Raw genomic sequence first — 143451 nt, forward strand, 5'->3', positions numbered from 1 at the left:
AGGGACTTGGGACAAGAGATGGAGGGACAGGACACAGGGAATGGCTTCCCACTGCCAAAGGGCAGGGACAGATGGATATTGGGAAGGAATTCTTCCCTGTGAGGTTGGTGAGGCCCTGGCACAGGTTGTCCAGAGAAGCTGCAGCTGCCCCATCCCTGGAACTGTCCAAGGCCAGGTTGGACAGGGCTTGGAGTACCCTGGGACAGTGGAAGGCTTGGCAGGGCATGGAATGAGAGAATTTTGAGGGTTCCTCTCAACCAAAACCATTCCATGATTTTGAGTCTTGGAGAAGAGCAGGTTGAGGGTGGGAGGGTTGGAAGTGCCAGCCTGGGCTCCTGTGATTGGAACACAAAGAGCCCTGGAAGCATCACTGTGAGCAGTTAATAACCAGCCAGAGACTCCTCACCATCATTTTCCCAGTTCGAAAAGCATCCCAGAGGTCCAGCACCAGGAAAAGTGTGTGATTAACAGGTCAACAAAGCAGCATCTTTAATCATGCCAAACAGGCAGCTGAAAGGTTCAGGGACTGACAGGAAACCTGAGGTTCTCAGACAAAAATCCTTGTCTAGAACTGAGTCATCCTGGCGGCATTAATGATAGGGAATAAAGTCAGGGAAATAATGAGAAAATGCTTTTACTGTGTCAATTCAGGAAAAGGGCACAATGCAAATTAAGCCACTATTGCAGATAATTAGAGGTGAAAGAGTGGATGTCTGATTAAAACTGGGAGCTAAGGCAGACTGGAGCTGAAGAACAATGTCTTGTTTTCCCTTGAAAAATTCCAAACCAAGGAAAAGATAAACACAGATATCAGGGAGTTCAAAATTCTCCCTTCCAAGGGCAGCTTTGGGCTCACTTATTAGAGGCATTTTAAAATGCTCAGCATGTCACTCCAGATAAGTGGAAAAAATCTACAGAACAGACTATTAACCATGATAGCTTTTTCAGATTTCTGGAGCTTCTGGTTTTTCAGAAGATTCTGGAGCTGGCCCAAAGGCCAGGCACAGCAGGAGAGCAGGAAAAGACAACCCAAAGAACACCAGGGCTGGGACCCTCTTGGAAATATCTGAGAGAAATGGGTTCTCCAAGATCTGAAAACCCCTTGAAGGACAATTCCAGGCCTGAATTTCTAAATTCTCTGCAGTCATGTTGCTCCATCTCATCCAGCTGCCCCAGCCATTCCTGTCCTACATCTCCTGAAGTCCTGAGCCAGCCCCACACCTCTGGCACATGTGGAATTCCCTCTTCTTCAGAAGGATGAAGGGACAGGGCCTGGATTTAAAGCCCATTTCACACAGTGTGGATCTTCCTCTTGATGCGTGCAATGTTCTGGATAAATTTGTGGAAAGCTTTCCTACCAATGCCGAGTTGGATGGGCCTCTGAGCATCCTGGTCTAGTGGAAAGTGTCCCTTTGCAGGGGAAGTGAATGATCTTTCAGGTCTCTTCCATCCCAAACTGTTTGATAATTTTATGCTTCCACCTTCTTAGCCCCCCAAGTAGCTCACAGCAGAGAATTCTTGCTGGGGTGAGTAGAAAAGCCAAACTCCACCCAACTGCAGAGAATCTCATCTCCTGACCTATATATTTGCTTCATGCAGAGAAAAAAAAAAAAAAAAAAAAAAAAAAAAAAAAAAAAGTGGTTCCGATCTCTTTTCACCATTCTCACTCTGCATTTGGCTCAGAGGCTCTATCACAGGAGAACAGCACCGGTGTGGAAACCCCTCCCCAGTCCCACGCACGTGTGAAGAGCACTGGATTTGTTTGGTTGCTGAAGCCTCTGAGGGTGTTTTCCCTCTTAAAATCGCGGCTCTGTGTTTCTGTCTCCTCATCACTCGGTACCTGGGAGCCTCATTTCTCTCGGAGTTAATGGTAGGGGAGTGCTCGTTATGCAGATGCCAAGGAAGCGTCTCCGTAGCAACAGCAGCCATGGAAGCGCTGGGATCTCATTTAGCTCCCCAAGCCATTCATGTCCTTTGCACTCTCAGCAGTGTCCTGCCTGAGGGACAGCTTGGCTCCTGCATTTTTTCACACATCCCGGGGTACAGATAATTCCCTGAGCGCAGATCTGAGCTCACCCCCTCCAGAAATCTCCGTGCTTTGCCCTTAAAAAAATGTATCACTTAAAAAAATTCAGCTTTGGTGCTCAGAAAAGAGTCCCAGCAAAGGCATGGACAGAGGAATACTCTCAGGAAACAGACGCAGGTGGAAGCTGGGGTATTTTCTTCAAGGGTGGTCCTTGCAGTGATGGAATTGTCTCAGTGAAATTCAGATTTCAAAAGGAAAAAGCTCAATCTCTAAGGTCCCAAAAGGGTGTAATTCATGCCAACAGAGAGATTTAATGGTAGGGTATAGACAAATACCCTCCAAAATCATGGATGTTGATGTCAGATGTTCCATCAGCAAAATGCAAGCCTGTGGCAGCTGCTCTGTCTGGGCAAGCGCCTACTCAGGAGACACAGGACAGGTCCAAGTGGAGTTGAGACATTTATAAAATTCAAAACAGGGAGTTACTGGGTGAGAAATAAGACTGATGAGTGGGAGGACAGATTAGGAAAAACAAAGGGGTGTGCAAGGAGGAACTCCTGGTGCAGAAAGTATTTTTGATGTATTAATTACATCAACATGAAGAAAACGTGTTGGATCAGAGCAGCAGCTTTGTTTAGAACATGGTCCCCTGGACAATCTAATCAGTGAACAGGGAAGGAGACAAAATGAATCTCCTGTATCAGTCACAGCAGGAATGTGGAGAAACTTTACACCAATTTTTACGACCTAATTTCTTATATTCTGAAACTTCCAGCACAGAAAAGGTTTCTGCAAGCAGGAAGGGGCTGTCTTGCTCTCTCCAGCCAGTGGTAAAAATGAGCTAAACTGAGAAAATATTAGGTCCCCATCACTTAGAGAGTTTTAAAAATAGTTTAGGACATGATCTGTGAGTTGCAGTGTGCCATAAATAATGTTCCTATGAAGCAGGAACAAAATCATTCCCCCAAGGGAAATGGAGTTTCTTGGAATTTCCTCTGCAATGCCATTGAATATGCTAGAACAAAATCTGTTGGAGCAAGTCCAGAGGAGGCCATGGAGATGTTCAGAGAGCTGCAGCCCCTCTGCTCTGCTGCCAGGCTGGGAGAGCTGGGAATGTCCAGCCTGGAGAAGAGAAGGCTCCAGGAAGACCTCAGAGCCCCTTCCAGTGCCTGAAGGGGCTCCAGGAGAGCTGGAGAGGGACCTGGGACAAGGGATGGAGTGACAGGACACAGGGAATGGCTTCCCACTGCCAAAGGGCAGGGTTAGATGGGATATTGGGAAGGAATTCTTCCCTGTGAGGGTGGTGAGGCCCTGGCCCAGGTTTCCCAGAGAAGCTGCGGCTGCCCCATCCTTGGAAGCGTCCAAGGCCAGGCTGGATGTGGCTTTGAGCAGTGGAAGATGCCCCATGGCAGAAAAGTTGGAGCAAGATGGTCTCCAAGGTCTCTTCCATCTCTGTGATTCCATGAAATCCTCAGGCACTTTCAGGCAGTATCGCTGCAAATGGGTGGGTGGCCCCTTCCCTTCCCATGGCATGGGAGGAGCTACAGGGAAATCTCCACAGCAGAGGACGGGTTGTGAATGGTATTTAAGGATCAAGGAGCAGCAGGATTCAGAGCTGACACCATTCCCAGTGTCTCCTGCAGGGACATTTATTAAACCCCTACCCCAGGTGTGGCAGCAGCTCCCGTTGGTTTGCAGTTGGTTTTTGGAAGGGATTTAATGACTCTGAGAGGAGCAGGGCCAAGGTCCTCGTGGTCTGTCACCTCCACTGTCACTGTGTGGTCATCACAGCCACGTCACGGTGCTTTTTAAATCCACCCAGCTGGTGAAGTCTGTCCCTTGCCCCTTCAATCTGTCCCCTCTTGGCACCCCCCTGTTCTGCCCTCCACATATTCGCTGCGTGGGAGCTTTTTAATTTGAAGATCTGTCTCTAATCTTTCAACCTGTGCCCAGCCAAGCTCCATTTCAAACCCCAGGCTCTTCCAGGGCAGGCACAAAACAACTCCTGAACTTTTCTCCAGTGTTGAATTCACTCCTTCAGCTCCTCAGATGTTGAATAACTCAACAATTTCTCTTTTTTTTGTCTCGCTCAAGAGCTGGAAACTGAGCAACAAAAGAGAAAGGGAAACCACCCACCCACAGAGCAGCTCCAAGGGCTTTGTTTCTTGGCTTGGCTTCTGGCAGGAAAAGGAGCTGTGAGCAGGATGCTCTTCTGGGATGCTCAGGATGAGATGCTGGACGGTTCTGAGATCAGCTGCCTAACAGGAAAATGTGGGGCTGTGTTTCCAAGAAGTCCGGGCTGAATGAAGTCAGGATCTGATACTTTTTGAATTGAAAAACTCCTTTTTCATGTTCTCCCACAGATAGTTGTGCTGCAGTGGTGCCCCTGTCTACTCCCAAAAAAAAAAAATCCCCTCTGCTTGCACCTCCCTGTTCAAATCCATCCTTTGAGGCAGCAAATCCTCATTAGATCCTGACATCCTCTGTGGAAGGGATTCATTGGGTTGGATTCATTTTTCACCTAATCAGTAATTTAATCTTTTCTAATGTGGCACTAAATAAGTTAAACCAAAGGATTCATTGACTGAGGCTGGCAGAGGGAGGAGGAGAGGGAACAATGTCAGAATCTGCAGTCCAAGGAAGACAAAACATTTTTATCTTTTCCGGAACTACGGTGGCAATAAAATTTCCAGCAAATGTAAACTGTGAGGATGGGAATCTATGCAGGAAACCTTTCCATAGGCACCGTCACCTCCTTCTGGTTTCCATAGAGATTTGGGTTCCTGCTTCCAGCAGAGAAAATCCTGATTGACACCTTGTACTTTCTGAGAGGTAAAGCCTCAGCAGCACAGGAACAAGCTCTGAATGTTTATTAAAGTCCTTCATGGCAGGGCCTGAGCATTTCAGAGCTTCCTTATTTTATTTATTTTGAAAATTATTTGTTACTGTTTTTTATTTTTTCCCCCCAAGCTTTTCTCATGCCATGGCAAAGGCGCTGGATTGGCAGCTTTGGACTCTGTGATCACACCCAGATTTCAGCAAACAAAAAGTAAATGGCTGAGCAGGGCGGGAAAACAAAATTCCTTTATTTCTTCTGATAGTCAGAATTGCAAGGAAATCCACATTAAGCAATGATTTCATGAGCTGTGGGGAGAATATTTTAAAAAAGCAGGAAAAAGTGGATGCCTAAAGCCACATCAGTGTCGAAAGGGGAAGAAAATTTGATTTTTCTTCTGTGCCCTGAACACATTGGAAAGTTTGGGAGGACTTGGGTCCAATGAGTGGCAAACAGAGCTGATGTCCAGGTTTGTGACATCCATGGGATGCTGATTTTGGAAAAGAGGCACTAAAAATGTCCAGTTCCTGGAGAGGCAGCTCTGCCTGAGATCAGTGGGTCAAAGGAATTCAAAATAACCTCACCAGGCAGACATCCCCCTGTTTGTTCCCCTTTCTCCCTTCTATTTCATTCCGCAGATTTGGCCAGCACTGCTCCACTCTTTCACTAGAGAGGATGCCAGGCAGTGATTTCTGGTGACACAGGTGACAAACATCCCAGATTTCCTGAGGTGGTTCCATGAGAAATCAGCTGTATTGATATTCCCCTGGTTTTCATCCTCCTGGTGCCTCAATCTAGGAGGCAACATCAGGGATGTTGAAAGGGCTCAGCCTTATCTAACCTGATTTAAGGTAAAAGAAATAAAAATTCCAGTGGAGATTGTGAAGAAAAATGTAGATTTTGCATGATCTTGCTTGATTCTATGTGACATATTAAAAAAAACCAAACAAACAAAGACATTTAGCAGTTGTTCCAAACTCATGCAGGAAATGTGTAGAGGAAGCAACATTCCCTGGATTTTTATGGCATTTCTCTGCCATTCCAGTTGCTGAGGTTGTACAGTCATTGTCCAAAGCTGCATCAGTCTGTGCTGAAGTGAGGTTTAACTTGAATTTCATTTGGAATGACTGTGATGGAAGCAATATTCTGGTGCTCAGCAAAATCTGGGAATATTTGAGAGGTCTTGTCCTGGACAGGCACTCAAGGTTCAGTGGGAAAGAGAAAGACAAGATGCCTGCTCTCTCAGTATCACAGAATCATGGAATCAGAATCAGAATTTGGTTTGGGAGGGACTTTCAAAATGATCCCATTCCAAACCCTGCCATGGGCAGGGACATCTCCACTATCCCAGGTCTCTCCAAGCCCCATCCAACCATTCTGTGGTTCCCGGGAAAGTGTCCATGGTTCCATGGAGCAGAATTTGCCAGTGACAGGTTTTAGCAAAAAATATTATCTCATCCTGGATGTTCTTCCAGCAGTTTCTGTGCAGATTTCCAACCTTTCCTCATCCCTCAGCACTGACTTTTACGGTGGAAGAACTTAGGCTGGCCTAAACGCCTGGGTGTCCAAACTTAATGAGGATCAAAGGTGGCTGGATTAATTCAGCCAAGCTTGATTCATTCCCAGACACACCTTTCTGATCAAGCCAAAGGGAAGTGAACCAGGCTGCATTCAGGTCACCTTAATTCTGAAATAAATTGAAGACACAGGTCTGAAATTCTTCCAAGTAATTTCCGACTCGGCCGTGCCTTGGTTCAGTTTGGATTTGTTTTTCTGGAACTCTCTGTGTAGAGGAGTCCTCAGGGACAAAGACCTTTGGGAAATAATTAATTGGAGTCTCCTTTACTTGATTGCAAGGAGATTTAGGAACCTTTGCTGAACATGAAGGAAAAAAAATGGTGATTTCTGAGGAAACTGAGTAAGGGAAGCACAGAGCAGTGATGGAGCTGCTTTCTGGGAAAGGCCACCCTGTCCTCTGCTTCCAGCAGTTGCAGTTCAGCCATGTCCCTCATTTTCCACCCCAGGAAATGGGGATGCTCTGCATGAGGTGGATGTGAGGTCTGAAAACAAGATATTGGTGGGGGCCCTACACAGACCAGAGGGGTCTGCAGTCACTTTTCCTTCCTGCCTTCACCCTTGGATATTTAGTAAATCCCTCTCTCCAACCTCTGCCTCCTCTGGAAAACCAGGGAACACCACCTGGAATGTCCCCAGTGACTCAAGGACTGCAGGGAATGAAGGTTGCACCAAAGAGTTGATGCTCTTTCTATGATTGGAGAATCATGGAATTGTTGAGGTAGGAAAAGACCTCCAAGATGATTGAATCCAACCTTTAACCCAGAATGGCTGAGGCCACCACCTAGGACACCTTACTGTGGCCTTCCAGGGCCTGAAGGGGCTCCAAGAGAGCTGGAGAAGGACTTTGGACAAGGGATGGAGGGACAGGACAAGGGGAATAAATTGCCAGAGGGAAGATTTAGAAGGGATGTTGGAAAGGAATTCTTCCCTGGGAGGGTGGTGAGGCCCTGGCAGAGGCTGCCCAGAGAAGCTGTGGCTGCCCCATCCCTGGAAGTGTTCCAGGACTGGTGGGATGGGTTTTGGAACACCCTGGGAATGTGGAAGGAGTCCCTGCCCATGGCACGGGGGTGGAATGAGGTGATCTTGGAAGTTCCTTCCAACTCAAACCATTCTGGGATTCTGTGATCAGCACAGAGTTCCTCAAGTACTGCCCTGACATCACTGCCCAAACCTAGGAGAGATTTTAAGGCTGTTATTTAAGGTAAAAACCTGAAATTTGGCTTTTTTCCTGCTGTCAAAATTGTCAGTGAATTTGGGCCCTCCACTGGATTTGTAATTTTCAAAGTGTGTAACACAGGCTTTGGAATCCTGGTCACAAAGAGGGATTATCCCTTTCACCCTGTTGGGCAAATACTTTCTGGGCGAGGAAGGGTTTCACACCATTCCAGCGACACTCAGAATATTCCAAGTCCCTGAAATTCCTAAAGCAGAAGAGCACAGAGAGTGGAAATCCTGCAGCAAGGGAAATATCTGACTTTATTTAGTTGAATAATCAAATCAGGTAAGGGCAAAATAGGGCAAAGTCAGGTCAGATGAGAAACTCCCCTGATATTTCAGTCAATTAAAATGAAGCTGGAAAAAGACATTTCTTCTTGCACCAACTCAGCACAAGCCTCAGAGTCCCAAAACAGTAAATTCAAGTTATTTTTTCTGCTTTCTAACCTTTTTCTTACCTTTTTTGTTTTGTTTTCTTTTCTTTTCTTTTTGAAGTTGAAGTCAGTTTTTAAGTGGCGTTTTTTTAGAAAGAAGAAGTCAAAAAGCTCATTTTGAAGATGTCAAGATTCGACTCCTTCAGAAAAATACAAAACACTTTATGCCACTAAGTGGTTCTGTCAGATTCATAAAATCTGATTTTCTGCATTATTTCAATTTTTTGAATGCAGTATTGTCTGAGCACATGTAGGAGGGACGGAAAAACTCATCAACTCCATATCAGAAGCGTGAAGGCTTTCAGTGAGATTGGGAATCCCTGGTTTTGCAGGATATAAATTCATAGGATCAGAAAATGGTTTGGCTTGGAAGTGACCTGAAAGATCATCTCATTCCAGCCTCTGCCACGGGCAGGGACACCTTCCACTGGACCAGGTTGCTCCAAGCCCTGTCCAAATGTTCTTGGACACTTCCAGAGATGGGGCAGCCACAGCTTCTCTGGGAATTCCATTCCAGCATCTCCCCACCTTCACATGGAAGAATTTCTTTCCAATGCCCCATTTAAACCTAAAATCCTTCATCTTAAGGCCATTCCCCTTGTCCTATCACACCATGCCCTTGTAAAATTCCCACTCCATCTCCCTTCCAGGCATATGAATTAACGAACTGAAAGCTGACAAACATCTGAGATGAAATGACTGAAAACCACACAGACACTGCAGGCTCACTTTAATTTAACAGCATCCTAAAAATCCCTAAATATATCCTGAAAAGTAATGAAAATGGCCGTGTCCTCCATAGAAATCACCACAAACTGTGTCGAGAATCGAGCCAGATGTACACAGCAACCCTCCTCTCAGTTCCTAATGATTAAAAATCAGCTGTAAAAAACACAAAAACTGCCTTCAACTCATTCTTGGTACAAATGAGTGTTGCAGGATAAGGAAAGGGACAACTTCCTGCTCCATGATGGGAGTGAGCGAGCACCCAGCACTCGCTGGAGCAGTTTGGATGTGATAATGGGAGCCATTAGAGTCGTTTCGTCAATAATGGAAATTTCACAGCCTTCCTTAATTACATGAAAAAGGAGATCCAGGGGAGCAGTTGGGCTGTGCACACACACAGGGCCTGCCTGGAAAGTCAATAAATATGATTTACATCCCTGAGCGGCGCAATCTCTTTGATTAAAAAAAGGAGATAAAAGACCAAAAGAGGCTAAAAACATGGGAAAAACAAAGAAACAAAGCAACCTGGTCTAGTGGAAGGTGGCCCTGCCCATTGCAGGGGGGTGGAACTGGATAATCTTTAAGTTCCCTTCCCACCCAAATCATTCTATGATTCTATAAAATTATTTGTATGTGTAATAATTCCATCTTGGGTCCTCCTTTAAGCTGTCCTGAATAAGCAAACTAAGGAGCCCTTCAGTCCAGTCTCAATAAAGAAAGAAGAAAATAAAAATTATCAAAAAATTATCAAGAAAGTAAAAATTATCAAGAATTTATGATGTTTTTTCTCAGTTCTGTAAGTGCTTGGCCTCACGAGCATTCTCCACCATTTAAGGAATCATGGAATCATTACAGCTGGAAAAGACCTCTGAGATCACCCAGTCCAACCATCAGCATGGCCAGATCCACCACTAATCCCTGTCCCCAGGTGCCACATCCAGGAGGCTTTTGAGCACTTCTAGGGATGATGAATCCAGAGTGTTCCAATGCCTGACCATCCTTCCAGTGAACAACTTTTTCCTAATATCTAAGGCACTCCTGGTGCAACCTGAGGCTGTTTCCTCTGTGAATACCTCTGCATTTTGGGTCTTGCCCCAGAAAACACAGAGATGGTTCCCACTCTGATTTTGAAGGGGATTTCAGTAGTTTGAGGCAGTTAATCCATGACTGGGGTGCATCTATTCCAGGCGACTCCCTGCTCTGAGAGCCAGCAGCAGTAATAAGGCATTTTTCCATTAATTAATGAGTGTAGGTCCAATGACTCTCTAGGGACTTTCGTCTGGAACTGTCAGAAAGTAAGGAAATAATAATGATTACAGTCAAACCTGGAAGACTCTGGGACAAAACTGGAAATCTTAGGAGTTTACCTGGCACAGGCAGGCATCTTCCAGCCTCACTTTCCTTTCCCATCTCTCATCCCCATCCTGTCCATGTTCCTCCAGTGCAGTTTTGGCCATCAGCACTCATCCCTTCTCTACATGACCTCTCTTTTCCCATTCTCTCGGACCTCCCTCACTGAAGCAACTCCTGGTCTTGCATCCTGTGGGAATGGGCTGTGAGAGCATGGATGATGACAAAGACAGATTTTTCCTTCTTTGATGCTTTTCCTGGTTTTAATTCCCACATTATACAGCGGAGTTCTGCCCCCCTCTGCTGGAAAAGCTCAGCACCTCCAGCTGAGCTCAGTACCATCAAAATTCCTGAACTGGTAGGGATCCACAAGGATCAGTGAATCCAGCTCCTGGCCCTGCAGAGAATTCCCCAAAAATCCCATCAGGTGCCTGAGAGCATTGTCCAAATGCTTCTTGAACTCTGGCAGGGTTGGTGCAGCTCTTGCTGTTTTGTTCTGCAGGGATCAGGTTGTTCATGGCACTTTTGGCCATGTCCATAGACCATGAGAAGTCTAAACCTGCTCACCTGTAGCTTCTCTACACTGTCACAGGTTGGGGTGGCACTGGAAGGATTTTTGTCACTGGTTTGTCCCCTCAATGCTTTTTTCCCCACTATTTCACTGATTCTGGCAAGTAAGGGCACAAAGGCAGAACTCAGTTGTGGAACCAAATGGCACCTTCAAAATTTCCTTCTCACTCTTGCTAAGAGTTTGTGTTTAAATGAGTTCCAAAGAGCTGGAGACTCAGCAGCTCTCCTTGAGGCATCTTCAGCCTTCAGATCATCTGTGCCCCTCCAACCTGAGCTCAAAAGGGATCTCTGGAAGGTCCACTGGGCATTTATTCCCTGCTGTAAATGGAATGACTCCTTTTGTTTCTCCAGCTGACCCACCCAAGTGCACACTGCCAGCTGCATCCCACTCTGGACTGTTTTCCTTCACTGGAGAAAGACCAGGGATGGAGCAGGGAATGGGGCTAAATCCATCTGAGTGCAAAGATTTTCTGGAAAAGGATTTGCAGAGGCAGAGTCCTTTAGCTGAACATCTTTGGGGCCAATCAATCTATTGCTAAAAATAAACATTTCCGTTTAAAACACTCTGAACTCCTTCCCCTGCTGTGTTCCCTGACACCAGCCTGGATAATCCCAAGATGTTTTAGAGGTAATGAACCCAAGGAATTGAGAATGCATCAGATAACAAAGCCCCAGCTCCTGGATCTCTGCTGGGTGCAGGTGTTTATCACCCACAAAGGCTCTTTGGTTGTCAAATGGAGCTGACTGAGGTTTAATTTCTTTACCTTGTCCTATCTTGCCTCAGTTCTTCTGTGAATTTCTCAAACATGGGTGGGAATGGGATTGTCCTCATTTCAAAGATTCTTCTCTCAGCTATACCCAAAAAGACCCCTGCAGGATCCACAATCCCACAAAGGTCCACTTCTCCCAACCTCATGGGCTACATCTGACTCAGTTTTAGGGTCTGAACAACTCAGTGCATTTCATTTTTTATGTCAACCACATGCTTTTGCTGAGAAGATTTCCATAAATCAGGTAACCCCAATAACCCCAAATTTTCGTTAGATACTTGAGTCACCCATGAACCAAGGTGATACTTGAGTCACCCATGAACCAAGGAAGAAAGACCAGAAAATGAGGCAGGAAGCAATTGAAGCAGATACTTCAAAGTTTTATTGTATAAATCTACAAAAGGCTTTGCTACAATAGCAAATCGAGTGTTGCACTATTCTACTGACAGGCTCTAGTGGCTTGGTGTGATCTTGTAACTCCAACATGACACATGAGGAATAAACTGCCTGATCCAGTCAGATCCAGGGCAGGTGATGTCGGCTTACAAAGACCTTTTGGCTTCAACCCCTACAACCTGCAGCGATTCAACGTGTTTGCCTTTTGCACAAGGTTGCTTGAATTAATAATATCTCTAGTAAAAATAAAAACTCTAAAGATAGTTTCATCAGTAAATGCAAAATCGCCTAGGGAGGAAAAAAAAATGCAGTGGTTGATATCTGCTAAAGTTCCAGAGGTACAACACATCCACACTTCTCATTCACATGACTCTGCCTAGGAAAATAAACTACCAGTCCTTCCTGGAGAGGCTGGTAATAAAAACCAGGGTGCTACAAGTAAAGCTCCAATTTGCTGGGAGCAACAATTGAAATCAAATCAGTCCAGGAAATTCAGTTCTGCACACTCCAAAAAGCCAGCTGAAAATGTGAAAAAACTCAGGACTAAATGACCAAGTAGCACAGACAGGCTAATTCCCTAAAAAAAGCAGGAAAAATAAAATGCCTATTGAGGCAGTCTAGTCCCTTGGAAGAGACTGTGGAAATTAAGCACCTCAAAAATCAAACATCATTTAGACCTTAAGATGATGCCTGGGAATCTGTCTTTACATGGTTTTACGGAATTTTCCAGTCCTGGACATTTTTGCTGAGCCTTGTTGGAATGTGCCTTAGGTCCCTCTGGCTTAATTCAAATGCAACAAAACACCACAGAATTTAAGTAATGTGGATTTTTTTTGCTCAACACACACACACACTCCCCCACACTGACACCCACACCCACACCCACACACAGGACAGTTGGCTCTGGAAGAGAGAGGAACCAACTGGACCTCTTCGGCTGAGAGATGAACCAAAACTGTCTTGTCCAGCTCACTCGAGCTCTTTTTGGGCTCCCTGGGTCTGGATGGAAACAGTCACTCCAAAGCCAGCACAAGAACCCCAGTTCTTGCAGTAACTCTGGCCCATGCAGACCCAGAGAGCACCTGCTGTCTCACGAGGCTCCTTGCTGGCAAGACAGCTGGCCCAGATGTGCAGGCTCCAACAGTTCAGACAAGCATCTGGACCGTGGGATGCTTCTCCAAACTCCGGGAGCCCTTTGAGGTTTGGAACTGATACCCGCATGAGACGACTCAGGAGAGGTGAGTTACAGCATGGCCAGCGGGGAGGGTTCGTAGCCAAGGCAGGATCAGCCCCTTGGCAAAGTTAATCAGGAAAGTTTTTTTTCAGTGAGGATCATTTTCTAGTGAAGATTTCTTGAGGTGAGTCCCAGCGGCCCCAGACTGCAGAGGTGCAGAATCCTCTCCACAGACAGTCAGCACAAGCCCAGCATCCCCACTGTCTCCAAAGCCTGGACTTGGTTCTTCTGTTCTGGCCTCTCTCTCCATTCTCAGCACTTCCTTCTGTGCTTGGAGTAGCTGGACCAGCTCAGGCTTTTCTTTGTACTGCTGGAAGCAGCTTCCCAGTTTCATTCTGGCTCTCAGCACCTTGAATGTTTGCATTGCACTGCATGGGAGGCTCTTTGGTGCATGATTTGCCCTCTGTCTTCCTGCAGCACTTTCTTCTCCCCTGGGAAAGCTCTTGGACACAGAGAAGGAATCTCAGCAACAGCAGCAGGAATTGCTGGAAAAGAAAAAAAAAATGCACCAACTCTGATGAGATTTTTGAAGTGGGGAGTAAGGGGGAATTCTCAGGATTTGGGATTAAATTTTGCTGTGCCTGCAGCCTGGAGGACCCACCATGTGTTGGGGTTTTAAGGATTTGCCCATGGTCCAGCCAAGGGAAAGCCACAGTGTGCAGTCCCTGGAGCATCAATTACTGGGGCTGGCGCTTGGATTCTGACACCAAGGAGCTGAAATCCCACCTCTCTGGTGGTGCCAGGCTGCTGCAGCGCCTGGGACTGAGGTTTCAAGACCAGCACAGCTTTTTGCACTTGGGCTGTTCAATATCTCAGGTCAGGGCACTGGGGAGATTAAGGCAGACCCACAAAGTAATATGGGATGTAATTACCTGTGCCAATCTTTCCTTCAGGCGGTGGATCTGGCTGTTGGTGGCTGAGGGTCCTGAGAGCAGGTCTGAAGTTGAGGCCTTTGTTTTGCAGCTTTTTCTGTGGCTTTCCTCCCAAATGCTGCATGCTGCGAAGTGATTCCTTCTCAGAGGAGGATCTGAGTGAGTCACTGGAAGCAAGAGGAGACAAAGCTTGTAATACACGGCCAGCTCATCCTCAGCAGTGACTCCCACTCCCCCATCACTCAGCCCGGGTCATTAGTGAGAAATGATCCTTTTTCTGCATGCAGAGCTGTTGACAAACTGGGAACAAGTGAGAGGAGAGCTCCCACCATTCCTGAGACCAGCTCCCAGCAAGGATGCAGAGCAGAGCTGCAGCTCCTCTGGGCTGTGCATGGACCTGGGATGTGCTGCCTCAGCTGAGGACTCAAGCCCAGAGGTTCCCCATGAAGCACAAGGCAGGTTCTGGGGCTGGGCTAATTAAGAAGCTTCTCATTCTTTTCCCATTTAATCAGCAAGTGCAGGATACTGCCCTCTTTAGAAACTTTTCCCATTCCTGTATTTCCCTTTGGCTGTCTCTCCCTTCCCCTTTCTCCCAGCCCCAATGCTTTGTATCCCATTTCAGCTGAGTTTTTATCAGCTGAGTTTTTATCCCAGGGCAAGTTTTCTGTTGGACATTCCATGACCAGTTTAGCTCTGAGGAGGGAATGCCAGAGAGCTTCCTTACCTTCAGCCTCTTGGAAGGAGTCTCAGCAAAGGCCTTGCGAGCCACCAGTGCCACGTGTCACCACTGTGGCAGTGCCAGGAGCATCCCAGGGTCACTCCTGCTGCTGCATCCCTGCTGTTTATTTGGTCTGCTGGTGGATGCAGATGATGCCCAAGATGTGTCCAGCCTCGGGAAGCTTTGGAGAGCCAAACTTCAGGAATGTCTTTCTCCTCTCAGTCCTGTCACCAAGCACTGGCCAAAGGTGAGTGCTGAGCGTTTCCTGTCTCAACATGGAAAAAGTCACAAAGTCCAAGTCCATCTCCATCTGTGGCGAGATGTTGCAGGAATTCCTCTGTGAGCGGACAACACTCTGTCCTCTGCTGCTCCAGGACAGAGGTGCCAGGCTTTCCAGGAGCATTTGGAGTCTGTCTGTGTGAGCAGAAACTCCTTGCAGCAATGCACAGGCTAAAACTGTGCTGGGGCACACAGATCCTCTCTTCACTTCTTTTGGCTTTTACATGGCAAAAGCTCCTGTTGTCTCCACACATCAGCATGGACTCAATTTGCTGCTCTGGGGATATTTTGCTCTGAATTTAGGGTGTGTTTGTTTGTTTCATTCAAATCCTTAAAATAAATCCTTATTTATTTCCTTTCCCTCCCCCCCCCAGTCTCTCTCAAAAGAGCTCTGGTGTCTCCTCTCTCTACCTTGAACACCCTCTCTTCTCTGAAAGGAAGGAGACTGCTCTTTCAATAAATGAGCTCAAAATTTAATTAGAAGATCTGTTTCCTGCTGAATGCACAGGATAATGTGCAGAGAAAGGATGAAATCTGCCTCTGCACTGCAGTGGCCTTGAAACTAGAGTGAGCAGAAACTCAAGACAAGGAGTAAACCAGTAAGAGCCTCTTAAGAGGAAACACATTAAAGCAGGTATTAGGTGCAGTGAAATGAAAACCACAGAAAATAATCCAGATTCTTAAAGCTTTCAGTTCCTGAAATAATAGGATTTTTTTCCCTCTTAAACCAAAAAATAATTTAAAAAATTACTTTAATCCTTTGGAGCAAGTAAGAGCAGGAGATCACCAAGTGAACAGAAACCCAGAGGTTAATCAAAAACAGGCAAGGGTCAAAAAGAAAGCTGTCTCCTCAGGACAGGGCCACCCTCTTGGAGGAGGGAGGAGAGAAGGAAAAGGAGAGATCCAGTTGGGTAGGAACCCTCCACCAACTGCTGCACTCGTATGAAGTCCTTGAGAGCTGCCAGTGCCGAGCAGCCGCTTCACAAGTTGGGAATTGTCTCTAGTTTCTTGTCAGGGAATTCTCATAAAATTGGCTGTTCCCCGCAGTGGTGCCAGCAGGGTCCCCAGCACCACAGCATGGCACGGCCTGGGTGAGGGGGGCAGCCCCATCCTGGGGTGCCTCTCCCCCACCACCTCCCTCCCCCCAGGAGCAAAGCCAATCCCTCTGCTCTGGGCTGTTGGACTGAGCACTCCTCAGGTCTCGTCTCAGCCAGAACTTCCCTCCAAGGAGAAGCTTCCTAAATAAGCCCCCTTCTCCCTTCCACGGAACCCAGACCCCCTTGAGGGGAGCTCATATGACAGTGGCTGGGGGGCTGGGGGGCTCTGGTTGAGTCCCATTGCTCGGCACGGGACTGGCGGTGGTTGAGGGGGGCACAGTCTCCACGGAGTCTCCCGGCTGAACCTCAGGGGTCCTCTGTGGACTGGGCTCCTCAGAGTGCTCCATGTTACCTTGGGCTTCCTTCCCCCTCTGGATCAGCTGCTCTAAGGTCTTGGGCAGGGGGTAGCTCAGGAAACGTTTCAGTTTGGGCTGGAGGGTGCCTACCACGTACTGGATGATCTCCTCCTCATCTGCATCCACATAGAGGGTCTGGTACAGGTCTCTCTTGCGCCAGAGGAACTGATCCAGGGGCTCCCCCTCTTTCTGGGGCAAATCCAGCTCCCTTTTGATCGCATCCCTAGTCAGAGTTCCCTCGCTGTACTGCAGGAACTCCTTCTTGAACTCGACCCAGTTTTTGACGGAGTCCTGCTTGTACTCCCACCACTTTTTAGCTGGGCCGTTCATGTGGTTTTGGATCTGAGACAGCCAATACTCCTCTGTTCCACCCACCTGCTTTAAGTATTCCTCCAAGTGGCTCAAGAACTCCCGGGGATCCTCAAACACCTGGGTCTCCACCGGGGAGGCTGGAGCGTCCTCCGACACGGAGACCCACTGGTAGGAATCATGGCCCTGGGGGATGCTAGGCACCTCCCCGGGAGGAGGGGTCAGGGCATACATCTGGCTCATGTCCAGGGCATAATCATAAATCTCCCCCTCACTCGGCCTTATCTCTGGGCCTCCCACCCCCACGGACACCGTCTGCTTGCCCTGCTCTCCAGGGCAGTATTTGCCTCCCATGGACTCCAGGCGGTCAGCCCACTTTTCCAGGCGGAAAAAGACCTCCTTCCAAACATTCATCTCCCTCTTGACCCACCTCTCCAGGTGGGCAATGGTCTCCTGGCACCTGGCCAGGCAGGCCTTGATGGACTTCTTCCATCTCTGGTTTTCAGTTGGGACATGGTCCTCTAAGTTGTTCTCCAACTTCCCCACGGATTTCTGCAATCCCTTCAGCTCCCGCTCCACTTGCTTGGAGACCTCTGTCAGGAGGTGCCTGTGGGTCCTCCGGACATGCTCCAGCATTTCTGCCCTGCACTTCCCTATCTGCAGGATCACATTGGGCTTGTTGGCAACTCCACGGTGCCCCTGGAAGGAGTGGACGCCCGCGCTGGTGACATTGTCCAGCTGCATGGCTCCGACCGTGCGAGTGGCAAAACGCGGGAAGAACTGGGTTATAAGCCCCTGGCACTAAAGCTGGATCCCAAAAACCCCCACCACAACACTTCCTGAGAGACACACAGAGACTTCTAAACCCCCCTCCAAGGACTTTTGGACACAAACACAACCCAATCAGATATCACCGCAGAGCGAGCTGGTTGGTCCACGTGGATCCCAGAGAGAGTTGTAGGCAAATTTCTCCCGGTGCCAAGCTGGAAACGCCGGTCTCACGTGTTCAGGGGTGTCCCAGAGAGAACCAGGATCCTCCAGGAACAGAGAGAGGAGTTGGATAGGATGTCCAATCCCGCTGGGAATCTGGAACGCCGCAAAGTCCCCGCCGGAGAAAAATCACAGAGATGCACAAAGAAGCTGGAAGCTGCAGCAAAAATCCGGGTGATTTCTCCTCGGGCAAACTAGGTGAGTCAAAAACCGCTTTCACTGGAGATGCAAAGAGCTGCTTCTCCTCCCTGTCTGAACTGCCACTAGTCCAGGCTCCTCCATCTACTTATACTCCGCGCAGCTCAACATGTGGGTGGTGCCCAGCCTCCTCTCGCACTCTCAGCGCAGCGTTCATTGGAGGAAAAGCGAGGCCGGTGTCTGTGGCAACCCAGATTTTGGCAGCCTCCCCTCGCTTGCCACCCCCTCGCTCACGCCCCCAGACTCGACGCGAGAAGCACTTGAAAGGTGCTGGAGACAGTTGGAGAGATGGATGAGTAATCGCACCTTCCGCCTCTCGGAGCGCAGGAAAAACACTTATTCCTTCCACAACTCTTTACTCAGCACGGTCATCATTAACATGCGTCCCCTGGCAGGGCTCAGGGAGGGCGGGATGAGGAGGAATCCGGTGTGTCAGACGCCCACGGGCCCCCCGCACACCCCCTGCGTTCACACACACACACACGGGGTGAGCTCACTCCTCATGCAAATGCCTGGGAATGGTGGTAAATCAGCAGCGGGGAGGGAAAAAAAAGAAAAGGGAGAGAAGAGAAAGGAAAAGCAAAGAGGAGGGGGGAAGCAGAGGGGGAAACACTCAAAGGAGCCACTTCAGCGCAAATTGGAGCGCTCTGGACTTTCTCAGGCTTTGGTAGGTGGGAGTCATCCCCGCGGCTTAATTGCACCAGACCAACCACTATCTTGGGAATATTGGGTGAGGGAGGGGGACGACATCCTGGTTTTTTACACCGAATTAAATCCGCCCATCAAAAGCCTGTTCTGTACTTAGCTTTGAATCAGATGGTTAATCAGTGAGCCAGCCCACCAGCGCAGATGAAGCTACATTTGTTCTTCGCTTTTGACAAGGCAGGAAAAGCCAACCATAAAAGGAGTCTCCGGGTCTTACATAAGCCAGAGATAAAGGATTCCCTAATCCAAGAGAGTTTCCCCGCCGGAACACCCTCGGAGAGGTGCTGAGGACAACTGGGCCTTCTCATCCCTTCCCAGTGTCAGTGGCCGGAGGCAGTGGGATGCTGATCCATCAGGATAATCTAAAAAGGGATTTTGAGCCTGTTGGCAACAGGGTGGTGGTGGGGGGGGTGCCCTGCCTGTGCTCAGGATGGTGGGCAGGGTGCCAGCAAGGCTTAGGGTGGGTCCTCACTCCCAAAGCTCCTGGCTTGGTGGTTCCTGGTGGGAATTCAGCCATCCCAGAGGAGCAAAAAGAGGAGGAGGCAGAGGGTGTTTCAGTGAAGTCCTGCTGGCAGGAGGTCCCGTGAGCCCAGGTTAAAGCAGAATCACAAACTGGTGGTGGTTAAATTGAAAGGTGTGAGGGGCAGGGGTCAGGACTCCCTTTTTTTGCCTCAAATCTATATGTGGTGCAGGAGAGCCTGTTGCCAGGCTCTGTGTCTATTCCCAGGCAGGTGATGGTTCTCAGGGAACAAGAGAGTTACTTAGGGCAGCAGCAGCTGACCTAGAAGGGCTGCACGGTTTGGTCGAAGGGAGGGAAGGAGAAGACAAGCACAGTGAGTGGGGAAGAGGACAAAACCCTGAGGGCGTAACACAGAATTCCTAATCCTGCAGCCCCTCCCAGTACCACTTCTTCTGACTGCCCTCTGCTTTGCTTACTTCTCCAATTTCACCCAGTTTTCCTAAGCACAAGATTTTGGGGCAGCTGTGTTGGTGTTCAGGAAAAGTCAAATGTCAGTCACCTGAGGGGTTGGGACAGATCTGGAGCCTTTTATGCTGTGGTCTCAGCACCCCAAAGTCTTCCTCAAACCTGCTCTCCCAGGAAGAGATAACATGGACTGGACTGGGAGAGACTCTGCAACCTTTGTACCTCTGGATTGATGGAAAGATATTCCCCAGAGAGCTTTTCACCTAGGAACCCCAGAAATGTCCCATAGGATGGGGACAAAATAAAGTGGCATTAACTCTGCAAAATGACCTGGATTCAGCCTCTCCTTGTCCCATCAAATGCCAGAGCCTGGGCTCCTAAACCTGCTCCAAGAAATGAGTCCCTTTCCAAGCCCTGCTGCCTCTCTGCTCCTGGATCTGAACAGCCTCGTTTGACACTCAGTGCAGGATCTCAGGATTATTAAGGATGAAGGGGACTCAGGAGGTTTCTAGCTCAACCTCCTACTCCAAGCTGAGTCAGCTGCTGGGTCAGCTGAGCTGGTTTCAGGCACTGAAAACCCCAGGGATGGCGGTTGCTTGGAGGGAAAACCTTTTTCCTTGTACCCAAACTGAGTGTCCTGCTGGAATTTGGACCTGCTGCCCCTTGTCCTCTCACCAGCCACCAGAAGACCCTGGTTCTGTCTCCTTCACAACCCCCCACAGGGACAGGACACTGCTGTTGGGTCACCCAAATCCATCATTTCTCCAGTGTCTAATCCCACACCAGGCACCAGCTCTGACCATCCCAATGGCCTGAACTCATTCCCTGTGATCAGTGTCGTGTATTAAGAGATCCAAACCCAACTGCAGCAGCTAAATATGATCTAAAATGCTCTGACTGGAGGGGGATAATCACTTCCATGATCTGGCTGTATTTATGCTCCCACAATCCAGGCTAATTATTTTGCTACCAGGACACACTGCTGTATCATCCTCATCCTGCTGAGCACTCCCAGGTCCAGTTCTTCCAGTCTGTTGCTCCCAGGGACTCTTTTCCCCCCAGAAATTCCAGAATTAGCCCTTGCTGAACATCCCCACGTTTCTCTTGGCTCTTCCCTCCAGCTTTTCCAGGTCTCTGGGTTAATCTCATTCAGCCTCCTTTCACGGAGCTCTCCCCCTAATCACTCTCCTCCTAATTCTGTGGAGGTGGTGGGGGAGGTGGGAGAAGCGAGGACGAATGGGGGTTTTCCTTCTGGACCTGCTGGGGAACGAGTTGCTGATTAAGACGTGTGTGATAAGCATTTTCTTTGTATTTCTAATTAAAGTGAGGTGCGTGGGAAGAGGAGGAGGAGAGAGGGGAGCCGGAAGCCAAGGGAGGAGAGAGATGTGGAGCGAGGTGATGGAGAGAGGCAATTTGAGGCAGACAGGCAGATTCCGGGCACAGAGGAGCAGACAGGCATGGAAGGACAGGATCCACGGATTGGGACAGGATGGGGAGGAGGCAGAAGTCTTCAGGGTGGCCACAGGGCATCCAAGATAAGAGAGGGGCAAGAAGAGCAGGAAGGAAAGTGGGCAGTGAGGATGAGGGCGAGCAGTTTGCTCCAAAAGAGCTCAGCTGAAGCAAGGGAAGGAGAGAAAAATAGCAAAAAGCCACATCTCATAACTCAGCAGGGATGGTGTCAACGTGGGTTGCCTCCCTAGAGCTTCCTGGAGAGTTTTAAAGCACTGTAGGTTAGGATCAGATCCAAAAAAAAAAATGAGGAGAGAGAATGGGGAAAGCCAACAGACCAATTAAAGGCAGCAAAAGGAGCATGTGGCAGTGAGCAGCAACTGAGTCTTCCCCTGAGGAGAGCGAGACCAGAATAAAGGGACACTGAGTCACTGGCACCTTCCCTGGTGCTGTCACAGTCCGCTGAGGACACGATGCACCCAGAGCCTGGTGGCATTCACCCCTTGGCATCAGTTCAGGCTGTGGGCTCTCTCTGCCTTAGAGCAAATGTGTTTGGTTTGGGGTTTTTTTGGGGGGGTTGACAGGCCTTTGCCACCTCATCTGGATGAGTGTTCTGCTCAGAGGCTCCTTATGGCAGGAGATGTCACTCCTTGGAGACCCTGAGCTGTGAGCCAGATGAACCTGGTGGGTGAGTGAGTGAGAAGGGAGAGATCCCGAGGGAAACTTGGGGAAGTTTCTGGTGCAGCTGATTTTGTGCTGCACACGCTCTGAGGAGCTCTGGTGGATGCTGAAGTGCCCTCCTGTGCTGCCGGGGTCCCTCCCCAGTTGTGCACTGAGATGTTCATTGTGTTCCTCCTCAGAATCACTGTCTGGAGGACCCTTTCCTTCACCCAGGACTCTTTGAAGCACCTGAAATTAGAAGCCTGAAGCCATGTGGGCAATTCATCCCATATTCTTGCAGGAACTAATATCTTCTAGTGGTGAGCAAGGGATTTGCTGCATTATCCTATATTCCCTGTGCTAGAATTTTCCCTTTCCCTTCCATAATTGCTTCCTCTTTCTAGAAGAAAAAAGAAGAAAACAAGAAACCACATTTTCCCCCCATCTGCCTCCACATCCTTTCAACCCCTATTAATTCTCCTACAGCTCACCAGACAAAGCTGCCCAGTTATTTGTTTGGTAGCAAAACCCTCGGAAGGAAATAAAATTAAGAAGAAGCCAAGGTGTTGGGCTTTTAAACTCGCAAGGAATGAAAGAGGGAAAAGAATAGCACATCTAATTTGCACCATACGTTTCTATTCATCCATCTCCAGCCCTGGAACACTTTATTGCACTGGAGCTGGCACTCACAACGCAGAGTTTTGCTTTTTCAACATGGCTCACACGTCAGTAGGTCCTTTGTTCCCAGACACCCATTGTCCCCCAGGCCCACGGCACTTACAGGGAGGGTGTGGAAGCATTTGGGAACCTGAGGGCATCCTGCTATCAATATTATCCCATAATGAAGATTGTTATTAGTGCCCCTCCTTCTGGTGCAGAATTCTCTCTGTATTCCTTTTCATCTGGAAAGCCCTACTTTGAGAGGAAGATAAAGTGCTTTGTTTTCCAACTAAAAATATCTCCTGTGTTTTGTAATTCTCCCCTCTTCTTATTTAATGAGATGTTTGTTATTTTGGTTTCTTTGCTGGGCAGAGGAAATGTTAATGAGTCTCTTCTTGTGCTGCTTTTTGCCTCCTCAAGCCTGCCTGAGGCTAAAGCAAGGAAGTCAAAGGAGGTATCAGCATTTTTCACATTCTGGCATTGGCTGTTATGACCCTCCCGAGGTCAACACAAATAGAAAGACATCTCCAAATGAACTTCATTTTCCTCCCCTGCACAGCCCTGGCGAGCTGGAAAAACACATTTGTCGCCGTGTCAAAGGGCCTGGTTCACAACTGGTTTGTGACATTTCTTCTGCCACGTTTTACAGCTGAGTTTGGCCCACTTTGGGCCTCACACTTGACTCCTCGCCCACCTGCCCTGCTTCAGGCTGTCCCTCTAAATGCTCCAGTAAAAGTTTCTGATTTTAATGTGTTTTTTTTTTTTTTTTTTTTTTTTTTTTACTCCTCCTCAGCAGCAAACACTGCAAATCACAGGTCTGCTAAAAAAAGCGAGAGCAGTGGAGTGGTTGTGAGGGGCAGACCTGGCTCCTCTGCTGGTGTGGCTCAGCTGACAGAGTCCCACCAGGCCAGGAGAGCTCTGCTCCTCATCCTCTGCATCATCCCACGGAGATCTACTGATCATTTGTGGCCCATGGAGCCAGTCCCTTCCTCCCACGCAGCCCATTTCAGTCTGGTCTTCACACTGACACCCCCAAGGCTGTGTGAGAGGAGTGGTGGTGGTGCTGTGTGGGGTTTCGTGCCCTGGATTGGGGTGACCCCGAAAGATGGAAAAGTCTCTCCTCCAACCCGTGCCTTCGAAGAAAGACTCAGTAGTCCTCTGTTGTCCGGTCTCAAGGTTGTTTATTGTTGGTTATCTAAAAGATTCTCTTCCTGAACTGCTGTGGCCCGTTCAGCAGGTCAGACAAAGGCACACTGCCCTCCCAGGGGGCTGGTGCCATCTTTTATATCATATATTACGTATTACATGTTTATACTTTTTCCCCAATGCCTACTATCTGTATTGAATGGTGACTTTCTACTCTAAACCAATCTGTGAGTGCCAACATCACCAAAGACATGGAGGTTAGGAAGGAGAAAGAAGGAGGACAGGGCACACCCAAATCCTTCCATCTTAGAACTCCTGACCCCCATGTACAAAACTTGGACCCCTGCATACAAGGCTTAAAACCCCCCTGTACAGCACTCAAAAATCCTTCCTTTCACTTTGTGATTATCTCTACTATACTACTTAACTTGTGTGTGTGGCTTGTAATTCTTCATACAGAGTTAGTAATTTGCTCCATGGGCTAAGATCAAAACCCCACGTGTGTCTTTGGCTGCATGCCAGGGTCTCAGAGCCCCCTGCCAGTGGCTCTGGCCATCCAGGGCACCCAGAGGGATGTCCTGGGTTCCCACAGTGGTGGAGGAGCACTGGGATGTCACAGCCATGTGGGGATAATGGGGCATGGTCCTTGCTGGTGGCATCAAATCCTACCCTTGATGATGATTCCCCTGGTCACCAAGGGAAGCTGTGCAGCCACAGGTTTTTGGCTGTACCAGCTGCTCAGGTGATGAGGAGTGAGGGGCTCAGGCTGCTCCAGACCTTTCCTGCTCCTGCTCATCCTGCTGTTCCCGTGGGTGAATCTGTGTTAAGCATCTCTTTCACTTTGCTCAGCACCTACATGGATTTTTCCCTCCTGGACTAGAGCACGTGGGAAGGACTTTAGGGGTGGTGGGAGCCTTGTTTTTCATCAGTGAAGTCAGACTGGCTCATGGGAAGATTTCCATCTTCAGACTCCCTGCTATGGGCTGCGGGGAGGATGGAGGAATGGGATTGTCCTGTGGCCATAAGAGAAAATCCTGCCTTGAGGTGGTGAACAGCCAGAGCTGATTCCATGGAGAATCCACCACAGCCCCTCTTCCGCATCAAATTACAGAGTCCTACCTCTCCTGTGAGTGGCAGCACCTCTGCTTCCATGAGGGAATACACCTGAGGAAGCTTAGGAATGCTCAGGGAAAGCTTTGCACCTGGCATTGCAGGCATCCTCCAAGGTATCATCCAAACATTTTCCTCCCTGCCTGAACCACTGCCTGGCTGAATGGATGGATGGTTTTTCTCTCTCCAGGAACACCTAAGCCCTCACCCCCTAAATGTTTTATTTTCCCTCATTCAGGCTGAAATCCCAAAGCATTTCCAAACCTGTCCCGGATTTGGCCACAGAGGTGTCTTAGGACAACACCTCAGACAGCTTTAAAGCCATGTTCTGCCTAATTTGGCACCAGGGTTTCAACCCAAGCATCCTCAGTGATGGGACATTCCTAAAAGTAAAGAGAAAACCTCAGTGCTTCATTATAACTCATTTTGTGGGCACGGTTCATACCTATCTCTGAACAGGGATGTGTGTCTGTCTGTCTGCATTGGGGCATTCCAAGGGACACCAAGGGGACATGGAGCCTTTCCATGATCACAGCAGGACACGAGGCTGCTGTTCCCAGCCCAACCTGTGTTCCCAGAGCTCCATCAGCTCCCTGCTCTCACAGCCATCACCACCCTGAAGACACAAACTAGGCCGCTGCTCTCCTCTTTTTAGCAGTTTTATCACCAAGTTGTGACTCAATTTACCTTTTTTTCCACCTTTCCGTATTGCCTCTCCTTTTTCCAAGCTGTTTCCCCTATTTTTGTCCCCACCAAGCATCGCTGTTAACAAAAGATTCCCTCTAAGCATCCTCGCTAATCTCGCCTATCCACAGGGAGCCACAGCTGGAGTCAGTGCAGAAATTGTCCCCTTGTCCCAAGAAAACAACAGAGCACCTGCCTCGTGTGGCAAAGAGGCTCCTGCATCGCTGAGAACAGCAGGGGTGATGCCAGGTCACTTCTGGAATAAAGGGAGCCTCATTCAGCACATCCTCATCCCAGCCCAATTTCCTACCAGCATTCCCATTTCCTTTATTTAAGTACCTGTAAATGAGAGATGGGTAATTAGGGCCAGCAGGGAAGCTTGAGGGAAACAGAATAACGTGAGGAGCAAGCAGCAGACTGTGCTAATTTCTTCCTTCCAAATCTAGGAGGCCCCAGACGTCACTAAAAGCTTTATTAAAACAGGGGTGGGAGGAGCTGGGGAGTGAGTTGCTCTGGAAAGATTTTCAGGAGTGCCTTGCTCCAAAAACCCCTCATGACTCCTGAGCACATCACTTCCCCAGCACTGAACACAACTCCTTGGTGGTCTCAGGCCGGAGATCACAGAATCCTAGAAAAGTTCGGGTTGGAAAGGACCTTTGAAGGACATCAAGCTCCCACCCCTTTTCCATGGGCACATTCCATTAGTCCTGGCTGCTCCAAGCCCCATCCAACCTGGCCTTGAACTTTTCCAGGGACGGGATATCCACAGGATAAGAAGCATAAACTTGGGACAGGAGTGATCCTGACACTAATCTGTTCCTTGTCCCCACAAGATCACAGGAATTTATTCCATCTCCCTTCTCCTCAGGTTGTCTTTCAAGAGGGCTGACCATATCTAGAAAAAAAAAAAGCTGCTGATGGAAATTTTTGTCCTCATAGATCTGATGAATCTTAGCAAGACCAAAAGGGGAAGGAATAAAGAAAAGGATGGGGGGAAGGGAGAAAAAAAAAAAAAAAAGGAAAAAATAGGAAAAAATAAATAAAAGAAAAATCTAACAGTACAGTGACAGCCAGAGTTACTTGAGCCTGATTTTAATGACAGATCCCTAAGGATTGCAGAATTTTTTGTTCGTGCCCCTCAGACATGACGTGGGCCGGGATGATCCCGCTGTAGGGCAGTCGGGATGGGATGGGCAGCACTCCCCTGTTGCTGTGCTCCTGCTCCCAGCCTGGCGGATGCTGGGGAGGCGGTGGCAGCTCGCTCCCAGCACAATGGGATCGAGCTCTCCATGGATCCCCCCGCAGGAATGCTGCGACAGAGAAAGGGAAGGATTTTGGGGGAGGGGGATGCAGGGTCATTCGTCCAGCCCTGCCAACCCTTGCCTGCCCATCGCTGCCCTCTGTCCCCTCTCACACAGAGCGCTGACCTTCCCGGAGGAGCCTCAGCCCCCGCTCCAGGGGGAGGATGCGCTATCCTGGATTTCTCACCCCGCTCCCCCGTTTTTGGTTTTTTTGGTTTTTTTTTTTTTTTGTTTTCCAGCAGCCAGGTTTGGCTGCGGGGAGGGAGGGGAGGGCGAGGCGAAGCGGCAGCTCCGCGCTAATGGGTTCCTTGAGGAGAAGCCGAGGGTAGAGCATCCATCCCTGCAGGTACCTGGAGAGCCATGAGCCATCCTGGGATGAGACACCGGGGGTGGGCGGGAGTGCGGGGGAGGAAGGGGGAGTGGGAGAGGGGCAGACAAAAGGGATGAGTAGTGTGTGTGTGTGTTTGTGTGCCGGGGGATCTGCCGCACGCTCCTGCCTTTCTTCCACCTGCCTGCCAACAGGGAAGGGAGGCAGATGCCGGGTGAGCTTTCCAGGGGGTGAAAATGAGCCACGGCAGCACCCCCAAGGCATTGCTAAAATAGAGATGCTGTGGGCATGGCTCCCCAAATGTGGTGCCTACTCTGGGGGGGTTAGAGACAGGTTTTCTCCTCTTTTGGGGATGCATCACGGAGGGGGAGAGAGCCCCTGCAGTGCTGCTTTGCTCAGAGCCAGGAAGGCTCTCTGAAGGGATCATGAAATCCTAGAGTCTTAGGATTTGGGTTGGAATGGACATAAAAATAATCCCATTCCAACCCCCCTGCCATGGGCAGGGACAAATTGCTCTAGACCAGGCTGCTCAGAACAATGTTTGGGGAGTTTGTTACAGAGGGGGAAACCCTAAGATTTGGAGTTTTATGGCCTCCACAATGCACACAGGCAGATCCTTCCTTTCCATCCACTGCTGGACCTCCAAAATCCTTCAACTCCCTCCCCAAGTTTTGTGAGGGTGACACAATCTCAGCAGGGTACCCCCAGGTTTGTGTCAGTGGTCACGCAGGAAGTGTACTGAACATGAAATCTCTACCCTAAGCTTGAGTTTAAGTGGGGATGAGGAGGTGGAGGTTGTATTAAGATTGTGTTTGTCACTTACATAGAATCATTGTTACTGTTGGAAAATACTTCTAAGGTCACTGGCACAGGGTGTCCAGAGAAGCTGTGGCTGCCCCACCCCTGGAAGTGTCCAAGGCCAGGCTGGATGGGTCCTGGAGCACCCTGGGATAGTGGAAGGTGTCCCTGCCCATGGCAGGGGGTGGAATTGGATGAGCTTTGAGGTCCCTTCCAACCCAAACCATTCCATGATCATCAATGATCAAATTCAATGATCAAATTCAATGATCACCAAGTCCAGCTATGAACCCAGCACCACCACTGTGTTCACCACTAAACCATGTCCTCAAACCATTAAAAACGAGTCTGGTTTTGTCCAAAATAGACATAGGGTAGGGTTCACTTCCTAGGAATTTTGGGAAACCATGTTCAGAGCACGTCTGTTTTAACTGGGACACGAATTGTGATTTCTTCACAGCTGAAGAGTTCTGACCCCCACATCAGCAACTACCCAACCTCTGCAAGAGCTTTGCACTTTGGATGGTAATAAAACATCCATCAGGCCAGAACAAGGTATCAACCTGATTGTCTTAAATCTCAGAATACACACCCCAGGCTATGCATCCCAGATGTCACAGGAAAGCCAACACCAGAGAATTGTTTTGGTGGGAGGACACCTCTAAGATCATGAAGCCCAACCATTAAACCAGCCCTGCCAATGTCCTCAAGTGCCACATCTACACATCTGTTAAATCTCTCCAGGGGTGGGGACTCCATGACTGCCACAGGCAGCCTCCAACATCCATCCCTGACTGTGCACATCTGGTCACAAAGAACACACAGAGATCCCACAGGAGTGACCAGGCCTTGCTCTGACCCAGAAATGTTCATCTAAGTCACATAGGTCCGGACCAAGAAGAGACCTGAACTCACCACACCCAGGCTGAGCACCCCTAAGGGCACCTTATTTCCTTTCTCAGCCCCAAAACCAGAGGGTTTCCCCTCAGGCTGTTGGGTGTGGATGAATTTGGGGTTTGCATTGAAGTCTTGTGGGTGTGAATGAATTTGTGGTTTGCATTGAAGTCTTGTGGCTTTAGGGGAGACCCCTGTGGGTCAAAAAGCAATTATCCAAGAGTTTCCAGGTAGGGTCCCGCCTGATCTCTGAAAGGACACCTCCCCCTCCTCCTTAATTTGGGCACTGAATGACCAGCACAGAACTTTCTTCCTCCTCTCCTCTCCCCAAGTACTTGTACAAGATTGCCTGTGACATTCAGAGCAGCTAAAATTATCTCAATTAAATATCTCCACTGGTTTCCCTTTGTTCTCGTTTCCTTTCTAGCTCTTTCCTTCCAGACAGCTGGAACATGTCTTCTTTAAAGACAAAAGGAAAAAAAAAAACCCTCCCTACCCCAAACACCCAACAACTAAATCTCATGTAGTTTCAGCCCAGCTTTATTTAGAAACACCGTTGAAATAAATGTTGTGAAGAATATTTTATGTTGCTCCAGGATTCATCCATAGGAGACAGGAGAGTGCCCAATAAAGGAATTCCTTTGTGGATTGCCGTCCTGGTGGAGGTGTAGGAGAAAGACATAAAGGGTTATGCAGTGATTTTTGGGGGATACTATTTACCGTGAGATAAAACACAGCGTTGTTGGCCTCTGTGATGTCCCCCTTATCTTGCCCACATGGTCATGATGACAACACCTGGCCCTGTCGACTGACCTTTCATCTTTACAAACTCCCTGCCAATCTGTTCTGGGAGTGAAAATTCCTTCCCAGCATGAAATTTGGCAGCTGCCTCATCCCTGTGCCTGAAGCATGAATCACCAGAGTTAAGTAACAAACCCGTTTATACAGCAAGACACAATCACTGTCCAAGCAATCATTCTGTGCTTTTCAATGTGAAGCCCATTATTTCTACATTCTGTTTATATTCATCTTCCCCCCCCCCCCCTTTGGTCCAATTTTTTTCCCTCTGTACCTTCTGGATGTTTTGCAAAACAATGAAAAACTTCAGGAGGAGGCTGGGATGTTAAGCAGAGGCAGACAATATCTCCCATCCCCCAAGAATGGTTGTTTACTATTAATTTTAGGAGTTTCTGGGAAATCTCTCAGGGAACCTCACCAGAGAATGTTTGGCAAGAACAATTGGTTCCCTAATAAGGTTCAGGGACACCTGGTTTGTGTATTAATATCTTATAAATATATTTACACACCCCTACACACTTTAAAACATCTGTTATTTTTACAAATATTTCCTTGGTGCTGCTCTTCCATCTTTTTAGCACCTATTTCACTCCTCTGGTCTACTGACAGTTATTAAATGAGTGATTCCCAAATGTGTTTGGTTTCTTTTGCTGAAAATGAAGTTTTGCTGGGTTGACATAGCAGTGGGTGATCCATATTGGAAGGAAGATGTGGGGAAGGCAGAGGCACTGAGAGTTTGTGGGGGCAGAGCAGGATCTGCCAATGTTATTAAGGCTGGGGAAAGCAGCAGGACTTGAGCTGAGCTGCAGCATTGCAATATTCAGGAACTGGCACAAAACAAATTTAGGACAAGGCTTGTGTCTCCCAGTGCTTGCTCCAAGACTCTCAGATGAGGTTTCTTCTGCTTCCTGGTCAGCTGTGTCCATGCAGGACACAACCACAGGCATGGACATTGCCCTCTCTTTTCCACACAGAGCTGAGGTGCCCTCACCCAGTCCAGAAATTTCTGCCTTAAATACGTTCCTTCATCCGAAACTACAATTTGGTGAACACAGACCTCTGCTTTTCCAAATTTTCTCTTCCACTCTGAGTGAAATGCATCCAAGATGCTGCCCAGAGAAGCTGTGGCTGCCTGTCCCTGGAAGTGTTCAAGGCCAGGTTGGACAGAGCTTTGAGCAAGCTGGGACAGTGGAAGATCTGTGGCAGGGAGATGGGAATGAGATGATTTGTAAGGTCCTTTCCAACCCAAACCAGCTGAGGGTTCTAAGATCTCTCAGGTCTCTCACTTTGAGAACTACAAAACACGAAAACATTGGTTTTCTCAGGAAAAAAAAAAAGAAAAAAGGGGAGTTTTAAACTTGTGGAGGACTTAAATTCCAGCTCTGGGTTTTGTTCTCACTGAGCCTCCCTAGCAGTGAGTTTGTGGGTACTTCCCCACAGGGCAGATTACAAATATTCACCCAGGCCCAGATTATTTCTGCATTCCTCCATCCAAGGTCTGTGTTTCTAGCACAGGAATACTGCACCTCAGGACAACAGAGCTGTTATTCATAGCCTGAATTCCTAACTTAAAAAAAAAATAAAATTAAAGAACCCCTAGTGCCATCCCCCCCTGAATGATGGACTGACAATCTCAGCATCTTTTAGACATCAGACTTCAGGAGGGAGAGGGAACGGCTGTGTGACGGGCAGAGTTTGGCAGCTGGGCTTCATTAACTCTGTTTTTCAAAGCTGCATTTGTGTCTCCAGCATAACAATGATGTTATCCCTGGCCTCATCATCCATCCCCTCACAGCCATTGTGGTGGGAAGCACCCCCAGCGCCCTTTGGGCCATTATCTCTTTCTTTCCCTAACATATTAAACTGCTATCAAAGAGGAGTTTTGCAAATACGGTTTGTTGCTTATTGGGGCCTTATATTTCAGAGGTGCTGCTGCTGTTGCATGTTTTGTGCAATTTTATTTTCAAGCAGTCCATTTTCCCCTAATGGGCTCACTTGGGGGTCTGTTCAACCAGAGAGGAAAATGGAGCCGAGCAAACTTCCTGCTGGGAGACCTTTACAAACCTCAAGAAACCTTTCTCAGAAACAGGAGTTCCATGTTCCTAATGAGATCATTTTCATAAAAGTCTGGGGAGAGAGCAGAAAGAGAAAATAGTGACAACAAAATAGAGATAATCGCTAAAAATTATTTTCAAGGAAACCAAGAGCCTTCTTGGTGTAATGAGACAGAAAAATTTCAAGAAGCCTAAAGGAAGAACATGTGTTTTTTATGACGCATCAGAGCCAAGTCAGGGAGTGAAAATCAATCACATACCCAACCCTGCAGCTGGATGTCACTCCTCTGGTACAGAGTTGAGGAAAGAGTGAGGAAATGGGACAAAATCCCATCAGGGGCAGGGTTTGGTGCCAGGATGTCTGCAGGAAAAACTAACGTGGGTGACAAATTTGATGTGCTGGGTTGGGTGAAAAAGGTCACCTCTCTGTGCCTCCTTCTGGGTGATGCCCTTGCCCAAACTAAAAAATAGTGAATTCCACAAGAGGTGGCAAATTCAGACTGGAACACAAAGGCCAGCACAACTCTGGACAGGGACAGGAAGGTGGGGATAATTTGGTGGTAACTCTCAGCAAATCACAGAATCACAGAATGGCTCGGAAATGAGTTGGAAAGGACCTTAAGGATCATCCAGTTCCAACCCCTCCCATGGGCAGGGACACTTTCCACTATCCAAGGTTGCTCCAAACCCTGTCCAACCTGGCCTTGGACACTTTCAGGGTTCCAGGAGCAGCCACAGCTTCTCTGGGAAACCTGTGCCAGGGCCTCAGCACCCTTACAGGAAGGATTTCTTCCTAATCGCTAATCTAAATTTACTCTTCTTCATCTTAGAGCCATTCTCCCTTTTCCTGTCACTCCGGGCCCTTGTAAATTGTCTCTCTCCATTTCTTTGTCGGCTCCTGTCAGGTACTGAAGGGCCACAATTAGGTCACCCCATTCTCCTCTTCTCCAAGGCTGAGCATTCCCAGTTCTCTCATTTTCTCCTCACAGCAGAGCTAGTCCATCCCTCTCATCACCTTGGTGCCTCTTCTGGACTTCTCCAACATCTCCGTGTCCATCCTGTGCTGGGACCCCAGTGCTGGATGCAACATTCCGGGTGGGATCCCTCCAGCCTGGAGCAGAGGGACAAAATCCCCTTCCTCACTTGCTGCCTTCTTTGGATGCAGCCCAGGACAATCGGCTTTCCGATTGGAAATGTAATTATGGATGTAATTCCACAACCTTTGAAAGCTTCTTCTGCCTGATGGCAGATGGTTATTTGAGAAAGCACAGGCAGATCAGGCTGGAGTGGAAGGAAAACTGGGAAAAATGGGAGGAGGGGAAGTGGGGACAGAGGGATGGCCTGTCATCTGTTTGTCATGGCCAGAGCCTGAGCCACCCGCGTGGGAGCGGTGATTAAACAGTTGGCTGATGGCATGAAATAACACCTCCAGCAGGGCTCTGCACAACGTGCCAGCAGGGTTTCACAGGCTGACACCATCCTGGTGCCTCCAGAAGCCAGAGCATGAGGACAAGGAGGCGCCAGAGGAGATGTACAGAAGAACATCCAGCTCAAAACCCAGCCTGAAACATTTTCCGTTAGTTAGTGCCTAAAAAAGGAAAAACAGCAGGGCGTTATATCACCAGGTGCTCTCCTGATCTCCAGAGATTTGTGGCTCAGGGCCTGCATGAACCAAAGCAGGAAGTTCCATATTTTTATGCTCTTTGCAGAGTTTTTTTTTTCCCTCCATAAATCTTCCTGGTAATACTTTTAACATTTTTACAGTTTGGGGATCTATAATAGCATGGATTTGCACAGATAACCAGACACTGTGTGAGGAAATGTCTTCTTTTTCTTTGTTCCAAGTTTGGAACTTGCTCCTTTCCAATGATAAACTTTAATTCCTGCATCAGAAGAATCAATGAGCCACCAATTCCTAATGATTCCTCTCTAGTTCCTAAAATACCCTTTCTTTCCATAGAAATCCTTCCCTTTACTCTTTCTTTTCATTGATTGGATAAACAAGGTTTACACAGCAATTCCCCATGGAGAAGGCACTTTATTAATCCCTTCCACTGGTTAGTTTGGGCTTTTTTTCACATCCTTCATGGGATGAAAGCACCAAAAAAACATCCCAAAGAGTAATCAAGATGTGAATGACACAACAGCTTTTTGGTATTTTTTAGGGAGAATGGCACAGGGGAGAGAGGACAACAGGAGATATCCCAATATTTCACTCCTTCCACTTCATTCTCTCCCTACAGAGCTCCAGCCCTGAGGTCTGAACTGAGCTGGAACAACAGCTTTAATTTCTTCCTCTTCAATAAGGAAAAGTCTGATCTTCTAACATCTTCCATGTGACTCGTCAAAGTGGCACCACAAGTCTGACTTCTGATGACTTTGCCCACAGACTTTCAGCTCTGGCGTTTCACCAGCTGAAAAAGCCAAGTCCCCAGTGAGTCAGCTCCTCAAACTTCTAATTTAACTGCAATGTAGCACTTCCATCAAGGCTTGTTCTTTATCAGATCCTTCACTTCTTCCTTTCCACCAACACCGCTGAGCATTTGCAAAGTGGAAGCGTAGCTCAGCTTTCCACAGGAATTCTGTGCCCAGCTGAAGCTTCAGTATTTCCAGCAAGGAAGAGTGGGCTGTCAAATACCACAGTTTCCATGTTGGGATCATTTCTTCCTGTCTGAGGAAAGCTGGTGGGAAGCCACTTTTCCTTGACAAGGAAAAAGCTGCTGAAGCAAAAATGGGACAGCTGGAAAGGCAAAAACCATGTCCAAGTGAGACAGGCATCCACATCTTCCCTTTCCTAAGGAAAACCTGCAGATGGATCCTTGTCACCCACTGAGAGCCATCAGGACAGGGATGATGGCAGCTCTGTGGAGTGACAGATTAGTTCAGCCTCTGAGAAGACTCTGGAGCCTCCAACTTCAAAAGGATGTGGAGTGAATCCAAAGGAGGCCATTGAGTTTCAAGGGCTGGAGCCCCTCTGCTCTGAAGCCAGACTGGGAGAGCTGGGCATATTCAGCCTGGAGATGGGAAGGCTCCAGGGAGACCTCAGAGCCCTTTCCAGTGCCTGAAGGGGCTCCAGGAGAGCTGGAGAGGGACTTGGGACAAGGGATGGAGGGACAGGAAAAGGGGGAATGGCTTTAAATTGACAAAGGGTAGGTTTGGACTAAATATTAGGAAGAAATTCTTCCCTGTGAGAGTGGTGAGGCCCTGGCACAGGTTTTCTGGAGAAGCTGTGGCTGCTCCATCCCTGGAAGTGTCCAAGTCCAGGCTGGATAAGGCCTGGAGCAACCTGGTCTAGCAGAATATGTCCAGGCCCAGGACAGGAGGTAGAACTGGTCCTTTCAACTCCTTTCTCTCCCAAACCATTCCATGTTTCCATGAAGACCAGTTTGTCTGGGTGCTGCCACTGCAAATGTGGCTGTAAGAATAATTCCCATCTTGGGTGTCTTTCCACCACAGCCATTCTCATTCGAGGACCTTTGATAGTTGTTGACCTTTCTGGGGTCTGATAGTTGATGTTTGGGCCAGGTGTTTATATATCAAAAAGAGTCAAGTGTCCACTGACCAGTTTGAGTGGCAGAAGTTTGAAATCTCATCGTGTTCCAACAGGTTTTGGGGAAAAATGAGCCACAGCAGGGCTGAAGTAGCTCAGCTGGGAGAGTGTTAGACTGAAGATCTAAAGGTCCCTGGTTCAATCCCGGGCTTCAGCAGGCTTTTCCTGCACTTTTGTGTGCCCAGCCCTGGGCTCTGCAGCACAGGAGAGACCTGGACATCCGGGACAGAGTCCAGCCCAGGGCCAGCAGGGCTGGGAGGCACTGGAGGGGACAGGAGCATCTCTGCTGTGGGGAAAGGAGGAGAAACTGGGCCCAGTGGCCTTGACAGAGTGTGGAGTTCCCCTTCTCTGACATATTCCCAAGTGACCTGGAAGTGATCCTGGGCAAGGTCCTGCTTGATCAGGGCTTTGGAGCAGGGGCCTCCATGGGGTCCCTTGGACCTCAACCAGTCTGAGCCTGTGAAAGAGGGACAGGGTTTTACAATTCCAGTATTTTACCAAAAATCGTGATATAAAGGGATTTTTGTTCCTTCCACTGCCTGTTCCCAGTCCTGTGGCGTGGACTGCCCTGAGAAGAAGCAGAAAGGTTGATCCACCTTTGGTGTACGGCCAAGCAGGAAATCAAAACTGGGTTTGGGGAATAGGAAAAACCCCTTATCCATGAAAGTGATTTTTTGGCATCAATCACAACTGACCTTGAAGCAACCCCTCTCCCTAAAACTTGTATTTTCCAGGCTGGAGGGTTCCAGTGTGTTTACCTGTTGTTTATAGGGAAACAAGCCTTGATATCAGGGCTGAAGTAGCTCAGCTGGGAGAGCGTTAGACTGAAGATCTAAAGGTCCCTGGTTCAATCCCGGGCTTCAGCAGAGTTTTATCAGTTGGAATCAATGGTGCATCCCTGGATGTGTCCAGGAAATGGTTGGACAAGGCACTCAGTGCTCTTGCTTGGTTGATAAGGATGTGATGGGTCAAAACTTGGACTCTGTCTTGGAAATATTCTGCACTCTTAATGGTTCTATGATTTTATCCTTGTGGCTCCTTCCAGCTCTGGGTAATCTATGATTCTCCGATGAAGTTTTCTACTGTTTCCTGACCATTTCCTGTTTTTACCCTGACCCTTGTCAAATGATGGTGTTCAATGTGCAGACACCCCACCAAACTGAGTAACTCTGCTTTGTGCTTGCTCCTTTGTCCCTTTCTTATTCCTGTCCCATGCAGCCCTTCAGACCAACACCAGAGACAGGACACAAAATGCCAGTTGTCCAAAAAGACAAGTGAGAAGCAGCAAACCCTTGACCTTCTCAAGATCAACCCCAGTGCTCATCCAATCTCTTCTTCATAGAAGGACAGGGACTCTTCTTTCCCCTTTTCCTTCTGGTGGTGCTCTAAAAGCTGTGGACATCAGGCTGCCTGATGTCCAGAAATTCCAGAAAATACTTCCCTGGCCCGGATGTACTTAAAATAACTTGTATAAACCAAAAACATCATCGCCTGCTTAAGCCTTGAAGAGATACCAGGGGTCCTGCTGGGCAACTATCTCTGCCAAGAGCCACCACCCAAATACAACACCACAAACACAGCACCTCAAATCCCACCACAAACACAACACCACAAATGCAGCAGCTGCTCACCCAGGCTGGACCTTTGCAGACCTGATGCCCTCAGGCAGGATCATCTGGCTCAGGGATGCACCAGCTGGAAATCAGCCTTTGCTCCAGCTGTCTTTGCCTGGATCTAAATTAGGCAGGAGCCTCCTGGTCCCCAAATTGGATCAAAGTAGGTCAGAACTGCCAGCATGGTCTATGTGAGGGAGTAAATGATATCAAATTTTGTGCATGTCTTGGGCCTCATTTTGTTATGAAAGCAGAGCTCAGGTGTTACGAACATCCCAAATATTGCCCTGAGGTTTAAGAACAGTTCACACACCGTGGCTGTGCAGAGGGGCTCCAACCTCATTAACCCCCTGGAGAAAGGCAGCCCTGAGCCCCGAGGAGAGAGGCAAATCCCTACCAGAGACACCAACCTGACGGTGACCTGAATGGCTTAAATGTGACAATCTGTGTGCTCCCAGACAATGCCCAGACACAGTTCTCTGCATAGCAGGAGCCAGGAACAATTCCCAGGAAGTGGTTTGGATTTAATAGGTCTATTTTTGAAGAAATGCTGAGAGATGTGATTGCTCAGACTGGGGAAGAGAAGGTTTGGAGATCATAGAGCCCCTTCCAGTGCCTGAAGGGGCTCCAGGAGAGCTGGAGAGGGACCCGGGACAAGGGATGGAGAGCTAGGACACAGGGAATGGCTCCCCACTGCCCGCAGGCAGGGTTAGATGCGATATTGGGAAAAAATTCTTGCCTGTGAGAGTGGTGAGGCCCTGGCACAGGTTTTCCAGAGAAGCTGTGGCTGCCCCATCCTGGAAATGATTCTCTGATGAATTTTTCTACTCTTTCCTGACCATTTCCTATTTTTACCCTTCTCAGATGATGGTGCTCATTTGGCCAAGCTGGATAAACAACTTGAACAACTTGATCTAGTGGAAGGTGTTGGTGGAGAGGGTTGGAACCACAGGATTTTAAGGTGCCTCCCAACCCAAACCATTCCATGAATCTGTGATTCTGTGACTTGCTGGGGCAGAGAGAGGGAGAGGTTTTAGCCCTGCCAGATGGGTTTAGTCTCAACAGGGCAGACCAGTTCCACTTCCTTTGGCCACTGTAACACCCGGTGCAGGGGACCTGTTCCCCCTCCTCACTGGGTCTCTGCTCTCGGCCAGCACCGGGGGATGCCCAACCAGAGCTGGCAGCTCTGTGCCCGTGGAGGTGACAGTGACATCTGGGCTTGTTGACCTCAAACACGAGCTCAGCACACAGGGGTAACTCCACTGAAATCGGTTTCAAGCCTGACCTACAGCTGTGGGAAGGCAAAGGAAAGGTTCCCGCTGGTGTCTCAGCACTCGAGCACCCGCTGGTGTCTCACACAGGGGTAACTCCAGTGAAATCGGTTTCAAGCCTGACCTACAGCTGTGGGAAGGCAAAGGAAAGGTTCCCGCTGGTGTCTCAGCACTCGGGATTCACATTCCAGAAATCCGAGAGACCACAACGCAGCTCTGGGAGGAGGTGAGAGAAGGTTTTTCCCCTTCCTCCTTCTCCTGACAGCTCAGTCGCCTCCTGGCTGAAACAGTTTTGACACAAACCTCAGCGCCAGAAGTTGCCAAGTTTCCCTGGATTTGGCTCAGAGAAGGGTTAAAACCTGCCCGTGCTCCCGGGGAGGCTGCGAGGGAAGGAGCGGGATGAATAACCGCGGTGGGCGGCAGGAGCGCGGGGGCGGCTGCCCTGCCAGCACCTTCTGCAGCCCCCTCGCACTCAGCTCCCTCCTCTCCCCCCGCTCAGGCCCCTCCAGGGCCCCCACACCCATCAATCAGCGCACGGCAGAGCCCAAAATCCATCTTTCCCCGCGTACCTGCTCCAAGCCGCGGCTCTCCCCCACAAACAGCTCCGCCGGTGCCCTTCAGCTCTGATTCTCTGCCTTTTATTCTGGTGATTTCTGCCTCTTCATGCTTTCAGTCCCGGTTTGCTTCTCCCCAGTCGTCGTGAACTTCCCTCTCCACCTTTGCTACCAAGAGCTCGGGCAGGGATCGATCCTCACACACCTGTCCTGACCTCACAGATCCAGAGCTGAGGAGAAGCCTGAATGGAAATGCCAGACAGATAAATACACGGGAAACTCTCAGCAGGAGGTTTAAATCTTTTACTCCAGAAAAGAAGGAAAAGAAAGAAAGAGAGAAAGAAAGAGAAAGAAAGAGAGAAAGAAAAAGAGAGAAAGAAGGAGAGAAAGAGAGAAAGAAAGTGAGAAAGAGAGAAAGAAAGAAAGAAAGAAAGAAAGAAAGAAAGAAAGAAAGAAAGAAAGAAAGAAAGAAAGAAAGAAAGAAAGAAAGAAAGAAAGAAAGAAAGAAAGAAAGAAAGAAAGAGAAAGAAGGAGAGAAAGAGAGAAAGAAAGAAAGAAAGAAAGAAAAAGAAAGAAAGAAAGAAAGAAAGAAAGAACCAAATAAATCCTAGAAAATTTGGATCTTCCTGATTGTTTTTGTGACAGTTCTCATTCCCACAGAGTGTTTTTGCTTTTCTTTCTTTTTCATTGAATCATAGAATGGTTTGGGTTCGAAGGGACCATAAATATCACATAATTCTAGCCCCCCTGCCACAGTCAGGGGCACCTTCCACTAGACCAGGTTGCTCAGAGCTACTTCAATATATGGGTTAATTGCATGTCTGCTTTGTCCCTTGTTCTGCCGATGGCTGGCACGAGGAAAAGGCAATTCCCTTACCCATGTCTCAGTTTCACCCCTCAGAAAACTGGGCAAAGTTCTCCAGAATCCTTGGGAAAGCACTCTGGGATGTGCCAGAGGGATCTCACCGTGGCAGCACATGCAGCGCAAGAAAAGACACTGCCTGCCCTGCAGATTAATTTTCTAAATTGCATGGCAGCTACAAGATGAGGGAAAAGAGAGGATTATTATTTGCATGCCTTGGGAGCAATAATCCTGAGATTACTACTGCAGGCACAAAGAGATTGAGGGAGCTCTTGGAGCTGTGCTGGGAACACGGGAGGGAACTCCCACTTTTGGGGGATGCAGCCTACCCCTGCTCACATCAGGAGAAGGATCCAGCAGTGGGAGGCAGGAGCTGCCATCCAGACCCTCTGACGGCAGCTTAAGCTCAGCTTTGCCCTCTCTCATCCCCTCTGAGCAGCTCAGGTTGGCCCCCAACATTTTGGTGGCTGAAGGCTGAGTCGAGGTCTGGGGCACCAAATATTCTGAATGACTCCAGAGGGATCCTGGGAATACCAAGTTTTTTACTGCTAAGGAGAAGTTTTGCCCCAGGGAGCCTCAGGAAGAATTCCATGACCTAGGAGCTGACCCTGCACCATCCAGAGGGGAGTCCAGCTGCTCCTAAGAGCACAGCTTTTCCAAAATCTGAGCTTAGATCTGTAAATCCATCCCTGCCTGCCTTTAGCAGTGGGAGTTCTCTGGATCTCTGGGAAAGCACAGGGTCTCAATTCAGCTGTGAAGATGATGTTGCAGGTGACTTACATGGAGCAAATGTGACCTGGAGCCCCTCTGCTCTGGAGCCAGGCTGGGAGAGCTGGGAATGTCCAGCCTGGAGAAGGCTCCAGGGAGACCTCAGAGCCCCTTCCAGTGCCTGAAGGGGCTCCAGGAGAGCTGGAGAGGGACTTCGGATGTGGGATGGAGGGACAGGACAAGGGAGAGTGGCTTTAAATTGAAAGAAAACCAGGATGGATTGGATATTGGGAAGAAATCATTCTCTGTGGTGGTGGTGAGGTCCTGGCACAGGTTGTCCAGAGAAGCTGTGGCTGCCTCTGGTTCCCTGGAAGTTGGATGGAGCTTGGAGCCACCTGGGATAGTGGAAGGTGCCCCTGCCCATGGCAGAGAAGTAGAACTGGTCTTTGAGATTCCTTCGGACCCAAACCATTCCAGGATTTTATGATTTATTTTATGTGGGCATCAGAATGGTTCTTTCACTCAGGTCATCCAGCAAAACCCCAGAAAAATTTGAGTAAGGATTTCTGTCACTGTCTAAACTCTGTCTTAAATGGGGTGTGGACATGTGCCATGGAAAAAAATAAAACCAAACCAAAACAAACAAACAAAGAAAAAACCAAACCAAACCAAAAAAAAAAAAAAAAAAAAAAAAAAAAAGAAAAAAAGAAACCCCCCCCCCCCCCCAAAAACAAAACAAAAAAAAAACAACAAAAAAACAAACAAACAAAAAACCCCCCAGAAAATATGAACACTAAAACTGGGGAATAAAAAAAATACTTTTTGGACCCAGCTCAGTTCCTCACAGGTAGTAAAGTAAACAGACAGTCAAAATACCTTTAAAGGGTCTTGGCTTTACTATGTGTGACGGATTAATTAATTAAATTGGGGTCATTAATGGGGCTGTTAACTTTTGGGGTTTTGGGTTCTCCTTTCTCTTAGGTTTGAGTAGCAAAACCTAATTTTATTTGTGACTGTGGGCTGCAAGTGGAGGAAAAGGAGAGAACATGAAGCACTGCTCTTTCCAAGGGGAAGTAGCCTATTTAAATATGCAAATTGTGCTCAGAAAAGCAGAGAGAAAGAGGATTGTGGAGCTTCCTGCTGTCGCTTATTAGATATTGAGATTTTTTTATTCCCCTGCCCAGGGTGGGATTCAGGCTGGGACAGGAGTAAAAACTCTTCTGGCAGCTTCTTGGAGCATCCAGGAGGTGACAGTTTGGGGAGAGTTTGAAATTCCATGCAGAAAGGTGGGTGGATTTCAGTTTGGTTCCTAGCAAGTATCTACAGCACAGAAAACATCCTTGGCAAAACTCGGCAAATTTGGGAAAGTATTTAATGTAAAAAATATGAGGATTCAGTAGAGAAGTGATTTTAATTACTCTACAGCATGTAAGGCTTTAAACTACTCTTAGATCAGCTTTTTAACCTTCTTAACTTATCCACATGAGCTGGGAACTTCTCATTTGCTTTGGAAATTCAATGTTGCCTTCTAATCCCTCATTCCAAGCAACTGGAAATGTTTAGGAGGAAGCTTGACCTGCTGAATTGATTATTTTGTCCATGGGGAAAACAAAAATATCAGATTTGGGTACACTTCAAGTCCCAGACAAGCAGCAAATGGATACAATTATGAATTAAAAGACAGCAGGAGGAAATTAAAAAATGAGCTATATCCCTGTCCATGGTCAGAAGATGCCAGGCAGGTGTCCCATCCCCCAGGAATTTTGGTAGAGTTGATTCCACATTCCCATCTCTTTCACCCTGACACGGGGAAACTCCTTGAGTCGTTTCTCAACAGAGCCTCTGCCTCCGGTATTTTCATGCCAGCCTGGTTCCGTGGGTGATGCTCTGCTCCAGTTTTCAAGCAGAAGTTCTCACAAATTGATGGAGGAGGCTTTGGCACCTCCACAGGAGGAGCGAGAGAAGGAGAATTTTAAGGAGGAGGAGGAGGAGAAGTGAAATGGGCTTTGGGAAACCATAAAATCTGCACAGAAAAAGGCAGCAGCTTTTTTGTTCCTTGGGCTGAGCTTCACCAACTGCTGGTTTTGAAGTCATTAAAGATCCTGAAGGGTGGCCACGGATGTGCTGAGGGAAGCTGGGTTTGCAGCCACCTGAAAGCTTCCAAAAGTGGAGTTCAGGCTTTGCCTCAGCTCCAGATTTGCCCTGCAAGCTCCCCACTCTTGTAGCCAACCCTTTAAATAAAAACCGAGAGCAGATGTACATAAAACCAGGAGTAGAAGGTTCGAAAAATCCACTGAGGGCACTTTTTTTTTTCAGCCCAAGGATTTTTAGCTCTTAAGGTCTCAGATCATCACCTCTAACTTTAAACTTGGAGCTGAAGTTTCTAAGTTGAGCTGCTTTTCTTTTTTTTTTTTTTTCTTTTTTTTTTTTTCCCCAGTCTCTCAATATAGACAGCAGATTAAAAACTCAGTACCTTTGTAATTTTAGTTCTTCTCTGGGGAAAAAACATCTTAGCTCAGAGTTTGGAGTGTAGGGGTCAGAATTCCCTGAAAAATAGTATAACACCTCTCAGCTGCCTGATAATTTTGGAGTAAAGGTGAGGGACATGCACAGAACCTCAGCCCAAGTTTATGGATGGCCTGTGGTCATCCATCAAAATGTGTGGATAGCTTTAGATATTTCACAAAATCACAGAATATTTTGAGTTGGAAGGGATTCACAAAAATCAAGTCCAACCCTTCAGTGAATGGCCTGTACAGGGACTGTTGTCTCAGGTCTTCTCAGTGTCTGCCTTGGAATGGGCAATATAAAAAATAGAAATAATGTAGAAAAATAGAAATAATGTAGAAAATATTTTTCCTGTAAAGGTTCCTGCTTTGGAAACACAGTGACACAAGATGCTGGAGCCTGCAGCTTGATGTAAGGACCTTCCTAAAGATGATTTTACAGAGGAGCAGACAAGCTGACAGAAAGAGAAAATATGTCCAGAAATATGATTTATCGACTTGTGCACGTGCTGATGGAGAATCCAAGTGACTTGATGGGGCTCTGAGTGACCTGGTCAAGTGGAAGTTGCCCCTGCCCATGGAGTGTCGGAACTGGATGATCTTTAAGGTGTTTTATAACCCAAACTCTGATTCTGTGGTTGTGTGAATCAGGGGCCAGAGAGACCTTTGAGAGCCTCAGGTGAGGGAAGTGAGCCATGACTTCCCACGTGTGTCAAACATCTTCTCTTGGAGGAGATGGAACATAAACTATTAAAAAAAAAAAAAAAAGAGAGAAATTAGATAGAATATGTCAGGAGAAGGAGCCAAAACCCCACAAACACCTGCAAATGTGCCTACAGCCATCTGCAGCACAGATAAATCTGTATCAATCCTCCAGCAGCGCTGAGGAATTTGTCCCATTCCAGGGCTGGCAGCTGTCAAGATAAATTGTTAAAAGCCGGTCTCACACACTGCAGCAAATTAAACAGTGTTTGAAAATGTGAGAGAGAGACTTCCAGAGGGATATGCAAGAGATTCCTTAATCCAAACGAGCCAAACTTTGTGGACTACATTGATAAAGGTGTTAGGACATGTCTTTGAACCCTCTGTCCCTCTCACCTGCCCACCTTTCATGCTCCCAGATCAGGTTCAATCCATAAAGCCCCTCTCAGAATGAAGCCACGGCATTTCACAGGATCCTCCTCTCTCACCTCCTCCAGGAACTGCTTGCTTTCCATTCCAGGTGAACTTTTCCCTCACGGCTCCCCCTGGCAGGTGGGTGGGAGGCACAGACAGAGCACGGCAGGGCTCTGGAATGTGTTACAAGTTATTCCCACTCCTTGTTTGAAGAGTTCTGCTGTCACTCCCAGGAGACACCAGATCCCTCCCATGTCCGTCTTTCCTGGAATTTTACTGCTGTAGGGAATAGGAGAAGAGCAGTTGGGATAGGCTGAAAAATGACATTACTGATTTTTTTCCCTCTCTGCCATGGTTTTTTATGAAATTGGGTGCTTTGAATCATGGAGTTGTTTAGGTTGGAAAAGACCTCTAGGATCACTGAGTCCAGCCATCAATGCAGCACTGCCAAGGTCACCACTAAACCATGTCCCCAAGTGCCACATCCTCATGGCTTGTAAATATCTTCAGTGATGGGGACTCCACCACTGGGCTGCCTGTGCCAGCACTTGACAACCCTTATAGAGAAATTTTTCCTAATATCCAAACTAATTCTTTCCCTGATGCAACTTGAGGCCGTTATCCCTTAACCCATTCCTCCTTTCTTAGGAGACCAATCCCCACCTGCCTCCATCCTCCTATCACTGGGATTGTGGAGAGAAGGTTTCCCCTGGAACCTCTTTTTCTCCAGGCTGAGCCTCCCCAGTTCCCTCAGCTGCTCCTGGTGCTCCAGACCCTTCCCAGCTCCATTCCCTTCCCTGGACACTCTCCTGCCCCTCAGTGCCTTTCTGATCATGAGGGACCCAGAACTGAACCCAGGGTTTGAGGTGCTGGGTGCAGGGGGATGATCACTGCCCTGGTCCTGCTGGCCACACTATTCCTGACATAATGATTTAATAATGATTAAAACTTTCTAATGATGAAACTTTCCAGTGAGCCCATTTATAACTGGGATTTGAGGGAATGGGGGGTCTCCATGTGAATACAGGAATGGAATAAAGAGGGCTTTCAATCAATTAAAATTGCTGGAGATTGATTTAGGAGTATCTTTTTCTTCTCCCTGCTTCCGTGTGATGGCCACTTCTCTTGCCAAAATGTGCCACAACCGGAAGCAGAGCCCATGAACCAAAAGTCATCAGAATTATCAAGAAAGTGTTTTAACAATTTTAGACAAAATCTTCACAACCAGGATTATGGATTTAATGACCAGGGATATTAAACATGATAGCTCCAAGGCAAGAGATGTCTGACCACCTCTTGTTTTGGCAGCTGGGAGAACCAAAATAAAGACTGAACCATAGCTCCCCATGTCAGAGTCTGGGGCTACGGCCTCAAAATCAAATGGTAATACAATTTCAAAGGTAGGTTAAACCCCTGAATTTTGTGGCTCAGCTTTTCACTAAAAAAAAAAAAAAAAGAGAAGAAAATGAACAAAAAAATTCACACTTAAAAACTAATAGTGGAAGGAGAATGGGGAAGAGAAGGATTTGATTCATCACACCTTCTTCATCCACTTTGTGGTGTCTAGTGAGACCTGAGCATCTTCAAAGGGATCAGCCACGGTGGCAACAGAGAGGGTTGTGCAGCAAAACTAACATTAGGGATGGAAAGGTGGTTCCCAGCAACCACACGGCAAAACCCTTTTCCTAGAAGTCCCTACAAGCCTCTTCTGGCATCTGTTGCTCTTTCTGGAGGACAGGAAAGAGCTCATTGAGAGCTGCCCTATATTGACTGGCATAAACCTTGGAATTTTCACTTCCTTAACCAGTTTAAACCCCTTCCTTACAATGCTGACCTCTGGCTCTACCACAAATTCCTCATCCTCACAACCTCCAGATCCACACCATCAACACTCAGCCTGGTTAACCTTTGCCATGATAGGCAAAATATTCCAATTTTTTCTCATCTCCAGCAGCCTCTCCCTTTCCAGACGAATCCCAAAGTCTTTCCTGGCCATTTTAAATGTTCTGTATCAAAGGTGACCCAGGATTCTGAATCACCTGCTTTCCCACATGGTTTCCTAGTTATTTACCTCATCTTGCAGTGTTCTGAGACGATCTGTCCTCTCCTTTCTAATCACTCCCTCCCCTCCATTTCCGCCCCACTTGGAGGTGAATCCACCTGAAAGTCCCAGGAGTTTCTCAGGAACAGCCTGCTAAGCACAGCTCCGTGACGCCGATGCTGGCATTGTGAGGGCTGTGTTTTCCTGGATAGCATGACTGTTCCTAATTCTTGCAAATAAAAGGAATTAGAGAAGCAGAGGACTCGAGAGGTGTATGAGTAATCCAGCATCATCCCTGGGAACACGTGCTGGGGTAACACAAAAAAAACAAGCCTGGAACACAGAGTACTTTCACCTGCAAGCTGGCTCTTCCCATTCTTCCTGAAGGGAAGTGTCAGTGCTGCAGAGAGGGAAACTGAGGTACAGGGATTGGCAGAGATTCAGCTGGCTCGGTGGGGAGCATAAGGCAAGGCTCTTCATGATCTGTTTGGGTTGCAGCTGCCTGAATTATGTATTAAAGTTCAATTTATTTGCATAAGAGGAAGGCAAGACTGTGAACTCCATCCTGGGGAAGCCGTGTGAGGAGCAGATGAGGGCGCTTGGTTTGTACAGCTGGAGAAGAGGAGAATGAGGGGAGACCTCACGGTCTAAAACTTCCTCCTGAGAGGAAGAGGAAGGGTAGACACTGATCTCTGCTCTGTGGTGACAGCGACAGGACCCAAGGGAATGGCCTGAAGTTGTGTCAGGGGAGGTTTAGGTTGGATTTCAGGAAAACGTTCTTCTCCCAAAGGGTGGTTGGGTACTGGAACAGCTCTCCAGGGCAGTGGTCACAGAACCAGCCTGACAGAGCTCAAGGAGTACTTGGACAACACTCTTGGGCACAAGGTGGGATTGTTGGGGTGTCCTGTGCAGGGCCAGGAGTTGGACTGAATGATCCTTGGGGGTCTGTTGCAAGTCAGGTAATTCTGTGGTTCTGTAGTTCTGTGATTCTGTGGCTCTGTGACCCAGAGCAGTTCCATGTTCCAGTGCATTTGAACCCCTCCATGATTATCCCCAACTTGGCTCTTCCTCACCTCACCACTCCCACCCTCATTAACACCCAACACCCCAATGAAGCCTCCCCCATTTCCTGCAGCCAGATGACCAAATATTATCTTTACCTCTTCTTTGGGTTGCCCTGGGGCCTGGTTTGGGGCCATCTGACCGAGGACAAGCGCCAAAATCATCCCAGCACCCAAGGACAGCGCGGTGCACGGAGCTGGGATCCGTTCCACCCGCCGACTTCCCCACCTCCGAAGTCTGCAGCTCAGGCAAGGGGAAGGAACATTCCATAGAAGGGAAGCAATCTCTGCCAGGCGCTGCAGAAATGGGACACAGATGGTGCCTGAAACGGGAGCGGAAGTTTATTTGGGGGCTCTGGGTGTGACGTCGCGCTGCAGATCCTGCAGCAGATGACAGGCACCGCGATTTCAGAGCGGGTGAGGAGTTCAATTTGAAGGAGTATCTTTATGCTATTAGAGTTATTGGTTTGACTCAAAAAAGAAAAAAAAAAAAAAGGAAAAAAAAAAAAAGAGGAGAATTTACCTTGATGATATTTTAAGGGTAGGAGTGTTTAAATTTGCTTTTATTCTTTTGTAGATCAGGTTCTTCTGGCACCCTAATCTTGGTCCCAGCTCTTTGTTGGCTGGTTGGTCAGCCAGGATGATTGTGCAGATTGGCCAGGTGAACACTGCTGATGGAAAAACCTGAGGATGACATTGGCCTGGCTTTTCCCTGCCCCACACATAAAATTTTGTTTTTGTCCTCTACTTGCTGAAGAGTTGGAGGAGATTTCTGGACATCTTCTAGTGCAACCCTCTGCTCCAGCAGGGCCACACAGAGCCAGTCACCCAGGGCCACAGCCAGGTGGCATTGTAAAATTTCTCAGAGTGTAAACTCTACAACCTCTCAGGGCAACTAATCCCTCTCATCCTCTCCTGATAACAAAGAGGCTCCAGTCCTTTCATTATGTTCAGCTGGGCCTGCTCAGCCTTGAGAGGAGACACAGCTGAGAGGGGACCTCATCCCTGTCTGTCCCTGTCTGCAGGGAGGGCTCTGAGCAGGGCCCAGGCTCTGCTCCGGCTGTCCCAGCAATGGCACAAGAGGAACAGGCAGGAACTGATCCCAGGAAATTCCACCTGGACATGAGGCAGAACTTCTTCCCTGTGCAGTGACCAAGCCCTGGACAGAGACCAGAGAGGGTGGGAGTCTCCCTCCCTGGAGATATTCCAGAACCCTCTGGACACAATCCTGTGCCCAGTGCTCTGGGATGACCCTGCTTGAGCAGAGAGGTTGGACCAGATGACCCCACTGTGGTGCCTTCCAGCCTGACCCATTCTGTGATGCTCTGATCACCTTCCTGGCCCTGGGCTGGATCATTCCTAGACATCCAGGTCTCTCCTGTACTGCAGAGCCCAGGGCTGGGCACACAAAAGTGCAGGAAAAGCCTGCTGAAGCCCGGGATTGAACCAGGGACCTTTAGATCTTCAGTCTAACGCTCTCCCAGCTGAGCTACTTCAGCCCTGCTGAGGCTCGGATTTTCCCAAAACCTGTTGAAATACAACAACCTTTCAGCCTTTTCAGGCAGCCTTTGGTTGACTTTTCTTGGGAATCAAAGAATTGTTTCAGGGAGCAGGATAGTGACAGACTGAGATCAGCAGTAATGGCTCAAGACACATGGAAGTGTTCAAGGCCAGGTTGGATGAGGCTTGGAGAAACCTGGGATAGTGGAAAGTGTCCCTGCCCATGCCAGGGGATTGGAAAGAGATGATCTTTCAGGTCCTTCCCAACCTGAAACATTCTGGCATTCTGTGATAAAACACGGCTAAATCTGGAATTCAACAGCAGCCCTGATCTGGGAACCAGCCAGGAGCAGTAGCATTGAACAGAATTTCCTGACACCTTTTCACAGAGCCCACGGAAGGATCTGGAATTATCCATGGAGCCTGGCTCATCTTTTCACATCAATCTGTCTCTCTCCACCTAAGGAATGGGAGCCAGGCATCTTCATGCAGTGATATGGGAGATGTTTGCCCAGCCCACCAACTTATCCTGCAAATTATTCGCTCCCAGGACAATCTCCCATCTTTCACCAGCTTCAAATTCACATCTTCCCAAAATATATATGTGGAACGCGCAGCAAGTCTTCCATGTCTGTTAAAAATCTGGTAGTGAAAGGTGTCAGAAATATATTTAATCTGGGTTTGAATGTTCAGCTTGACAGCAGCTGATATTTCCTCACTGACATTTATTAGATAACAGTTCCTGATATCTCGGGCTCCCAAACTAGGCTACAGAATCTTTTGAAATATCCAGGCATCAGGATTGTTCCCCAAGTGGGTTTTCTTTCTCCAAAAACCTTTCCTGCACTGGCTCCCCATGGTGATCCCACCCACGGTCATGGGTGGCTGAGGGTCTCAGCATCTTTGTGCTTGACAGGTGGACACTTTTTGGACAGTTGAGCTACAGAATTTCTGTTTCCTGACTTATAAATTGTGTCCTCTATGTGACCTAAAACATTCCAGATCCAGCTTTTGAAAGCTCTGTGGTGCCAAAAAAGAAAAAAAAAAGGTGCAAAAATAACACAACAAATCCAGGGCCATCAAAGACCACAGCCAACAGACAACATAACCCCCCAAAAAATTCCCAAAACCAATTCCTTTTTGTGTCTGGTAGAGCTGCTGATATGAGAGGGAGTTACAGTATTGTCCAGGAATTAATTTGAGCCATGGGAGGGTAATGAAGCCTCAGCCCTGAAGAGGGAATGAGCCATCCTTGTCTCTCCTGTTGTGTCTCTCTCATCTCCACCAGGACCTCAGCACCCATAAGAAGAAGGAAGCTGGGCATTGACCCCAGTAAGTTTTTCCTATTGTCCATGAAAGAGGATGAGGAAAAACTCTTTCACTGCGTCCTCTGCAAGGTCATCCCCAAAGCAAGGCTGTGTGTTCAGAGCAGGTTATTTTTATCCGCAGAAGGTTTTTAAAGGAGCAATTTCTTGAGCTCAGTGACTGTGGATCTTACAAGTACATCTTGGATCAGATTTTGGGAACAGAACACTTTTCTGAACACTTGGATGCTGAAGGAAAGTGAGAATTGCACAGCCAGATGATTTCTTAGCTGATTATTTTGGAGTCTATCCTAAGTGTTTACTCACATGTAAAGCTTTGCTTTGAAGAGTTTTTAACGTCTGGAGTGTGGACTTGCTCCAGGCTTAATTTTTCTTCAAAGATTCTGTCTTTGAAAGCAAATCAAAACAGACCAATGCCTATTTTGAAACATCAGAGCCTCTAATTCTGTGAAATAGTTCTGTTTTGTTCTTCTCTGAGGAGCTGTGAGCTGTTTGGCATTACCAGCAGTGATAATTTCCAAATTCCTGGAAGGCCACATCCATGTGACAGGCAGCAAAGGACACAAGAGAAGATCTGGCATGACATTTTTTCTGTAAAATACAGCAATTTTGAAAAGGTTCCTGGGGTGGGATTCATCTCATCTACTTCTCTGAGGCCAAAAAGGCAAATCTCTACAATTGACCCAATCATAGAATTTTGGGGGGTTGGAAAGGACCTTCAGGATCATTTGATTCATGCCAAGAGCAGCCAGGTTTTGTCTCTCTATGGGGTTTTTCAGAATCTGTATTAAAGATAGGCTGGGTCCTATAAAAAGTTTTTCTCCAAAATAATAACAACAAATAACCCACGGCACTTTTAGGTCTTCACAAATCTGATCCATCTTCAGCTGTTTCTAAATTTTTGGGAGGGAGATCAACACATTTGGATCTACAGCACTTTTAGGTCTTCACAAATCTGATCCATCTTCAGCTGTCTCTGAATTTTTGGGAGGGAGAGATCAATGCATTTGGATCTAGGTGTATCTGGCTGGATGGAGCCAGAGCAGATGAAAGCCTTCCCAAGGCCAGTGGTGCCACCTAATGGGAAAATTCCCAGGGAATCCACGTCTCGGAAGCTCAGTCCTTAACTGGAGTGTTGCTAGGTGACGTAGAAATGGAAATTAGGAGCTCTGACGTCAGTCCCTCTTTTCTGCTGCCTTACGACCATTCCTCCGTCAATCCATTCCCTCTTCCCAGGCATCCGAGCCACAAGCAGGAGATTGCCCTGGGAAATTTGTTCTATTTCCTGCTTAAATACAATCTCAGCCATCCCTGGAGCTTCTGAAGCGTTTTTGTCCTTCTTGGCGCTCAGTCTGTCTGGAGAGGAAATTATCCCAGATTTTGGGATTATGGAAAGCCAAGAAGGAAACGAGATGGGATGAGGGGCTGCCACGGGAGGGACCAGGACTCTGGGGGTTTTCTTAGCTCCAGATTTTGCAAATGAGGGGTGAGACAAGTTCTCTGCATTGCAGCTCCCACACTCAGATCCATCTGGATCCACACAGTGGCTCTGCAAAAGAAGGGATAATATCTCAAATATCTCAAAAGTTCCCACCTGGCAGCCCCCTGCAGCCACTCCAAATCATGGAAAACCATGAGAGTGGGTAGGAATGAGCTGCCAAGCCTCTCCTGGTCTCCAGGCGTGGTTGTATTCCCTGACTGTGTAGTCTTCCCAGCACTCACACATATTTTTCCATGACAGTATCACTCATCACCACATCCCTGCCACCTTTATTTTTCAGAGATGTGTTACAGGGGGTAGAGCAGGTCTTTCTCAGGTCTCTACCCTTGATGAATCATGAGTTTTAAGCTGTCTCAGCCAGGCTTTCTCTTTTTCCTTTTCTCTGAAGTTCAAAAGTTATTTCTAAGATCCTTTCATTTTTTTTTCCCCTGCCATTCAGATGTTTGCAAGGGCTCGTAAAAAGTTAAAAATTATATAATGTGATGCCAAAGTATTGTTTCTGCTGTTCTGGGGAGAGGGCAACACTGAAGGGAGAGGAAGATCCAGTCCCTCTTTCAGTGCCTCACTGACACAAAATACCAAGAAGTGAGCTCACAGAGCCCCTGTGCAATTCCATGGCTGGAGAAGGGATTAACATTTAGGGCAAAGGGGAGAAACCTTTAATTAAGCAGACTCAAATCATTAATTCAAGCAAGGATCTGGGCTCTGCTGGTAATGATGACTCTGCAGCTGTGGCTGGTGCTGCTCAAAGCCTGGAACGCTGCCTGGCAGAGGTGGTCGGGCACCAGTGATTGTCCTCAAAGGATCATAAAATCATGGAATGGTTTGGGTTGGAAGGGGCCTTCAAGATCATAGAGTTCCAACACCCCCACCATGGGCAGGGATGCCTTCCACTATCCCAGGGTGCTCCCAGCTCTGTCCAACCTGGCCTTGGACACTTCCAGGGATCCAGGGGCGGCCACAGCTTCTCTGGGCATCCTGTGCCAGGGCCTCCCCACCCTCACAGGGAAGGATTTCTTCCCAATATCCCATCTAATGCAGCCCCCTGTCAGTTTGGAGCCATTTCCCCCTGTTCTGATGCTCCAGGCCCTTTTCCAAAGTCCCCCTCCAGCTCTTCTGGAGCCCATTCAGGCACTGGAAGGGCCTTTGAGGTCTCCCTGGAGCCTTCTCTTCTCCAGGCTGAACAAACCCAGCCTTTCCTCCTAAGAGAGGAGCTCTGTCTCTCGAATAATCTTTGTGGTTTCCTTTGGACTTTCTTCAGACTAATCAGCCCCCCCACATCAGTGGCTCAACATTACCCCCAATTTACAGGGCAGTCCACGCCACAGGACTGGGAACAGGCAGTGGAAGGAACAAAAATCCCTTTATATCACGATTTTTGGTAAAATACTGGAATTGTAAAACCCTGTCCCTCTTTCACAGGCTCAGACTGGTTGAGGTCCAAGGGACCCCATGGAGGTCCCTGCTCCAAAGCCCTGATCAAGCAGGACCTTGCCCAGGAGCACTTCCAGGTCACTTGGGAATATGTCGGAGAAGGGGAACTCCACACTCTATCAAGGCCACTGGGCCCAGTTTCTCCTCCTTTCCCCACAGCAGAGATGCTCCTGTCCCCTCCAGTGCCTCCCAGCCCTGCTGGCCCTGGGCTGGACTCTGTCCCGGATGTCCAGGTCTCTCCTGTGCTGCAGAGCCCAGGGCTGGGCACACAAAAGTGCAGGAAAAGCCTGCTGAAGCCCGGGATTGAACCAGGGACCTTTAGATCTTCAGTCTAACGCTCTCCCAGCTGAGCTACTTCAGCCTTGCTGTGGCTCATTTTTCCCCAAAACCTGTTGGAACACGATGAGATTTCAAACTTTCACCATTCAAAGCAGTTTGCCCAACACTCCTCCAAGAAGAGCCATGGAATGGTTTCGGTTGGAAGGGACCTTTAAGATCACCTAATTTCACTCCCTGACACCTCCCACTGTCCCAAGTTGCTCCAAGCCCCATCCAACCTGGCCTTGGACATTTCCATGCATGGGGCAGCCACAGCTTCTCTGTGCAGCCCACTCCAGTGTTGGAATGGTGTGACTGACCACACAACAAAGCAAGAGAGAACAAATCTCAGGAAAACCCAGGCTAGGATCAGCCTTTTCCCATAAATAAGAGTTTTCCCTGGTGGAGCATCAGCTGGGAAGCTGACATGGAAAACAGCCTTGAAAACCTTTCAGTTCTTTTGGACTGTTATGTCATACATTGCACCAAAATGTGCAGTTGTTTAACTACACTTAAATCACTCTGAACTACATAAATTGTTTCCAATGATCCCTCTTTTTTCCAAATGCTGGCACTTTTTTGTTTCAGAACACTGCTATCCTGCTATCTTCTATATAATTATGTTACATATGCAGTTCATTGCTGCCTCTCCAATAAATAAGACTTATGCTCCCCAGTATGCATCAAATAACACCTAATTTTCCCTGTCTCAAATTGTCTTAAAAAGAAATCCATTTAGAAATGATTGGGGGGTAAATTTGTGCTTAAATGTAAATTATTTGAGATCAAAAGATAAGAGAAATTTTCCCATCTAAATGTTCTAAATGTTGTTGTTTAACAACCTGACTTATAATCAAAGTCCCCAAAACTGCAAAGAACAAGGAGCGTGTTTTTTGGTTGTGCTGCCTCTTGGGAATCCAGCTCCATTTCTTGAGCATTCCCAAGCATTCCCTGTGCCAGAGATTTCAGAGGGAACCTGGAGAGGGTCCACATCCAAAGCACTCTAAAATCTCTGTGTAGAGTGAGGATAAATCTGGGAATTTAGGCAATGGACATCTCCAAGAGGTGACACCCCCTGGTTTCCCTCAGCTCAGAAGGAAAGCAGAGAAACCACGAAGTTTCTCTAAGTTTACACCAGGATTCTGCAAGGCTCCAGAACATGTGGAGATGTAGGAAAAATCTGGAGCATCTTTAGCTCCCTCCAGAACAGCCTCCTGCAGTTGAAGGTCATCAGTTCACTCATGTGCTTCATTCCAATGCAAGAAGCATCAAACATTAGAAACAAACATGGAATGGCTTGGGTTGGAAACGACCTCAAAGATCATCTCATTTCCACCCCCCTGCCATAGTCAGGGATATCTTCCACTATCCCAGGTTGCTCCGAGCTCTGTCCAACCTGGCCTTGGACACTTCCAGGAATGGGGCAGCCACAGCTTCTCTAGGAAACCTGTGCCAGGGCCTCACCACCCTCACAGGGAAGAATTTCTTCCTAATATCCAATCCAAACCTACTCTCAGTTTGAAGCCTTGTCAGCTTCTTCAGGTACTGGAAGGCCACAGTGTAATCACCCCAAGCCTTTTTTTGCCAGGCCAAACAATCACAATTTCGCCAGCCTTCCCTCACAGCAGAGCTCCTCCATCCCTCTGACCCCCTTGGTGCCTCCTCTGGACTCACTCCAACAGCTCCATGCCTTTCCTGTGCTGGGAACCCCAGAGCTGGATGCAGCACTCAAGAATCTCTTCTCCCATTAGACCTGGCTGCTTCAAGAGTGGGATCCAAATCTTTAAGTCTGGGTGAATGATTCAGCTTCATAATTTGTCTGTAAAAAAACAGGTAATCTATAATGAGGAGAAAAACTTGGGTGTGAGAGATGGAAAAGGATTATGGCACATGGGAACGAAATCTGTGGAGGATGGGAGGTTCTGTGTTTTCATGGATATAACAGCTCTGATCCAATCCTGATGTGCAGCTCTGTCTCAGCACTGGGAATTGCTTTTCCAACCTCGGGGAACACCTCCAGGTATTCGCCCCTTTCAGATATAGGGTTTGTACTGTAGCTTCTTGTGGTTTCTCCTCCGAAATTCCACTACTGCACATGGCTAAGCCCCAGCTGTGAATTTGGCAGCTCCAGCCATGCACAATGAGCTTTCCTGGGTAGACAGACATTCCCTGCCAAGATCTGAGACTGCGAGTGCCAGCTGGAGGTGCTCCATAGGATTTGTCGGGAAAGGGGAAGCATGAGCCTCCAAATCTGTTTGGAAGTCAGGTAGGTCACACCAGGCTGTTGGGAGGTCTCCATTTAGGATCCAGGTCTGAAAATCTCTCCTGGCTAAGCCAGCCTATTCCTATAAAAGTTTGCTGCTGGAGACACGTGAGGATATAAATTGGATCTTGCTCTCGTAGTTAGACAAGAGATGAGGTACAAGTCCTCAGCATGTCTGAGAAGAACTTTCAGAACCTGCTCACCAGGTATCCTGGAGACTCTACTGTGGCCTTTCAGTACCTAAAGGGGGATACAGGAAAGCTGGAAAGGGGCTTTTTGCAATGGCAAACAGTGACAGGACAAGGGGGGGCAGCTTTATGATGAGAGAGGGTAGGTTTAGATGGGATATTACAAAGAAATTCTTCCCTTTGAGGGTGGGGAGGCCCTGGCATAGGCTGCTGCTGTGGCTGCCCCAGCCCTGGAAGTGTTCAAGGCCGGGTTGGACAGGGCTTGGAGCAACCTGGGATAGTGGAAGGCGTCCCTGCCCATGGCAGGAGTGTTAAAACACGTTGATCATTAGGGTTGCTTCCAAGCAAAACCATTTTATAGCATTCCCAGAGAGCACAGAACAGGATCAAGCCCTGCAAACAGCACAAGCCTGGTGAGGCAAAAAACCCTGAGTGGATCCATCTCCATTTTGACATCTAAAATATGGGAATAATTGGACTTTTCTTTGACTCGGGTGTTAGAAGGGCACTGCTTTAAATCCAGAAACATCCACAAGCCATAAACAAGATAATGGCATCAATAACCCAGCCCCAAGCCATGCAATTGATTCTCCACGGATAATGCATCCAGCGGGAAATGGACCCGAGTGACACCAGCTTTGATGGGGAGATTGACAGCTCTGAGGCATAGAAATATTGACCTAAAGGGACTCCTGGTAGCTTATCTGGGTCCTGTGTGGCAGGAATGACATTGGATCAAGCATCCAGCCAGGATTTGGAGGCAGGGAAGGCTCATTTTTCCCCTTCCCCACATATTTCTCAAGTTAACAAGTGCCAATAAATCCTCTGACAGTCTGGTTGTAAAATAACAGTGATATCCCCTCCCTAACCAAAATGAGATTTTCCTTCCCCTTCTCCCCTTCTCCATTTTCCAGCTTCTACCGCCAGCACCAAACTTTCACCCTTCATCGGGAGAGGAGAAAAAAATACAATGTTCCAGCCACAAAATGCTGCACTCTGGCTTTCAAACCCGTTGTGCCCCAGGTGGGAAATGACAGCCAGCAGAGCCGGTAAACAGAAAATAGCAGAGCAACTCCCACTCTGCGGAGCTGCTGCCTCTCCCTCCAAAGGCAGCCCAGGGATGAGTCAGAGCTAAAAGCATCTCTCTCCCCGTGGGGCCGGGGCTCTGCCTGGCCCACCTGCCTTCCCCCGCCGAGGAGGGGGATGATGCAGCCCCCCGGGCGCTGCCTGTGAGTCAGGAGACCCTGCGGAGTCAGGAATGTCCCCAGGGAGCGAGGTAAAGCCACCTGCGAGCTCCTGCTCATCTGACATTTAAAGGGTATTTTATCCCAGCATCATGGTTTTGGAGGGGTGGAATTGGGGGTGAAGCCTCCATCAGTCTCCTCGCGGCTCTGGGAAGTCTGTGGTGCTGAATCTTTTTTGGGGATGGCTGGAAATTGGAGCTACCAGAGGTTTTGGGGGGGGGGAGGGGGGTGGGGGGTGGGGGTGTGGTCAGACCTCCTGCCACATCAACAGCTTTTCCCTGTGAAAAAATCCCTTCAGGATCAATGAACAACCCAAGAGCTGCGTGAGGGGGAGATTCCAGGGATTTAGCCACAGACCTTTGTCCCTGAGGATGATTATGCAAATGAGCGTAATTAAATCTGTGAAAAATCTTTGTCCATCGCAATTGCTGCCGGGATTATTTTATGCCTTCTTTAATCCCTCTGTCTCTGGCTGAGAGCTGCCCCCCTTGAAATGTCCTAGTGCTGGTGGAAAAGGGTGGGGTTTGTATTTCTTAGGATTTCAAAGCCTCATCCCTTCCCTAAAAAATGGAAAACACTTGAACTGAGGCGTCCCACTTAAAGGAAGACAAGTCTAAATACGAGGTTATGAAGAAAAGGGCTTCTTTTTTATTTAATATATAGGACATTGAGGAAAAACAAAATGTTTGGCCCTCAGTGAATTTTTAAATTATTTCCGCACCAAACCCTATATTTCTCTTAGTAAAGGGTTTTCATTTAATCAGATAATCATAGAATGGTTTAGTTTGGAAGGGACCTGGGAGATCATCCAGTTCCAACTCCTCTGCCATGGGCAGGGACACCTTCCACTATCCCAGGTTGCTCCAAGTTCCATCCAGCCTGGTCTGGAACACTTCCAGGGATGGGGCAGCCACAGCTTCTCTGGGAATTCTGTACCAGGGCCTCACCACCCTCACATGGAGGCATTTCTTCCTAATATCTAATCTAATCTAATCTAATCTACCCTCCTTTAGCATTTTTTTGCCCCAAATTAAGGGTGAAGTTCAGTGACAATCCAAATGAAGCTTCTCCTGATGGTTAACAAGGTAGAGGGAAGATAAACCACCTGTACAAACTCCCAACAGCTGATAAACTGCGCATTTATCAGGCTTCAGATTTATTCCAAACATATAACTATGATCATCGAGCAACAGCCAGAGGGAAAAGGGGAAAAATGGAAAAAAAAAGATGTTGTTGGAAAGTTTTGAAGACAACAAACTCTGTGTTTGCTGAGTCTTCCCCCATCTGCTGCATTTCACTCTGTTCTCACAGCCTTGAGTAACAGACCCCAACTAATTGCAGAGTTTTGCCTGCAAATCCACAGCCTGGTTATTTTTAACCAACCTTTTTTCTTTTCTCTAGAATCTCTCCAGGATGCAGAAAGGCCATAATTTTCCCATCTTCCTAATGCAAGCAGAAGTGGGTGGCAGGGGGTTGTTGTGTCCCTTAGGACTGGACAGGGGATGTGGACAGCAGCTGTTGGCATCTCCCCTGGGTGCTGAAGCCTAAGAGTGAAACCTGGAGAATTTTTTGGGGGGGTTTCAGGCCACACCCTGACCAAGGTGGTGTTTTTGGAGCTCTGGGTATGACCCACCACAGTAGGGAGGATCTTGTGGATTCTGGGATGCTGTCCTTTCCTTCTGGGTGATATGGGCAGTCAGAGTCCACTCTCCCCCTTCACTTGGTTCCAGCAACACAAAAATAACAGCAAAGGCTCAGAATTGTTTGGATTGGAAAGGACCTGAAAGATCCTCTCATCCAAACCCCCTGCCAAGGGCAGGGACACCTTGCACTAAAACAGCTTGCTCCAAACCCTATCCAGCCTGGCCTTGAGCGCTTCCAGGGATGTGGAATCCAATCTCCCGATGATTAAACCTCTGAGGAGGGGCCTGGAGTTTCATCTTCAGTCCCTAAGATGGAAGGGTACAGGCTGGTAACTGATAACACATAGGGATTAAAAAAAGCCCAAACTTCTGTTAATTAAATGGCTGGCTTTGAGAAATGCCAGCCAAGTATTGTATGTAGAGAGGGCTATAGATACCCAGGCTGAGAGGCAGATATGCATTCTTAAAATAAAATTATTCTTTCCACGAAATAACACAAATATCTGTAAAACTGTGGCTAGCCTTGCCAATTAATTATATTTTGTCAGCAGCAGTGGGAGTCTCTATTGCTGGCAGGATTCTGTCACGCAGGACACACCAGGATGTCTCCTTCTCTCAACTGACAACGTGAAAACAAATTGGGATAAAACCCCCACGCAGCTGCTGGGCTTCCCCCAGGAGGAGACACAGCCCACACGTGGGGCGGGTGGGTGTTGGCAATGTAGGTCATGGCAAAAAGCTTTGTTTTGTGAGGGCCACCTTCCTGCTGGGTGAGTGACAAGTGTCTCCCTCTGCAGCCCCAGCAAGTCTGGCAGACACCGCCGCTGCCTGATGACACCCAGGATTTCAGGACAAGAAAGAAGAGTTGAGCCTGTAAAACTCAGAGCTGGGTGAGAATTTAGAGCAAGGTGAGCAGTTCACACCTAAACGGGGTTTTTTTTTTTTCAGCTCGTTCTGGGGCAAGAACATTGCAGGGTCAGGATGTGGAGGAGTCACAGTACCTGGAGGTGTTGAAGAAAAGCCTGGATGTGGCACTTAGCACCATGTGCTGGGTGACAGGGTGGGGATCAGTCAAAGGTTGGGCTCGAGGATCTTTGAGGTCTTTTCCAACCTGAAAGATCCTGTGATTCCCAGCATGCAAGCAGCCTGAACCTTTCCCACATGTGCATCGGAAAAGGCTCTAATGCTGGAGGAATCCTGAAAGTTTCACTCGTCTGATTCCTTCAGAGGGATGGAGAACAGCTCCTGTGAGGAAAAGCTGGGAGAGTTGGGGTTATTTAGTATGGAAAATAGAAGGATCCAGGAAAAACTTATTGAAGCCTTTCAATATTTCAAGGAAGTTTATAAGAAAGATGGAAACAGGCCTTTTCATAGGGTGTGTAGGGACAGGACAAGGGGTCATGGCTTTAAACTGAAAGAGGGGAGATTTAGATTGGCTCTAAGGAAGAAATCTTTTGTGGTGGGAGTGGTTAAACACCAGATGAGGTTATCCAGAGAAATTTTCATCCCAGGAAATACTCAAGGTCAGGTTGGATGGGGCTCTGAGCAACATGATCTGGTTGAAGATGTCCCTGATCCTTGCAGGAGGTTGGACTAGAAGACCAGAAGTTCACTTAAACTTCATTTCCAACCCAAAGCATTCCATGATTCTGTTGTAAGGGGGTCTGAATGTGACCACCTGGGATGGAGTTCTCTGAAATGAGATGAGGCGAATCCCAAACCAAATTCCTCCACACAGTCCATCCTGAATTGCATTACATTGCCAAGAAAGCAGCCAAGTCAAGGTCCTCCCTAAAGATAGAAAAGTGCCCCCACGCCTCATTTCTTTCACGTGACCAGACATTTTTACTGTTAACATTTTTTTGGTTGCTGCAAACTGAGGTGGGTTTAACCCTACCTGGCCTAAAAACTTCCAGCTGGATGTCACAAACCCCCACAGGTCCAAACTGCTGAAAACTCCTGCGCAGAGGGTAAAGTCTGCAATGTCCCATCATTCTCATGGGTTTGATAGCTTGGCTATAAAATTAAGGATGTGAAATTCCTGATGTGGTCCTTTGCCCATGAACACCTCCATTTCTCTTATCGGCCACAGTCCAGCACAGATACTGTGTTGGAAACACAGCTCTAAAACAAAATAATAGATAATAAAATCCCTGAAAATGAGTTCATTACTGAAGAAGAAACTTTCCAAATTTATAGATCATAATACAACTAATAAAAACAGCAACAATAATGAAAAACTATTAAAATAATAGTAAATAATATTATTAGTAGTAAAAATCCATAAAATATATAAATATAAAACTATAAATAATAAAATAATAAAAAATAATAAAATATCTTTGTTGATGGCACCCTGAATCACACTTCTGCTTTTGTTCCTAGGTCTTTCCCATCTGTCTACCCAACCCAGGTCCTGACTTCTCCTAGTTGTTTTTCTTTCCTTATGGAACTCCCTGTCCCATCCCAAGGACCACCCAGGTATGGAGTTGGTGGGAATCCTCAGGGGCAAGGAGATGTGGTGTGCCTTAGCCCATCCACAGTGGATAAATTCTTGTCAATGATTTGGGTGTCCAGCTCCAAGTTCTTCTGGAAATAACTGAAAGACACCTTCACCCCACTTTCTCAGGGAGCCCAGCTCCATCCAGGCAGGTGGAGAGAGATTTAAATCAGATTTTGGGTGGAAGTTCTGTACTCAGAGGGTGGTGAGGCCCTGGCACAGGTTGCCCAGTGAAGCTGTGACTTCCCTTTTCCCTGGAAGCACTCAAGGCCAGGTTGGATGTGCCTTGGAGCAACGTGGTTGGAATGAAATGGTCTTGAAGGTGCCTTCCTACCCAAACCACTCCATGATTCTGTTCTATGATTCCATGACAAACTTGCCTGGAAAAGTCCAGACACATTTCATGACACCAAAATCATGGAGAAATGTTCCTGTCTCTGGAGAAGTCCTCTCTGTCCAGAGGACACAGTACAAACCTACCAGAAAATAGCAATAGCCGTTATTTCCCTAATGGACACATTCCAGGGGTTTAAAAAGGAAGAATTCCAAGGATTTCAAAGGCAACTTGAAGGCTGTTTTTTGTGGGGATGGTTAGTGAAAGGGGCGGTGGATTTGAGTCCATTCTGTTTAATTCAATCAACCACTAATTCAGATGACAGGATCGTTATTAAAGCTGGAACTGGGGATAATTTGCATTTAGAAGCAGCTCCAAATGCCCCTTTTTGTGGCTTCAGCTCATTTGACACAGAGAGAGGCCACACTTAATCAGAGTTCTTGTGTAGAAATCAGAGACCTTCTGGAATTTACTGAAAACAGAGCTTTGATTGAAGATTTTCATCTCTCATTACAATTTAACATGGTAAGAAATTTAACTAAGGCATATTTAAATGGTAATTAAGGGTGTTATGGGTTTTTAAATTGATAATGTAGTAGCTCTGAAATTCCCAATATTATGTGCCAGACACATTAATGTGAGGTCACAGCTCTGAGGAGCATTTGGTTGGCCCTGAGTCACTCTTGCCACTAGAAGTTTCCATTAAACCTAAATTCTCGAGTTAAAAACAGATGAAAAATGCCTGTTTTGTAAATTCAAAATTATTCCAGAGTTTGTCTTAGTTTCACAAATTAGTCGGTCTCAGACAGACAAACAAAAAACAGCAGGAAGCAGAAAATGTGTAGGAGATGCAGCCTCTCATTTAAAAAATATTTTGATTTTCTGATTGGAAATGACATTTATTCCATCAGAAGTACTTTTGAACATAAATCAAAATCTGGGCACTGAAGTGAAACATTCCCTTCTAGTGAAAGCATTATCAACTTTCCAGTTTACCAGAGGAAAACAATGTTTGATCAGACTTTATGCAAAACAGGCTGCTGGGCTTTTTCTTTCTGCTGCAGACCACAAGGAAAATATGAAATCCATTTTCCACAAGGTCTCCTATTAAGGGGGGGTCATTTCTGGGTCGGAAAATGTGTTTATCAGAAATGAAGATGCAGGCTCTGAAGGGACTTCATGATACTTTTATAAATGCCCTGATAAAGTTTCCCCCTTCCAGAAAGTATTTGGAAGCCTATTTCTCCCTGGAACATCAATATTCAGAGTGGCTGGGAATTCATTTCAGTATTCCAAGCACAATCCTTTATAAATTGGTCAGCCAGTGCTAAAGCTGCAGAAAAATATCATAGCAAGTCAACAAGTTATGAAGACATAATTTTAAAATAACAGTGGCTTGCCCCACTTTTCCAGCACAGTTCCTCAATATGTGCATAATTTCCAAAGTTGTGTCCCGCCGAGACAAAATTCCCACTTGAGATTTATAGAGTGGACTTGGAGGTGCTGGAGGAACTGGGATTTTCTGCCTTCTAAAAGGGGATTTACAGGCGTGTGCACACCTCTATTTCTGCCTCCCTGCTATGTAGAGCACGAGCCATCTCTGCACCACACGAGGGGGAAAACACATCCACGGCTCACAGGGAAAGTGGGGAATGTCAGAGTCTCGGCTGAGGAGATGAGAAAGGTGCTGTTTGCATATAAAAACTCATGTGAAAGTAGCTAAGAATAGGTATCCACTGCAGAAATGGAAAGCATACTCCTGAGGGCTGCCCAGATTGGTCTTCATGAGCCTGAGAGCAGAGTTTGGGGGGAAGAATCTTTTTTTTCTTTCCATTCCCTATTTTGAGTAAGGGGATTTTATAGCCAAAAAGGGAAACTTCTGCTCTGTGCTGCAGATCGGGAAATCAAATTTGTGAACTATGAAACAATGGAAAAATAATCTTTTTGTACTCAGTGGTGCCTGGAACATTTAACTTCACCTTGAGGGTTTTATTTGATACTGATCTGTTCTCTTGGTTCAGCCTTAATAAGTAACAAGTGAGATGTGACTTTATTTTCTGGAGCAGTTTTCATCTGAGTGGAGCCTAAATCTGAGAGCCTAAATTTATGAAGGTGCTTGTCTCTTCTGTCTTGTTTACATGGTTTTCCTCATTCCTGGAAAAATCAGTCTAAGATAATTTTAAGAATTCTATTCAAAGAGACTGAAATTCCTGGGAAACCTACACCACCACTTGACTCATCTCAGCATTAGGAAGTTTCTTCACGACTTTCTTCTGGAGGGAACACTTGTGGCTTCTTGTGGTACCTTCCACAGTCACGGAATCATGGAATTGTTTGGACTGGAAGGGGCCTGAAAGATCATGGAATTCCAACCCCCTGCCATGGGCAGGGACATGTTCCACTGTCCCAGGTTGCTCCAAGTGCCATCCAACCTGGCCTTGGACACTTCCAGGGATTCAGGGGCAGCCACAGCTTCTCTGGGAAACCTGGGCCCAGGGCCAAGAATTCCTTCCCAATATCCCATCTATCCCTGCCCCTTGTCAATTGAAAGCCATTCCCCCTTTTCCTGTCCCTCCATCCCTTGTCCCAAGTCCCTCTCCAGTTCTCCTGGAGCTCCTTCAGGCACTGGAAAAGGCTCAGAGGTCTCCCTGGAGCCTTCCCATCTCCAGGCTGGACATTCCCAGCTCTCCCAGCCTGGCTCCAGAGCAGAGGGGCTCCATCCCTTGAAGCATCTCCATAGCCTCCTCTGGACTAGCCGCAGCATCTCCACATCTTTCTTATGTCAGGGTCCTCAGAGATGGAGACTGTTCCAGGTGTGGCCCCTCAGCCTTCTGGTCACACATTATAGGTCTGGAAATAAACCCATCTCTGCCATTTTTTCCCATTCCAGGGTTCAGTAATTCTCATTGAGTGGAGAGAACCTTGGAACCATGAATGCCACAGTCCCTCTACATCCAAATTCAGGTTGTATAACTTGTTCCAAACTTGAGCAAGGGTTCTCTTACACAGACAAACTCTCTGGTGTTAAGGATTAGAGCATAAGGGATTGGAGCACACTGAGCTCTGTGTTCCTGAGAGAGCCAAGATAAAAGTTCACCCCATGGCCAAATCCTGAAGGGAGCTGAGAGAGGACAGCATTTAAAAGCTTTAGATGAAATCTGATTTATGGCTCTGTCTGTATTTACCAGCAAACTTAGGAGGAACTTTCGGTGAAGACTGGAAATTTGGGAAATTTGGAAAAATGGCCATACAGGGAGAGTTATTAAAACAGGGTTCAAAGTAGAATCAGAGAATCAAAGAATCAGAGAATGGTTTGGTTTGGAAAGGACCTGAAAGATCATCCAGTTCCAACCCCTGCCATGGGCAGGGACATCTTCCACTATCCCAGGCTGCTCCAAGCCACATCCAATCCCTTGAACACTTCCAGGGATGGAGCCACAAATACTCCTGCCACATGTACTTCAACTCTCTTTTCAAAGTTTGGAATAAACCCACATTTTCTTGTGGGCAAACAGTGGGATGGTCACCACAAGCTGAGCTGACCTTCCTAGGCCACAAACCTACCAGCAACAACATTCTGGACATTTGTTCCAGCCAGTATCCTCAGTTTAGTCAGAACAGAAACCATCCAGAGCTAAAAAAACCCAAAGAAAAGCAAAATACGAGCTGTCTAGCAGCAAAGTCACTGCCAATGCACCATGCACAATGCACACTTCAATTTTAAGGACTGCACTAAAACACCGAAATACTCAAAGAGTTGTTGTTTTAACTTTCCACTTGCGTCAGTGTCTGGCACCTTTTAAGATGACAGCTTATTTGTAACTTATTCAACCTGATGCCTCCTGAGCAATGAAATGTGCCCCTGGGACGTTCTTTTTTTTTATTTTCCTCTCTGTCTCACATTTTACATCCCTCATACATTTCAACAAGTTCATAATAACTTTGCTTTGCCTCACCACTCTGATTGCTCCCATCTCCGGGTTATTTACCAAGCGGAGGTGCTGCTGCAGAAAGGACAAACAGATTAAGGAATTCAGCACTTTGCTGTGCCAGTAAGAAAATTGCATCTCTCTCTCTCTGCACATGGAGGTGAAATGGGGCTGGAAGTGGCACAGCAGTCAACCTTCGCTCTGCCTTCCGGATCGTGGGGACAAGGAAGCAGAAAATAACCCCTTTCTCCTGAATTTTCAGAGAACATTGCGGTGTTCTGGCTGCAGAGAACATATCACAGAAATAACGGTGTATTTTTATCTCTTAAATTTTATTGGGCGTGATGGGGGAGCCGCTGTTGGAGAACGCTGCCTAAACGCACATTTGGGCTGACAAAATGGAGCTGTAAATTCCTTTATGTAGAAGGAGAAGGGCTGTAACACGTAGAGGCACCAAAATTCTCCCATCATTTGTGAACCCCAGGTTTGTAGTGAAAATCCATTGGCTGAGTGTTGCAATATTCCCAGTGCACCTGGATTAGTGAATGCCATTATGGCAGTAAATATCCAATAGATTTAACCTATAAAGATTTATAGAATCATGGAAGGGTTTGGGTTGGAAGGGATCTTCAAAATCATCTCATTCCAACCTTCTGCCATGGAGAGGGATGCTTTCCTAGACCAGGTTACTGCACTTAAATTTTTATCAATCGAGGCCACAGGTGTTGCAATGAAATATTTTAGAATTTCAGCAGCATGGAAGTTGATATTCCAACTTCTTAAAAAAACTTAAAGAGTTTTAGAAACTGTTTTGGGATTGAATTCCTCTCAACACATTTTCAAAAACTGGGAGACCTTCCAAAGGAATGAAGGGCTGTGGACATTTCATCAAGTCCTTGAGGGCTCCTTCCAACTCAGTATATTCTGTGATTCCATGTGGTAAATGCTGGGCTGTAAAGTCTGATCCTCAACAAGCAAAATCCCTGTTAACTCAGAAGTTCTCCGAAATAGAAAATTCAAAGTTAAAAATAACTCTCCAGCACCAGATGACTTTGTTCCCTGGAAAGTAGGGCTCGTCAAAGAAATCTGTTATCTGTTCAAGGAGATTTCATGTCTGGGTGATAAAGAAAGTCATGATGATAAAACCTACTTTGGTTCCACTGGATTGGAGGTGCCTTCAGGATTGAAGCTGCTGCTAAAAAAAAGGAACAAAAAGACACATCTTACATCAATTAGAACTCATCTCAGTCCAGCAAATTCTAATTTGAATGGGGAGGGAAGGATTTGCAGTGATTTTATCTTTGTTGCAATCACCTTAAGGAGAAGATTCTGAGCAAATATTGTTCAATATTTTTATCACAAGGGAAAATTGGTTGAAAGAGATGAGATTTGGGGAAGAAATTCCTCACTCTGAAAGTGGTAAGGCCCTGGCACAGGTTGCCCAGGGAATCTGTGGCTGCTCCATCCCTGGAAGTGTCCAAGGCCAGGTTAGACAGGGCTTGGAGCAACCTGGGATAGTGGAAGGTGTCCCTGCCCATGGTAGGGGGGTGGAACTGGATGATATAAAGACTCTTCCAACCCAAAAATCTCCATGATTCCATGATCCTGTATTAATTTTAAGGTGTAAAATCACATCAGTTCATTTAAATGGATAAGGAGCAGTTTTCTTGTGTAGTTTTTCAGTGTTTAACACAATATCTGAGATAGAAAGGAGGGAAAACTTTATAATTTTGAGTTATGCAAGAGGAAGTTGCATGAATCAAAGTGTTGGAAATTGAATTTAGTTGAATTTAGCCTTGAAATAAGACAGTATTTCCAAGAAGTGGAAATAATTATATTCACTTGGAGCTTAAAAGTGGACAGAGTGGTGTGAGTATTCCCTGGAATCTCTGAGACAGAAATAGACAGCAGAGTTTGCTGAAAATCAGAATTTACCATTTGTTGGTCCTGTTGAAAGATATCTTTTAAATGAGGAGAAAAGCAAAAATCATCCTCATTTCCATGAAACTGGAAGCTCCCAGATCCCAGAATCTGACACTCCTGTACACTTCATTACTAGCTGGCAATTAGCAAGCCCATTAAATGCTGGTTAAGGAGAATGCTAATTGCACTAATAAGCAGCTCTAGGTGGCTCCCAGCACTCCCAGTTCTGGGGCAGATTCTCCATCTCACTGCCCAAGACTGGGAAATTTCCATCTTCCCAAATCCCCAGCTCTGGAACAGCCCTGTCAGAGCCATCTGCTCCAGAGCTGGAGAGGGCACAACAGATAAAACACCCAGCTCTGGATAAATCCAGCAAGGGACCAATATGATGTGAGGAAAACTGTTCTTGGCTTTGAGAAACACAGCTCTGGACTTGATAAAAGGTCATGGAATGAACTGGGCAGTGATGAGGTACCTCCAGTCCTGGAGTCAGTTTGGGGCCCTTGTGACAAGAAGAATATTGAGGGGCTGGAGAGTGTCCAGAGAAGGGAATGGAGCCAGGGAAGGGTCTGGAGCACCAGGAGCAGCTGAAAGAGCTGGGAAAAGGGCTCAGCCTGGAGAAAAGGAGGCTCAGGGGAGACCTTCTGCATCTCTAAAATTCCCTGAAAAGAGACTGTGGGATGGTGAGGGTCAACCTCTTCTCCTGGGCAACGAGAGATGGGAAAAGGGGGAACAGCCTCAAGTTGCACCAGGGGAGGCTCAGGTTGGATATTTGGAAAAATTTCTTCACTGAAAGAGGGACTAAACACTGGAACGGGCTGCCCAGGGAAAGGTTGAAGTCACCACCGTGGGAAGTGTTCAAAAAACCAGGATGACCTGGCACTTTGTGGTGTGGTTTAGTGGACATGGTGGAAATTCAGTTGGAGATTGGACTTGATGATCTTGGAGGTCTTTTCCAAAATCAGTGATTCTGTGAACCTGAAGAAAATTTAAAATAAAATCTTTCATTCAAAGGTTCTGTCATTTTCATGAGTTTTCGTGGCAAAAGGAGCACAATGGGAGCAGCAAGGTTGATTCTGGGAGGAGGGAAATTATAATCCTGTGGCAGAGCAGGCCCTGGTGTTCCTTTGAGAGGGCAACTCAGCCATGGAGGGGCTGGATTGCAAAGCCAGTCAGACTTTCAGGGGTTTTCTTCCCAAAATTTTCACACCTGTGGCTTGCAGCAAAGAAAGATCATCCCGATTCTCCCTGCGTGACAAATTCCTGTCACTGTGGCAGCACTGGGAGCCCAAAGTAGAGATAAACCAGCTTTTGATGTTAATTCCAACAGAACCTTCCAGCATTGAAAGTTCAGCATCATTAATAATACAAAAACCTTTGAGTGCAGCACTCCACCCCCAGCCCTGCACTCCACACAATTCAACTTACTTTACTTTTATTTCATCTAATTACAAAGCATTACTCACGAGAATGACGGATTTTATTACTCACTATTATACAATTTCTGTGTTCTCCAGTCCTAACAAAAAGAAAGTCCAGAAAAAGAAGTTATTTGAGAAAAAAAAAGACTCCCCTTAATAACAAATGACTTAATTTTAAGAAAGAATTTTGATGCCAAGACACAACTTTTGCTGAATTTGCCAGTTTGATTCAAACTTTTCCCGTGTTTGACATCTAATAAATGCCACATGAAGTAATTCTGTAGTGAGCTTCGAATTTGTCACTCTCGTGACTAATTCCTTTTAATTAGACTTAACAACATATAAGAAAAATGTCATCATTTAAAGTGAAGTCAGTGATGTATTGATGGGATAAGGACTTAACAGGATAAGTAGTTTGTTAGAAAATTATTCAAGTGAGCATATTTTTAATTTCAGGCCATTTCTTTTCTCTCTCCTGGGTCCCATTGTACATAACAGCAATATCCTTCATGATTTTCCCTACATCCCACGCTCAAGGTACACAATGCTTTATGGAATTCTGCTCATAAACACGGTCATTTCAAGCATATGAATTAAAATGATTAAATATTCTGATAAAATGAGGCAATTTGAAAACATCCGGAAGAGAAACAGCCCCTTTATCCCAATTATTTTGACCACACTTGAGACGTGGCTGTAACAGCAAAGGTAAAAACAATGGAAATTTAACCCCAGATATTTGAGGAAATAAAATGTGAGCAAGCAGATTGTTGGCATCACCTTTCAGCCATACATCCATGACATCACTCGGGATCATCCCGTGCCACTTCAAAAACTTTGATCAAGTTTGCAAGATTTCTTTTTGCTTGGGTGGAAATGTCTGAAAAACTCGTCTTTGACACTTGAGATGAATCTTTGTGCAGCTCTCTCCAGTTCACAGTTTCACTCTTGTTTTGTGAGAGTTGCCTTCAGCATAAATGAATTGCCCAAAATTGTGCCATCTTAACCCAGATCTTTTTAAAGCATCACTGGTGTTTATTCCTTATTAAGGAATAAACATCACTGTTTCATGATGAAAAAATAATTTCATCACTGTGGTCATGAAATTATCTACAGTGGCAAAGGGTTAATATTGTACTTTTACCCATGTTTGCTTTCTCTGGAATTTCTTCCTCTTGTTCTGCTTTTTATACAGAATGAAATGAAATTTTTACTGAATTATCAATGAAGATGGCCCGAGGAAAACACCAGATCCTAAAAAATCTGTCCAGATTTAAGCCATCCTTCAACTCCTACAGTGCAGATGTCCTTCCCAGGCAGAGCAGCCTTGAGGGATGGCTGCTGAGTCTGGGATCATTTAAGTAATTCCCAATATTTGTTTCCAAGCAGTTACTCCACCCTCAGCAGTTTGGATTTTCAGAGAACTCTTTTGGGAAGAGGGGTAGGAAATAAAAATAGGTTGGGAATTCAGTCTTAGATTTCTTCTCCTTTTCTATATTCCAAAAATGCTGCAAAGCATTTAACTTAGTCCTACTCATTAGTCTTCTGCTAATGAACACAATTGTTAATATCTGAGTGACCTCCTGAATTACTCAGGAAAACAGTGCTCTTACCCTTATGTCCATTGACAAGGGTTGATTGATAGTAATTAAATAGTTGATTTATAGTAATTAAATAGTTGATTGATAGACAGAAATAGTTGATCTACAGTAATCCATGAAGGATCCAGGAGAGCAGGGATAGACCTGACACCTGGGACAGGACAGAAGTTGGAGACTGGAGTTCTTTTTGGGCTGAAACCTGGAATTTCTCAGCATCAGTTCCACGATGTGACAGCTCAAAATGCACTAACAATGAGGAATTATTAAACCTGTAGGATTTAATATGGAACAAATATCAGGAAAGCTTAGGAATATCAGAAATACTGAGACCACCAAAGCAGATGGATGTGCTGAGTACCAGTTCCTGACCAGGGGAAGGAAGACCAGCTAACTTTAGCTGATTATCTTCTTGTGTTTTTCTGTGTTTTTCAGGAGCTGAGGGGCAGAATTATTAAGTCTGTGAGATTTTCCATCGTCAACCACCCATTTTATTGCACCCAGCCCATTCCTTTTTCCCTTTTCTTTTGTCATACAATGGTAGTATCCTATGGAAATACTTGGTAAGGATGCTGTAGGAAGATAAAAACATTGACTTAAACATAGGCTTTGGAATAATCTTAAGGATTTGTGTATTTAGTTCTGAAGTATCTTGTTCCCATCTTGTCCCCTTGTCTAATAAATCCATGGGACAAAATCTGACTGTGACACTAAGGACTTTTAAAAGACTTCAGTGCCTTCTGTAGAAACTCCTTTGGAGCAATTTTGGCAGAGAGTTGCCAATGCATTTTGGGCCTCCCATACAGGATTCTCCAAGAAAAATACAAGGTTAGGTGAATTGGTTAATCCATAAACCTGATCAAATGGATTTCTTGCAATTCCACACAGACTTTCTAGTGATAATTACCATGTTCATGGTTCTTTCCCTGTCAAATTTGAAGAAAGAAAAAAGTGGGGCTTTTTTCCCCCCCAAAAAAATCCCAAACCAAAATCCAAAACTTGTTGATTTATTTCTAGCTTGACTTGCAGAGTTAACCCATCTGTTGCCTCCCAAAAAACAAAGCAGAATTTTACTCATGTGGTTAAGTAAAGACAACATAATATTCCAAAGCAAATTAGGAGGTTGGCTCAAGTCAAGCCCTGCTCAGGCCCAGTGCCAGCAGACCACTCCAACTCATTGGAGCTGTAAAAATGTGCCTGATCAATGGATTGGGATTGTATGGTGAACTCTGAATTAATAAATATTGATTCTGACTACACAAACTTCTTCTGGCAAGAAATTGAGTTTGGCTGGTTTAAAGCTCCAGCTGCTGTCCGAGGCACTGGACAAATCTTTTTCACATTAATCCATGCTTTTCTCTCTCTTCTCTTTGCTTCCCAAGGATATGAACACTGATTAGATCTGGGAGTTTCTTGCACTGGGGGCAAAAGGTGATGGCTCTGCTGATGTTGTTTTCAAGAAGCCTTGCTTGCACATATTAATATGCACAAAAAGTCTGCATGTTAATGCACGCTTTTGAGTTGCAAAATGTGTCTTTGGATTCCCTAAAAGTGGCTGGATTGGCTGGCTTTTATCCCTGCATAGTGCCCATGCCCAGGCAGGATCAGAAACCTTTTGTCTGTCAGACAAAGGAAGGTGAAAGTGTGTTCTGGAGATATCCTAAAGCCAGCACAAGTAAACAGTGTAGCACTCTGCTGAGGTAAAAATCTTCTGGATTTAGGTCCAAACAACCAACAAGTCTTATTTTAACTTTTACATAACCATTTGTTCCCTCGGTACAGAAGAATTTCCAAGAATAATCTTCTACTCAGCCTCTACAGGCCCAGGAAAAGTACAATGGGTCCCACTCCTCAACAATAGGCCTTGATCCCTCCTTTGTTCCCTTCAAGTGCCCTTTTATGAACAAATCCACTCCTGGGAATTCTCAAATAAGAACAGAAGCACCATGGGAAAGGTAGGGAGAGGTTGTTTCTTAGCACAAATGTCAATGTCACCATCTGAGAGTTCCTCATCCTGGAGAATCCATGTGAGGCAAGTGTCCTGGGTGAGCTCCGGGAGGACTTAAAGCTCACTGTAAACACATCAGGGATGAGAGAAGGTGAGGTGAGCCAGAGAAAGGAAAATATCATCTTCTAAATCAGCTGGAATTTGTGCTGAGGGGTGACAAAGCCCCATCAGCAAGGAGACTCTGTCCCCACAATGGTCTGTTACAGATTTCTATGGAGACTCTGGCATTAAATCCATCTTATGTCTCAACCTCCTCCTTTTCCTTGGAGGAAAACAGCTGAGAGATATGGTTCTTATTATCAGCATCCTATATTTGTTTCAAGTAGCAGCAAAGAAAGTTTTCCTGGACATCAATTTACAACTCATCTGTTCTGACAGTAAAACAAAATCTTGGCAAAAAAAAAAAATCCCTCAGGAATTGATGAATTTATTGCATCCAGCCATCTGTGTCCTCTTTTTCTCTGTGGCGAACGGGTCCAGATTTCTGATCTGAAGGTTAAAAGACTGGAAATAGTTCTTAAATAATGAACTGCCTCATAAAGACAGTGTTCTGCTGAAGGGCAGTGGTCAGAGCATGAGCAGTCTGAGCAACCTGGTCTAGCGGGGGGGATCCCTGCCCATGGTGGGGCTGTTGGAATTAGATCATCTTTACGGTCCCTTTTAGCCAAGCCTTTCCATGATTCTATGATCTGTGCTCCTTCCAATTAATTGTGTCCTCTTTGTTTCCATAGAATCACAGGATGGCTTGGGTTAGGTGGGACTTTAAAGCTCATCTTGTTCCACCCCTCTGCCATGGGCAGGGACATCTTCCTCTATCCCAGGTTGTTCCAAGCCCCATCCAACCTGGCCTGGAGCATTTCCAGGGCTGGGGCATCCACAGCTTCTCTGGGCAACCTGTGCCAGAGCCTCACCACCTTCACAGTAGCGACTTTCTGTCTATTATCCAACCAAACCCTATTCGCTTTCAGTTTCAAGTCACTCCAGGCCTTCATAAAACTTTTCTCTCCTTCTTTCTTGCAGGCTCCCTTCAGGCACTGGAAGGCCACAATTAGGTCATCTGAAAACCTTTTCTGTCGGAACTCAGAATGTCCCTCAGACATTCTCGGATGTTCCAGACCCGGGTCAGAAGCATCTAAGACCCTGGCATGCAGCCGGAAACCCCTGTGGCTTTGAATCTGACCCATGGAACAATTTACCAACTTTGCAGGAAGAACAAGAAGTCACAAAAGTTTAGGTATTGTAGTAGAAGCAGTCACGAAGTGAGAGGAAGGATTTCTGAGTGCTGTACAGGGGGGTTTTAAGCCTTGTACGCAGGGGTCCAAGTTTTGTACATGGGGGTCAGGAGTTTTAAGATGGAGGGATTTGGGTGTGCCCTGTCCTCCTTCTTTCTCCTTCCTAACCTCCATGTCTTTGGTGATGTTGGCACTCACAGATTGGTTTAGAGTAGAAAGTCACTATTCAATATAGATAGTAGGCATTGGGGAAAAAGTATAAACATGTAATACGTAATATATGATATAAAAGATGGCACCAGCCCCCTGGGAGGGCAGTGTGCCTTTGTCTGACCTGCTGAACAGGCCACAGCAGTTCAGGAGAAGAATCTTTTAGATAACAAACAATAAAAAACCTTGAGAACGGACAACAGAGGACTACTGAGTCTTTCTTCGAGGGCACGGGCTGGAGCAGAGACTTTTTCATCTTTCGGGGTCACCCCAGTCTGAGGGTGAGACCTGACACTTTTCCAGGCAGAACGATCCCAATTATCTCAACTTTTCCTCATGGCAGAGCTGCTCCATCCTCTCATCATCCTGGTGGCTCCTCTGGACTCACTCCAGCAGCTCCAGGTCCTTCCTGCGCTGGGGACCTTTTCTTGTTGCCCTTTTCAGCATCCCCTGAAGGTCAGTGTTCCCTCACCCCTCCAAAAAAGGGTTGACAGGAAGAGAGTCTCCTCACTGAAGCCTTCTGAGAGTTCAGACTCATCCTCAAGTTGTTGCTGAATTCCAATGACAGAAGCCAAGAGGAAATAAGGTGCAATGTCCATGTGTAAGTGGAGGTTTGGAATATTTAATGACTTTACATTAAATTCACACCTTTACTTTAGGATGAGGAAAAAAGAGGCATTTTCTTCATCACCAGTTCCAGTTCAGCTTCATCCTGAACCAGGTCCTGTTTTGTGAGCTGATGAAACTCACAAATATGAATTTTAAACCCAGCTCAGATAAATTTTTCTACCACTTATCCTGAGGACAGTGTGACAAAACTTTCCTGAGGACAACATCAGCTCCTTTCACAAACAGGGAAAAATCTCATCTCCTGGACAACAGGCTCAAGGTTTTTGGCTCATTTGTGTTTTATTAGAAGGTTTTTTGTTGTTTTGTTACTGTGGGCAACCAACTGCCTCCCAGGGTGCTCTGAGGAAAAATGCCATGACAGGAACTTTCATTCCTTGTTGTTTACCACTGTTCTGAGGTATTCTGAAGATGCCTGGCAAAGCTCTGGCACTGGACTGGGATGAAGAAAAACAGCACTGAAGGGAAAAACAGGAAAAACAACCCTCCAGCAATGGCAGCCTTGTGAAAGGGTCCCTCTGCCTGCAGATTTGCATGGATCACATGGGGCTGGGGGTTATGTCAGCGACAGGGCAACAAATGCACAAATCCTTTTGACAGCAAGTAAGTTGGACTTAAAATGCTGGGCTGGGAGCATTGGGGACTGAGTTTCTCCTCACTTGAGATGAACAGCAAAACTTCCCATCCAGAATTAATTCCTCATCTATTCCCTGCTCCCTTTTTTTTTTGCTGGCCCAGTCATTCCTCAGTGGAAGATCACACTGAGATTTTTGTGGCCCATTGATGCTCTGATTTCTGTGGGGCCCAAGGGAAAGACATGGTTGTAAATAATAATAGTGGTGATTTATTCCCCTAAACTCACAGACCAGTGGCCATTCCACAGTAAAAGTGGGATTCTGTCCACAACTATGACATCTCCTTATCAACAATCTTCTCTTGTCACTCTCATGCAATGGGATTTTTTCACACTTGCAGGATTTATTTCATAAAATATGAATGGTTTAGGTTGAAAGGGAACTGGAAGATCATAGAGTTCTACCCCTTGCTATGAGTAGGGACAATTTTCATTATCCTGGGTTGCTCCAAGCCCTATCCAACCTGGCCTTGGACACTTCCAGGGATGGAGCAGGCACAGCTTCTCTGGGCAATCTGTGCTAGGGCCTCCCCATCCTCACAGGGAAGAATTTCTTCCCAATATCCAATGTAAATGTTTGAATTGTCTGGGCATCCAAGGGTTTCTTTAGTCACAGGGTGACATTTCTGCTTTCTCCCAGCTGAGGTTGCAGTTGTACTTTAATTCCTTTTTCTCAGCTGTAGCTCTGGAGTTATGTTTATTCATGTCAATTCTGATTTTTTTTCTCTATTTTCCTACTTTCTATCCCCCAGTCTTTGGTTCCCTAAGCAATAAAACTGGAAAATATCCCATGAGAGAATGAGTTTATTGATGGCAGACACTAAGTCCACGTGAGAAGGAAATGCCACAACCTGAATAACAGCCAAAAAAAAAAAATGAACCGAACACAGAATCACATCCAAAAATCTGGAAAATAATTATTTAAAAGGACACATCCAACAAAATCTTCAAACAAACCACCCCTGCCATCCAACAAACAAGAGCAATTATCCAAACTGCAATTCATTAACAGAGAGAAGAGAAAATATTCACAAGTTTCATTCCTGGCATCGGAGGCTGGGCAGGATGTAACCCCAGCCAAGAGAAATATGAGTTTTTATGTGGAAAAAGACAGCAGGAGATGAGGAAGCAGCTCCTCTGATGGCTTTCCTGATTGCCCAGAACCCCTCAGAACGTAAAGATTGGTATTTTTATTGTTTTAATGGTTCTTATTTACAGAGCTGATGGGATATTTCACGTCCAGCCCAGGTTTCTTTGGATTCATTCTGTTTTTCCTTTAACTTTAGCTTATCTCTTATCCCCACCATCAATACCAATATATACAAGACCTCTTTCTACAACCTGGTCAATGGCAAAAAAAAAAAAAGCCCAATAATGAGCTTTAGTCAGCATTAAGGAAACTCAATGATTCTCCATCAGTGAAATTCCTGTCTCCTGAAATCTCAAGGTCAGTGACTGAAGGCTAAATGACACCTCAAGAGATGCTTTTCCAACCTGATTTCCTCAGAAAAATGAAGTTTTTTGCACATGTGAGCAAAGATAGGAATTTCCATTTGCTCAGTTGTATCCTGCATGTATCATGGAGGCAAAATTTCCAAATGATATTGATTTCCTCCACTGTAAAAGTTGTTTTCGAGTGAGCACCACCCTTATTAGACATCAGGGACCATCACAATCCTTTGTGACTCTTCAAAACTGAACTAGAAATCACTGCAGTGGTGCTTATTGGCCAAAATAAAATTTTAAAACAGCTGGAACACTGCAAAGAAAATTAAAAATTATGAAAATTGTCCATTTATTTATATATATTTAATCAAAGATAGTCAGTATGTCCAAGCATTTACAAATGAGGAAAAGAAGTCAGAAAAAGCATATGGAAAAAAGAAGGTTTTTACTCTTATTTTAATGATAGGCAGCAAGAATGCAGAACTGTTTTGTGATTTTTTTCCCCAGGTTATGCACTGACAGTCAATGGAGGAAGCAGCAACTCTCCTGAAATTTCCTGACAACCAATAAAAAGCAGGAGAATTTTTTTTTTCACTTCTGGATCCCATTTTCCATTGCAAATGGATTTATGTGAATGAATTACAGCTCCAGCCAACATGTTCCCATAAAACACCAAAATGTGGTTCGATATTTGGAAGAAATAGGTACCTTTAGCAGCTTCTGAAACAGCAGAGAGAAGGAAAAAAAACCCCAAACCCTTTTCCCTTCCTCTCGTTTCCATTTCTGTGGAAGTCTGAGCTGAAGACTCCAGGAACTTCATGCTAAGAAGGAAAGATCTTGGAGGTCTTTCCCAACCTAAACAACTCCATGATTCTGTGATTCTCTACCCCAGCAGATCCCTTAGCTCAGCTGCCCAGTTTATCCCTGTTAATCCCAGTTTATCCTGTTTCTTACAGCTGGTAATTTGCAGCATGGATAGTCCATGTCTCTAATAAATATTCCACCCAAAAGTCTCTGTCAGATTAGCTCTTATAAAATTAAAAATACCAGTTATGCATTTTTCAGCACCAGCATTGCAGCGGCAATGCTGGAGCAGGTCTGGAAGATGAAGTTTCCTCAGAGGGGAAGAAAGAAAAATCAAAATTATGCTGCTTTGCTTTTTGACCTTTAGAACTGGAGAAGAGAACTGAAGGTGGAGACCTCAAGAATCAGGAGAGGAAAGGCAGCACCTCCAGGTTGTGTTTGGGATCACCCCCAAACTCTTGTGAGGGATTCCTTGTGTGTCAGGTGACTCAAGCCAGCTTTAAAGAGATGTAGGATCCTAAAATAGTTGGAAGAAACATTAAAGTTCATCCAGTTCCAAACCCCTGCCACGGGCAGGGGCACCTTCCACTATCCCAGGCTGCTCCAAGCCCCATCCAACCTGGCCTTGGGCACTCCCAGGGCTGGAGCAGCAACAGCTGCTCTGGGCACCTGTGCCAGGGCCTCAGCCCCCTTCCAGGGAGGAATTTCTTCCCAATATCCAATCTAAACCTTCTAACAGTGGGAAGCCATTCCCCCTTTTCCTCTTACTCCCGACCCTTGGAGTGATTTCAGAGTCTCACAGCTGTTTCTCAGGCACTCAATGATTCACATCATGGGGTCGTGCTACAAAAAATGTAGAACACAAAACCAAATTATCAATGAAGCATTTAATGCTAAACTCTCTCCTCAGCTTAATTAACTCCCCTGCTAAATGCCCCTCTCTTTGGATAATGTTGAAATTCCCAGAATCACGGAGTCACTGAGGTTGGAGAAGACTTTCAAGACCATCGAGTCCACGCTGTGCCTGATCCCCTCCTTGTCACCAGCCCAGAGCACTGAATGTTCCATTATTCCTTGGAAACCTTCAGGGATGGGGACTCCACCCATGAGCATCCCATTCCAGTGCCTGACCACCCTTTCCCTGCAGAAATTTCTCCTAATGAAGGAATTCTTCCTGATTTCCAGTAGCTGTGATGCTTTCAGTTACTGTCAGATGGAGCTTGGGTGTATCACATGAATTTTATTTCTCTCTTCACTCCATCTTCGTTTCTGCCTCAGCAACAAAATGAAAAGGATAAATAATTAAAAAATTAAAAATAAAGTTTTCAGACTCTTCTTCACTTTGGCCTCTTTGAGAACCTTTGCTTAAATCCAGGTTCAAGTATTTGGTATCACACAGCTTTGAGGTGACATAACCCTGCTGACAGACTTGTTTTTCCTCAGCATCTTCTGAGTGAAATATCTATTTTTTTGTCTAACACATGTCTGGTTTTGGCTGTTTTTCTCCCTTCCAATTTCCTGTAGGAAAAAAAAATAGAAAAGGTAATTTTTTTTATGCCATTTTATCTTCTTCCAGATTTATAACAAGTCTTATTTTGTCAGCAAAGTATGAGAAGCAACCACATTCTGCAGATGGTGTAAATTGAGGAATGCCTCATAATTCCCCCTTCAATGTGTAAAATCTTCTTCAGAGCAGACTGTTCCACTCCCACTCCTGGATTTCAGGAGAGTTTAGTCTTTAGTATTACACTTGCTAATCGAAAACCACGGAATGAATTTTTTTCATCATAAAAAAAAGCAAATTCCATTAAAATGTAAACATTCAGATAAATCACACCCGTTTCAGTGGCATTCTCGATGTTGTTATGAAAAACATTCCAACCAGCAACTTAATGAAGAGTTTTGCAGCTTGTTTTGACTTTTAAAGAGATGAACATTTTCACTTCTCTTTGAGAGGCTGGATTTCTCACTTTTTAACTTCACACTTCCCATCTTCTTACTGTGGAAACACGAGAAAGAAGAAGTGAAATGAAAGTGATTTTCATGACGTTTTGCCAATGCTACTTCTTTCGGTTCCATTCATTTTTCAAGAGAAATAAGAAGGGCTAATTTAAAAATTAAGACAAAATTATTGGCCTAACTTCGAACTAAATCCCTCTGAAAAATCTAAACTATCAGGCACTTCAAACAAAACCTTTCTCTGTTTGCTTTTTCTCTATGAAATCCAAACGAAACTAAACTCAAACTATTCATTATCATCTGACGTGGTTTTCCTGCCTCATATTCATTTGTTCTTTCTTCCTTTTCCTGTGTTCCTCCTTAATAAATGATACAGCCAGCAGATAATTTCAATATCATTTGTCAGGAGGAAGATTTGTTAAAAAACTCCTAGTTTCAGTGAGACCTGTGGCTTGAAAGGAGAATAGAAAAAGGTTTGAGGTGGGTCATTCCTTCACCCTGATTTGCTGTCAGAGGACCCACATTGATCCTGAGCTCCAGGGACATTTTTTTCAGGAAACCAGCAGTGGGTTTGTCTGGTGCTGTTCAGGGAGAGAAATGAGAATTTGATGACCCTCATGAGTCCCTTCCAGCTCGGGCGATTCCATAATTCTGAGATCTTTGTATTTCTACAGTTTAGGGTGGGTGTTTCAGATTAACGTGATTCCAGCTGGGAAATATCACTGGAGGCTCCTTGCTCCACCTCTGGACAGCAAGGCAATGGGATTGTTGGAGTTTGGGATGTGATCTCCACCCTACACCTGCACAAGGTGAGACAAACAACATCTCTGGAGGTTCTTCATTTCCATAGAATGGTTTAGATTGAAAGGAACCTTAAAGATGATCCAGTTCCAACCCCTCTGCCATGGGCAGGGACAATTCCCATTATCCCAGGTTGCTCCAAGCATTGTTCAACCTAGCCTTGGACACTTCCAGGGATGGGGAAGCCACAGCTCCTCTGGGAAACCTGTGCTGGTGTCCAGTTTGCTGTCACAGGGAAGGATTTACCCCTAATATCCCCCTCTAACCTCTAATGGCAGGATGAGGCCATTCCCTGTATCCTGGCATTCCAGATCTTTGTCCAAGCCCCTCTCCCACTCTCTTGGAGCCCCTTCAGGCACTGGAACTATGGGGATTTTTGAAGGAATTTTGAATGAGTTAGAGACAGGACCTCTGAATTGGTTTGGATGACGCAATTTGTTTTTCTTCTGCACAGGTAGGAAGGGTGAGATTGGCTCACATCTTTACTGCGTGGTTCAGAAGGTCACAAGACCCCCAGTTACAAGACTTTTTAAGGGTTTACTGACTAATAAAACACTGCCAACAAGGACATTTATGTTTTTGACCTAATCCTTAAATATTTCGTTTTATGGACTCACGCTACAGTGTAAGCTTTCTTAGCCAATCATGTTATGCTACACAAATCTACAGCACTGCATTCTAAACTCCTAGTTTACCTTTGTAACTACTTTTATCGTTCCTCTATCTTAAACTCTAAAACTCTAAACTTTCTTCCATTAACATGTCTCTTCTTTAAACTATAAATCCAGATTTTTGCTTCTAGCACCTATGTTTGGAAGCCTTTTCCAAGGTCACAAATCAAATCCTGTGTTTAATTCTAAGCTTTGGTTTACAGGCTTAAAGTTCTGAGAATTCCCTACACTTCAGATCCCATTGGGAAGGAGCTCTAAGTACTCCCTGGAGCCTTCTTTTCTCCAAGCTGAACAAACCAACACTCTCTAATTATGAAAATAAAGGATATCAGTGTGGGGAGATGAGATCTGAAATCAGGTGACAGAAACCCAGCTCTGAGCTCACTTTCCTGCCTTTCCAACTGTTCCGTAGCTTTCCTTTTGAGGACACTGCAGGAAGTTTATTTCATCAGGGATTACCAGAGGTTTGTACTTCCAAAGCCTGTGCTTTCCAGCAAAACATTCAAACAAAACCACCTCTCCCTGACAGCACACTCCTGTAATTACACCTTTCAGCAATTCCTCTGTTGTTTCATCCCTTCCCTGGAGGCAAAGAGAAGCAAATCACCCTCTCTTCTCCCAGCCCTTCCTGCTCTCTGACTCACCAGCAGGGAGAAGGTTTGGAATCAGGGTTTGCAATCAGGGTCCTTCCCCCCAGAAACGGAGCTGGCACAGATGCAGGATGCCTTTGGAAGTGAGGTGGGAGTGGGAGGCATGTGATTGTTGAAACACAATTAGAGAGAATTATAGGTACCCCACTCTGCCAGGATCTGACGGGAGCAGAGGAGCAGGAAACGGTTTGGAGGGATGATGTAACAGAAGCTGCTGTCGTTACCTGTGCACCTCAACAGGTAATTAATCTGGTAATTAATGATCGTCAGATGAATGATTCAGAAAGAGGAAATTAAGAGGGTGATCTGGCTTCACAATGGGAGCTACGTCAGCTCCCAGTAGTTCACCTGCCCTGACAGAGTTCCAAAAATGGGTGTAGGTGAGAAGGGAAGATTCTGGCAGCTCCTCCAGCCGTGCTAATTATTGTATAGAAGCCTGGAGCCACTAATTAGGTAATTTTGGGTATAATTCTCCTCTTGGAGAGGAGCAAGGATTACATTAAGCAGTGTTAGGTTGCCTCAGGAGGTGAGACCCTGATTGTGGCTGCCCCATCCCTGGAAGTGTCCAAGACCAGGCTGATCAGAGCTTGGAGCAACCTGGGATATTTATTATTACTTATTATCTATTATCTATTATCTATTATCTATTATCTATTATCTATTATCTATTATCTATTATCCATCCCTGGAAGTGTCCAAGGCCAGGTTGGACAGGGTTTGGAGCAACCTGGGATAGTGGAAGGTGTCCCTGACTATGGCAGGGGGGTGGAACTGGACGATTTTTAGGTCCCTTCCAATCCAAACTGTTCTGTGATTTTGAGATTATCACATTACATGAGTTTTCCAAAGGGATTTCTCTCAAACTTTTGCTTCCTGGATATTGCAGATAGGACAGAGCAATTGATGCAGTTAAGAACTGAAACAAAAATCAGCATGGAAAAAAACAAAAGCCCTCCATTACCTCTCCTTCCTTCCAATGGGGGAAAAAAAAAAGGTAAAACAGCACCTGAGATAGAGCTAAACTCTTTCTTTTGACTCAGAAGTGCTTCTTCAAGTTAGTCCATCTATAAAAAAATCAACCATTTATTTTATACTGAAGTCAATTTTTCAAAATTAAAAACTGCTATTTTGAAATTAAGGATGAAAAGGTCCAACTTAGAAAAATGTCAAAACAAAGGGATTTGGCATTTCCAAAGCGAAACTTTTCATTTAGAAAATATATAGGGGAAATACCCTGACATTTAAACATATTCCCACATTAATGGTTTGCAATTTTGGGTGAAAATGCCTCCAAATTCAGCCTTATTCTGTAAAGATTTTCATGCCTGTAAGAATTTATTTTTATTTGGGACTGTTGGGTGCTGAAATTAAAAATAGAAATACCCATGTTTTCTCAAAATGAATTTATAATCAGTTTTATGATTGCTTACCAAAGATTTGATGCACTGATAATCCAGTTTAAGAACAGAGGGTCCTGCTGCATTTGGCTGGCTGCTGAGCAGCCCAGAAGATACTGAAAAATCACAGAGTCATGGAATATTCTGAGTTGGAAGGGCCTCACAAGGATCAGTCCAACTCTTGGCCCTGCCCAACAATCCCACCCTGTGTCTGAGAGCATTGTCCAAATTCTCCTGGAGTTCTGGTTTGGAACTGTGACCATTCCCTGCGATCCTCTTCCAGAGCCCAACCACCCCCTGGACGAAAAACCTTTTCCTAATATCCAACCCAAACCTCCCCTTAAACAACTTCTTGGCTTTGTACCAAAAAATATCTGTATCAATCCCACTTTCTCATTTATAAATACCTGTTAATTCCTGATACCCACAAATTGAACAAATCAGTTCAATGCCGAAGTATCCCCTGGACTGGAATCTTGAAGGAACTCCCATACAAAATTTTGGCTGAGATATAAAACCTCTTGTTGCTAATGGCCACAACTCCCAGAGGTGGAAACAACTGATCCAATTCCCGTCCACAAAATACAGGATAATTAGCATTACACTCTTTATGTCTTGAAAATTCCTGCCAGGTTCCCTGGAAAATCAGTATTCTACAGGAAAGAATGAGTTTATGGCAAATCTGGATTGTTGAGAAAGAGCCGATGTGGCTCTGTAAAGGCAGATGAGCAGCAGCTCCAGGAGAGAAAGAGTCTGCTGGAAATCCAGTTTGGGCTTTCAAAAAGCCAAAATCCCTTCCAAAAATTCCTTCAAAAAGGAACATTTAAAAATATAACATGCTACAAGATTGGAGAAGAGGTTCCAATCCTTTGAGAGAAAGTTTAAAAGGAAAAGTAGGGCAGAATGGTTGCTTCTCAGGATTCAGAAGAGTGGGATGAAATTCCAAGTGGAGCTCCAGAGGAACCTCACAGGGATTTGAATTAAACAAATAGGAAAGTGGCTGTTGAGCCCAGGTTGGATGGATTCCCAAATAACCTGGTCCAAATGACTGCAAATAAATATTTTGTGTCTGTGGAAATGCAGTCTAAACCATGCCTGCACTCTGCTGTGTTCCAAAGCGTCTGTGAAAACTCAGGAAAGACATCCTGGGGTTGTCACTGGGAGCACCCTGAAATCCCTGGCTTCCTCTGCCACAACAGCCAAAAATGCTGGCAAAAAAGCTGGGAATCACCAAGGAGGTTTTTGGAAACCAGACAGAGGGAGAAATTTTGCTGTTGCACTGAATTTTTATGTCCTCTGATATTGAGTTGTCTGTGCAGTTCTGTTTTCTGTCTCTCTAAACAGACCCAGTTGAGAGAAGAGGAAGTCCAGAAAAAGTAAAATAATCAGGAATATGGAGTATCTGTCTTTAGGGGAGAGAATGAAAAGTCTGCAGAGACTCTTCAGTCTGGAGAAAAGAAATCTGGGGAAGTGGAGGATGAGGCTGAGGATTAAAAAATCATGAAGAGGGTGGGATAACCAAATGGGGACTGGCTTTCATCAAAATTAAGAACAGAAAAAAGGCCAGATTGCTTCTTAAGCAAACAGACAGAACATGAGACTCTCTGCTGTCCACGGCACTGGAGTCAGACAACAAAATGTAAGGGCAAAAGATACTCAAAACAGACATAAAGTGGAATTGGCAGAACTGTTCTCTCTAATAGAACAGCTGTGGGTGCAAGGGAATAAACTGCAGAAGTGGGATGAGGTTTTTCACCCCCCAAATTCCAAATTTCCATGCTGGGCAGGGAATTCTGTGCCAGAAGAACAGAATTCTGATCCAAAAATTAATTTCTTACATCCTTATCCAAGTACTGGGTAGCAGCATGACACACAGGCTGTTTATTAAATTGTTAACAAGCACTTTCTGCTGAGGTTTGATGTCACGATTTCCCTTTTACCCATTTGAATATGGCTTATTTTTAAAACCTGATTTCATCTGAGCACTGGAGTGACCTAATTACAACAATGGGAGGGTTGTGAACACATGAGTAACAAGGGTATTCAATTATTCTCCCTGGTTATAAGAAGTTGAATTAATTCAGGAACCACAGGTGAAATATGTATCAAACAATCTATTAATCATTATTACTGCTAGGTAAAATTTGAATAAACACCAGGATAAATGACCCAGATTTCAGTGTCTCTACATGGATTTTGTACTTTGGGTGCTTAAATGTGGGGGGAAAAAATGGATTAATTAACTCATTGCAGTCCAGACCTTGGGAATACCTTCCTCAGGCTGCACAGTCTGTCTTTTAGTTAGGACCCAGCTCAGATCTTAGGTCTGGACCTATGACTATTTTTATTGTTTTTGTGACCACCAGCTCATGTTCACAAGTTTAGTGAGTTCAACCCAAGCCTTCTCAGTTCAAACTGAGAGAGAATCAAAATAAATCAGGTCAGAATTCCCTCTGAATAGGGAGATCTCTATTTGCTTGTTTAATGTGTTTCTAAACTTGCAAGTCACGCTTCCATGTGAGTTCAGTGCCTGATGGTGTCTCCTAAACAAGTTCTTGCACAGAGTTATATCTGAAGTCCATAAAGCACTGAAAAAGAATTAAAACACAGTGGTTGAGTAGAGTAGAAAATTATTATTTTTTTATTTTATTGCACCTGGGAAGTGCATGGACTCTGGATGTGGGTTTGAACGGAGGACAATCAACTGCGCAGCCTCCTAACCCTGCAAACTTGGCACAGCCCAGATGGGGCCACACATCCTGAGGCATCTTTTCCAAGGCTACAAATTGGCATCATTGAGGTCACTTATTCACTCCCACCAGGAATTCAGCCTCCCACTGCTGGCCTGCCCTCAATGCTCCCTGAAGAGATTGAAAACATGATCCTGGTGAAAGTCATCTTCCCCAGAAATACCAGGGGTCAGCAAAGCCAGCACTTGCTTGGAAAAGTGAGGACTGAAAGCAAAGGACTGAAAGTAAAGGTCAAACAAAAACCCACTGGAAAACAGATGGCAATTCCTCAAAGAAGGCATTTTGTTGTTCATCTCCTCCTGCAAGAGCAGCACTCAGAGTCTGGAGTGCACGTCCTGGCTCTCCACCAAGATTTTTTCCCGCAGTATTTTGCTGTTCTCACATTAAAATCATCTCCAGGGGTTCTGTTTCAACATCAGCAGCACCAGATTATTCCACATCTGGAATAATCCAGCCTCACTTAAAGTTGTGCAGAGCAGGACATACCGAGGGTATATCCATATTTCCCTGCCTAAGGAAAGCAGGGCATGGGATATTAAGAAGGGGATGTATTCCCCTTGTGTTTTTTCAGACAGTGTCAGGATGTGGTCAAAATACTCAGTCTGGGCTAGGACTGCAGTAGAGACTTAGAAAAACCCCAAAGGTTTTTTTGGGTTAAAAAAAAAAACCCAAAACACATCCTGCACCTGAAGGATTCCTGTTGTCAGCTATGCTCCATGAGTTATTCAGCACAAGAAAATTTAAAGGTCTGGAGCTCTTCTCTGGCCTGAACTCCAACTGGGATGACAAAGCCTGACTCCATGCTCCCAACCCTTCCCCATAAAACAGAGTGGATCAATCCAAACTGTCTTTCACAAAAGGTTTACAGCTGGTTTTAACTCCTAATCTATACCTGGTTTTGGTGGTTTTGATTTTTTTCAGCCCATTCCATGCTCCTGTTTACTTGGCTGTGTCAATACAGGCATTTAATCCAGTTACATCCCATTTTCCCCACTGTTCAGAGGGGTTCACCAAGCCTGGATTTTACCCTGCCCTGCAATTAACTCCAGCTGAGATGGCACCCATTAATCCCTGCATCCCTCAACACCATCCTGACAGAGCAGTATGGAAACATCCCATTTCTCCCTCTGAAAACAGTCCAACCCTTTGGATGGAGGGTGGAAACGTCACCATTTCTATTTGATAATAAATAAATTTATAATAAATTTGTACATATTTGGTTTAAGACAGGATGCTCAGGATGGCTGTAATTAAGTCAGTAATTATGCCTGCATGGATCAATGGTTTCCCCCACAAAGCAGCGTAAGAAAGTGCAGGTGGGTGAAAGTTGGAGCAATGAATAAAGTGTTCCAGTGTTTCAATGCATTCTAATATATTGCAGATGAAAAATTTGGGTTCAGAAATGCTGAAAAATTTCATTTGGATCTTTTCAATGTGTTTGAGTAAATTTTGATATCTGATTTCTATACTGGTCCTTTAAATGTTTCTGTGAAAAAAAAGGTGGGGAGGTTAAAGAGAGAGGGTAAAAAGCCCTCATTGAAGCACAACAATAATTTGGAGATGAAATAAAGTCCTTTAGACTGACACAAATATTTTTTTTTTTCCCCTCATTTGGTCAAGGTTGCTTTCACCTGTACCCATTGCCCTCCACCTTTCTCTCATCTCCACAAAAACCTTTTCCTTCTTTTGCTCTGCTCCATTTTGATCTGCAATCCTTTTGCCCCCAGCTGTTTTCTTTCCTTCACTGATATTTTTAATTCTTTTGTATTTCCCTATTTTCTCACTGCAAATCCTTGTTGCTCTTGTTGTTATTGTTGTTGTTCTTCTTCTTCTTCTTATTTTGTCATTGTTGTCCTTTTTGTTCTTGTACTCCTTCTCCTCCTTCTCCTTCTCTTTCTCCTTCTCCTTCTCCTTCTCCTTCTCCTTCTCCTTCTCCTTCTCCTTCTCCTTCTCCTTCTCCTTCTCCTTCTCCTTCTCCTTCTCCTTCTCCTTCCTCCTTCTCCTCCTCCTTCTCCTCCTCCTTCTCCTCCTCCTTCTCCATCCCACCAACCTCATTGGCTTCCACCCTTTTCCAAATTCCATTTCCAAATCGATCCTGATCATGCCAAGGGTTTCAGATGTCTTTTCCAACCTGGGGTGATCGAGATGAGCAAATTTCAGGCCCTTGTGCTGTGATTCCAACCCCATGGCTCTGGTAGAGACACCTGAGGTCTGAGCATTGGATAACAGGGACATGGAGGAGGCATCCAAAACACCAATGACATCCTGGCCTGTGACAGCAAACCTGTGGCCAGCAGGACCAGGGCAGAGATTGTTCCCGTGTACTGACACTTCTGAGGCCACACCTCAAATCCTGGGATCCATTCTGGGTTTCTTAAGAAAAGGAAGATATTGAGGGGCTGGAGTATGTCCAGAGAAGGGAACTGAGCTGGGAAAGGGTCTGGAGCACCAGGAGAGGCTGAGGGAGCTGGGGGGGCTCAGCCTGGAGAAAAGGAGGCTCGGGGGGGACCTTCTGACTCTCCACAACTCCCTGACAGGAAGATGTAGCCGGGTGGGGGTCAGGCTCTTTTCCCAAGTAACAAGTACTTGGACAAGAGGAAACGGCCTCAAGTTGCAGCAGGCGAAGTTTAGGTCAAATATTAGGAAAATTTCTTGACCTAAAAATGGTTTTTAAGCCCTGGTACAGAGTCCTCAGGGCAGTGGTGGAGTCACAGCCTCTGGAGGTGTTTAGAAACTTGGCACTTAGGGATGCAGTTTTGTGCTGGACTTACTAGTGCTGGGCTAACAGTGGAGCTTAATGATCCTAAAGATCCTTTCCAACAGAAATAATTCCATGATTCTAAGAGCTGTGAACAGCTTTATCCCTGGTATTTGCCCACACAGGTGGCAGTCCCATAAACTCCCCTGTTCAGTGCAGCCTGATGGAAATCAGTTCCTGATTGATTTCCTGGTTCAGGCGCTGGGATAAAAGCCTTCAGCCTGTTTTAGGCAAATGAGCCTGGTGCTGCTATTTTTCTGAGCAGTTATTCCAGCAGGGAGGATCCCAGTGCCAGGCTGCCTGACAGCAGCTTTTAGAGGACCTTATTAAAATCAGAGTTGTCACTTCCAGTTAATGGCTGGGCTAAGGGGAAGTGCTTTGTACAGAGTATCTCCAACAAGCTTAGGAATAAAATCCAGATCTTCCGAATCTGTGTCTGTTGTAGAAGTCATTACAAACCATCACAAATGGGTAAAACGGAACTTTGCTCAGTTCAGCTGAAATCTGTGACCCCTAAAACCAGCAACCATTTCCATTTTTCCATTCTTTTTTCTGAAGTCAAGGCCTGTTGTTCACCTCTGAGGTGCATCCTCAGCTTCTGTTCAGAGCAGAACCTCAGCCAAGCTGGGCTTTTGCCAGCTCTTAGTTCGGAATTTAATGAGATTCATCTTATTCTGTAAACACCCTGAATCATGGGATATGAAAGCAAAATGAAAGCTGTTATTTTGTTAACAGTATGCAAGACCCATAAATAAGTATTTTCCCAACTGCAGCATAGTGCCTGTGATAGCCCAGAATGTTTTTGATGAGCTGTATGAATTCTCTATGCATTAAAGCTTCCCCCCAGGCCCACAGAAAAAAAAAAAAAATGACAGAAATTTTGGGGTGTTAAAAAGAACGAGGAAAATCTGCATTCTATTTTCACTTTCTAATTTCTAGAGGCATCAAGCTCTTTGCAGGAGGTTGAGGGAATTTTTGTCCTGGGGAGCTCAGCAATTGCACAGTGTCACCAACCAAGATTAGAGGGGTGAAGCACCTGTCCTATGGGGGAAAATTTGGAATGTTGGGGATATTAAGCCTGGAAAAGAGAAGCTTTGGGATGATCTAATTGCTGTCTCCCATTACCTGAAGGAGGCAACAAGAAAGATGGAGAGAGATTATTTACAAGAACCTGGAGAAACAGGACAAGTGGAAGTGGGTTCAAACTGAAAGAAAGTAGATGTAGATGGGATAATGGGAAGGGATTTTCCCCTGGGAGGGTGGTGAGGCCCTGGCACAGGTTTCCCAGAGAAGCTGTGGCTGCCCCATTCCTGGAAGTGTCCAAGGCCAGGTCAGATGTGGCTTGGAGCCACCTGAGATGGTGGAAGGTGTCCCATTGCAGGGTGGATGGAGTTAGATCATCTTCAACATCCTTCCCAACCCAAACTAATCCATGACTCCATTATTTTCTGGCCATCTTCATGTCTAACAGCCACATGGAGATGTAAGGAATCCAGTTAAAAATCTATTTTCTCCACTCACTTTTCGCCCGGCTTTTCAAACATCTGGTTGCAGCTGGAAACCACAATGAGTGCAGATCCCTCCTCTCTTGGATGGGCTTCCAAGAGCTCTGTAAATCTCACTGGGCACACACCAGTCACAGGAATTTCATTGCACTGCAGCTTCCTTATCAAATCACACACTGTGCATTAACCCAATCTCACTGGAAGTCACCCATTGCAATCAAAGACCTTGCACACAAAGAAATGGTATGAGATGGGCTCAGGTTGCACCAGGCGAGGTTCAGATTGGATTTTAGGAAAAATTTAGGAAAAATTTGTTCACTGAAAGGAGGGCCAAGCATTGGAATAGGCTGTCCAGGGAGATGATGGAATCACGATCCCTGGAAGAGTTGAAAAATGAGTGGATGTTGCACTTTATGATGAGCATGGTGGGATTTGGTCGAGGGCTGGACTTGATGATTTTGGAGGTCTTTTCCAACACTAATGATTCCATGAAAAGTTCCCTAGTGTTTCTTCTGTCTGGATCGGTACCAACCTGGGAGATGTTCTCGGCCTTCTTGTCACACAACCTTTTGAAGAGCAAATGTGGAAAATGTAAAGAGTCTTCTGGGTCAGGATAAAACCTCGCCTAGGCACACTAATTAGTGGTAATTGGCTGAATCAGCTGTTCTATCAGCCTGGCTTAGCAGTGCCCTCTCTAAAAGCACTTGGGCAGAACAGGGTCATTGTCCCCTCCTGTGGCACGACGGTGGCACAGGTGTGAAATGTGTGAAAGTGGATCCTGTTAAATAGATGGGTTAGAACTGCCCTGCTGATTCATTGGTGAAGGAACATTCTGTGGATTTTGATTAAGTATCTCTTGGGAAACTAAAAAAAAAAAACCCGAGCAAAATGTTCCAATCAAGCTGAAACTGCCTCTCTGACCTTTCCAGCACATAACATTTTCATTCTTCATTTCCAAATTACTTTTATTCTTAGTTTTTCCCTCCCACTGACTGTATATTCTGTTAAGTCATAAAGAGTGAAATTAAAAAGTAAAAATCAAAGGACCCCATTTCTGCTGTGGTTAAATGAAATGTTTTGATTTAACCGAAGCTTTTGGCCTCCAAAGATCATGTGATACCTTGCCACTACCTGGTTTTCTTCCAGGCAGCTTCAAAAAGAACTGAAAAAAGAATTCTAGACAAACAGAAAATCCATGTCTGTCCTGTTCTGACAGATGGGAAAAAATAGTCACAGAATATGATTTATATTCTCAGGGAGGACAAGTTCTGTGTGGCAGGAGATCTATTTTAATGTGGTCTGTGTTGACCCAAGGCAGTAGCTGGATCAACAAAGGCATGAAGCCACTGCATCCTCCCAAATTTCTTCCCATTGTTGCCTTTGTCAGGACATAAAGAATTCTGTTAACTCATCCCAAAGCACTGCCAAAGAAGAAAACTCCCACAGGAAAAGCCACCATAAGAGGAACTTAAAGTAGGCCCAGAGGTCAAAGGGGAGGGTGTTAATACCAGACCTAAACAGAGGTGAGGGTTTGGGCTTTGCCCGCTGGATGAAATTCCACAGTTCAGATGCAACAGTGAGAAGATCCCAGGCCTGGTGAGGCAGATCTGCGTAAGTTATCCAGACAAAAATTCCCACCAAACTGTGGGAAAAGGAAGCAACTGCCTACACACAGCCCATCCCAAGTTGTGGGAATGGAACGGATGCCTCTGGATACCCAGGACTTGGGCTGTATAAAAGTGGTACCTCCAGAAGAACATCTGGGGATGTCCACACTGAGAAGATGAGAAGAAGAAGGGCTAGGGGACACCACAAGGACCCATGTGGGGATGACACTTTTTATTTAATCTGCCTCTCTTTGTCTTTTTCTCCCACCCTTTACCTCACACTGGCTGTTAAATAATGGCATACTGGCAAATAAAAGCTGTACTCTTGATTTTTATGGTCTCCTTTGCACCTTAATTCAGGCAGAGGCATCTTTCAATAATCAGACCCTAACATTATTTCAGTTATCATAACATTATTTTGTTGTCAGAAGTGGGATCATGACAGCCTGACCCACCAGCTCCCTTGTGTCATCCCTGTTTCAGCTCTACCTCCCCTTCTCAGTGTATCTGTGTCCCCATTTTAGAGGTGACAAAGCACTTTCAACACAGACCTTTTCCCAGAGAAGGTCAGAGAGATCCAGCTGGCTCTGAACCCCCCCCTGTAATGCACCATGGGGTGCTTCATCCCCAAAGTACGAATTTCTGAACTCAAACTGTCCGCTGCACATCTTGCAGTGCTCACACTGTGACAAAACCATCAGCAGCTTTTTATGGAGCAGATAATTGTGAAGCTGTGAAAATCCAAGCTCCGGTATCTGGCTGTTCCCATCACTCAGGGAATGAATCTCCGCACTGGGAGTCACAGCAGCCTCAGCACTCGGGATGTTCTCTTCTGGTTTTGAGGCCAGTTTTGTCACTGCTGAACTTACACCCATAAGTCAAAGAGAAATAAATACAAATTCAGTGAGGCACATCTGGCTGCTGTGTCCAGTTCTGGATTCCTCAGGACAGGAGGGACATGGAGCTCCAGGAGCAGGTCCAGAGGAGGATAACAAAGATGATGAAGGGACTGGAGCATCCCTGATAAGGAAAGGCTGAGGGAGCTGGGCTGTTCAGCCCTCAGAAGAGACACAGCTGAGAGGGGACCTCATCCCTGTCTGTCCCTGTCTGCAGGGAGGGCTCTGAGCAGGGCCCAGGCTCTGCTCCGGGTATCCCAGCAATGGCACAAGAGGAACAGGCAGGAACTGATCCCAGGAAATTCCACCTGGACATGAGGCAGAACTTCTTCCCTGTGCAGTGACCATACCCTGAACAGACACCAGAGGGGATGTGGAGTCTCCCTCCCTGGAGATATTCCAGAACCCTGTGGGATCAATCCTGTGCCCAGTGCTCTGGGATGACCCTGCTTGAGCAGGGAGGTGGCACCAGATGACCCCACTGTGGTCCCTTCCAGCCTGACCCACTCTGTGACTCTGCGAATCACCAAATCCTAGAATCACAGAATCGTTTGGGTTGGAAGGGACCCTCAAATCATCCCATCCCAAACCCCTGCTGTGGGTAGGGACACCTTCCACCAGACCAGGTTGCTCATCCATGGCTGATGATCACTTACACAATTTTGGTGTAGAAGGTTGGTCTGGACATCAATGGAGTTCCCAACACAGGAACACAAATCCCACCTGAGTGTACCTGGGAGTAGAAATGTGGATGTGGATGGGTCCTGGACCTCTGACCACAAGTTCCTGAGATCTCCACCTCGTCCCACCTTGTTTTAGCCACTCAACTATGTCATAGAATAACTTTAAAGCCTATTTAAACAAGGGAAAACAGCAATCTAATGATCCAGGTCACCTCCAGAGATGCTTTCCTGCTTCCCTTCACCTGCAAACAGCCTGGGTAACTGAATCCTAATTTATCCAATCACTAGTTGCTAACTGTTAATTTAAACACCTAAGTGGAGGTGAGCCTAGGCCTGAAGCACAAACCCATTTTCTGGCTAATTCCTATTCACTAAAGCCTCAGTTTTTAAGTCAGGAATTCCTTGAAATCCCATCTGCCAAAGACTAAAGAAATAAATTTAAATATTCTCTCCCCTTTTCACAGAGGCAGTGAAATTCTGCCTCATTTGCCCACGTTTATGCCCTTGGCAATGATAACAATCAAACCCAGCTCACTCTTTCTTGGAGAAAAGATCCAAAACCTCCAGGTTTCCACTCAACTTTCCTCAAGGTGCAAAAGAAAACAATGGAAGTCATTTTCCAGCTCCAGACTTTTGAGCTTTGTGACAGATCCGGGGGTAATAATATTAATTAAAACACTACGCCAGTACTTAGTGGGAATTATTTGGCTGATATAATTAGGAAAGACAACATGTCATTATGCCAACTCCATGATGTACAAACAGTAACAACATCTCCTGTAAACTATTACAGCAACAGCAATTAGCTGTAGTTCTAATCTAACTCATTGTAATGAGCCATGAAAGGAAACCCAGGGCTCAGCACGAGGCAGCAGCTGCTGAATCTCAGGTAGATCCCATCCATGGGTTTGGTGCAATGTGGCACCAGAGGCTGAAGGTTTGTGGGGTGGCAGAATTGACATGAGAATTTGAATACCGATGTGGATCAGGACTCATGAAGAGCACAGGACAGATTTACAGGATATAAAATTATTTTTTTCGGCTGCTTTCAGCTTCTGTTGTCAGCTTATTTTCAACACACCTGGAGGCTGAGTTCAATTCCCTTTTTGTGCAGTGGAAGTCCCTCTGCCCTCCTATGCTGGGATCATCCTGTGGAGTTACCCTCACCTATCCTGAGCAGAAAATTTTTGTTGATTAGACAGTGTTAATTATTCAGGTTTTTAGGATGTTAATTTTCCAGGAATGTGAAACAGGCTTGACCTGGCCACTGTGGCTTTCTTCTGCTCAGACAAAGAACAGCTCTAGATGTGGACAGTGGTGCTGCAGGTGCTTTTTTCATCCCTTCTCCACCTGAAGACTGTTCCTCCTCCCAAATGCTCTTGTTGGTCTCCTCTTTCCCCCACTCCAATTTCCCAAATCCACCAGTTTTCTTCCTGTGCCTGCCTTGGAGCCAAGCCATGCTCTCTGAGTGCCCTTTGCAGGTGAATTCTGAGTTCCTGGGAGGACAGACACCCTCTTGACTTCTCCAGTGAGATCCCTGCCCTGTCATCTGGTGATGATGGCATCAGGATATGTGGCTGTAGAGGCTACAACTCCCTAAAATTCCCTTTCCTCTTCTGCTTGGAAGCTGTGGAATAAATCAGGTTTTGGTCCTTGCCCAATTTTCACCAAGCTCGGGTAGGTCACTTCCCGTTGGTGTCATTGTGTCAGTCTTGGCCTGATGGATTTGTTTGTGAAACACAAAGATAGAGGCACTGAAAGAGAGGCTGTGTAAAGCAAATTCCAGAGAATCCTGGAATCATTCCAATTGGAACAAAACCTCTGAGGTCATCAAGTTCACCCAGCACTGCCAAGGCCACCACTAAACCATGTCCCCAAGTGACACACCTGCACATCCTTTAAGTCCTTTCAGGGATGGTGACTCCACCACTGTCCTGGACAGCCTGCTCCAGGGATTGATAACCCTTTCAGTGAAGAAATTCTTCCTAAAAACAAGCCTGAACTTTCCCTGGTGCAACTTGAGGTGGTTTCCTCGTCCCATTGCTTTTTTGTCCTGGGAGAAGAGACCAATGCCCACCTTAACACAGCCTCCTCTCAGGGAGTTGTAGAGTGAGAAGGCACCTGAGCCTCCTTTCCTCCAGGCTGAGACACCCCCAGCTCCTCCAGTTTCTCCTCCAGACCCTTTCCCAGTTCCTTGCCTTTCTCTGGACATTTTTGGGCATCATCTTTCCAGTCCTACACGGCTCTGAGTGTAAGACTTCCCTTGGTTGGGACCAACAGCAGGGCTTTGGGAGAGGGCTCCTCTATTCCCATATCCTCCAAGTGCTTGGAGGTGGTGAAAGGAAATAATTCCAGCTGTGTGAGGCTGTTTGGAACATTTCTTGGCAAACCAGGAGCAGCTCTCCTCTGCAGTTCCTTTCTCCTGCCTTTCTTATTCCGCTCACAATAAATTGCAGACCAATTACTGCTGGCTGCTGGATCAGTGGGAAATGAAATATGTCTCTCTTTGGCAGGACAAGGAGAGAGGAGAAAAAAGGAGCCAAATTTACAGTTAACTCCTTTTAACTTATTTTCATAGGTATCAGAATTAATCTCACTAATTTAATCCAGTCTTAAGCACTGGAGTGTTTTATAGATACGTATTTTATAGCTGGAATTATTGATACTGAAAGATCTATATTGAGCTTTTGCACGGAAAAGAGAGCCACATCCATCACATTGACTTTTTATTGTCAAATTGAAATTGCCATCGAAAGAAAAGTTGATTTAAGGATCCTTATATAAATCTGCATATATGTTCAATAATGTTTATGAATATATATCCAAGAAGAAGTTGATATACAGTGATATCTATAAAGATAGACACAAGCTGTGTATTCCTGTGGTGATGGAGTGTGCTGGAAGAACTGATAAAACACTCACAGAGAAATCTGTATTATTATCTGGAGGGTACGTTTCCAGATTGAAATCTCTGATGATTTCATTTGTTCTCTGGGACTGAGGAGAAGGGGAGGAATGAGATGGTAATAGAGCAAATTCTTGGCTTCCTGCTGGGGATGAGCTCTTTGGTCAACAGGGCTCTGCATCAGGAAATTATCCCAAATAAATACATCAAATAAAGACGTCAGAGGGTTTTGAAGAAATGTCCAATGTGAATGTTGAAAAAAACAAAACACAAAAAACCACAATTATATTTAGCTCTTAAAAGGCAGCAAAAACTTGACCAAATCCACCCAAGTCCTTATTTTTGCATTTATCTGGGAATCATGGAATGGTTTGGGTTGGAAGGGATCTTAAAGATCATCCAGATCCACCCTCCTGCCATGGGCAGGGACGCCTTCCCTATCCCAGGTTGCTCCAAGCTCTGTCCAACTTGGCCTTGGACGCTTCTGGGGTGGGGAACGCATAAAAAAATAAATAGTAAATAAACAGTAAACAGTAAACAGTAAACAGTAAACAGTAAACAGTAAACAGTAAATAATAAATAATAAATAATAAATAATAAATAATAAATAATAAATAAGTGTTCTCTATGTAGGAAGAAATGATGCAGGGAAAGACAACTCTGCCACCCATGCAGGTTGAGGGAACGACTCCTGGAATTCACACAGGAAAAATCCAGCCCCCCATGATTAGAGGTCCTTAACACTAAATTGCAGTTGAGTGTATCAAGGACTTTTCAGATTGTGTGAAATGGTGCAGTTTGAAGGTGATTTCCCTTCCAAGATTAAGAGAATACATGTTGGACAGAAAGAACTAGAAGAAATATTAAAAAAAATAAAAATCCAAAGTTAAAAATCAAACAAGCAGAAAAAAATGGCTGAGTACAAATTATTTCTTTCTGCATTTTAGCCCTTAGAAGTAACAAAAATAACCACTAATTTTTCTTATAGGGAAAAAAAAAAAAAAGTGATCCCAAAATCCAATTGCACCAGCTCAAAAAAAGTTGTTGACAGTATTATCACAATCCTGCATTGCAGGGAGGAGGAGGAGTGGTTCTGAACACATTTCAGTAAAACTGACACCTTCGGGTGAGTTCTGACAGGATTAAAAAAAAAAAAAAAATCCAAAATCAAAAGTTTTCCTGAGCAGAACAGGAACAGCTGTGGGAAGCAGAGGGGCTGGTGGTTGACATCACAGAATTATCAGGGAATTATGGAATTGGAAAGGAGTTTAAAGAACATCCAGTTCCAACCCCCCTTCCACAGGAGGGAATCTGCCACTAGAAGGTCCTGTACATCATTAGGGAGAAATGCAAGCAAATCCTTTTCTTCCCAGAACATTCCTGGGCTTTCAGCAACTCTCCTTTTGGGACTAATCCCTGCTGCTCTTTCCAAATGAGATACTCCCTCTGTCCCCTCTCTTCCTTTTCCCAAATTCCTCTGTCAGCCTCCTCTTTCACCTTTCCCCAGATTTCATCCCGTGCTCCCCTTGGAGCCACGAAAAGGCTCTGGATTCTCTTTGGAGCTTCAATCGGAGTTTCTGGAAGTTCAGACACCCTCCCGGCTTCCCCACGGGGATGAAACTGCAGCTTCCACTGCTTTTGGGAGCTCATTTCCTGCCCGACACAGCCATCAGCTGGCTGGATTTAAAATGACAGCGAGGCTCATTATTCCCAAACACCCCGGATTCTCCAGCTGGGATTTCTCTCTGGGGAGCAGGACATCACCTGAAGGAGTTCTATCCTCATACAGTCACTCTCTGTTCAGCAAAGGTGAAGCTATTCCAGGGATGTTGTGGGAGCAATTCCTAGAGATTTTAAACGCTGAGGATTAATAGACTTGAGTGGGAAAGCTCTTTGCTAAATGTGCTGTTTGTTCTCAATCCAGCACCAGAAAACCTGGAATAACAACTTTACCTGCTGAAGAAATGCAATATCTGCTATTCCTCATGGTTTTACCGAGTCAAGGGAATTTGCCAAGCAAAACTTTCCCAGTGTATTGCTCCTGTTGGAGTGGGACATGGCAGCTTCCATCACAGGAACCAAAACTCTGGATAAACCGAATCAACCTGCTTCAGGAAGGACTCACAGCTGAAAATTGTGCATAACACAGAGAATACTTTCTTTCTCAGCTTCCTACTTTACCCGCCTCACTTTTTCCCCCTCTTTTTCCATCCTCAGTGCCCAGATTCCCCAGGGAAGTGGTGGAGCCATCATGCTTGGAATTGTTCATTTGGAAGGATGTTCATTTGGAAGGAACGAGTTCATTTGGCTCTTCATTATGTTCTTTGTTGGGGATGGAGGTGTTTGGTCAAAAGTTGGACTTGATGATCTTGGAGATCTTTTCCAACATTAATGATTCTGTAATTCCATGATCCATAGGGGATGTAAGAATGCCAGACATCTCCAGCTCCAGGGACATTGCCACCCTCTTTAGCTGCTTCATGAGGGAGGTGGTGTTTAATCCTCAAAGGTTTTACAAGTAATTAAAGCTTCAAAAGCTCCAGCTGAAGGGATGCCATTGCTGCTTTTGCTCTTTGGCCTCTGCTGATTTCATCTCAGACCTCAGTACGGAATTTTCTCTTTTTCCCTTCCTTTCCAGCACTTTCTCCTCATTTCTTTGAGCAGGCTCAGCACCTGATCAGAGCCCAGATTTTCCACAGTTTTCATGCCTATCACATTATTCAGAGGTTTTTCTTTACCTCCTATTTTATTTTCCCCTCTTCCCTATCCAGTCCTCCACATTCAGCTCCCTGGAGGTTTCTGACCTCTCAAGGTGCTATTGAGCTACTCGGTTTTCTCTCCAGACACTTCTCTTTCTCACCACTTGAAATTCAAGCCCATTATTATGCAAAAAGAGAAAGATCTTCGATCCTCACGGTCAAGGTGAGCTCCAGGATAAAAACATCCACACCCCCAAGGAAGTTACACCTGAGTGTGTGATTCCTCTGTGTTATTCCTTCCAATTTTGTATGAAGCACTTTTTATTGTTTAATAGGGCAAATACCTACATAAAGCAAAAGACTTTATGTTTATTATCAATATACATTTATGCAGAGCCAAGTATTGGCCTAAATTAAATGACAATACTTCCCATTCGGAATTCATCCAGCCTAGACAAACAAAATACCAATATATGAAGAAAAAACCTTGTAAGATTGATAAAGACAGAAGAATGATGACTTTAAAGTGGATTTTCCTACTTTAAATGCATAGGTTACATTTTCTTTATGCAGTCTTTAAATAATTCATTAGTCCCCAAGACAGTTTTATTAAGTCTGGGAGTATTCCTCTGGAATCCCAAGTAGCTGTAACTTCTCTGAAGCTTATGGGACCAGGCAGTTGGAATGCTAAAACATACTTGGAATGAAATACTCAGACATTGGTGCTGGGAGACTGCATTTTGTCAGACTGGAGCTGCTCTTTGTTCTCTGAGATCCCAGATCTGGGATCAAGAGCAATCTATGGAGCTGATCAGCAGCTCTCTCCACCCAAATCCAGGTGCTTTTTCAGCTGCTTTCTTACCCAGCTGAGCAGCAGGTGTCACTTATAAGGACCTCAGGGGTTGGTTTGAGCAACCATCAAGTTTTTGATTTTTGCATTTTATTTGTTTTTAAATGACTCATAGAATGGTTTGGGTTTGAAGAGACCTTAAAGATCATCCAGTTCCACCCCACTGCCATGGCCAGGGACACATTCCACTAGGCCAGGTTGATCCAAGACTCCTCCAACCTCACCTTGGAAACTTCCAGGGATGGGGCAGCCACAACTTCTCTGGGAAATTTGTTCCAGTGCCTTATCATTAGGATTTCTTCCTAATATCCAGTCTAAACCTGCCCTCTGCCAGTTTGAGGACATTTCTCCTTGTCCTGTCACTACATGGCCTTATCCAAAGTCCTCCTCCAGCCTTCAGGCCCCCTTTAGGCACTGGAAGGTGTCATAAAGTGTCCCAAAAGCCTCCAGTTTGGGGTCCTGAGCAACCTGGTCCAATGGAACTGGTTGGAGCTGGATGACTTTGAAGGTCTTCCCCAGCCCAAACCATTCTGTGAGTCCATGATCCTGAAAAAGCTGGAAACTGAAGCCATTCTGTATTTACAGGACACTCAATATCTGTGACAGAGACTGTTCTCCAAACTTCATCAATTCCCAAAATTATGTGTCACCTAATTAAACAAACACTGCTCTCTCTTCACTCCCTGTTGCTGCATCCTAAGTGGAAATTAGGCAGCAATTTTTTAATTGTTTGATATTAAAAGAGAGGAAACCAAAGCATTAATATGTGTACTCATAAAGAAACATTTGCAGGGCAAGGACAACTTCCCGCAGTGCAGCTCCCTGGATTTTCCCTGTATCCTGGGAGAAGAGCATCCCAGCAAACCCCACTTGTTATTACACTCAGGTGCATCACTCCCACAACCTTATCACGTTCCACACCACTTATCTTCCCTGACTGACACTATCAAACACGGGAGTAAGTGGCTTAACTCCATGTTCCTGCTCACAGGAAAATCAGGAAAATAAAGGGAAGTTGAGCACAAAGCATCCATTAACCCCTGCCTGAGCAGAGGGGAGCATTCCCTGGGCTGGGAATGCTCCCCTCAGCACTTCCCCATAAATTTTACATTCCCCTTGCCAGTGGAAACAGATAAAAAAAGATTTCTGAACTGGAGGAAATTTTGGAGGTTTTGCATCACTTCAGATGCCTATCGGATCATTCCTTGGCTCTTTCACAGTTAACACAAACCAGGCAATTTTCTGGTATCGTTCACTTGGTCTACTCTAAAATCTCTGTTAGGAGCAGACAATTTCTGTTCTAAAGGCTCTTGACCCTTTAATCTGCTCCTGCCACAATATTCGATTAAACTGATCCCCTCATTTTCCATGGAAAACCTGTGTTTTGCTTAATAATTCCATGCTGTGGAAAATAATACTCCAACATGAAAAAGTCTGACAGACACAGCCAGTGCAGGCAGGTTATACCTCAAGAGAAAATTACAATAATAGTAATAATTTTTAAATTATTGTATTTTTAAAATTATTGCTGGCAGCATGCCAGGCACACTGAGAAGCTGTGCATCCCTAGGGAATGCTGGAACAGGAACAAGGTGTCTGCAAAGAGGGTAAAAGTAGGAAAAAAAATGTAATTACAGAATATTCAGCTATGTTATTTATCAGTTTGTTCCATTTGTAGGTTAAAAGTTGTGGTACGTGTATTTGAAAGTGTGAGTCAGATAAGGAAGTAGTTAATACCCATTTAAATTTTTTATTAGAGCCTTGAGGGTGAAATCAGCAGGAGGTTAAGGTACAGATGCATTGATATGAGGAATGCAAGCTCCCACTCCTGTCACTGGTGGGTGATCTCAGTGGCATTTAGGGAATCGTGGAATTGTTAAGTTTGGAGCAGATCTCCACGACCATCAAGTCCAGCCTTTGACTGATTATCACCATTCCCACTAAACCACATTACCAAGTGCCACAACTGCTTATTTTGAATACTTCCAAGGATGGTGACTGCACTGCTTCCCTGGGGATCCTGTTCCAGTGCTTGACCGCTCTTCCAGTGAAGAATTTTCTCCTAATATCCAACCTGAACTTTCCCTAGTGCAACTTGAGGCCATTTCCTTCCCAACTGTCCCTTGTTCCCTGGGACCAGAGCCTGATTCCCACCTGGCTCTCCCCTCCTGTCAGGGAGTTGTGCAGAGCCAGAAGGTCCCCCCTGAGCCTCCTTTTCTCCAGGCTGAGCTCCCCCAACTCCCTCAGCTGCTCCTCATCAGATGTGCTCAATCCCCTCTATTGATGGATCTATAAAACGATAAAATTCAGGGCCTCAAATCCTGCTGTCTCCATTGGCTTCATCAGGAATGTATTCACTAAAATAAGTTTTTAGACCCACTGTTGGCTCATATCACCCCTGTGAGTTGCTGCACTGATCCATTTCCCTCATATCTTCATTCAGCTCTATTCTGATGTAGAACAAAAATTTAAAAGCTTTGACAATAGTTTTGTTTCCTTTTTACCCATTTACATAGATAATTTTAATTTTCATGGCATGTCTTAATTAAGATAAAAGTGGTGATTTTGGTTAGCAGTCTTCCTTTGGGACACTGACAATCTGAAGGGAGGAAATAACACTCTGGGATACTGAAAAGTAAAAACAAACCCATGCTGGAGTTCTAAAATTCTTAATTGTGCCAGGATAGGTTGTTCCAAAGCCCTGAAGTCATGCCGTGAACCTTATCTCCCTCTGTACTCACAGCTATTACTGGTAAATCATTGATGATCTTTATTTCTTCTTAGCTGGAACACTGCTGCAATATAAATACGAACTCTTTATCTGATCCTGTTCATTTGGAAATTTATTTGCTTGTTTTTTACAGATGGTTTGATAACCGTTTTGAATCCCAATATGCAGCCTGTTGCTGCATTGTCCAGTGGCTTGCCTGATTGAGTTGGGTTGTCAGGCACAGCAAGGTGAAAATCAAGTGTAAAAGTACCCAAAGCAGCCCTGAAAGCCTCAGTGTTCCTGCACTGCTCCACCAACCAGCCACGCCACGACGAAATGAAAATCCTTCTCGCTACACCTGAGTTAATTTGCCCACACCTGGCTTCATTACCTTGGACACAAACCAAACCACTGCATCCCAGCTCTTTGCTGTTGAGGCTTTGTGCACTTGTCACCCACACTAGAAGAAACAATTGGCTGTGAGCAAGAAAATCAGAAAATCACAGAATGGTTACATTTCAAAAAAGCCTGTAAGAGCAAATCCAGCCTTCAGCTGAGCACCACCACCATGCTCCCCATCAAACCACATCTTCAAATACCACATCCACATGGTTTTTGAACATGTCCAGGAGTGGTGATTCCACCACCTCCCTGGGCAGCCTGTTCCAAAGCTTTACAACCCTTTCCATGATTAATTTTTTTCCGAGTACCCAATCCTTTGACACAACTTGAGGCCATTTCCTCTTGTCCTCTCAGCCTGACACCCATCCTGCTCCATCCTCCTACCAGGGAGTTTTGGTCTCCCCTGAACCTCCTTTTCTCCAGGCTGAACCTCTTTTCCCATTTCCCTCAGCTGCTCCTGGTGCTCCCGACCCTTTCCAGCTCCATTCCCTTCCCTGGACATGCTCCAGCCCTTCAATATCTTTCTCATGGGTGAGGGGCTCAGAACTAGACACTAGATCCAAGGTGTATTTAATATGTCTCCTGAAGAACTGATATTCCTTCAACTCTTCTGCCAAGATAGAGTAGCATCTCCCTACCTTTGTAGAGATAGTCATATTAAGGCTGTATTCATTAATATTTAATTTCTCCTAAACTTTTTCCTGACAAAATAACAGATTTTTTTTAACAGAGAAAGAATTATTTCTCTTTTCCCCTTGAAAACAAATAGGAAGCAAAATGAATAATTTTCCCTCAATCACCTGCTAATTATTTTTTGAGTTTGTTCAGTTTTCTGTTACTCTTGAAATAACAAGATTTAGATTAAAAAAAAAAAAAAAAGCTTTATTTTTCATCTTGTTTTATTCCTTTCCCTGAAAATACAACACATTTCCTGATGTCCTATCCCATCTACAAATCAGGGGTTTAAATAGTGCTGCAGCAGTCTTGATGTGATATATTGATAATCCTGAATTATAAAACAAAAACCTAATTGCCTCTATAGAGATGGACACTTCCTCAGGATAGATGGATTTTTGCCTGGCTGGGAGGCAGCACCATTGGTATTTAACCCATCTCCCCTTTTTTTTTCCATTTTTCCTGGGAAAAGCATGCAAGAGGCCATTTCTGGAGGTTGCAGTATGATTTTTTTTCCATGCTGTGCACATCAAAAAAAAAAAAAAAGAAAAATCATGTCCTTAACTACTCTGACTACCTTTTCCAGCAATTTCATTTTTCTCTGACATCATTCCCTTGGATCCACACTGTTCTCCAAAATTTCTCACTTATCCCTGGCAAATGGTTGTGGGATCAATGGATGATTCATATTCCAGGCTGTAATTTCCTGTTGATTTTTAGTGACTCATTTGCATGCTAACTCAGCACCACTCAAACAGGGCTGAAATGGGCTTATATCTGCTCAGTGTTGGGTTGCACTTAATTTTCCATAAAACCTGAAGAGGATAAATCAACCTGTTAGCATTGAATAAATGGGATTTTTTTGGAAGAGATCAGGAAAGGTGTAATGGGTGTTTACCCTGTACTGTTAACAACTCCTGTCTCTTGTCCCCACTCTGTTCCCTGTGAAGCCAACAATTCCCATTCTCCAGTACTTATTTAACAGGAAGGGAGAAAATGGGAATATTATGGGTTTTTTAGTTTTACAGTTATGTAAAAAACAGCAATTCACTGAAATTGAATCAAGACAGAACTTGTTAAAAATAAAAGCAAAGGGTCAAAGCATAAAAAAGGTGAGTTTATTTATGACGGTCATTGATTCTCTGTCTTTGGGAATCACAGAACTATGGAATGGTGTGGGTTGCAAGGGACCTCAAAGATCATCCAGTTCCAACCCCTTCCAGCACCTTCCAATGTTCCAGGTTGCTCCAAGCCCTGTCCAAACTGACCTTGAACACTTCCAGGGATGGGGAATCCACAAGATCTCTGGACAGAATAATTTACTCAAATCTAAATATTTTGCTGGAAGTTAAATTGCAGTTCAGAACTGGTAAGAAGACACTCAATAATTATGTTTTTTATAGGGAAATTTGTAATTCAACAGGAGTTGGCCATGAATAGAGTGAGACAGGGCAGATCTACTTTTACATTATAAAATCTCTCTGCTTCTTCATTATATTTGAGTTTTTCTAGTCCGTGAGATTTCCAAACACATTCCCCAGCTCTTGAAAACTAAGATGTATTTTATAAATGGTCACATCCACTGATTGTTTTCTGCTCTAAGTGGATTTTTCAGGTGCCAAATAAACCATTTGGCTCCTTGCCTCAGTTTCCATAATATAACACTTAAGGATATTGTAACATAACAAAACAGGACTTTTCCATCTCATTTTGGATCATTAACAGTCCACAAGCACATGAGCATCCCTCGGTGTGAGATTCCTGGCGGTTTCCATCATCTCACCCTGGAATCCCTTTTGGGTTCATCATTGTTGCTCCTCTGTGTGTTTATGCTCTGTAGATGTGCTGTCCTTTCAAAAAGCCTCATTAATAACATTTTTGTCCCATCCATCATGGAAATTCCGTTGGCTGAGAGGAGCAGAGCTGCTGGTTTTAACTCCCATATCAGTATTTTCCATCTGTGAAGTTGGAGAAATGACCAAGACCATTTCTACCTCATGAGGTGAGCTACGAGGGGAGGCTGTTATTAATTAACACTGCAATTAACACAGTTGAGCTGCCCATTACTAATTCTCACCCAGTGACAGCAGAAAAGGAGAAAAAGTTGCTTAATCTGTGCCATTATCATCACATTTAACCTAAATAGGGCCATTCAGCCTTGGCTGCTGCAGTCCCAGGAATTCTACAACCCCCCCAATTTCCCAGGAATTCTAGAACTCCCCAATTTCCCTCCTCCAGTTTTGCCTCCTTCAAATGTTTTTGCATCTTCTTTAGCACTCGGGCTTTGTTGCTGTGCTGATCCAAGCAGCTCCCACCCACCTCCCCAGAGCTGAATCCAATCCTCCTGGGCCCCCAGAGAAAAGGATTCTACACCACCGGGGGATTTACGTCAATGAGATGTGTCCCTGTAAATGAGGACAGAATTAAAAATTAGGCTTAGCTTGGCTTTGCACACAGCTTACGGAATATTTTCCAAAGGATAAAGTGTATAAAGACCAGCTCCTCTTTGTGTTTCTCTTTTTCTTTTTTTTTTTTTTTTTTTTTTTTTTTTTGGGAAGCAGATGAGAAAAAAAAGATGCAAGAGCAGCAAAACAAGACACTTCATTAACTTCTGGACAGCTCTCCCCCCCTTTTGTTTTTCAAAACAGGGATTAATAAATAGAAAAGAAAAGAAAATACCAGTGTAACAACCAAAAGTGCAAGGCAAAGGTTCAGTCTGTTTATTTTTCTCTGTGAATTCCTGGGCTTTGTGTAAATCAATTTGTTGTTCCCTTGGTACTTTAGTACATCATAGAGTACATTTAAAAAAAAATATATATAAAATAGATAAAAGCTGCTCCCTTAGGGCTGGGGTTTTATGTCAGCAAAAGGGCTTGAGAGCAACAGAAATGAAGACAATGAATCACAGAATCATAGAATTATTAAGGTTGGATAAGTCCTCCAAGTACATCAAGTCCAACCTTCAACCAAGTGCCACCATTCCCACTCAACCATATGGTTAAATGCCAGGTCTACTCAATTTTGAGACCCTTACAAGGATGGTGACTCCACCATTCCCTGGGAAGCTTGTTCCATGCTTAACCACTCTTTCACTGAAGAAATTTTTCCTAATATTTAACCTGAACCTGCAGATCACCACCCAAATGTGCCAAAGGTTGCAATGACCAAGGCAGCAAAGAGAGAAAAGCACAACCTCCATGACTGGGTTGCCTCATCATTTAATTTGGTTGAACACTGGAGAAATTATTCCCAGTTGACCAGGAATGACCTCCGTGCCTCCTTGAATTTCACAGGGAAAGGATAACCCTATTTTTCTTTCCCTTTTTGTTGGCATTTGATGTATGTGGGCTCCTATCTATACCCCTCCAAAAAACCCCAATGGATTCTCACCCAACCTCCTGCACTTTATCCCTCTTCCTCCTTTCCCATGGGAAAACTGTCACTATTTGAACACTGCTGGTTTATTTTCCATGGGAAATCTGCCCATTCAGCAGCCCAGCAAATCCACTGCAGGATGGAATTAGCCATTCCCTGTGTTATTTCCTTCTTCCATCCACGTTGGATGGAAATCAAAGCCTCCTTAAGGGTTAACGCTCCTCCTTCTTCTCCCTTTTTGTTGGAGCTGGCTCATTCCACGAGGTTTCTGCTTTAATGAGCCCTCTTCAACTCTGCACTGAAACTGGGGATCTCAGGTCTCATTAGTCTGGCTAATTAACCATTCTCCTCTCTCTGTCTGAGGTTCATCTCAGTACAGAGAACCTTGAGAAAATAACAATTGCATTATCATGCAAACTCTTTGGAAAAAAAGGGGAGCCAAGGCCCTGATGGAAAACAGGAGAAGCTTTTAAGTGTGTAGGCAGGACTGAATTCCAGGATGATTCAGGAATTGCAAAATCCACCCCTCTCTGCTTCCTAAAACTGGAGCTTTAAAAAAAAGGATAAATCCCAGCGTGCTTGGAACTTGCATCAGCCTGGAGCTGGTGGGGAGAGCTGATCCTGATGGGAGGTTTAGGAAAAAAAAAAGCAGGAAAGTAAAACTTCCTTCATAGTCCAAGCCGTGCTTAGTTAATCTCTGGATTTTCCTTGGACGATAAGAACATTTTCATCCAGCCAGCCACTCCAGAATTCCTTCGTGGCCTTGGGGAACAACACAATGAGGCAAAACAGAACTTCAAAAACAATTGGAGCATCACACCTGGCATGGGGAGGTCCCATCACACTCCAGAGTTCCCTGGAATGAGGCTGTGGTGAGGTGGATCAGTCTCTTCTCCCAGGGAACAGGGGATAAGACAAGTGGAAATGGCCTCAAGTTGCACCAGGAAAGGTTTGGATTGGATATCAGGAATTTTTTTTCCCTGAAAGGTTTGTAAATCATTGGAACAGGCCGCCCAGGGTAGGAGTGGAATCACCTGGAAGCTGGAATTGTTCAAAAGCCTGTGGATGTGGTACTTGAGGACGTGGGCTAGTGGTGGTGACGGTCAAAGGCTGGACTTGATCTTGAAGGTCTTTTCCAACCATAACAATTCCATGATGCTCCTCTATGATTCCATGATCAATCAATCCCACAACTTCCAAGTTCAGCCAAAAAAAAAAAAAATAGGGATAGAGTTTAATTTAAGCTCTGGGGTGACCTCATTGTGGCTTTTTGGTACCTGAAGGGACTCCAGGAGAACTGGATAGAGATTTTGGACACAGGGAATGGCTTCCCACTGCCAGAGGGCAGGGTTAGATGGGATATTGGGGAGGAATTTTTAGCTGTGAGGGTGGGGAGGCCCTGGCCCAGGTTTCCCAGAGAAGCTGTGGCTGCCCCTGGATCCCTGGAAGTGTCCAAGGCTAGGTTGGATGGGGCTTGCAATAATAAACATTTGACTTTTCATTGTTTTTCCCGGGCTTCTTTACATTTGAGGGGCCTTTAAGAAAGTTGCATTTAGAAATGCAAAAATGTGCCTGAATCCTCGTGGCCTCCCATGTGGACAATGCTATTTACATAATTCCAAGATTTTTGAAGGAAGTATCATATAGGTTTTTTGTCCACAGGAGCTCCTTTTGCCGCATGATGTCCCATGGTTATGTGGAATAGGGGTTAAATTATCTTTTCAAGCTCTCCCATGTCCCTTTTTGATGCAAATCCTCCATAAAAAAAAGGTGAATTAACTGGATATTACCCATTGTGTGCCAGGATGGGGTTGATTTTAAAGGAAAGGAGAAGATAATACTATGGAAAAGAGCAAGGTAAACCAGGCAATAGCACAATTCCAACGCTGAGATGCCTCTCTTGCCTCTTCCTTAGAGTTGGTGCCTGTTGGGACCTTCTAGTGACTGCTCCCAACTGCCCCCGACAGCTTCCATTCCTTGGCTGAAGATCTCGATGCCAAGAAAAGAAGTTCCTCCTTCAAAAAAAGCCTGGAATCTGCCTGTATTCCCACTGTGATCCCAGCATGGTGGTTAATCCCTGAAAACCAAACATGTCCAAGGGAGATGAGCTGGGAAACCAACGCTGTCCTGGAGACTTTCCCCTGCAACTTTGGGAAGCACAGGGTCAGTTTTGATGGCTGAACATCAGCATTTCCCATTTTCCCCATTATCCCAAATGGATGCTCTGTGTCAGGGAGACACATCCCTGCAGGAAGCAGCTGTTCCCAGCCACACAGATCCCCAAGTTCTGATGTATCAGAAGGAAAGAGGAACCTTCGACACCACAATAAAATCTCCCAAGGGTTCTAGTGGGAGTTTCACTGCCTGGCACAATTGCGCCAGGATTTGCTCTAAAGGAAACAGAATTCCCAAGTATTTTCTGGAGGCTGTAAAAGATAACCGGAGTTTTGCAGCCCTCCAGGTGTGACTCAGCACTGCTCTTGGGTTAATGTGAGGGCATTGTTCACCTCCAGTGCTGCCCCAGGGCAGTTTAATATTTCCCAGTTAACAGCCCTTAAATATTTTGCAGCTGATGTTCGCAGTCAAGGTCACTGTCCTGGAGCTTTTCTTTCTGCTTCAGAAAAATAGATGGGCAGACAGGCTAAAAATCACTGCTGTAAGTGCCAAAGGAAGAGACAAGTTCATAGAGACATTTAATTATCAGAGAATTGAGTATCAGAGAATTGAATCATTTATACCTTTAAGACTATCAAGGTCAAGCTGTGACCAATCCCCAGGTTGTTACCAGCCTAGAACACTGAGTGCCATGTCCAGGCCTTCCTTGGACACCTCCAGGAATGAGGACTCCAAACCTCCCTGGGCAGCTCCTTCCAATGCTTGACAACCCTTTCCATGAAGAAATTCCTCCTGATGTCCAATCTGAATGCAATTTGAGGCTGTTTCCTCTCATCCTGTCCCTTATTCCCTGGGAACAGAGCCTGATCCCCACCTGGCTGCCCCTTCCTGCCAGGCCGTTGTGGACAGTGAGAAGTCCCCCCCAAACCTCCTTTTCTCCAGGATGAGCCCTCCCAGCTCCCTCAGCCACTCCTGGTGCTCCAGAGCTTTCCCCAGCTTTGTTCCCTCATCTGGACACATTCCACCCCCTCAATGTCCTTCTTGTCATGAGGGGCCAGAATTGGACACTTCAGCACAGAGGGATTTCCCCTGGCCTTCCCTTTGATTGATTCCTTATGGTTCCCTTACTTTTCACTAAACCGGGAACCAGGTAATCTCTGCAGCTTCACTGAATTCTGTCCTATTTACAAAAAAAAAAAAAAAAAAAAAAAATCCTTTTTAAAATTATTATTTTCCCAAAAGAGACCTGCAAGACAAATTTTTAGAAACACAGCAGAAATCAGGCATGATGCCATATCCTGAATTCTCCTCTCTTTTCCACACACCTCGTGCGTTTTCAGGGATTTGCAGCTTTCCTTTGCGCGGGGTGATGCCGTTCCATGACTGCGTCACTGTGATCACATTTTGAGCTAAAATCCCCTCGAGCTGGGATTCACTCCTCCAGGTTTTGCATCAGAATTGCTCCCTCCCAGCTACTGAAATTATCGACACCTCTGTCATTCCTCAGGAGGGTGGATTTGTGCTTCATTTGTACACACTTCACTCTGTGCTGACAGATGTCTTTGGCTCCTTGGAGGATGTCTTTATGAAAAATGTCAGCGATATCAAAATAAGCCACAGGGATTTATTCACATGTTATCACTAGAAAAGATATTCCTCCTCTGTCTTTTATTCCCTGCCATACAGTAGCAATCATTTTCATATTCGCTTCCACTTAAACATCGATTTTTGGTGACTGGGCTGTGCAGCTGCACAGGACATGGAGAGCAGATAAAAACCTTCAGGTGTGGTGAGAACATCACAAGTGATCTCTGTATTAATAATTAAAAGGTCAAACCTACTGAGGGTGGAGTCATGGAATGGTTTGGGTCGGAAAGGACCTTAAAGCCCATTTTCTTCCACCCCCTGCCACGGGCAGGGACATCTCCCACTATCCCAGGTTTCTCCAAGCCCTGTCCAACCTGGCCTTGGACATTCCCAGGGATGGGACATCCACTTCTCTGGGCAGCCAGTTCCAGCATTCCACAGCCCTCTCAGTCAAGAATTCCTTCTTAATGGCTCAGATGGGTTTTGTCATGATCTGGACAGAGCACAAGCCAGCGGCTCTTCCCAGCAGGTGCAAGGAGCAGTGTTCCCTCTTTCAAAGGGACGAGGAGGACAGGTCACGCCACTGGATGTGATCCATGATGTATCAGGGGGTCCTGGAGCCAAAAAATCCCCTCAAATATGTTTTATTTATTCATCCCAATGTAGTGTGTGCGTTGTTTTGGGGCTAGATTTGCTACTGTCTCCAGTCAGGACAAGTCTGCTCTTTGCTAGTAAAGTTTTAATTTCTGTTCGCAATGCTCAAGGCCATGGTGCCCATTCATTCAAAAATGCAACCCGAAATCATGGAAGTGATGCCTTCCCTCTCTCTTGCAGCAAGGTTTCTCCTTGAAAAAAAGAGGGAGGCTCTTTACAGGAGCCTGGAGTGACAGGATAAGGGGCAATGGCTTCAAACTGACAGAGAGTAGGTTTAGCTTGGATATTGGGAAGAAATTCTTCCCTGCGAGGGTGCTGAGGCCCTGGCACAGGTTGCCCACAGAAGCTGTGGCTGTCCCATCCCTGAAAGTGTCCAAGACCAGGTTGAAAGGGGTTTGGAGCAATCCGGGGCAGTGGAAAGTGTCCCAGAAAGACTCAAAGCCTCTGCCCATGGCAGGGGTTGGAACTCAATTATCTTTGAGGTCTCTCCCAACCCAAACCATTCCAGGATTCTCTGAAACGTGCCAGGGTCCTCCCACTTCAGAATTCCAGAAGGACAAGAAAAAGAAAAAAAAAAACACCACCTTTAGAACTTCTTTGAGTAGAAGAATTTTTATTCTGTAATAACAGTGATGGTATTGCACCAAATTCCATAAATAATGTCTTTCAAGGTTTATTGCTCAGACACCTAAAAGAAGATAAAATTGAAATGATCGCATTACAGATGTTGCACAAAGAATGACTTTTCCTGTCTAACGTTAATAGGCAAATAAGATATATTTATGTTCATACATCACCAGTTTTGAACAGAATATATTATTATGCTAAAAATGCCATAAAAATAGCAGAGCACACTTGGACTTGCAGTCATCTGTACCAAAAATTACATCCTAGAGCTTGGTTCTTAAACACAAAATCCACAAGACTGTGAGAAATAGGAAAGGGTCAGAGTTAAGGTGACTGTGCCTGGGTTAATTCCACAATTTTAATGCAACATCTGGCTTCCAAAACTCCCTGTTTATCTCAGTTCTTCACCCTTCAGAAATTATAATCTCTAAGATGATCTTGAGGGCATGACTCAGTCTGCTGGAAGCTGAAATCAGTGGGTGAAATCCTGCATCCTCTGAAAATGGCAAAATACACACTGTCCTTAAAAAAAAGGCAAGGTTGCAAGGTTTGTGCCTTAAAATGTTTTAGACTTGTTGGAAGACACGGTCTGAACTTGTCTCCTATGGAAATTGTGATGGAAGGCAGATTCCTGAAACGTCTGAAAAAATTAAGAATTGTAGTAGCAGAGATTGGATTGTGTTGGGAGGGACTTTGAGGATAATTTAGTTCCCTTTTTTTTTTTTTGTTTGTTCCTGTCTAGAGATGAATGATCCAACCTGAATCTCTGGGACTGCAGATGTTAAATCTGTTTAAAATCCTGTGCACGGGCAGGAAGGACCATCCCGTGTCCAATGTCCTTCGCATAACCCCACAAAGCAGGGCAGGGAGTCAGGGGATGAGTCTTATAGCAGAGTCAAATCCTACAGGATGGACCAAAATGGATAAGGGGTGAGCCAGCTCCCAGGTGGCCCAACATCAAAAGTCTAATCCCTTTCCAGACCTTGCAGGAAAATGGGAGATAAGAAGAGGATTTGTTTAAAGGAAAAGCTCTCAGAGTTCAATCAAGGCTCCCCCAGCATCTGGACCTTGCTGCCCCAACTCCCTTTCCAAAAGGCTCCAATTCCACTCCAGTGTTGCAAACTTTGTGCTCTTGATGCCTTGTGAAGTCTGACCTAGAACAGAGACTGGACAGAGCTAAAGTAGGGATGTATTAAGAGGCCTCAATAGATCCACCTTGGACAGCACAATCCAAAATGGTCACGAAATGGATGACCAGTCACGGGGCCTCACAGTTTTATAAGTTTTGGTCCATTTGCATATTGGAGTTAATTGTCCAATTACAGCTTTAAGTTATAAAGTCCTGTCCTTCTTGTTTTCTCTCTTTGGTCCATGTTGTTTATGCTCTTGGGCCTGAAATCTGGATTGGCTGTCCTTGGTCCCCATCTAGAGAAGAAATTGTTTTGTCTCCCTACTCTGTGAAGGAGCTTAACATCCGCTAATATGAAGGTCAGACCCACACTCTAAAGCAGAACAAAATCTGAAAAATATAAAAGCTAACACCTGAGGCATCACTCTTGCCTGTCACTAAAAATCTGTGAGGGCATCCAGAGGAGAAATTCCCTCCTGTGCTGCTGGCACTTGAGGAGGAGCAGAGGCACAGATCCAGCGAAGCCACTGGATGCTGTTTGCAAGCACAGTCGTGTCCTGGGGTTCCCGAGACTCCGGGCACATCTGGGAGGCCCTGGTGTGACAAGGGCTGTCACCAGGCACTCTGCTGCAAGCCTGCTGGCCCAGGAAATGGAACAAAACCTGGATTAACCAAGGCTCGCAACAAATCCTGGAGGCTCTCACCCGGGTGTCACTCCTTGTGTGAGAACAACGTGGTGATTTTGGGCCAAGGAAGGTGTTAATTAAACCCAAAATGACTCCTGCTAAAGCCTCAGCAAGGTACAGGCAGGTGACAGCCTGTTCAAGGGCATTTGCTTCTCTCATTATTTACACAATTCATTGTTTTTAAAGTCGCTTTGTTGGCTTGTTGGGTTGTTGGGGTTTTTTTTTTTGTTTTCAAATTATTTCTGTCAAAAGATAATTTATGGAGTGAAGCTTGTAAGAGAAAGCCACACTTCCTGCTGAGAAATCTTTTCTCAGGTTGGCTGTAGACAGGATTTTCACTCTCCAAAACTCTGGGGTAGCAGTTTGGACAGAGAAGAAAATGCTGTTTTGTGTTTGCTGTGTCAGGGGATGCCTTCCAAGTCATGGCTTACCGGAGATACAGGGGGAACTGGGAGAAAATTCCTAATTTTCTGTTCTTGAGCTGCAGCAAAAAGAGGGTCTGGAAGCACAAAAGGATTAAAGAGGAAATTTTCTCCATTCCTAGTACATAAAAAAAGAGGAGAGTGCGAAGTAGGCTTGCATTAAATATGAGTATTTTGTCTATCGTATCAATATTAATATTGTAATTGTATTAAAATTGTGTCTGTATTAAGCTTTTATTAACAAGACCAAGTGCTGATGCTGCTCCAGGGTCAATCCCAGCATCAATCCAGGTTGGGCATGAACAGATGAAGCAGCCCTGGGGAAAAGTATTTGGAAGTGCTGGTGGGTGAGAGGCTGGACATGACCCAGCAGTGTGTGCTCCAGTCCCAGAAATTCGAAAGTGTCCTGGGTTCATCCCACAGTTTGGGCAGCAGGAGAGGGAGGAATTCTGTCCCTCTGCCCCATTCAGGTGAGATCCCACCTGCAGAGCTGCCCCAGCCCTGAATCCCAGCACAGGAAGGACATGGAGCTGCTGGAGAGAGTCCAGAGGAGGAACCAGGATGATCAGAGGGATGGAGCAGCTCTGCTGTGGGGAAAGGCTGAGAGGATTGGGAATGTTCAGCCCAGAAAAGAGAATCTGTGTGGTGAGCTAATTGTGGCCTCCCAGGACCTGAAAGAGACAATAAGGAAGATGGAGAGGGATTTTTTACAAGAGCATGGAGTGCCAGGATAAGGGAGAATGGCTTCAAACTGACAGAAAATAGGTTTAGATCGGATATTAGGAAAAAAACTCATCACTGTGAGGGTGGTGAGGCCCTGGCACAGGTTTCCCAGAGAAGCTGTGGCTGCCCCATCCCTGGAAGTGTTCCAGGCCAGGTTGAATGGGGCTTGGAGCAACCTGGGATAGTGGAAGGTGTTGGACCTGGATGATTTTAAGATCCCTTCCAACCCAGGCAATTTTATGATTCTGTCATATAGATATAGATAGATGTAGCTATAGATACTGATCTATATGGTATAGATAGAGATGCACACAGGGATCTAAATATATGTACTGTGAAAGGGAGGGAGCAGCTCTTAGTCACACCATCCTGGCATGGAGCTGTTCACACCAGGAGCCGTGTGACTGAAAATTTCTTTCATGCAAGGAAGGGGATTTTGCCCCACAAGGAATGGCTCAGCCTGCTGTCGCACCACAGAGTAATCAAAATAACCCAGGATTTCCACATTTGTCCAGAAATTCAGCCAAGACTGTCTCAAGATTTCATGTATCTCTCTTGGAGATAGCGTATATTTCTTCGAGCAAGTCCAGAGGAGCCCATGGAGATGCTCCAAGGGATGGAGCCCCTCTGCTCTGGAGCCAGGCGGGGAGAGCTGGGAATGTCCAGCCTGGAGAAGAGAAGGCTCCAGAGAGACCTCAGAGCCCTTTCCAGTGCCTGAAGGAGCTCCAGGAGAGCTGGAGAGGGACTTGGGACAAGGGATGGAGGGACAGGACAAAGGAGAACAGCTTTAAACTCACAGAGGATAGGTTTAGAGGGATATTGGGAAGGCATTCTTCTGTGAAGGGGTGCTGAGGCCCTGGCCCAGGTTTCCCAGAGAAGCTGTGGCTGCCCCACCCCTGGAAGTGTCTAAGGCCAAATTGGATGGGGTTTGGAACAGCCTGGGCTAGTGGAAGGTGTCCCATGGAACAAGGTGATCTTCCAACCCAAGCCATTCTATTCTTCCAGGAAATTTACAGAAGTGAGAAGGGAAGAAGTGGTGTAGAAATATGAAAATGTTACCGTGCTCCAGCCTTGCTCTCTCTGGAGGAGAAAGAAAGCAAGGGACAAAGGGGACCTTAATTGTATCTTGGGGGAAGGTGCAGGCTGGCCTCTAAGGGATGCATAAAATGCATTTCTAGCATGGATTGTTTGGAGAGCTGAGCTCTCCCTTCTCTCTTTACTAATGTCCCTGTAGGCAACTGATAGGAAACGTTGTTCCTGATAAGGGAAAGGATTAGGAAGGGAATCTCTGGAGGAGATAAACCATCAGCTCATTTTTAGCCTTCCAGAGAAACTGGCCTCAGAGCAGTTCCAGAGCCGCCTTGCCTGGCAAATTTGTCTCCCTTCTTTGCAGGAAAGACCAAATTTTGGTGGTTTAGGGAGCCACTGTGAGTGTGAGCTTTTTTGGAAGGGATTTTAGATTTCCATCATCAGTTCTGTCATTAAGTGACACTCATTTACTACTGCTGCTTTCCAGTCACAGATGCAAAGCAACTTAGCCTGACTTTGCAGTTTGCTACCTGGAATCTACCCAAAACTGGAAAACAGCTAAATTAAGGAGCTTTGTTCATGAGTATTCAGGACTCAAATATGCAGCAGACAGTGCTGAGAGTCGGGAAAGGAATTAAAACTGATTTTCTTTTTAACTCGTTTAGAAATCTTTGGTTGAGTCCCATCATCATTTGGCAGAGCAATTCCTCACAGATCTTTATTCATCATGATTATTTTGTTCTGTGCTCTGGAGGATTTATTTTTCCCCCTTAATGCAAGGCAAATTTTATGCTTGAAATCAAGAATGACTATTTTCACCTTCCATAAAATGAGAGGTTAATTGTCCACCCAAGGAGAAAGGCTCTAATGACCACTGCCCATTAAAAATGTCAGGAAGATTCTGCTGTGCACTTTCTCTTTTGGAATAAACCCTGTAGGGAAAAGGGAGTCCACAGTGTGTAGTTTTATAGCACAATTCCATCCCATTTTCCATTCATTTCTTGCTAACTCTGCACCGGAGTCAAACAAGTCATGTCTGCATTTTATTCCTCTGGCAAATCATCCAAAAACAAATGGAGACTTCCCCTGCTCCAACTTGGCAGGTGTTGTTTGAAAGTTTTTCTGCCTGGATAGCAGGGAAAGGTGTCCTGCTGTGACAGATGCAGCCAAAGGAGGAGTTTGCCACTTGTCCTCAGATCCAGACAGACGTGAGTCAGATTTATTCTGGAATTCTGCCATAAATCTATTGGAGAAGCCAAGGTCTGTGTCCATGGCTTTATACCACACACAGTGCCAATATTACGCAATACTTTTCTTTCATTTAGAAATTAGAAAAAAAAAAAGTCCATTTTCAGGCATCTCCTGCTCTGTAGAACAGAAGGATGTGACAATAATCAAAGAATTTATCTACCTAAGAGGATCACTGTCTCCATCTCAGATGTGGAAAGTTTAGATGCAAGGAATATTCCTGATCCACAAAATTCTTTGCCATCTATTTGAAGATTCTTCCCTTCTACTCCACCCTCATGAGACCCCACCTGAAGCACAGAATCCAGCTCTGGGGTCCAACATCAGAGGGGTGTGGAGCTGCTGGAGTGAGTTCAGAGGAGCCCATGGAGATGCTCCAAGGGATGGAGCCCCTCTGCTCTGGAGCCAGGCTGGGAGAGCTGGGAATGTCCAGCCTGGAGAAGAGAAGGCTCCAGGGAGAACTTCCTGAAGGGGCTCCAGGAGAGCTGGAGAGGGATTTGGGACATGGGATGTAGTGACAAGACACAGGGCATATCTTTAAACTCACAGAGGATGGGTTTAGAGGGATATTGGGAAGGAATTCTTCCCTCTGAGGGTGGAGAGGCCCTGTCCCAAGTTTCCCAGAGAAGCTGTGGCTGCCCCATCCCTGGAAGTGTCCAAAGCCTGGTTGGATGGGGTTTGGAGCAACCTGGGCTAGTGGAAGGTGTCCCTGCCCATGGCAGGGGTTGGAATGAGATGATCTTTAAGTTCTCTTTCAGCCCAAACCATTCCATGATTCCATGGTTTCTTACAAGCCTCTGTCTGCGATATGAAATAAATCCGTGCAGTGACTGTTCTCTGTCTCTGAGGTGAATCTGCCCAAACTGACCAGGTTCACATTAAATAACATTTTTCCTTGATTCCCCGGTAGAACTCCTCCAGTTCTGATTGATTTTAACACACAATAATAATCCAGGTGCACATGTCCCAGGCATCTGATCCCAAGTATCTGATTGAAGGAAGGTAAACAAATAACAAATTCTTTATTTTTCCCCCATTTATTATTTAATTCTGTGTCTTATTTATTAATTGGGATGTCAGTATTAACAACCCACTCCAGACTGTGGGAAATGCTGAGGAGTCTGAGAGTGCAAGGTGAGAGTTGAGAGCTTCCAGCCTTGATGCTTCCTTATTTATAAGGATTATCTGTGGTCTCTCAGCAGGGATAGCAAAGAATGGTGGAGAGGAAGACCCCAGGTTTATTCCTCTCTCTACCAGCATGACCTGGAGCAGATGATTCCATGGTTTTCTGCAAAGACAGCTCCTTTGTCCAGCCTTTGGAGCAGTGCCAAGGAGAAGCCCTGCAGACATTCTGGTGTTCTGTTCTGCTGCAGGAGAAATTTTTGTGTTTCCACAGTGCTCAGCACAACAGGGCTTTGATCCATGGTTTAGCATCCAGGTTGTGGAATAAATAAGGAATATCCAAGCACTGCTTGTATTTTATTGTGGATGATCCCTGTGACTTAAAATCTTCTCCAGACTTATGGCACAAAGGTAATTCCTCTGGCACCAAGTGTCCATTTCCAACAGAACACAGAGGGAAGATGTGAAATTCTTTCCACAGGATATTGCACCCACTTAAAATGGTTAAAAATGGGATAAATTCTTTGGGGAGGGAGGGAGGAGCTATTAATACTGGAATATACATCACAAAAATCCCATGTCTGTGTCCAAAGACTCTTGACAACAATATCCTGACACGGGACAAGCACTTCAGGGGAATAGATCACTACATCCCCATCCCTGGAAGTGTTCAAAGCCAGGCTGGATGGACTTGGAGCAACCTGGTCCAGGGAACGCCCATGGCAGGGTGTTGGAACTGGATGATCTGGAAGGTCCCTTCCATCCCAAACCATTTTGGGATTCAATGATATTCACCCTGTGACAGCTTTTCTTATGCACATTCTCTCATTTCCTGTGAATATTTGATGTCAGTTTGCAGGGACTTTATCCTGACCCTGTCCAGATGTTCTTACCTAAATCCCTCTGGTCACTCCTGACTTGCAGACAACACAAATCACAGAATCACAGAATTTCTAGGTTGGAAGAGACCTTTAAGATCGTCGAGTCCAACCCATGTTCTAACACCTCAACTAGATCATGGCACCAAGTGCCACATCCAGTCTTTTTTTAAACACATCCAGGGATGGTGACTCCACCACCTCCCTGGGCAGATGATTCCAGTATTTGATCACTCTTTCTGTGAAAAACTTCCTCCTTAATTCCAGCCTGTATCTCCCTTGGCGCAGCTTGAGACTGTGTCCTCTTGTTCTGTCTGTTGTTGCCTGGAGAAAGAGACCGACCCCCAGCTCACCACAGCCACCCTTCAGGAAGTTGAAGAGAGTGATAAGGTCCCCTCTGAGTCTCCTTTTCTCCAGGCTAAACAACCCCAACTCCCTCAGTCGTTCCTCACACGGCTTGTGTTCCAAGCCCCTCACCAGCCTCGTTGCTCTCCTTTGGACACGCTCAAGCATCTCAACGTCCCTCCTAAACTGAGGGACCCAGGAAATCAAACCAGCAGCCAGACTTTCCCATCTTTGGTTTTCCAGGGGGTTTGGGGTTATCTCCCCCTCCAGACAGCTCTTTGTAGAGCCTGGTGATCTGAATTAAAATTCTGGAGAGCAGCTCTGGGTTAGGGGGATCACAACACACCTTTTTTATCAAATGAAACAAAGAAGCCAAGATAAATATGTAGACCAAGGAGGCTTCTTCCAAAATTGTTTCTGTGTCTGCAGGTGCTTTAGTTCCTTTGATATCTCAGTGCTTTGATGTCAAAGAATTGACAAATCCTTTTGCTTTCTGGCCTTGCCCTAATCATTAGGTCTGCTAAGAGGGGTTCCGTTGGGATGGATCCAGAGAAACAGGTGGAGGGGGTGGAGGATGAAGGTTTTCATACCAAATTTGTGAAATCCCAGTATTGGGAGTTGGAATGGGCTCTTCCCTCTCTCAGATGTCTTGAACACTCAGCCACATAATTTTTACAAAATTAAACCCATCATTAAAGTGGATTTTGATGGACAAGTCTGAACAGAAAAGGCCTGAACAAAAAAAATCTCACTATGAATTTCATCCTCAGCCTATGTTTTGGGATGAAATGGAGTGAGCAGAAATACCAGGAGAAGGAATGTCTCTGTAACAAGCCCCAGATCTGCTCAGTGAGGCTCTCTCTGCATTTTTTTAAGCTCACGAGTGGATCCACAGGTCTTCTGGAAGATTGCAGTGACTCAGGGAGAGACCGCCATGGGGAGCAATAACTGGGGAGTGCAGAAGGGAAATTAGAGGCAATGGGACTTGAAAAAAAATTTTTTTTCAGGTAATTAACTCTGAAACAGTTCAATTTCCACTTAAAATGGAAATATTTTATCCTGGATCTACAGAGATCTAAATTCAAGCGTTTCTATTTGGGAATGTATAAACAAGGTTTAGGGATTTTTCCATTTATTTTTATTTCAAGATACCCAAGTAGATATCCTGGCACCCAAAATCACTGTGACGGCCAATTTGGTGAAGAAATTTTTCCTGATATCCAACTAAACCTCTCCTGGCACAACTTGAGGCCATTTCCTCTTGTCCTGTTGCTTGTTACTTGGGAGAAGAGACCATACAACCTCATTTCAGGGACTTGTAGAGAGCAATAAGGTCCCCCCTGAGCCTCCTTTCCTCCAGGCTGAGCCCTCCCAGCTTCCTCAGCCACTCCTGGTGCTCCAGAGCCTTCCCCAGCTCTATTCCCTTCTCTGGACATGTTCCAGCCCCTCAATTTCTTCCTTTTAAAAAATTTTATCACGGTCCCCTTATCTTCATATTGCTTCCAACCCCAAATCCCTAAAGATGAACCAAACACAACCTCTTGCAGTGACTGCTGTTGTTCAAGAGAGCCTTAACTGGGATTTCTTGTGGTGTCCCTCTGGTTTTCCATTTTTTTTCTTTATTTGGGATTTTTTTGGGTGTGTTCTGGTTTTGTTTTGGGTATTTTTTTTTTTCCTTTGCTACCTCTTCCCTCTCGTCTTGCACCTGCACTGTGGCACTTTGAGAGCTGGAACCTCATCACCCTGTGCTTGTAGCACCTCCTGGTCCACTCCTGGAACAATTCAATCCTGTCCCAACAGAAGCTGCTGGTTTTTGGCTTCTTTTTACTACCTCTGTCGAGATTGGGGTTGAAGGCACTCGAGATGATAGTTCACATTCAGGCTCAGGTGTTTATTTTTTTTATCAGTGTTATAGTCTCACAGCAGTGAGCTCTGCAGTCTTTCACTTACAAGGCACAAAATGGCTAACTATCTCTTGTTACAAGGTCTTTTAAGGCTAAACTACCTAATTAAGAAATGACACCTAAATTATTTTCACTTCTAACCCAATAACTAATTACTCCAAGTCTGCAATGTGGACTTTTCTGTCCAATTACAAAATATCACCTAAACCCATGAAGAAGAAGGTGAAGAACAGCCAGCCACTGCCCTAAAACCTCCCTCTTGCCCCACACATATTGCTATATTCCAAAACCTTTAAGTCTTTTCTTTTTCAACCCAGTGATATTACACACTTCTAATCAAACTCCACACCCATAATCCCAGTGCTATCAATCAATTTTGGAAGCCTTCTCCACAGCTTCAGGTCAAATATAGTATTTTCTCGTGGGTCTGTGCCCTTCAGCACAGAAAGTTTGAAATTCTCAGCATCCAGGATTCCAAAAAGAAGCCACCATGCTGCCGGAGCAGCCAAGCCTCTTCTGCAGAACACGGGGATCCCAGCTTCCCATCCACGTGGATCACACAGGTTTGGTGTCCTTCACCAGGAGGTCCACAATCTGTTGCTGGCACCGCGAGAAGGAACAGCCCTGTTCCTTCTGCTCCTCATCACAGCCCCTCTCTGAGGGTGCAAAATTATCCTCTCACAGATGCACCAAACTCTGCCAGGAGCCAGCAACACTCCAGGCTACGAACCTAAAAATGACTTTTAAATGGTCTTGTGACTCAAGCTCAGTGCTGGGGAAGGAGAAGGAATGCAGAGAGAGTTTTTTTTTCCCCTCTATATTTTAACAACCCCAGTTTAGTCAGAGATTTTACATGAGTTAAATATCATTATTACTAAAGGAAGCAAGAGGTTGCAGATTAAATCTGCATTTGCACTGAAGGACAATTTTATCATTTGTCTTCTGCAATATTTTTAGTTGGGCAGGATGGAAAGTAAAACTCTCTTTGACATGGATGACTCAAATTATAAGGGGAAAGTCCTTCCTGATCTGACCAGATCTGGTGCCTGATCCAACAAACCTTTTTCCACAGCCTTGGGAACACCAAGAGCCCATCTTTGATGACCCCATTCTCAAATTCATCTCCCCTTCCATGAAATCTGGCTTTCCCAGGCTTCCCCTTTGATATCACTGGGTGTTTCTAGAAGGCAAAATCTGAGCAAATTATCCCAAAAGTTCTTTCCAAATTATTCTATTATTATTATTATTATTATTATTATTATTATTATTATTAAAATTTTCTCTTTTTGTGTGTGTGTTTAAATTTATGGAAATGATGAAGGAAAGCTCTGCATAGATTCATGGGATGGTTTATCTTGGAAAGGACCTTCAAGATCATCCCATTCCAACCCCCTGCCATGTACAGGGACACCCTCCATTAGACCAGGTTGTTCCAAACCCATCCAGCCTGGCCTTGAAGATTATTCCTCAGGAATAATGAATAACCGATCCAGTCTGGATGTTTCAGACATTTTCACCTTTAAAAATAATGCAAAGAAGTAAAAGAAAACGTGTTAAGTGATTTAAAGCCTTTATTTGGTTTAAATGATTGCCATTTGTATCTCCTAGCAGTGCAGTAGTGTGGAAGTAATTCCTGCTGCATCCCAGGAACAGGCAAACATCTTTTTGCTGTGAGTTATTTTAGGTGACATTCCATAAACACTCAGCAATCCATCAGATCCCCGTAATACATTGGTTTCTCAGCACAGGCTTTTTGTGAAAAATAATGAAAGAAAGGAGTATTTGGAGTGATTTGAAAAACCATGAGTGTTTCCTGGCCATACATAAAAGGGTTTAGCTATCGTGGAAATTCTTGCTCTGCTTGCTGAGAGCTGTTTGGAGTCAAAACTCCTGGAATGACTCTGGGCTCTAAATATGAGTCCAAAGATACGATTTCAGCAAAGGTGATGGTGTCTCCATCTCTTATTTCCAGCGATTTCCGCTTCAGGACATGGTGAGGACACACTCACAGCATCAGCAGCAAGTCTAACCTGGTGCTTTCCCACCTCCCAGCCATGAAAATCTCTTCCATGGTGAGCTGTGGAAATGTGACAGGGAAAAGACTTGGATCTCATCCACAAGAGAAGGAGAGCTGTGACCCAACTGCAGCTCCTCTCCTGCCCAGGATTCCAAATCTGGATCTACAGAGGAGCTGCACCTCTGGCATTTTGGATCTCAAGGTGCGAAAGTGCTCCTGATGCTCGGTGAAACACTTGGCTTTGTATAGAGCCATAAAATCCTGGAATGGTTTGGGTTGGAAGGGACTTTAAAATCATCTCATTCTACTCCTCTGCCATGGGCAGGGCCACCTTCTACTAGACCAGGCTGCTCCAAGTCCTGGAAGAAGATTCCTTAATAGCTGGGGAGCATTTGCAATGCTGGAATTATACAGCCAGGATTTTTAGAGTCCTCAGCTTTAACCACTGCTTATGGTTCCATTCAAACTTTAAATCCTAAGCACAGCTCTGCCTTTTTCTGACACTTCCTGACCAGTATTTTTACAACAGAGGCACCTGGAAACATCAGCTGGGATTGAGGCGAGGAGCTGCCAGGAGGAAAAACCTTTCCCTTGGAATGATTGCAACTTGAACATGGCCGAGGAGTGTGGGTATTGTCAATTATTTTGCTTGTTTTTCCTTTGATCCTCACACAGGGCACCACTAATGTCAAGTATTTTGCTTCTTTTTTTTCAAGGTCAGGATTAAATCGCAAGATGGTATTTCTTGTTCTGACTCAGATGTTTATTAGTTCTTATTTATCTTACAATCTTACAAGCTGTGAGTTCCACAGTGCTTCTCTCTAATAAAGTAAAAATGGAGCCCCATCTCTCTCTTTACAAGGCCTTTTAAGGATAAACTGTCTAATTAAGAAATGACACTTAAATTATCTTTACTTTTAACTGAATAACTAACTGCTCATGTTCCACAGTGAGGACTTTATTATCTAAGTATACAATACTACTTAAACTTATGAAGAAGAAGGTGAAGAAGAAGATAAAGAAGAAGGACTAACTTCTGCTCTAAAACTTTTGTCTTGTTTTATATCTACTACTGTATTTTAAAACTTTAAACTCTAAAGTTTTCAGCTGTGTGATATTACACACTTTTATTCAAACTACACACCCATAATCCCAGTTCTGTTATTTAATTATGGAAGTCTTCTCTCAGCCTCAGGTCAAATGCTGTGCTCCCTTGGGGGTCAGTGCCTGTCAGCACAGAAAGTCTGAAATTCTCAGCAGCCAGGGTTCCAACAGGGTGCCATTGTTTTCCAGGCAGGGAGGCTGTAGATGTCCTGCAGCAGCCCAGAGACATCTGGAATGGGAGTCAGCCCAACTCCAGTCATGTCAGGGGCTGCATTAAAGGACCTGGGACCAGCTGGGTGAGGGAGGAGATTCTCCTGCTTGCTCTGGAGGTGCTCCATATGGAGCACAGCATCCATCCCTGAGGTCTTCAACAGCAGAGGGTTATGGAGCTGCTGGAGCAGATCCAGAGGAGGCCACGGAGATGCTCCAAGGGCCGGAGCCCCTCTGCTCTGGTGCCAGGGAATGTCCAGCCTGGAGAAGGCTCCAGGGAAACCTCAGAGCCCCTTCCAGCACCTAAAGGGGCTCCAGGAGAGCTAGAGAGGAACTTGGGACAAGGGATGGAGGGACAGGACAAGAAGGAGTGACAATAAATTGACAAAAGGCAGGGTTGGACTGAATATTTGAAGAAATTCTTGGCTGTGGTGGTGGTGAGGTCCTGGCACATAGAAGCTGTGGCTGCCCCATCCTTGGAAGTGTCCAAGGCCAGGTTGGATGGAGCTTGGAGCAACCTGGGATAGTGGAAAGCATCCCTACCCACAGCAGGATCTCAGAACAAGATGATCTTTTAGATACCTTCCAACACAAACTGTTTTGTGACTCTGGCTTTCTGGGAACAGGACATTCAGCAGGCCCCGTTTCCAGCACTGTGCAATTGTTCCATCAGGAGCTCTGGTTTTTTCCCCCCATGAGGAGCCCAGAAGGCTGTTGGAAAGTTGCTCTGGCTTACTCTTCAGCTGTTGCCTTGAAATAAATGAGCAACCCCAGACCAACTTTAAATCCAGGACTACCTTCACCTGGGGCTGAGGGTGGCCTTCAGCTGGATTTCACTGTCTGGTGTCAATGGAGATAAGAAATATGAACTTTTATCATTGTGGACTTGGCCCCTGGCATGTTGAGCCATGGACCTGCACTGGTCCAGGGCATTCCCCAAGGTCCTTGTGATGCCTCAGGTTTTAGCTTTTATATTTTTCAGATTCTCTGCTGCTTTAGTGTGTGGGTCTGAGCTTCACATTAGTGGATGGTGAGCTCTCTTCACAGAGCAGGGAGACAAAACAATTCCTTCTCTAGCTGGGGACCAAGGATCCAAATTTCAGGCCCAAGAGCATAAACAACGGGGGACTGAAGAGAGAAAAACAAAAAGGATGTGACTTCATAATCTAAAGGTGTAATTGGACAATTAACTCCAATATGCAAATGGACCAGAACTTGTAAAAGTGTGAGACCCCATGACTGGTCATCCATTTTGTGACCATTTTGGGTTCATCTTGGGTATAGCCCTGGCTGGGCTCTTGCGCTGCCCAAGGTGTATCCATTGAGGCTTTCTAATAAATCCCTACTTTATTTTTTAACTCTGTCCAGTCTCTGTTCTAGGTCAGCTTTCACAAGGCATCACTTGGAGCAGCCAGAGCAGCTCAGATCTGAGGTATTCCAGGAATGAGCCTGTGTTGGAGGACAGGGTGAGCTGAGCATCCCACTGCCAGTCCCACCCTCCCACTGTGACAGCACTGATGAGACCCATCTGCTCCTCTGAAAAGTGGTGCCCTCTGCTCCTCTCCTCGGACCAGCCCATGCCTTTTTCCGTCCATCCCATCCCAACACAACTCTCACGTTTTGCCAAAAGCTTTCACTCTCACATGGATTTTTCCCCGCCTTGTCAGAATTAAGGCTGACTCAGCTCCTGTTCCAGCAGGAGTTTTCTCTGTCTCCCAGCATTTCCCTCGGCTTTGCCTCCGAGCAGGTGACAGCGGCGACTTGCTCCGAGAGAAATCACGCTGTTGACAAAATGTTTTATTCAGACAGTGACAGACACAGAAAGGCCGGGGGGTGTTGTTGGTTGTCAAGTTAAGCAGCCCTTTCACTGCAGCTCTTAACACCTATTGTGGTTGCCAGGCACTGAGCAAGCTCTCGGATGATTCCACATCGTGGAGATGGCAAAAAAGTGACTTGACAGCTCCAGGGCGGCTCTGTTACATCTCTTAGTGGAGCTTGGGAAGTTGGTGCAGGTTGCTGAGCCACGGGACTGCTCATCCAGCAAGGAATAAATGCACCCAAAGGCTCTTCATCTGTGGAAAATTTTCCCCACAGTTATGCTATACGGCTGGATAAGTACTGTTCCTTAACTCTTGCAGGCTGGTAGAGTTGGAGATGTTCAGCCTGGAGAAGAGAAGACTTCAGGAAGATCTTAGAGCCCTTTCCAGTGCTTAAAGGGGCTCCTAAAAAGCAGGAGAAGGACTCTAGATGAGGGCATGCAGTGATAGGAGAAGGGGAATGGCCTTAAGCTGAAGGAGAGTTGGTTTAGATTAGATATTAGGAACAAATTCTTCCCTGTGAGGGTGGTGAGGCTCTGGCAAAGGTATCCCAGAGAAATTGTGGATGTCCCATCCCTGGAAGTGTTTTAGGCCAGGTTGGATGGGGTTTGGAGCAATCCGGGGAAGTGGAAGGTGTCCCTGCCCTTCGAACAAGCATCTTGTTCCATCAGTGGAACAAGATGCTTCTTAAGATCCCATCCAACCCAACAAATCCTTAAACAACATCCAGTTCCAGCTCCCTGCTATGGGCAGGGACACCTTCCATGAGACCAGGGGCTCCAAACCCTGTCCAGTCTGGCCTTGAATGCTTCCAAGGCAGGGGAACTCAGGAGAAATTACCCAGGCAAGAAACAACTCCAATTCACTCCACTGTCCACAAATAAACACATTGCCAGTGATCCCAGATGTATTCCCAAAGTTGTAACTTCTCTGAAAGCAAGAGGATTTTGACAGTCACAAGCTTTTAGCAAAAGAAAAGAAAATGGGAAGGAGTTCCTTGGGGACTGTGTTAGAATTGCATTAATTAACATGGGAGCAATTACACCTCTCTGTCCACTGTGAGCTCCTGTTACAAGCAAATATTTGTCTTGTAAAATATTTTTCTTGGTTCTGTTGTAGTGACAGAAATTTGCTGTTCTGCAAGCAGGTGTATTCAGAAGGATTTATTTCCAGTAGGGATCCCAAAGATCAGCTTCCCAGAAACTTCTTAATAAGTTCCTCAGCTCTTTATTAAATAGGACTGGTATTTTCCTGGGTTTATGCTTTGCTGCCATCATCTGTGCTTTGCTCATACTGCATCCTGCTTCCCACAGCACAGACCAAATTCCTCTCCAAATTGTTTTCCCTACTGCTGGAGAGGACATTATTGATTTATCACCTTTCTAGGACAGCACTGTCACTAATTCCACAGGGGATGGGAGCACCAGCATCTGCTTTTAGCAGTGCCCACCCCACTGATTGGCAGGACACAGATGGGATGGGAGCTGGGAGGATCCTTCTGAGCAGCTGTGTAAAATCCCCACAGACCAGATTTACCCACTGCCATCTCAATTATTCCACAGTGTGAATGTTTTCTGACAGAAGATTTTGTGGAATAGCCCAGAGACAGCCAAAGTCAAACCCACTGCAAGGACAAGTCAGGGCAAGGCTTGTGGCTGTAAATTAATTGACTTCTGGCTGTTTCATTCATTAGTTCAGCCAGAGGATGTGCAGTGAGTAAGGCTTTGCTCTCTGTAGCACAAAAAGACTTCTCCCACCTCTCTTCTAATGGTTTCCTCAGTAAAAGCCAGTGACTCACCCAAGCCCAGAGTGGATTTTAACCATGTCACATCTGGGATGTAACATCAGAGCTAGGAGCAGCTGTCATTCAAGCAGTGACTCCTTGAACCCAAGGAGTGTCCAGCTCTGAGTTATTAACATCAGACCTGATGCCAAGCAGCACAGAAAAGATCAAATTTCCACAGGGATCAGCCCAAGAGCCTTTTCTGGGGAGAAAAATGAGAGGCCTCTTAAGAAAATGAGTACTAAAGAAGCACACACTTAAAGGAGCTGCTGAATTCTGTGCAGAACTTCAGAGCTAATCCAACGTTGTCCAGATAAAAGGGAGAACCAGGCACAGGGAGGAAACAGCTGAATTCCCTTTTCCTGCAGCTGTTTCTTCCCAGTAACCAAAATGAAAACCGAAATCAGCCCAAAATTTAGCAATATAAACCACTTTGAAAAGTCTCACTGGACAGCACAGCCATGGTACTGAGTCTGTGAGGAACCAGTTTTCATCCTCTCCTAGTTATTGTTGAGGAAAGTTCATGGATGACGACTAATTCTGGATAAATCTTTTATTTCTCGAGAAAAAAAGAGAGGAAAAAATAATCTGTGGTCAATTGTCCTCTAAGATCCTGCTGGGAGAGGCGTCCAAGGGAGGAAGAGAAAGGGAGAAGAGGAGGGAAAGGAAAAAAGGAGAAGGAAGAGAGGGAGGAGCAGAAGGGGAAGGGGAAGGGAAGAGAAAAAAAGGGGAAGGGGAAAGAGAAGGAGAAAGGGAAAGGAAAGGGGGAAGGGGAAAAGGAAGGGGAAAGGGGAAAAGGAAGGAGATTGGGGAAAGGGGGGGAAAGGTAAAAGGGAAAGAAGGAAAAAAGGAAAGGAGAAGGAGAAAGGATGAGAAGAAGGAGAAGGAGAAGGAGAAGGAGAAGGAGAAGGAGAAGGAGAAGGAGAAGGAGAAGGAGAAGGAAAAGGAAAAGGAAAAGGAAAAGGAAAAGGAAAAGGAAAAGGAAAAGGAAAAGGAGAAGGAGAAAGGAGGAGAAAGGAGAAGATGGCTTGGGAAAAGTGACAGGGTTTTGTTTCCTATTGCAACACATTTTCTTGTGAGAGACAAAAGCCTTGAGTCCTCTTCCCTCCCTCCCTCCCTCCCTCCCTCCCTCCACCAAAGTCCTTCCCAACCAGGAATATTCCCCTTTCATTCCAGTCCCTCGGGGTCTGATCCCAGTCACTGCCAAGGGCAAGTTCTCAGCTTTCACCTTCACTCAGTCCCTGGGAGAAGCTGGACTTTGCAGTCACAGCTTTTGACACCCCACAGAAGCTCCTAAAGGAGAGCTCGAGCTCATTGATTTCCAGAAAAGGCTTTTAGAAAAGAAAAATGAAGTGTCACTGTCTAGCAGGGAATGGAGAAGCACTTCCTGACCCTCCTCTTACATTCATTTTCCAAGCTCAAATGCCACCAATCCAGCATCTTTAAAGTACCCTCAGGGCCCACTAATTTAAGTAATATGTGTCTGTAGTGTGACCTTGCAAGAAGATGAGGACTTAATGTCCCACTGTTGTGTTTGGAGGATGGAAGTCCCCAGTACCTGCTTTTTTTGCTCCAACACTGTTTAAATATGAAGCAATTATTTGTTATGAAAATTTGATAATGTTTTAATGCTAAAAAAATAAATCCCATCTGTTTGATTCTCCCCAAGAGGAAGGGGAAAAGATTCATTAATAGAAATACATGGCATTTCTGTGGGAAAAAAATAACTTTATTTATGTAACTAAGGGTAACCACATGAAATTAAAGTTTACAAAAACTCAGCAGAATAACATAAAAACCATCCTAGAATTCTATTTATAATTTGAATTGTACCAGTGGGAATCCTGGGGTTGGAGTTGTTAGAAAGCAGCAGAAGAGCACCAGACATCATTTATCCCAGGAAGTCAAAGGTACAAGAAAGAGACATTTGAGTGCCCACAAGCTGTGGGCAACAGATGGATCAGGAAATCATGGGATCATGGAACGGTTTAAATGGAAGGCATCTAAAAAAATCATCACATTCCACCCCCATGCCATGAGCAGAGACAACTTTCAGTATCTCAGGGTGCTCCAAGCCCCGTCCAGCCTGGCCTTGGACACTTCCACAGATGGGGCACCCCCCAGCTTCTCTGGGCCAGGGCCTCAGCACCCTCACAGAGAAGAATTTTTTCCCAATATCCCATCTAACCCTGCCCTCTGGCAGTGGGAAGCCATTCCCTGTGTCCTGTCCCTCCATCCCTTGTCCCTCTCCAGCTCTCCTGGACCCCCTTTAGGCACTGGAAGGGGCTCTAAGTTCTCCCTGGAGCCTTCTCTTCTCCAGGCTGGACATTCCCAGCTCTCCCAGCCTGTTTCCACAGGCTTCAGCCCCCTGAGAATCTTCATTTGCCAAATCTACATCAGGCTGATTCTTTGTTCTCATCCACTCAGAGTTCTCTGGGACCCAAACCCTGTAGGTCACACCTGAAATTATCCCCTTTTTTTCTGAGTTTCCAAGTCAGTGCCTTGCCAGACTTTGGGCTCTGGCTCACTCACAGTCTGCAGTAATTTTGTCACAAGAAAAAAAAAGATAATCTTTAGATTTTCTGTGAGATTGATCAGCTGATTATTAGTCTCTGCCACTGGTCCTGAATCTTTAAACTGGGAAGAAAAAAAAGAACCAAATTAAAATCCAAGAATCCTAAATCATTCATGGGATAGAAAGGCAGCATTATGAGTTTGCAAGTGAAAAATCTCCCAAAATATTCAGCTTCAGCTCTCCTGCCATAAGCAGCCCTGGCAGCCACGACCTTCAGAACCAGGCAGTGACCTTGTTAAAGAGGACATGGTGACATTCCCCCTTTCCCAAGGGTCAGTGGCTCCCACAGGGAAACCCAGGATTTCTCCTTGGCAAAGAGGGAAAAACCTTTCCACCTATTTTGCACACAGAATAATTATTTTGGTTATTTACTGCCACATACAAACAGGGGGTTTCACTCTTTTTTAAAGCAAATTCCTCTCTTGGACCTCATCTTCTCCGATCCCTTGGCAAAATAACCTTTCCTGGGTTTTTCCTTTTCCCATGCTGGATTTAACCAGCTGGTGTGAACCCATTTGTCAGCCTCTCCTCTCTCCACTGCAATGTCTGAATGCAAATGAACAAATTATTCCAGTTCATTTCTCATGAAAGTAGCAGGTACCTCTCAGAGAACATCGTGTACAAGAGTTAATCAAGAGAGGCCAGAAGAACAGAAAAAAAAGGGAATTATTTTTTTCTTGAAGTCTGGACTGAGGGACGTGACATGAGATCAACAGAGAAAGAATTCTGGGTTGGTTTGGGTTGGAAGGGACCTAAAAATTCCTTCAATTCCATCTCCTGCCATGGGCAGGGACATCTTCCACCATCTCAGGTTGCTCCAAGCCCCATCCAGCCTGGCCTTGGACACTTCCAGGGATGGAGCAGACACAGCTTCTCTGGGAAACCTGTTCCAGGGCCTCATCACCCTCACAGGGAGGAATTTCTCCCCAGTTTCCCACCTAACTTTTTCCTCTTTCATTTTAAAACCATTCTCCTTGTCCTGTCACTGTCTGTCTATGTAAAATGTCACTCTCCGTCTTATTTTAATAATCCCTTAATGAATCACAAGGAAAACTTGTTCAGAAGAAATAAACCATGATGAGGATGGGAACAAAACTGGCAACTTGGAAGTGATTTAGTTAAAAGTGGATGAGACTTTCTGATTACTGAGAAATTCCAGAACTTACTGGGTTTTTCCATTTTGAAATTGAACAGCCCCTGAAATGCTCAAAGCTTCAAACAAAGGCATCAGAACAGAAAACTTGAGCTGAAAGCAAAGGTTTGTTTCAGTGACATCAGAACACAGTGTTTTGCTTTCTGAGGTTTATTTCTGTGTTGGGTTTTATTTTTTCAGTTCTTAAAATAAATTTTTCAGATAAAAGAACAGGATAAATTCCAAACAGGCAATTTCAGATGAAGGACTGAAACGTTCTGTCCTTTTCAACATTGTAAAGAAATTTTTCAATACCTGACATTTGTTGCCGAAAATGGTGTTCGTTCTGTTATTTGACTTTGACTGGAGCAGAATTTCACTTCTTCCTAAAGTCTGCTGAAGATTTTCTGCACCACACTAAAAATATGATCTCACTCTAACCTCCCACCTCTTTCCTTTGCTTTCTTACACTTGACAGCTCCAAACTTTTGGAAACTATTTGATGATCCAGGCTGGTTGGGGCAACCTGGGGCAACCTCTGAGCAGCCTGGTCTGGTAGAAGTTGTCTCTGCCAATGGCTGGGGAGTGGGATGAGATGATCTTTAAGGTCCCTTCATCCTAAAACAGTCTATGATTTTATGACTGATCCTGAAAAGACATTTTATTCATGGAGCACAGATCTCCTCTGGTCTTCATCTGTCACTTCCCATCACGTACATTTAGACACTCCCTGATCTGCATCATCTGCCTGCTTAAGGTGTTGATTGAAAAACCTTAATTAAATTAAACCAGAAAATTCCTTACCAAAAAGGAAAAAAAAAAAAAAAAAGTGTAGCACTTAAAAACAGGAGCCTTTGTGTTGTGAAGATAAAGCATCAAGGCTAAAATTACTTCCTTGTGATGGGGAAAGGATGCAGATTTAAAGAGGTGGTGAGTGGAAATGCTGTATTTTCCTTAGGGGATACTCAGCCGGGGATGGTGATCCATAGATCTTCCTTCAGCACCGGAGAGAGGCTGTAATTTCCAAGCACAGAGCAAAGCTCAGGACATTTGCAAGGAGGTCTTGCCTTGTTCAGGGTCATGTGTTGAGTTATGGCCCATCCAGCGCCTCATCACACCCCATGTGCTGCCCCCAAGGGCTGCAGAGACTCATGGAGGTCACCTGGGCGGCAAGAATTTGTGTGGAGAGATATTTTACACCAACCTGAGCTGCAGCAGCAGAGCTCAGCCCAAGTTCAGGCAGCAGGGCATTGTCCCAAGTCCCTGGGTGTGTTTTAAAGCCAAGGGGACAATCAGCAATCCATCACAAGATGAAGCATTCTGGGCAAGCTGCTTCAAAGAGGGAAGGTTTAGATGGGCTATGAGGAAGAAATTCTTCCCTGTGAGTCTGGGGACATCTTGGGCCAGGTTTCCCAGAGAAGCTGTGGCTGCCTCATCCCTGAAAGTGTCCAAGGCCAGGTTGGACAGAGCTTGGAGCAACCTGGGATAGTGGAACATGTCCCTGCCCATGGAAAGGGGTTGGAACAGGGTGATATTTAAAGTCGCTTCCAACCCAAACCAATCCAGGATTCTCTGACACAGGAATCTTATTTGGGGTGAGATCCACCCAGCCCTGACCACCTCTGGATTCCTCTTCACTGACTGTACTCAAAGGAGAACACCCAAATTAGATGACTCTGCTTATCACCCTCTCCCCTGATATCCAAGGTGCTCGCAGGGGTACAAGGAGCAAAACCTGGCTCCAAACTCCAGAATCAGAGGCTGACAAAGTGAGCTGTCCTCACAGGATCAGGGTGTTGAGAAGTTGTATATCAGGCCTTGCATCATTCACCAGATCCTCATGGGAATCGAAAGCTCAGATGACTCCTGGTGGCAAATCACAGAATCCCAGAATGGTTTGGGTCACAAGGGACCTTTAAAGATCATCTCATTCCAGTCCCTTACCATGGGCCAACTTTCCGCTAGGTCTGGTTCCTCAGAGCCCCATGACTTTTCTTTGCTTTCCTTGTTTGGTTTTCTTTTCCCAGCCTTCAGTTTCCAAAGGGTCTTGTCCAGTGAAGGGAAGGAGAAAAGGTCCCTCAGAGGGCTTGGACATGGTGGTGACAGTGACAACAGCACTGGAACCCGTGTCCTGCATTGAAACACCACATCCTAAGACAAGGCATAAAGGAGAACATGAATCCAGCACGGAATTTGAGCCTGTTTGAGGCAGACTTTGTCTCCATGGTGGAATTCCTGGGGTCCCCTGTGCAGGGAAGGAACTGGGCTTTGATGATCATTGTGGGTCCCTTCCAACTCAGGATATTCCGTGATTCTATGATTCCATCACCTGCTGGAAATGCAGAAAACCCTCTGCAAAGTGATATTGTGCAGTAATTGTTCATCTGGTTTAACCCTGCCAATTTCTCATGACCTGCCGTTAAATATTCCAGCACCTCAAGTTCATTAGAACTTTCCTACTAATTAAGTCTCCTTGCAAACCTCCTACCAGCTAAATCTCAGGAGCTGGAAGCACTCAAACTTGTAATTTTTTTTTTTTCCATCCTACCTTTCTTTGGATTTCCTCTGATATTTTCTTTCTGCTTCTGTGCACATGCCCTTAAAGTCATTCCCATGCTCCAAAGTCCGACTCCCACTTGCTGCCTCAACCCAGATTCAAACTTTTCTCCCATTGCTTTCTCCAGCAAATTCTAGTTTAACTCAATGCTCAGATCAGTTTGTGACAGGCCTTGACAATTTTGAGGAGAAGGGAAAGAAAGAGAAAGAAGAAGAGAGGAGGGGAAAGAAAAGAAGTCTTGTAAAGATAAGTTTCTCAAGGGGGAACTAAAAACAAAAAACCCCTCACTCTGGAGGGAAAGTTTAATTAAAAAGAGCAGAGTTTTTAATTACCAGGGAAATCTACTTGAATGATTCATTTGCATAATCCCGAAGGCAGTGGGAGAACAGGCAGGAACAAGATAAGCTTTCTTTACAATCCTTCTCTTGCTTTTCCCTATCTCTCAAAAAATGACTCTGATCCTTCTCTGCTCCCCTCTCTCCTTCCCTGCTGCATTGTTCTTACATCTGATGGCACATTTTGGCCTCAGGCTACTCCTGCTTGTTTGGCTCTTCCTTTGTTCTGGGATGATCCATTTTGGTACAAATCCTGCACCTTTCCACTTTTCGGGGCTCTCCAGGGGTGATGAACCCATCCCTGCCTCCTTCTCCCGCAGTATCCAAACTCTGCTAATTGGCTGAGCACCAGTGAGTGGTGACACTCAGAGTGAGAACAGAGAGAAATTTGGCAGCAGAGGAGGTGGCCAGGAGGTCAAATCACCTCGAGCCAGCTTTGGAGATCAGCAAAGGAAGGACCATTAACCCAGCACAGCCAAGACCACCACAAAACCACGTCCCCAAGTGTCACACCCACACATATTTTAGATCCCTCAAGGTATGGTGACTCAGCCACTTCCCTGGGCAATCTGTTCCAGGGCTTGACAACCATTTTGGTGAAGAATTTTTTTCCAAATCATAGCAACATTTAGATTGGAAAAGCCCTCTAAGATGACTGAATCCAACTGTTCCCCCAGCACAGCTGAGCCCAGCATTCAGTCATGTCCCCAAGTGTCGCATCCCCACATCTTTTAAATCCCTCCAAGTATGGTGATTCAGCCACTTCCCTGGGCAGCCTGGCAACCATTTTGAGAAGAAGTTTTTCCTAATAAGCAATCTGAACCTCCCCTGGGGCAACCTGAGGCCGTTTCCTTTTGTCCCATCACATGTTACTTGGGAGAAGGGACAGACACGTGTCCGGTGGTCAGCCCTGCCCTGTCCAATCCTTCTCTGGAAGATGAAAAGGAGGCTTGAAATGAGCTTTTCTCTCCAAGTGTGACAATTCACATGCTTTTTATCTATGCTATTTACTTGCTACTCATTGAAAGGCTCATCCCTTTTTTAACGTGCTGGAATTCAGGGACAAAAGCCTCGCACTCTGCCCTGCCTCTGATAAAATGTCACCTTGTCCCTTCACACACACCTGGTCTGCACCCCTCTGACTTCACGGCATTGTGGTCCAGCAAATCAGCAGATGGGAAAAGCTATTTTATATCCCAAGTGAGGAGGGACTGTCCTGTGGTTGGAGCAATGTCTCCCTCATCCCAGGCAGACGAGGAGCCCTGGCTATTTTTACCTGCCTGTAGAGAGCCAATTCCATCAATAGCAGCACATCTGAGCTCTCCCCACCTGGGCATGGTCACGTTCACCACAGCCAAGGGCTTGGAGGAGTGGAGAAGCCCACGCTGCCCTCAGAGCTCCTCCAGACAAGCCTGGATTTGAGTGGGAGCACAGAAATCAATATCCAGCCAGGAGAGTTGTTCAGCTCTCCTGGATCACAGCACTTCGCCCCTGGATGACCCCTTTCCTCCCTCAGTGCCTGCTGAGCTGCCCCGTCCCTCCCCTGCTCTGGAAGCTTTGCAGGTTTTTCTTACAGCAGCACTTGAAAAGGTCTTTTGTTTGTGCTTCTTTTGAGCCTCAGAAGCGAGAAAATTGATGGGAACAGCGCGGTTGTCCGACCTTTCCAGACCTCCTGACATCCTTGGCATGAACATGTGTTTGGGATGCTGGGAGCCAGGATGGGTCAGAAGACAACAACCCGTGTCTGGCCCTGAAATGTGAGAGAGGAAAAAAAACCAGCCAGTTTAAGAAACACAGACAGGAGCAAATATAAGTCCCAAAATAAAGGAAATTGTAAAGATCCGGAGAGGACCAGGGAATATTGTTCAGCTGGATGCAGGGAGACCACGTGTGTACAAATCAGGATGTCACCATGGAGCAATTTATCCCTCCATCCCTCCCTAACCCACAGGATGGAGGTGTGGGGAGTGCCAGCTTGATGACTGTGTCTTTAGACTGATGGATGGGATGTGGAGCACGGATTTTTCGTGTTTAATTAAGCTGAGGGGGTGACAGGCACCACAGGAAACCTCCAGAAAATTGATTTTTCCTCACATATCCACCCACGCAGGAACTGTGTTGTGTGCAGATGCCTGGAGAGTGTATTTTGGGGGATGTGCCTGTGTTTTCTTTGTCTGCTGAACTTAAAACCAGGCAAGGTTTGTGGAAATACCTAATGCTTCTTCAAAAAATAACGTAGTATCTATATTTAAATTATATTTTGGGTCTATTTTAGGTTTCCCAGGGATGCACCACCCCTCAATGTGTTCCGGGAGCAATGTGGTCTAGTGGGAGGCTCCCTGTCCATGTCAGGGTGGGTGGAACAAAATGAACTTTCAGGTCCCTTCCAACCCAAACCATTCTGTGATTCTATGGTTTCATAGTAAATTTTATATTAAATATGAGCATTCATACTCCCAACCTTCACTCCCTCTTGAGACCATTCCTAATAACCAATCCCAGTTTGACCAGCATGCAGTGCTGGAAAATGCAAAAAAAAATGGGGAAACAAGGGAAACTTCACCTGCCTGGAAAATATCAGCTGCCAGAAGTGCACTGCACCTGGAAAAGTGTTTTAGGCACATCAGATCCTACACCCAAAGGCGGATGCTGGAAGTGAGCTGGTGTTAATGCCTGTGGAAAATCAGGGATGAGAATCCAGGGGGGAGTTGGTCAAGCTGTTAATGGTCTAGAGTCCACTGCCCATCCTCCCAAAGCCCCAGAGCAACAGCTCGGGTACCAGAGCTCAGGTTTTTGGTTCTCCAAGGCCATTCCACAATTCCCCCAGTCCAGTATGATCCAAAATTCACCCAAATCTGTCTCTATGTGACTTTGTGTGTCTTGCCAGCTCTTCCTTTTTTTTTCTGTACTGCCTCCACCTCCATCCCATGGCAGCCTGCTCTGCCTCCCTGCAAGGCAGACAAGAGTTTTCCTCTCTCACGTATTTCACCAAGCAACTCACACATTAAAACCTTCAAATTCCTTTTCACAAAATCCCAGAATGGTTTAGGCTGGAAAGGATATTAAAAATCATCTCATTCTACCTCACTGCCACAGGCTGGGACATGTTGCACCAGACCAGATTGTTCCTGGCCTGGAACACTTCCAGGGATGGCACAGCCTCAGTTTCTTTGGCCAAAAAATTCAATTTCCTGTTGTGGGTCAGTGAAGAGGATGAACAGCTACAAGCGATGAGACAAACACCTCCTGAGGTGTATCCCATATATTCCATTTCCCTGGGAAACCAGTCTGGAAATGCAGCCAGCCATGAGTGATGCTTTGTAATGAATTGAGTGAGTGGTTAAACACAATAATTGAAATAAAACAATTTCAAGCAAGCCTCCACCAAGCTGCTTCCTGCAGGCTCAGCACTCAGGACTGCAGATTTCTGGAATTACTGATCCCTGGGCAGCTCCGTTCTGCCATTCATGACATCAAACCTCATCTCCAGTGCCCCGGAGATAAAATATCTCTCCTGTTGAGTTAAACAGGAGATAATTCATTGGGCATGTCCTGGGGTAGCTCTTTCCCAGTCACGGGCCAGCTGTGCTGTTAACAAGCCCCTGCAGAAATTCCAGCAGCTGATCTGTGCTCTCACATCCTCCTGCACTCCACTGAGCTTAAACTGCAGCAGTTTAGCAGAGAAACATGGAATGGGTTCAAAAGGACCTTAAAGGTCATAAAAAATTCTCATCCATCCTCCACTGGGCAAAACACAGCTGCAGTCACCTCCAAGAGTGCCCACAAATGGAATTTTGTGAACTGCTACCAGTTCAGGACAGTAAAACAGAAATATCCCAGCTTTATCCTGGAAGAATTGGGCAGGGAAGCCCAAAGGAAGATATTTTCTTGTATATACGCAAAAAAACAAAACAAAACAAAACAAAAAAAACCCAAAAAAAACCCCCAAATTTGAGACAGCTAAATAACAGCTTTCATGGGATGAGGGGGGATTTCTAGGCAGGAACTCAGCACTTCCTGCTCTTCACTCAGCATTTGGCTTCCCAGGAGCACTTTCCTCATGGGGACAGGGAGCGGAAGAAGGGCATAACCCCTCGGTGTTCACTCAGTTGCTAAATCATGGGAATATGGAATGGTTTGGGAGGGCCCTTAAAGACCTTTTAGTTCCATAACTTATTGAGTAAATACATAAATAAAGCTCATCAGAGTGCCACAGTTCAGGCAAGAAGATCTGTGAAAGTCTCAAACTGATGTCAGGTAGGACAGGAGAAGTGAGATGGCAATTATCAGCTGGTGATGGCAATTATCAGCTGGTGATGGCAATTATCAGTTTCTAAGCCTGAGAATCAATTCTACACAAAATAATGGGGAAAAAAAAATAAGCTAAATGATGCAATCAATAAAGAACCAGAGGGTTAGAACACAATTAATGTCAGTCAAAGTGCTTTATGGAAGGGAGCCTTGTCAAGCCAGCCTGATTATGTTTCTGAGGAGATAAAAGATTGGTGATACTGGGAATAGCCTCAGTGTGAAACTTTTTTAGCTGGTTTGATTAATTTCTGACAGTCATATTAAAAGTTAAAAAAAAACAAAAACACAAAAAGAAGAGAAATATAAATAACAAATCAATTAAAAGTGGTCAAATACCAGATCTCAGGAAGAATTTGTCAATGGAAAATCATTGCTGATGCAGGTTCTGCAAGAAGTTTTCAGCATTGTTGTCAGTGATTTGGGAAGAAGAATAAAATCACTGCTGACAGCATTTCTAAACGATGATGATTGCCTCTGAGTAGGGCAGAGGGATTCTACAGAGAGATTGGAATGTTGGGGGAAACTGGACCAAGATGAGTCAAGTCAGTCCACCTGAATGCAAAATTTTGTATTCAGAACCAAGAAATGAGGCTCAATTCATCCAAATTCCTTCCAGTACCTGAAGGGAGCTGACAAAAAAGATGTGGAGAGACCATTTACTGGAATGTGGATTGACAGGACAAGGGGGAATGGCTTCAAACTGACAGAGTGTGGATTTAGATTGGATATCAGGAAGAAATTCAGGGTGGTGAGGCCCCGGCACAGGTTGCCCAGAGAAGCTGTGGCTGCCCCAACCCTGGGAGTGTCCAAGGCCAGGCTGGATGGGGCTTGGAGCAACCTGGGATAGGGGAAGGTGTCCCTGCCTGTGGCAGGGAGTTGGAATAAGATTATCATGAAGGTCTTTTCCAACCCAAACCATTCCATGGTTCTCCCAAAACCAAAGCTAATTAGGGAAGTTTTCATGAAGAGAAGGAAATAAAATGCAGAATCCAACTATTACCTGTGGATTTTTCTAGGAAACCTCTGCTTCCTCTGCTTGTTTCTCCTCATGGCACAAAACTCACATTTAAACTTGTGAGGGACCATGTCTCAACTCCCCAAGGACTCTTTATGTCCAAATCTTTGCTGTCACCTTCCTTTCTATTTTCCATCCCAGAGCAGATGCTCAGGACACTTTTCTGAGTGGGTCTTTCACTCCAGGACACTTTCCTGTGTGGATTCCTCCATTTCATCACAAACAAAAGTTGTTACTTCACAGAAGGTCCATGTGTGACTCATTTTCCAAAGTTCAGGGTGAAGAGATAAAGTGCACAGGGCTCCTTTGTGCTCTATTTAACTTCCAGTGAAGCGATGATGATGCCTTTAAGCTGCCTCCCAAGAGTCCTCTGCAGCCCCTGAGCCAAATGCCAGCCAGGAACAGAAATCTCCAGGAAAGGAGCAGACAAACATTGTCTTTTATGGCTTGGAAGCAGCTGTTCCTGCCTTCAGGCCCACACACTCAGGACTCACTGACCTGGTTTTCCCAGCCCTCGGTTTCTGGTTTATATCCCAGTGTCTGTTGATAATTGATGCATTTCTAATTGTTATTTAAACTCAGTTAAAGTGAATATTGGTAATTAATTATCTCTTGCTTTGCTGAAATAATTGTACTGCCAGTAGAAATAGCAAAAGTGGAGGCAAATTATGCAAATTCTTTAGTGAGAATGATTAGGCAGGGGGATTGTCTCATTTTTGTTTTGTTCTAGAAGGCTTTTTGAGGGTTTTTTGAGCTTGTTGCTTTTTTCTTCCCTGCGCTGAACTTTCTGAACCTCTAAAACACCAAGCTGGCATCTTTTCTTCAAACAGCTTTGCAAAGAGGATAAAGATGGAAATAAAGAGACATATGGTGCACATGAGCCTAATTCATGCAAAGTTCCTCATCCTGGGCAGATGGAAATGGATGTTTGAGTGCCTTGGCTGGAAAGATGCCTTAAAACTCACCTTCTTTTTATTTTCCCTTCGTCATCAGCCTGGCTAATGAGCAGCTCCAAGGCAAGTTTTCTTGCTGCTCAGACTCCTGTGCAAATTAATTTTGCAGCTGTGTGTCTTCTTTGCCCCTCTTCCTGAGTTTGGATGACAGATTCATTTCTTGAGTGACAGCAAATGCAAAGCACGCCCAAATATTCCCAGTGTTTATGAGGAAGGGGTTTATCTGATCTGGGAGACAAAGGGAGAGGGGAAGGAGAGACAAAAATGTGTTTGGGACTTCCCCACCACCCAATGGGATCTGCAAAACTCACTTATGCTTCTCTTTTTCCTCCTTGCATGTCTTAATATCCTGTCTGAAAATATAAGCGTGCCCTAGGCACAGCTCGTGTCAAATTATTGACTGCCTGGAGCTTGGGGGAATTCGTAAGAGAGATTCATCACTCCTTTCTCTTCTTTTTCTTTTTTTTTTTTTTTAAATCTGCTCTCTTTTTTCTCTCATCCTTCTTCCATTGCACCACTGATCCATCAGACATTGATCTTCACATAAAGGTGCAAAGTGAGTCAACAGGCTCCTGCCACATTTTATTAAGCAGCTTTTCCTCTGGGAATCAAAAGACATTGGATAAAAGAGAGTGTGCCCAGTATCCTGAAATAACATCCCCCAAAAGCCTTCTCTGAGAGTGTCAGCAAGACTCTGGATTTTAAGACGCCGAACCAGTTCAAGACTTGAGAAGGATCAGATGGCGTCTGGTTGTATAAATCTAAATCCCTGATGACTTTAAACTGAAAAGGAACAGGTTTAGATTGGATATGAGAGAGGAATTCTTCCCTGAGGGTGGTGAGGCTGTCCAGAGAAGCATCTGAGGCCAGATTATATGAGATTTGGAGCAACCTGGGATAGTGAAGATATCCCTACCCATGGCAGGGGGCGGGAATGAGATGAATTTGAAGGCCCATTCAAACACAAACCATGATTCCATGATCTTTAACCACAGTCGTTCAGATATCTGGATAGGATTTTGAGGAACCAAATCCCTCAAGGAGTAAATACTTTCCTGCTTTATCTATAGCTCATCATTTTATATATTTTCCTCTATTTAGAGGCCTAAAGGTATTTGGTGAGCAACTTGTGCAAACAGGATTTCATGGAATTATGGTTGGAAGGGAACCACAAGGATCATCAAGTCCAACTCCTGGCCCTGCATAGACAAGCCCAAGAATCCCAACTTGTGGCTGAAGTGTTGCCCAAACACTTGTTGAACTCATTTTCCCTTCTGGTGAAAAAGAAGAAGTCAAATTATTAATAAATCAATAAATGTCTTTTTTTTTAGAATAGAAGATATTCAATGGAATATCAAACCAAATACTAAACCCTGATCTGTTCTGTGGGAAAGTCCCAACATTTTCTGCAAATCCCAGTAGTGTTTTTATGGTTTATCATGCACATCAGATGTCCTCACTCCAAAGCTGCTTGGATTTTTCAGGGATGGGATTGGGGGGCTCATTCTTCTCCTGTTGTTAATTTTTTTTCCCCATCCTTTTGAAATTCAGAGGAAACGCATTTCCTAAATCAGAGCACAGCTGGAATTTCCACTACAAGGTGGGAAAAAATAAGGAATTTATAGAGAAGGGTTTGTGCACAAGTCAGATCCTCTGGGATTGAGTTGGAGGCAGTGAATTCTTCACCATGAATGTCCTTATTTTCCCAAACTATCAAACCAATGCAAATCCTTTCCCATGGCTGGAGTTTGGAAAATGTGGAACATGGCAGCAGCTACTTGAACGTCCTTCAGGACGTGGCTTGTTGCAACCACAGTTGTCATCTACACTTGAGGGAGAAGGTGATGGATTTGTTCATCAGCTTCATAATTCTGATGTTATTGAAATTACACCTGCAAAGGAAAAAGAGAGCTGAGTTAGGAGTTTATGCCTTTGAGCCATTCACAAGGTCCTTGAGCTGACACAGTTCTGCTGAAATTCTTCCCAGCTCCCATATTTTGCAAGGATTTTTCTGTGCCACGTAGAAAAAAATGGAAAAGATGTCCTCAAGTGCCATATCCATGCTTTTTATGAACACTTCCAGGGATGGTGAGTTCACCACTTCCCTGGGCATCTTGTTCCAATGCTTGACAATCCTTTCCACAAAGAACTTTTTCCTAATATCCAATTTAAACCTCTCCTGAAGAAAATCTGAGTCATTTCCATACCTGAATTTTGAAGTGCTGCGCCAGCTTCTCCCACAGTTCAAAGGGGAAGAAAGTAGAATGTTTTTTCCCCACAGGAATTTGGGTTTTGGCCCTGCACCTCAGTCCCTCAAATGATTGATGTGTCATGGCGTGAAAAGCCATGGCTCCCTGCTGACCAAGGATGCAAAGGGAGAGTAAATGATTCCAGGATAAAGAGTAGAATATGAGAAGAACTCTTTGGAAAAATGACAGAAGAGAGGGAAAAAACTTCACAGACAATGGGAGATTTTCAATACAGCTCTTAAAAGATCTCTGCCATCCTCCTTAAATGTTTCCTCCTCAGAGTGGTTATTTCAGCACAGAACCATGGAATTATTAAGTTTGGAAAAGACCCCAGGGATCATTGAGTCTAATCTGTCACCTTCTTGTCAACGAGACAGTGAGTGCCACATGGAGTCATTTATTAAACACCTCCAGGGATGGGGACTCCACCAACTCCCTGGGCAGCCCATTCCAGTGTTGAACAATGCTTTCCACAAAGAAATTCCTCCTTAGGATTGCATTCTGAACTCCACCAAGAGATCTAAGACACCACCAAATATTTGTGGGTTTGAGGAGATCCAGCAATGAAAAATATTTTTCAAATTGACACTTAAAAAATACTGAAGTTGAGCTTTAAACAGATCAGGACAAGTGGGAAGGGCAACCGAAACTTTGAAAATGCCAAATGAAAGGGGGACTAGAGGAAAACTTAAGGCACTGGAATTACCCACATGGCTTGGGAATGTTCAATTTGTTCCGTTGCATTTCCTAGGAAAATAAATATATTCTTCCTGTGTTTTTCAAGGCTTTAAATAAATGCT

At 45.4% G+C, this 143451-nt stretch overlaps 1 protein-coding gene, 2 long non-coding RNA genes and 4 other non-coding genes across 7 annotated transcripts; 3 read left to right on the top strand and 4 right to left on the bottom strand.

Moving 5' to 3' along the window:
- Positions 1 to 11860: 11860 nt before the first annotated feature.
- Positions 11861 to 18006, bottom strand: ARC (activity regulated cytoskeleton associated protein). The gene is made up of 3 exons (XM_038129556.1): positions 14732 to 18006; positions 14008 to 14174; positions 11861 to 13620 (listed from the first exon to the last, which is right to left on the bottom strand). Exon 1 carries the CDS (start codon positions 17508 to 17510, stop codon positions 16296 to 16298), a length of 1215 nt encoding a protein of 404 aa, XP_037985484.1. The 5' UTR covers positions 17511 to 18006; the 3' UTR covers positions 11861 to 13620; positions 14008 to 14174; positions 14732 to 16295.
- Positions 18007 to 29031: 11025 nt separating this feature from the next.
- LOC119698349 lies at positions 29032 to 38696 on the bottom strand. Its single transcript, XR_005256133.1, has 3 exons — positions 38470 to 38696; positions 31477 to 31539; positions 29032 to 29270 (listed from the first exon to the last, which is right to left on the bottom strand). It is a non-coding gene; the product is annotated as an uncharacterized LOC119698349 (long non-coding RNA).
- On the top strand, positions 35101 to 35173 carry TRNAF-GAA. Its single transcript has one exon. It is a non-coding gene; the product is annotated as a tRNA-Phe (tRNA).
- TRNAF-GAA lies at positions 35810 to 35882 on the top strand. Its single transcript has one exon. It is a non-coding gene; the product is annotated as a tRNA-Phe (tRNA).
- A 9479-nt stretch (positions 38697 to 48175) lies between the features above and the next one.
- TRNAF-GAA lies at positions 48176 to 48248 on the bottom strand. The gene has a single exon. It is a non-coding gene; the product is annotated as a tRNA-Phe (tRNA).
- A 4549-nt stretch (positions 48249 to 52797) lies between these two features.
- On the bottom strand, positions 52798 to 52870 carry TRNAF-GAA. The gene has a single exon. It is a non-coding gene; the product is annotated as a tRNA-Phe (tRNA).
- Positions 52871 to 56365: 3495 nt separating this feature from the next.
- LOC119698348 lies at positions 56366 to 72955 on the top strand. The gene is made up of 4 exons (XR_005256132.1): positions 56366 to 56554; positions 58963 to 59073; positions 60551 to 60646; positions 72899 to 72955. It is a non-coding gene; the product is annotated as an uncharacterized LOC119698348 (long non-coding RNA).
- Positions 72956 to 143451: the final 70496 nt, after the last annotated feature.

The sequence above is a fragment of the Motacilla alba genome, chromosome 2 (genome assembly GCF_015832195.1).
Source record: "Motacilla alba alba isolate MOTALB_02 chromosome 2, Motacilla_alba_V1.0_pri, whole genome shotgun sequence".
Classification (NCBI taxonomy): Eukaryota; Metazoa; Chordata; class Aves; order Passeriformes; family Motacillidae; genus Motacilla; species Motacilla alba.

Excerpts from the sequence above, each read along its gene's own strand:
- ARC (XM_038129556.1), bottom strand. The coding sequence starts at position 17,510 with ATGCAGCTGGACAATGTCACCAGCGCGGGCGTCCACTCCTTCCAGGGG.